This window comes from Oncorhynchus gorbuscha, linkage group LG26, assembly GCF_021184085.1.
Source record: "Oncorhynchus gorbuscha isolate QuinsamMale2020 ecotype Even-year linkage group LG26, OgorEven_v1.0, whole genome shotgun sequence".
NCBI classification, from domain to species: domain Eukaryota; kingdom Metazoa; phylum Chordata; class Actinopteri; order Salmoniformes; family Salmonidae; genus Oncorhynchus; species Oncorhynchus gorbuscha.
This window is the reverse complement of record NC_060198.1, coordinates 19,547,616-19,665,453: the sequence shown is the minus strand read 5'-3', so window position 1 is coordinate 19,665,453 and position 117,838 is coordinate 19,547,616. Positions and strand designations below refer to the sequence as shown.

Here is a 117,838-nt window from a genome sequence, read left to right as displayed (position 1 = left end):
ATTTGGGATTGCGGCTGATTAGGGGTGTGGTATAGGCTTGGCTGCCTGAGGCGATTCTCAATTAGAGTCAGGTGCTCATCATTGTCTCTGATTGGGAACCGTATTTAGGTAGCCTGACTTTCGCTTTGTATTTTGTGGGTGTTTGTTCCTGTCTCTGTGTTGTAGTCACCAGATAGGCTGTAATTAGTTTCACGTTCCGTTCTGTTGTTTTTGTATTTAGTATTCAGTTATTTCATGTACCGCGATTTATTTCATTAAAGTCATGAGTAACCTACACGCTGCATTTCGGTCCGACTCTCTTCTTTCAACAGACGAACGCCGTTACATATTGCTTGTATGCGTATGCTCACTGTGACTGTCACCCTGACATTGGCTACTAAATAGCTACTTCTCACATCGGGACAGTGGTGCTTGGCAAAGCGGGAGCAAGGACACTGTGTCCAGGTGTTGAGTAGACTGTATGTATGTATCAATGTGAAATCTCAATGGTTATCAATATTAGTTATTTCTTGTGTAGGCTTCTATCCTATTGGAAACAAAATCATGGGAGATTGTTTTTGTTTTTGCCATGTTAGCTACCACTGGCGACTATGTGACACGGCTGCCCAGTTGGAAGCACCTCCGGTCAGCAGGCACCTCGATACAAAACCGCTGCAGTGGTCGGTGGCTTATTGACTCGTATCAGCCATGCAAAACGGTCTTGAGTGGCAACAAATCTTCCCAAATAGCTGATTAGCTTTCCATACGCCCACTCCTTTCGACACACCCGCTTGCCCATACTCCGGTCGCCATATTGGGCTGCAGCTACCCATACTTGGGTTTAGGTGGCAGTGATATGTCACATGGCAGGCTTGGTGTAGCCGAAGATGCCAACAGGAAAGTGCTTGACGTGAGTGGGCCACTGGGCGGCCAGCTGGAAAAACTTGACGTCATTCCACTCCACACCGTCAATGGACACTATAGAGAGAGAGAGGAGAGAGATGCAAAAGTGTTCATTTTCAACCACTTGGTGGTAATATTGCACATCTTAAAGACTCAAAAAATGGAATAGAGGCTATTCAGGGAATTCACATGAACCTATGTGTGTGTATGTCTTCAGCACATACTCTACAGTATGTGTATAAACAGAATGAGTATGTAGTGTACATGTATTATTGAACATATGGGTGCATGCTTGCGTTGAAGGGATGCAGAGTGGGATGTGTGGGGAGGGCTGTGGCGGTCATGACATTTCTAGTCGAATTACTGTTGGTCTCCCGTTAATTAACATAAACACGCTCAGCCTCCACGCATGCAAGCCGCTGATGTGCGCCTTTGGAACATTTACATTTAATAGACACCATCACAATGAATCCATTATTTATTTTAGGCAGGTCTAAGGAAACATTATTATACAAAGAAAATGTAATGTTGGCTGGGCTCCCTGCCTGTGCCATTAAACCCCTTCAACTCATCCAGAACGCCGCAGCCCGTCTGGTGTTCAACCTTCCCAAGTTCTCTCACGTCGCCCCGCTCCTCCGTTCTCTCCACTGGCTTCCAGTTGAAGCTCGCATCCGCTACAAGACCATGGTGCTTGCCTACGGAGCTGTGAGGGGAACGGCACCTCAGTACCTCCAGGCTCTGATCAGGCCCTACACCCAAACAAGGGCACTGCGTTCATCCACCTCTGGCCTGCTCGCCTCCCTACCACTGAGGAAGTACAGCTCCCTCTCAGCCCAGTCAAAACTGTTCGCTGCTCTGGCCCCCCAATGGTGGAACAAACTCCCTCACGACGCCAGGACAGCGGAGTCAATCACCACCTTCCGGAGACACCTGAAACCCCACCTCTTTAAGGAATACCTAGGATAGGATAAGTAATCCCTCTCACCCCCCCCCTTAAGATTTAGATGCACTATTGTAAAGTGACTGTTCCACTGGATGTCATAAGGTGAATGCACCAATTTGTAAGTCGCTCTGGATAAGAGCGTCTGCTAAATGACTTAAATGTAAAATGTAAATGTATTTCAGAAGAAGAGAATATATGTAATCTGGCTATGCTCCTTGCCATAGGCTGTAGGCTAGTTCATTTAGCAGACAAGATATGCTTATGAATCCCGTGACATTAATTTACATTATAATTTTATATTAAGAAGAATATCATTTGAATTTAGCTGAATAAAAATGTAGCTGACACAATAGAAAGGATATTTTTCCTATTCCGGTGCGAGTGCACATATGAAGTGGCTATGTTGAGCGTAAAAGTGATCATTTGAAACAGGATCTATACACTAAATTTATTTGAGTTATTTAATAACTTTAGTTGTGAATGATAGAATGTCTCAGAAATAAAAACATATATGGGCTGCATGATGCGACTATAGGCCATTGATGATTTGAGAAAGTCGCAAATAAAAGCTTGCGCTCTGTTCCTTGACTCAGGCTGCACACGCTGCTCTCTCATCAAGTGCACTCAAATAGTAAATGGAGGCGGCTTTCCACGGCTCCTTTTCCAATCATGCCGGGTAAGCTATTCTGGTTTTATAGTGGAGCATGTGCTTAATATGAGCACCTGAGAAATAAATATAGTAGCAGGTGGGCTCCTCCTTTTTTTGGTTGAAACCATAGTAACGTTTTCACAACTAAACAATATTTCATTTAAATTGTTGACAGCCCCTCTCTCTGCATGCTGGAGAAAGGAATGAAGGAGAGAGAGGAGGAGATGGAGAAGCATGGTGGTGAGATTCTGTAGCTAAAGGAAATGTCAGCCTATTAATTGTGAAAATATAAAAAAATGATTGTAGGCTTAACTATGTAAGCCGCCCTGCACAATCAGTGAACCAACAGCATCGCCTAGGCCTATATGTTCTCTCCCAGACTCATGGATAGATAGTTTGGAGAGTAGCATAAGGTAAGGTAAACAATCCATCCAGTATGCTTAATAATACAGTCCACATTCAAAGGTGATTACTAGAACTTGTTTCATTTTGGAGTATAGGCTAGAGTAGACCAATTAGACCAAAGTTTCTACAACTTAAATCTATCTTGTTTTTATGCCGTGCGTAATAGGCCTATGCGGTAGGCATATAATGGCACAATCATAATTTGAATTTCATTTTTTTCCCAGGCTTGGACTCATATAACATGCGTATGGGTGTTTTGAATTAATCATCACCTTAGAAAGTACTGTCAATTTCGTTATGTTAGGCTTTGACACAAAATCCACAGCGACCATGTTTTCCACTCAGTTTCAACCTACTTTCTTCAAATTGATCAATCACAGTGCGGTGAGTTTTAAAAGCATGATACTGTTTTGATGATAAGTGTTTGATGAGATTTTTCGATTCTATTTGCATTGATATGAGAGTGGTTAGAGGGACAATAGAGCGCTGAGTACCAAGCCATTAGGACCTGATGGTCTTTAGTGAGTTGGGTACTACTAACACATGTCCAGAGGAGATTACCGTGACTCAACGGTCACATGGAATTTGACTGCACATGGAATTTGACTGAAAATAGGTGACAGTACTCATTTTGGGTGCAAGTACTGCTTATATTTAGGTGCAGGAGCTCCACAATACTTTTGAGTTAATATTCTATTCGAGGAACAGGAGCTCAAGCAGTAGAAAATGTGATGTGCCAGTACTCAGCTCTGGTGAGCTCCTGCCCAAGTCAAGCACTGACGGTCACCGCAACAGCCCTATATGTGGGTATGTGTGTATGCTTACGTATGTGTGAGTGTGTTTGTCAGGCCTGTACCTCTCAGCATGGTGTGCTGGTGTTTGGCAGCGCAGATCAGCCTGCTGATGCCCTCGATCACCTGGCTCTTGGAGTCCACCTCCTTCTCCTTGGGCTTTTTACTCAGGAATATCACTGCTCATCAAAGTGTGAGAAAGAGAAGAGAGAGAGAGGACATCAGTAAAATAAAGAGATCATTTGCCATACACGGTACAAAATAAAACATTTATTTTACAATTATTATATTTATTTTGACTAAAGATGTAAAGGTAAAAGGTAAAGATGTATTTTTCGTGACGACATAAACACAACATCCGGTTGTTGCTGTATTTGGCCAACTAGATTACAACCAGAAAAAGACGTCTTCTTCATCAGTGACACACAAGAAAAACATAACATGCTATGAATTGTAAGGTGGCATTAATGCTTATAACGGGTAATAACGCATTACACTCTTTGGCTTTCAGTAAAGCGACACCCACCTTTCTTGTTCTTCTCCTTCATGACGACGGTCATGGCCATGCCGGGAGGAGGGGTCAGCTCGCCCCCGTTGGGGATGCGGGACACCTGCAGCGAGCGGAAGTTGCTCTTCAGGGTATTCTTGATGCCCACGTCTCGCTTCTCGCCTTCCTTCTTCTTGTCGACGCCGTGACATGCCCAGTAGTCCACCTGGAGCCCCATCACCTCCCCGCCCGTCACCGGAGAGCTGCACGGCGGAGGGATATGGGAGAGAAACGTCACAAGAACGTCATACGAACGTTTTGTATCCATGAAAGGGAAGAAAAAGGCCCAAACTGCAAGGTAGAGTACCATCTGAACTTGTGTGTGGCTGTAGCCAGTCTAGTTTATTATGTACAAATTACAGGTCAAGTCATAAAAAGGAAGAAGAGAAAGGGTACAGTAGAGCTCCAGTGAAAGACTGGAACACAGAACACTGAAGACAAGTGGTCGTTCCCCCTTCCCGCCTTCCCAACATCTGGTCTCCAAGGAACATCTGGATGGAGAAAGGTCATTCATCTGGGAGTGGCAGGAAAGAGGGGTGTTGAAGGATGGCTATCCTTTGTCACACACTCCAGATTGGTCCATCTTTTGCCATTTAAATTAATAACATAAAGTTTACAAATGCCTCATGAGCAAAGTTCCACTGCCTTACCCCATCACAACCCAAAATATAATAAGAAACTAATTAATGTGGAAGGTGTGGCCTGTACCTTCTGAAATTGTTTTATTGGCTACTGTGGCCAATGGGCCTCTGTCGGGGTTGTAGCCATTATACAGTTATAAGATTGAAGCTTGAGATAAAATAATGTTTAAGGAAAGAAGGAAGGAAAGAGACATTAATTAACAAGACATCTTGGGTACAGTACGTACCCGGCTCCGGCGAGGGTGGCTGAGACAGAGGGGGAGGGGGGCGGGGTGCAGGTCAGGTCCTTCATGTAGGGTGGTCCCGGCTGGGGGGGAGGGGAGGCCAGCATATTGATGCTCCCCATCACAGCATCATCAGAGTCCACTGGGGATTAGGGAGGAGGAGGTTTTGTTAACGTCTTTAAGTAACCAGAAAAAATGCATCTTTATCTGGTTTATTCGGGTTATGTAACCAATTAACAACCAATATGACGTCTGTCTCATCATTTTAGTCAATAAGATTCTTGCTACGTAAGCTTAACTTTCTGAACATTCGAGACGTGTAGTCCACTTGTTATTCCAATCTCCTTGCATTAGCGTAGCCTCTTCTGTAGCCTGTCAACTATGTGTCTGTCTATCCCTGTTCTCTCCTCTCTGCACAGACCATACAAACGCTCCACACCGCGTGGCCGCTGCCACCCTAATCTGGTGGTCCCAGCGCGCACGACCCACGTGGAGTTCCAGGTCTCCGGTAGCCTCTGGAACTGCCGATCTGCGGCCAACAAGGCAGAGTTCATCTCAGCCTATGCCTCCCTCCAGTCCCTCGACTTCTTGGCACTGACAGAAACATGGATCACCACAGATAACACTGCTACTCCTACTGCTCTCTCTTCGTCCGCCCACGTGTTCTCGCACACCCCGAGAGCTTCTGGTCAGCGGGGTGGTGGCATCGGGATCCTTATCTCTCCCAAGTGGTCATTCTCTCTTTCTCCCCTTACCCATCTGTCTATCGCCTCCTTTGAATTTCATGCTGTCACAGTTACCAGCCCTTTCAAGCTTAACATCCTTATCATTTATCGCCCTCCAGGTCCCCTCGGAGAGTTCATCAATGAGCTTGATGCATTGATAAGCTCCTTTCCTGAGGACGGCTCACCTCTCACAGTTCTGGGCGACTTTAACCTCCCCACGTCTACCTTTGACTCATTCCTCTCTGCCTCCTTCTTTCCACTCCTCTCCTCTTTTGACCTCACCCTCTCACCTTCCCCCCTACTCACAAGGCAGGCAATACGCTCGACCTCATCTTTACTAGATGCTGTTCTTCCACTAACCTCATTGCAACTCCCCTCCAAGTCTCCGACCACTACCTTGTATCCTTTTCCCTCTCGCTCTCATCCAACACTTCCCACACTGCCCCTACTCGGATGGTATCGCGCCGTCCCAACCTTCGCTCTCTCTCCCCCGCTACTCTCTCCTCTTCCATCCTATCATCTCTTCCCTCTGCTCAAACCTTCTCCAACCTATCTCCTGATTCTGCCTCCTCAACCCTCCTCTCCTCCCTTTCTGCATCCTTTGACTCTCTATGTCCCCTATCTTCCAGGCCGGCTCGGTCCTCCCCTCCCGCTCCGTGGCTTGACGACTCATTGCGAGCTCACAGAACAGGGCTCCGGGCAGCCGAGCGGAAATGGAGGAAAACTCGCCTCCCTGCGGACCTGGCATCCTTTCGCTCCCTCCTCTCTACATTGTCCTCCTCTGTCTCTGCTGCTAAAACCACTTTCTACCACTCTAAATTTCAAGCATCTGCCTCTAACCCTAGGAAGCTCTTTGCCACCTTCTCCTCCCTCCTGAATCCTCCTCCCCCTCCCCCCCCCTCCTCCCTCTCTGCAGATGACTTCGTCAACCATTTTGAAAAGAAGGTCGACGACATCCGATCCTCGTTTGCTAAGTCAAACGACACTGCTGGTTCTGCTCACACTGCCCTACCCTGTGCTCTGACCTCTTTCTCCCCTCTCTCTCCAGATGAAATCTCGCGTCTTGTGACGGCCGGCCGCCCAACAACCTGCCCGCTCGACCCTATCCCCTCCTCTCTTCTCCAGACCATTTCCGGAGATCTTCTCCCTTACCTCACCTCGCTCATCAACTTATCCCTGACCGCTGGCTACGTCCCTTCCGTCTTCAAGAGAGCGAGAGTTGCACCCCTTCTGAAAAAACCTACACTCGATCCCTCCGATGTTAACAACTACAGACCAGTATCCCTTCTTTCTTTTCTCTCCAAAACTCTTGAACGTGCCGTCCTTGGTCAGCTCTCCCGCTATCTCTCTCAGAATGACCTTCTTGATCCAAATCAGTCAGGTTTCAAGACTAGTCATTCAACTGAGACTGCTCTTCTCTGTATCACGGAGGCGCTCCGCACCGCTAAAGCTAACTCTCTCTCCTCTGCGCTCATCCTTCTAGACCTATCGGCTGCCTTCGATACTGTGAACCATCAGATCCTCCTCTCCACCCTCTCCGAGTTGGGCATCTCTGGCGCGACCCACGCTTGGATTGCGTCCTACCTGACAGGTCGCTCCTACCAGGTGGCGTGGCGAGAATCTGTCTCCTCACCACGCGCTCTCACCACTGGTGTCCCCCAGGGCTCTGTTCTAGGCCCTCTCCTATTCTCGCTATACACCAAGTCACTTGGCTCTGTCATAACCTCACATGGTCTCTCCTATCATTGCTATGCAGACGACACACAATTAATCTTCTCCTTTCCCCCTTCTGATGACCAGGTGGCGAATCGCATCTCTGCATGTCTGGCAGACATATCAGTGTGGATGACGGATCACCACCTCAAGCTGAACTTTGGCAAGACGGAGCTGCTCTTCCTCCCGGGGAAGGACTGCCCGTTCCATGATCTCGCCATCACGGTTGACAACTCCATTGTGTCCTCCTCCCAGAGCGCTAAGAACCTTGGCGTGATCCTGGACAACACCCTGTCGTTCTCAACTAACATCAAGGCGGTGGCCCGTTCCTGTAGGTTCATGCTCTACAACATCCGCAGATTACGACCCTGCCTCACACAGGAAGCGGCGCAGGTCCTAATCCAGGCACTTGTCATCTCCCGTCTGGATTACTGCAACTCGCTGTTGGCTGGGCTCCCTGCCTGTGCCATTAAACCCCTACAACTCATCCAGAACGCCGCAGCCCGTCTAGTGTTCAACCTTCCCAAGTTCTCTCACGTCACCCCGCTCCTCCGCTCTCTCCACTGGCTTCCAGTTGAAGCTCGCATCCGCTACAAGACCATGGTGCTTGCCTACGGAGCTGTGAGGGGAACGGCACCTCAGTACCTCCAGGCTCTGATCAGGCCCTACACCCAAATAAGGGCACTGCGTTCATCCACCTCTGGCCTGCTCGTCTCCCTACCACTGAGGAAGTACAGTTCCCGCTCAGCCCAGTCAAAACTGTTCGCTGCTCTGGCTCCCCAATGGTGGAACAAACTCCCTCACGACGCCAGGACAGCGGAGTCAATCACCACCTTCCGGAGACACCTGAAACCCCACCTCTTTAAGGAATACTTAGGATAGGATAAAGTAATCCTTCTCACCCCCCCCTTAAAATATTTAGATGCACTATTGTAAAGTGGCTGTTCCACTGGATGTCATAAGGTGAATGCACCAATTTGTAAGTCGCTCTGGATAAGAGCGTCTGCTAAATGACTTAAATGTAATGTAAATGTCTTGATCTCATCATGAAAAAGGCGCAACAGCGGTTGTAAAAGAGTTATATTAAGTCTTTTAACCAGAAAACCATTTTACAAGAAAAATATTACATGATTAAGACGTCATGCATTCAGTATTTTGCCTGCTGGGCCTCTTCTCTCTCAGTCTTCCCTTCTTCCTCCCATCTCATTCGAAACAATGGATTATCAGACAATACAAAGGAAAATAAAGAGTAGGATGTCTTACTTGAGGTTGAAAGGTTGTGCTCAACGATGCCCACTTTCACCAGCTGTGGGGGGACAAAAACCACGATTGAGATTTACATTCTGGTCATTTAACAGATACTCTTATCCAGTCAGTACATTTAACCAAGGTATAATACATGACCAAAAGTGTGTGGACACTTGCTTGTCAAACATCCCACTCGTGCATTAGTGAGGTCGGGCACTGATGTTGGGCAATAAGGCCTGGCTCGCAGTCGACATTCCAATTCATCCCAAAGGTGTTCGATGTGGTTGGGGTCAGGGCTCTGTTCAGGCCAGACAAGTTCTTCCACACCGATCTCGACAAACCATTTCTCTATGAACCTCGCTTTGTGCACGGAGGCAATGTCATGCTGAAATAGAAAAGGGCTTTCCCCAAACTGTTGCCACAAAGTTGGAAGAACAGAATCGTCTAGAATGTCATTTTTGTGCTATAACGTTAAGATTTCCCTATACTGGAACTAGTGGGCCTAGCCCGAACCATGAAAAACAGCCCCAGACCGTTATTCCTCCTCCACAAAACTTTACAGTTGGCACTATGCAGGTAGTGTCCTCCTGACATCCGCCAAAACCAGTTTAGTCCGTCAGACTGCCAGACGATGAAGGGTCATTCATCACTCCAGAGAATACATTTCCACTGAACCGGAGTCCAACAGCGGCAAGCTTTACACCACTCCAGCCGACACTTGGCATCGTGCATGGTGATCTTAGGCTTGTGTGCAGCTGCTTGGCCATGGAAACCCATTTCATTAAGCTCCCGACGAACAGTTCTTGTGCTGATGTTGCTACCAGAGGCCGTTTGGAACTCGGTAGTGAGTGTTGCAACAGAGGACAAAAGATTTTACAAGGTACACGTTCTGTGAGCTTCTATGGCCTACCACTTTGCGGTTGAGCCGCTGTTGCTCCTAGATGATTCCACTTCCACTAACAGCACTTACAGCTGACCAGGGGTAAAAATTGACAAACTGACTCAACGTCAACAGTGAAGAGGCGACTCCGGGATGCTGGCCTTCTAGGCAGAGTTCCTCTGTCCAGTGTCTGTGTTCTTTTGCCCATTTTAATCTTTTATTTTTATTGGCCAGTCTGGGATATGGCTTTTTCTTTGCAACTCTGCCCAGAAGGCCAGCATCCCGGAGTCGCCTCCTCACTGTTGACGTTGAGACTGGTGTTTGCGGGCACTATTTAATGAAGCTGCCAGTTGAGGACTTGTGAGGCGTCTTAAACTACACACTAATGTACTTGTCCTCTTGCTCAGTTGTGCACTGGGGCCTCCCACCCCTCTTTCTATTCTGGTTAGAGTCAGTTTGCGCTGTTCTGTGAAGGGAGTAGTACACAGCGTTGCACGAGATCTTCAGTGTCTTGGCAATTTCTTGCATGGAATAGCCATGATTTCTCAGAACAAGAATAGACTGACGAGTTTCAGAAGAAAGTTCTTTGTTTCTGACCATTTTGAGCCTGTAATCAAACCCACAAATGCTGATGCTGTCACGCCCTGATTTGTTTCACCTGTCCTTCTCCACCCCCTCTAGGTGTTGATTATTTTCCCCAGTGTATTCATCCCTGGGTTTCCTGTCTCTCTGTGCCAGTTCGTAATTTCCAAGTCAACCAGCGTTTTCCCCGTTCTCCTGCTTTTTTTGCATTCTCCTTTTTCTAGTCCTCCCGGTTTTGTCCCTTTCCTGTTTCTGGACGTTGTTCCCGCCTGCCTGACCATTCTGCCTGCCTTGACCATGAGCATCTGCCACTCTGTATCTCCTGGACTCTGATCTGGTTTTGACCTTTTTTCCTGTCCACGACAACTCTCTTGCCTACCCCTTTGGATTAATAAATATTGTAAGACTCCAACCATCTGCCTCCTGTGTCTGCATTTAGGTCTCGCCTTGTGCCTTGATAGATGCTCCAGATACTCAACTAGTCAAAAGAAGGCCAGTTTTTTTTATTCTTGAATCAGATTTTTTTTAGCACAGTTTTCAGCTGTGTTAACATAATTGGAAAAGGGTTTTCGAATGATCAATTACTCATTTAAAATGATAAACTTGGATTAGCTAACACAAAATGCCATTGGAACACAGTGTGATGGTTGCTGATAATGGGCCTCTGTACGCCTATGTAGATATTCCATATATATATATATATATATATATATATATATATATATATATATATATATATATATATATATACAGTGCCTTGCGAACGTATTCGGCCCCCTTGAACTTTGCGACCTTTTGCCACATTTCAGGCTTCAAACAAAGATATAAAACTGTATTTTTTGTGAAGAATCAACAAGTGGGACACAATCATGAAGTGGAACGACATTTATTGGATATTTCAAACTTTTTAACAAATCAAAAACTGAAAAATTGGGCGTGCAAAATTATTCAGCCCCCTTAAGTTAATACTTTGTAGCGCCACCTTTTGCTGCGATTACAGCTGTAAGTCGCTTGGGGTATGTCTCTATCAGTTTTGCACATCGAGAGATTGAAATCTTTTCCCATTCCTCCTTGCAAAACAGCTTGAGCTCAGTGAGGTTGGAAGGAGAGCATTTGTGAACAGCAGTTTTCAGTTCTTTCCACAGATTCTCGATTGGATTCAGGTCTGGACTTTGACTTGGCCATTCTAACACCTGGATATGTTTACTTTTGAACCATTCCATTGTAGATTTTGCTTTATGTTTTGGATCATTGTCTTGTTGGAAGACAAATCTCCGTCCCAGTCTCAGGTCTTTTGCAGACTCCATCAGGTTTTCTTCAAGAATGGTCCTGTTTTTGGCTCCATCCATCTTCCCATCAATTTTAACCATCTTCCCTGTCCCTGCTGAAGAAAAGCAGGCCCAAACCATGATGCTGCCACCACCATGTTTGACAGTGGGGATGGTGTGTTCAGGGTGATGAGCTGTGTTGCTTTTACGCCAAACATAACGTTTTGCATTGTTGCCAAAAAGTTCAATTTTGGTTTCATCTGACCAGAGCACCTTCTTCCACATGTTTGGTGTGTCTCCCAGGTGGCTTGTGGCAAACTTTAAACGACACTTTTTATGGATATCTTTAAGAAATGGCTTTCTTCTTGCCACTCTTCCATAAAGGCCAGATTTGTGCAATATACGACATTGTTGTCCTATGGACAGAGTCTCCCACCTCAGCTGTAGATCTCTGCAGTTCATCCAGAGTGATCATGGGCCTCTTGGCTGCATCTCTGATCAGTCTTCCCCTTGTATGAGCTGAAAGTTTAGAGGGACGGCCAGGTCATGGTAGATTTGCAGTGGTCTGATACTCCTTCCATTTCAATATTATCGCTAGCACAGTGCTCCTGGGGATGTTTAAAGCTTGGGAAATCTTTTTGTATCCAAATCCGGCTTTAAACTTCTTCACAACAGTATCTCGGACCTGCCTGGTGTGTTCCTTGTTCTTCATGATGCTCTCTGCACTTTTAACAGACCTCTGAGACTATCACAGTGCAGGTGCATTTATACGGAGACTTGATTCCACACAGGTGGATTGTATTTATCATCATTAGTCATTTAGGTCAACATTGGATCATTCAGAGATCCTCACTGAACTTCTGGAGAGAGTTTGCTGTACTGAAAGTAAAGTGGCTGAATAATTTTGCACGCCCAATTTTTCAGTTTTTGATTTGTTAAAAAAGTTTGAAATATCCAATAAATGTCGTTCCACTTCATGATTGTGTCCCACTTGTTGTTGATTCTTCACAACAAAATACAGTTTTATATCTTTATGTTTGAAGCCTGAAATGTGGCAAAAGGTCGCAAAGTTCAAGGGGGCCGAATACTTTCGCAAGGCACTGTATATATATATATATTTTTTAAATCTACCATTTCCAGCTACAATAGTCATTTACAACAATAACAATGTCTACACTGTATTTCTGATCAATTTGATGTTATTTTAACGGTATTTTTTAAAACTTTCTTTCAAAAACAAGGACATTTCAAGGTGACCCCAAATTAAAACGGAAATATCACATTTACATAAGCATTCAGACACTTTACTCAGTACTTTGTTGAAGTACCTTTGGCAGAGATTACAGCATTGAGACTTCTTGGCTATGACACTACAAGCTTGGCACACCTGCATTTGGGGAGTTTCTCCCATACTTCTCTGCAGATCCTCTCAATCTCTGTCAGGTTGGCTGGGGAGCGTCGCTGCACAGCTATTTTCAGGTCTCTCCAGAGATTTTCGATCTGGTACAAGTCTGCGCTCTGGCTGGGCCACTCATGGACATTCAGAGAATTGTCCCAAAGCCACTCCTGCGTTGTCTTGGCTGTTTGCATAGGGTCGTTGTCCTGTTGGAATGTGAACCTTTGCACCAGTCTGAGGTCCTTAGTGCTCTGGAGCAGGTTTTCATCAAGGACATCTCTGTACTTTGCTCCGTTCATCTTTCCCTCAATCTTGACTAGTCTCCCAGTCCCTGCCACTGAAAAACATCCACACAGCATGATGCTGCCATCACTATGCTTCACCTTAGGGATGGTGCCAGGTTTCCTCCAGATGTGACACTTGGCATTCAGGCCAAAGAGTTCAATCTTGTTTCTCATGGTCTGGTGCCTTTTGGCAAACTCCAAGCGGGCTGTCGTGTGCCTTTTACTGAGGAGTGACTTATGTCTGGCCACTCTACCTTAAAGGCCTCCTGGAAGGTTATCCCATCTCCACAGAGGAACTCTGGAGCTCTGTCATAGTGACCATCGGGTTCTTGGTCACCTCCCTGACCAAGGCCCTTCTCCCCTGATTGTTCAGTTTGGCCAGGCGGCCAGCTCCAAGACAAGTCTTGGTGCTTCCAAACTTCTTCCATTTAAGAATAATGGAGGCCACTGTGTTCTTGGGGACCTTCTATGCTGCAGGAATACCCTTTCCCACAGCTGTGCCAAAACACAATCCTTTCTCGGAGCTCTACGGACTATTCATTCAACATCATGGCTTGGTTTTTGCTCTGACATGCACTGTCAACTGTGGGACCTTATATAGACAGGTGTGTGCCTTTCCAAATCATGCCCAATCAATTGAATTTACCACAGGTGGACTCCAATCAATACTTTCTGAATGCACTGTGAGAGTTTAAGTAGAAAACAACCACAGAGTCATTTCATGTAAAATTTCCTCAATAAAACAGCAATACAAATCTGTTGTCATTGTGTATTATCATGAAAGCTTCAAATCAATAACAGATAATTATCTAACTGGAGATGAGCGCTCAAAGATAACACTCAAGTTATTTTGTTGCAAGTGAATATTCTTACCCCAATGAATGGCACAAACTTCTGACAGGAGTCCTCGTCAGGGCTGAGGGAGCGAATGGATAACATATAATAATGTTAGTTTTGCGTTAACACAACGCACCAGGATCAACACTCTCCCTGTTTGGATGTGGTGGTGTGATGGCGCTGAAGGAGGAATGAGTTTGTGTGTGTGGCTAAGGGATGTCCAATCGGAATCGATGAGACATGGCGCCTCCCAACTGGTTCTGGAAAACCAGGAACATTTTGGGAATGAAGGTCATGCCGCGATGAGAATGCCAGGGAACGCTCCTTTACAACCGACCCCTAAACGGATGTGTTGTAAGCCTGCTGTGACGTGAGCAGTGGAGGAGTGAGGGGGTTAACATTGTTGGTGACATTGAACGTGAACCCAATATACAGGGTGAGTTCTGCAATCCCGCTGGTTTTGGTTTCTCAGTACTTAAGAATACTGATTGGCTGAAAAAAAATCAACAGACGGAAATCAACAGAACTATGGCACTCAAGGACCAGAGCTATGCACACCCGGTATACAGTGTGGGGCAAATCCTATTTTCCATTTAGGTACATTTAGGTTTTAACTTAGTTATTCATTGATGTCAATGGGGGACTAAGCAAAAAGTTTACTTAAGTAGAAGTTAGAATTCACCCCTGTATTTGTAAAGGGGCCTTTATAGACAGAGGGTTAAAGGATAGTTAACATATTTCATATGTTCGGTCCCAGTCAACTACTTCTATGTGAAGTAGGTAGTACTGCCGTAGTCTTACCAAAGCTATCCTTCCCTATTTCTCACAAATCCCCCCCAAATTAGCTCAAAAAGCTGGATACGGCTGGTGTAAAACCAAAATAACCTGCAAAATGAGGCCAGAGGGGGTGAATTTTTGGAGCGCATGGTGAAAAGAGCTGTGAGAAAAGCATGTTAGGATAGCAAAGCGGTAGGACAAACAGAGCATGACAAGTTCATCTCCCTCGTGAAACACACCTGAGAGTAGCATTGAGGGTTTTCTAGAGTTTTTAAAGATGGAAAAAGCATTGACTAAAATATTGAGTATACACATCTGAGACTTTGCACCCTTGCTTTTCAAATAGAAAGAAGACAAGTAGGTACAAATGATGCACATTAAGCAAACTCAAGTCGGGTCGTTGGTGTACAGTACAGTCTCCCCTGCCTATCTGACCAGAATATTATCTAGGACAGGGTTCTCCAACCCTGTTCCTGGAGAGCTACGATCCTGTAGGGTTTCACTTTAAGTCTAATCTAGGGCACCTGATTCTAATATATAGCAGGTTGATGAATCAGTTTAGTTATAATTGGGGTTGGAGCAAAAACAGTCCAGGAACATTGTTGTAGAGCCCTGATCTAGGATAATCTTGAGGTGTGTCTCAATATTCTAACGCGGCTTCCTCTCCTGGTCTCCCGTTCTTCAATGGCACTGATCTGAAAACACATGATAGATGAAAGCATTACTCCTCTCTGCAGAGTTTGGATTCGGTCGGCTCTCGTCATGTTGTGACAATACTCAGTGGACTCTGTCTCTGTCACCAAGGGGAGACCGGGAGAGACTGGGATTAGCCAATCAAAAGTCACCTTTCAGCACCCCTTTGTTCCTATAATACAGTACACCATGCCTTTTATACGCCTGGTAATTGTTAAGGTGACCTTTAAATGTTTGAGTGCTCATCCTCCCTGGTGGATATAAAGTGTGTGGGTGTGTGTGTGTCATTACACTCTTACAAGGCAAAAATGGTTTCTGAGGTGGGTCAACAGTGACATCTGAGCAGAGATTTGTAAATAACAGTCACACATGCAGGTGTGTGTGTCGTGTGTGTGATAGAGTGTGTCACGTGGCTGGTGTTCTCTACCTCTGCACTATTCACCCAACCCTCCCTCCTTCCCTCCTCTTCAAACCACCTAATTAGATCTCCACTGTCATCTCTCCTTCTTTACACTCGTCCCCCTCTCTCTGAGGTAATAGGAAAGAATGTCAACCTTTTTCTCTTAGATCTCATTGAGTCAACAGTTTGCCCTACTGTTCCCAATGTATGTGGGAGACCTTAAAGGTAGAGTCAGCAATGTGACATCATCAAACACAGCGGGGCGACTTCCTGATTACATATTTCAACAATAACAGATGGCCAGTATGGGCTCTTTCCAATTTGTAAGTTCGGCACTCCTTTGAGGCAGCCTCGGCAGATTCGACTTTTGTTGGTGACTTCTGTAAGCAGGAAGTCACCCAGCAGTGTATGATGATGTCATATTGCTGACTGTACCTTTAATGCGGTTGTATATTATCCAAAATCCACATATCCAAACCAAAAGCCAATCAAGCCAGACAAACAAACAAGTGGTTAAGACCGTAAGACATGCAAAAACTCAAATCAATATGGGGGTAGTCGATGCAGACCAGATATGAAGTTAAGACGAACAGCGAGTTATGTGTGGGCGGGTTAGACATTAGACAACAAGGGGTCACAGGTTATATTGGTGTACAAAATGCAACACAGCAGGGGGGCGGGGTCAAACGAAAGGCTGCGGCCAGGTACCTGATGTAAAAATCAAAATACAAGCTTCTCTTCCTTGAATGCAAATGAAAGAAAAAGGTAGAATAACTCAGTGTGGTAAAATGGTACGAGTCGTCGTTGTTCTTTCTTCATGAGTTATGAGTCAACTGTCGCAAAATATGTTCTGTCAAAGTGGAGTTCACATGTTGTTATTCTGTTGGTGCTAATTTAAATAAGCAAATGTGGTCGATGAACGTGATTGAATATGGTTGAAATTAGCATTAGTGTTGCTTTTTCCAAAGATAAATTAATGAGAATGAAGCCACTAAATTGAAAAATCTGAAGCGTAGAGGGAGCACTATAGAACACAATACATAATCCAAATATAGTTTAATAGCATAATAGAATAATAGCATACAAAAATATCTACATACATAATATCTACATTTTACCAGACATTTCATAAACACATGCACACACCCTTAAATATCACCCATTCATTCTGTACTCACATGCATGCACACGCTTGCTTGCACACACACACCTTACCTTTTCTGTTTGTAGGTGAGCATGGCCTCAGAGATGGGACACTGGTGCGAGACGCTGGCCCCAGCCAGGTACTGAGACACGCGGCCTGCTACATCAATGTTGTCTATGGAAACTCAAAGTGGAGGGCACAACCAATCATGTTTTTGTTCTTACACCCTTTTTAAATCCCATTTATTATTATTTTATTATTATTATTCGTGTATTGTATTATCATTCAACACATACACTAATGCAACAGTAGAAGCATCAAAATATACTAATATTGTGTGGATGCGAGCATATTATACTAAAATAAATATTTGGTAAAACTTCCTGCAATGAATACCCTGTACATAAATAATAACTTGTATATTTGTAATAATGTTTTTAATAATAAATACCATATTATAATTAACAAACTAGTACTTTTTAAGAACAAATTCTATCAGCATATCGACTGTAGTACTCGCGCTGATGAAACACTATAGACCACTGTTACTCCAACTTCCGGGATACAAGTCCCCCCTCCTTTCGGCAAATCTGACCACGACTCCATTTTGCTCCTTCCTTCCTGTAGGCAGAAACTCAAACAGGAAGTACCGGTGATAAGGACTATTCAATGCGGGTCTGATCAAATCGGAATCAACGCTTCAAGATTGTTTTGATCACGCAGACTGGGATATGTTTTGGGTAGCTTCCAGGAATAATATTGACAAACATACTGAAACGGTAACTGCCTTTATCAGGAAGTGTATAGGATATGTTGTACCACTGTGACTATTAAAACCTACCCTAACCAGAAACAGTGGAAAGATGGCAGCATTCGTGCAAAACTGAAAGCACAAACCACCACATTTAAACATAACAAGGTGTCTGGAAATATGGCAGAATACAAACAGAGCAGTCATTCCCTCCGCATGGCAATCAAACAGGCAAAATGTCAGTATAGAGACAAAGCGGAGTCACAATTCAACGGCTCAGGCACGAGACATATGTGGCAGGGTCAACAGACAATCACGGACTACAAAATGAAAACCAGCCACGTCGCAGACACCAACGCCTTGCTTCCGGACAAGCTAAACACCTTCTTTGCCCGCTTTGAGGATAACACAGTGCCACCGACGTGACCCGCTACCAAGGACTGTGGGCTCTCCTTTGTTGCTGACGTGAGTAAGACATTTAAAAGTCTTAACCCTCGCAAGGCTGCCGGCCCAGGCGGCTGGCTGGTGTGTTTACGAACATATTCAATCTCTCCCTATCCCAGTCTGCTGTCGCCACATGCTTCAAGATGGGCACCATTGTTCCTGTAGCCAAGAATGCAAAGATAACTGAACTAAATGACTATCTTCCCATAGCACTCACCTCTGTCATCATGAGGTGCTTTGAGAGACTTGTCAAGGATCATATCACCTCCACCCTACCTGTCACCCTAGACCCACTTCAATTTGCATACCGCCCCAATAGGTCAACAGACAATGCAATCGCTATCACACTGCACACTGCCTTATCCCATCTAGAGAAGATGAATACCTATGTAAGAATGCTCTTCATTGACTATAGCTCAGCATTCAACACCATAGTACCCTCCAAGCTCATCAATAGGCTCGAGGCCCTGGGTCTGAACCTCGCCCTGTGCAATTGGGTCCTGGACTTCCTGACGGGCTGGCACCATGTGCTGAAGGTAGGAAACAACACCTCCACTTCACTGATCCTTAACACTGGGGCCCCACAAGGGTGCATACTCAGCCCCCTCCTGAAGTCCCTGTTCACCCATGACTGCGTGGCCAAGCATGCCTCCAACTCAATCATCAAGTTTGCAGACAACACAGGAGTAGGCTTGATTACCAACGACGACAAGACAGCCTACAGGGAGGCGGTAAGGTCTCTGGGAGTCTGGTGCCAGGAAAATAACCTCTCACTCAACGTCAAAAAAAGAAAGAAAATGATTGTGGACTTCAGGAAACAGCAGAGGGAGCATCCCCCCATCCACATCGACGGGACAGTAGTGGAGAAGGTGGAACGTTTAAATTCTTCGGCGTACATATCACTGACAAACTGAAATGGTCCACCCACACAGACAGTGTGGTGAAGAAGGTGCAACGTCGCCTTTTCAACCTGGTGAGGCTGAAGAAATTTGGCTTGTCACCTAAAACCCTCACAAACTTTTACAGGTGCACAATTGAGAGCATCCTGTTGGGCTGTATCACCACATGGTATGGCAACTGCATCGCCCACAAACACAGTGCTCTCCAGAGGGTGGTGCGGTCTGCACAACGCATCATCGGGGACAGACTAACTGCCCTTCAGGACACCTAGAGCACCTGATGTCACAGGAAGGCCAAAAAGATCATCAAGGACAACAACCATCCGAGCCACTGCCTGTTTCCCCACTATCATCCAGAAGGCGAGGTCAGCACTGGTGCATCAAAGCTGCGATTGAGAAATTGAAAAACAGCTTCTAACTCAGGGCCATCAGACTGTTAAATAGCCATCACTAGCACAGAGAGGCTGCTGCCTATATACACAGACTTGAAATCATTGGCCACTTGAATAAATGGAACACCAGTCACTTTAATAATGTTTACATATCTAGCATTACTCATCTCATATGTAAACTCAGCAAAAACATATGTAAACTCTCTCACTGTCAACTGCGTTTATTTTCAGAAAACTTAACATGTGTAAAGACAAAGTGAACAAGTTCCACAGACATGTGACTAACAGAAATGGAATAATATGTCCCTGAACAAAGGGGTGGGGGGGGGCAAAATCAAAAGTAACAGTCAGTATCAGGTGTGGCCACCAGCTGCATTAAGTAGTGCAGCGCATGAGATCCTGGCTCTTCGCTGGACATGGAAAAACACTGACATTCCTGTCTTGCAGGAAATTACGCACAGAACGAGCAGTATGGCTGGTGGCATTGTCATGCTGGAGGGTCATGTCAGGATGAGCCTGCAGGAAGGGTACCACATGAGGGAGGAGGATGTCTTTCCTGTAACGCACAGTGTTGAGATTGCAGGCAATGACATCAAGCTCAGTCCGATGATACTGTGACACACCTCCCCAGACCATGACAGACCATCCACCTCCAAATCGATCCCGCTCCAGAGTACAGGCCTCTGTGTAACGCACATTCCTTCGATGATAAATGCAAATCCAAACATCACCCCTTGTGAGACAGTCTGAACACTGGTGTCCAGCCTCTCTCAGCCTATTGGAGACAGTCTGAGCACTGATGGAGAGATTGTGTGTTTCTGGTGTAACTAGGGCAGTTGTTGTTGCCATCCTGTACCTGTCTCGCAGTTGTCGTGTTTGGGATGTACCAATCCTGTGCAGGTGTTGTTACACGTGGTATGCCACTGCGAGGACGATCAGTTGTCCGTCCTGTCTCCCTGTGGCGCTATCTTAGGCGTCTCACAGTACGGACATTGCAATTTATTTCCCTGGCCACATCTGCAGTCCTCATGCCTCTTTGCAGCATGCCTAAGGCACGTTCACACAGATGAGCAGGGACCCTGGGCATCTTTCTTTTGGTGTTTTTCAGTCAGTAGAAAGGCCTCTTTAGTGTTCCAAGTTTTCATAACTGTGACCTTAATTGCCTACCGTCTGTAAGCTGTTAGTGTCTTAACGACCGTTCCACAGGTGTATGTTCATTAATTGTTTATGGTTAATTGAACAAGCATGGGAAAAAGTGTTTAAACCCTTTACAATGAGGATCTGTGAAGTTATTTGAATTTTTACAAACTATCTTTGAAAGACAGGGTCCTGAAAAAGGGATGTTTCTTTTTTTGCTGAGTTTATACACTGTATTCTATACCATTCTACTGCATCTTAGTCTATGCTGCTCTGACATTGCCTGTCCATATATTTATTCTTAATTCCATTCTTTACTTTGATTGATGTGTATATGTTGTGAAATTGTTAGATATTACTTGTTAGATATTGCTGCACTGTCATAACTAGAAGCACAAGCATTTAGCTAAAACCGCAATAACATCTGCTAGACACGTGTATGTGATCAATAACATTGTTTTGATGTGACGCATAACGCACCATAATGCTGATAGATGTTCCTAAACATTTGTAACTGCATTTATGAAGCATTATGAGCAGATCCCTATCCTGCATGGTATTTTGGCTCATAATAAGCGTTTGCTGCTCCAGCTCTTTGCTGTACCTGATGTTGGGGCCTCCAGTCTGCCGAACAAGTCCCTCCAGCCAGCGTCCATGAAGATGTTGTTGAACTTACTGTCGAACGAAGACATGTGTTTGGCCAGAGGATGAGTGCCTGCAGAGGGAGGAGCAGACTGATTAGAAGGACACAGGAAAACAAAATGGAGTCCAGCGGTCCTTCTGTAGCTCAGTTGGAAGAGCATGGCGCTTGTAACGCCAGGGTAGTGGGTTCGATTCCCGGGACCACCCATACGTAGAATGTATGCACACATGACTGTAAGTCGCTTTGGATAAAAGCGTCTGCTAAATGGCATATATTATTATATATATTAGTCTGTATGTTGTTAGCCTGCTATGATACCCAGGGTCCTATATGAGATCTGTTCCTGTAACTAGTGTTTTGTGTGCAGTTTTCCGTTTGACGTCAATGCATGATTTATGGGAGGCTTGCGTTATGCCTGCAGAATGGTAATTAGGCCATCATTTTTCTACAGTTTGTGAACTTTTCCAATGCATGAATGATAGTTTCAATTTATCCCCTAAATCTACTGAATTGAAATGGAATTGACGACCAACCCGAACTTGGACTCCATGGCGATTGGCTGAATTGCTGCTTACCAACAGGGATGACCAGGAAGCGGATGTAGCTGAGCCAATCAGGCGTCTTGTTGGCCAGCTGCTCCACGAAGCACCTGAGGATGGTGCTGAGGTAACTCTGGTCTCCGGCCACTGCCACTTTGATGGTGGGGGGTGTCTGGGCATTGCAGTTACAGCTAGTCAGAGAAGTGGGGGAAAAAAACATTATGAGAAACAGTAACTTGTTTTAAAATTCACATTAAAAAGTCTACAAGAAACATTTACATTTTTACAATGAAGCAAAGTTAAAGTGAATTCGATTTGTTTCTCTCAACTACAATCATTGAATTAGAAAGAGGAAGGAAGCAAGTTCTTACAATCTCTGGATCCTGGTGACTATGGTGTTGAAGGCCGCATGGACATCCGCTCCAGAGATGGTGCACACGATAGGCTGGCTGTGCTCATGGAGAATCTCAGATAGATACTGCAGGAAGGGAGGGAATGAGAGACAGAGGTCAGATAGAGAACGGGGTTGAAAGGGGTTTCAAGACAGAGGTGAGACGGGGCTTGGGATCAGAAGCCGACACAGTCTGTGTTTGAGAGCGCACATGCTTCAGGGTTGCATTATGTTTACATAAGAAATGGATTCCCCCTGATTGCTAAGCCTTTCTCCAGCTCGGCTTAGAGATATGAAGGTCAAAAAATACCTGATCTTGTATATGTTCCAAAAGCGAGTATGTTTGTTGATGCAAATGCTACTGATTGAGTAGCATAAAACACTATATCTACAGTTGAAGTCGGAAGTTTACATAAACAAGTTTTAATGACTCCCACTTAAGTGTATCAACAACTCCACAATTTATTGATAACAAACTATAGTTTTGGCAAGTCGGTCAGGATATCTGCTTTGTGTATGACAAGTAATTTTTCCAACAATTGTTTACAGACCGATTATTTCACTTATAATTCACTGTATCACAATTCCAGTGGGTCAGAAGTTCACATAAAATAAGTGGACTGTGCCTTTAAAAAGCTTGGAAAATTCCAGAAAATTAAGTCTTGGCTTTAGAAGCTTCTGATAGGCTAATTGACAACATTTGAGTCAATTGGAGGTGTACCTGTGGATGTATTTCAAGGCCTACCTTCAAACTCAGTGCCTCTTTGCTTGACATCATGGGAAAATAAAAAGAAATAAGCCAAGAAGTCAGAAAAAAAATTGTAGACCTCTACAATTCTGGTTCATCCTTGGGAGCAATTTCCAAACGCCTGAAGGTACCACGTTCATCTGTACAAACAATTGTACGCAAGTATAAACACCATGGGACCACGAAGACGTCATACTGCTCAGGAAGAGACGAGTTCTGTCTCCTAGAGATGAACGTCCTTTGGTGCGAAAAGAGCAAATCAATCCCAGAACAACAGCAAAGGACTTGGTGAAGATGCTGGAAGTTTAAAAAAGTATCAAAATCCACAGTAAAACAAGTCCTATATCGACATAACCTGAAAGGCCGCTCAGCAAGGAATAAGCCACTGTTCCAAAACTGCCATAAAAAAGCCAGGCTACGGTTTGCAACTGCACATGGGGACAAAGATCGTACTTTTTGGAGAAATGTCCCCTGGTCGATGAAACAAAAATAGAACGGTTTGGCCATAATGACCATGGTTAATAGAAAATGACCCAGGAACAGATATAGCCCTTGCTTCACTCCAGACCTGACTGCACTTGACCAGCACAAAAACATCCTGTGGCGTACTGCATTAGCATCGAATAGCCCCCATGATATGCAACTTTTCAGGGAAGTTAGGAACCAATATACACAGGCAGTTAGGAAAGCTAAGGCTAGCTTTTTCAAACAGAAATTCGCATCCTGTAGCACAAACTCAAAAACGTTCTGGGACACTAAAGTCCATGGAGAATAAGAGCACCTCCTCCCAGCTGCACTGAGGCTAGGAAACATTGTCAGAATTTCAATAAGCATTCAATAAGCATTTTTCTACGGCTGGCCATGCTTTCCACCTGGCTACCCCTACCCGGGTCAACTGCCCTACACCCTCCACAGAAACTCGCCCAAGCCTCCGCTGTTCATGGGTGCACCTCAGCCACGCTCAAGGTCCTAAACAATGTCATAACCGCCATCAATAAGAGACACTACTGTGCAGACGTATTCATCGACCTGGCCAAGGCTTTCGACTCTGTCAATCACCACATTCTTATCGGCAAACTCAACAGCCTTGGTTTCTCAAATGACTGCCTCACCTGGTTCACCAACTACTTCTCTGATAGAGTTCAGTGTGTCAAATCGGAGGGCCTGTTGTCCGTACCTCTGGCAGTCTCTATGGGGTGCCACAGGGTTCAATTCTTGGGCAGACTCTCTTCTCCCATATACATCAATGATGTCGCACTTGCTGCTGGTGAGTCTCGGATCCACCTCTACAAAGATAACACCATTCTGGCCCTTCTTTGGACACTGTGTTAATTCATCTCCAGACAAGCTTCAATGCCATACTATAACTCTCCTTTCGTGGCCTCCAACTGCTCTTAAATGCAAGTGAAACTAAATGCATGCTCTTCAACCGATTGCTGCCTCCACCTGCCCGATCGCTGCCTCAATGCCCTTGCTGATGGAAGGAGGTTTTCACTCAAAATCTCATGATACATGGAAGAAGTTACAGGTCTGTGAGAGCCAGAAATCTTGCTTGTTTGTAGGTGACCAAATACTTATTTTCCACCAATTTGCAAATAAATTCATTAAAAATCCTACAATGTGATTTTCTGGATTTTCTCTCTCATTTTGTCTGTTATAGTTGAAGTGGTACCTATGATGAAAATTACAGGCCTCTCATCTTTTTAAGTGGGAGAACTTGCACAATTGGTGGCGGACTAAATAATTTTTTGCCACACTGTATATCTCACTGGTCACCCCAAAGCCAATTCCTCTTTTGGCCGCCTTTCCTTCCAGTTCTCTGCTGCCAATGACTGGAACGTACTGCAAAAATCACTGAAGTTGGAGACTCATTTCTCCCTCGCTAGCTTAAAGCACCAGCTGTCAGAGCATCTCAGAGATCACTGCACCTGTACATAGCCCAGCTGTAAATAGCCCATCCAACTACCTCATCCCAATACTCTATTCATCTTCTGCACATGTATCACTTCAGTGTTTAATTGGTATATTGTAATTACTTCGCCACCATAGCCTATTTATTGCCTTACCTCCCTTATCTTACCTCATTTGCACACACTGTATTTAGACTTTTTGTTTTATCCCCTTATTCACTCCAATTTTCATGGTATCCAATTGTTATTAGCTATTGTCTTGTCTCATCGCTACAACTCCTGCACGAATTCAGGAGAGGCGAAGGTCGAGAGCCATGCGTCCTCCGAAACACAAGTCGCACTGCTTTTTAACACAGCGCATATCCAACCCGGAAGCCAGCTGCACCAATGTGTCAGAGGAAACAGAGCCTGGGCTGGAACCCAGAGTCTCTGGTGGCACAGCTAGCACTGCGATGTAGTGCCTTAGACCACTGCGCCACCCGGGAGGCTATATATAGACTTTTTCGACTGTATGTTTGTTTATTCCATGTGTAACTCTGTGTCGTTGTATGTGTCGAACTGCTTTGCTTTATCTTGGCCAGGTCGCAGTTGTAAATGAGAACGTGTTCTCAACTAGCCTACCTGGTTAATTAAAGGTGAAATAAATCAATAAAAATGGTTATGCTTGGAGGAAAAAGGGGGAGGCTTGAAAGCTGAAGAACACCATCCCAACCGTGAAGCACAGGGGTGGCAACATCATGCTGCTTTGCTGCAGGAGGAACTGGTGCACTTCACAAAATAGATGGCATCACGATGTATGAAAATTGTGTTGATATATTGAAACAACATCAAGACATCAGTCAGGAAGATAAAGCTTGGTCGCAATTGGTCTTCCAAATGGACAATGACCCCAAGCATACTTCCAAAGTTGTGACAAAGAACAACAAAGGCAAGGTATTGGAGCAGCCATCACAAAGCCCTGACCTCAATCCCATAGAAAAAGCGTGTGCGAGCAAGGAGTCCTACAAACCTGACTCAGTTACACCAGCTCTGTCATGAGGAATGGGCCAAAACTCACCCAACTTATTGTGGGACACTTGTGGAAGGCTGACCCAAGTTAAACAATGTAAAGGCAATGCTACCAAATACTAATAGAGTGTATGTAAACCTCTGACCCACTGGGAATGTGATGAAAGAAATAAAAGCTGAAATAAATCATTCTCTACTATTATTCTGACATTTCACATTCTTAAAATAAAGTGGTGATCCTAACTGACCTAAGACTGGACATTTTTACCAGGATAAAATGCCAGGAATTGTGAAAAACAGAGTTTAAATGTACTTTAAATGTACTTAAATGTACTTAAATGTACTTGGCTAAGATGTATGTAAACTTCAGACCTCAACTGTTTTTGGTAAGAGGGTAATTTCATAGTCTTTATACAATACTGTAATGACGATTTTGTTTTAAAAAAAAGCGGATACCGACTGTTTTGAATGATATTATATGACCAGATAGATAGTACCCTTGTTTTTACCACTTAATTAGTCACACTGACCAACACAAACACAAAAGTAGTCTACCTGGCCCTGCCAGTCTGTGGTGTTGATGAGGATGATGCTCTCGGGGAGCTGCTCGTCGGAGATAAGGATCTGGTTTAGCTGGTCATACACTGACTTCCTGGGGACCTGGCGGAGGAAGAGGCAGAAGTAAAAGAGATGGTCTATCTGTATACACATATGTAGATCTTGTACACACACACTAGCTTACTTTACTATTGTGCACACACTCACACACACCTGGACAGCGATCCTGGATTCCGGGGATGTCTCGCTGTCGATGCTGCTGGTCCTGTCACTCTGGGCCTTGGAGTTCTGTCGGTCCTTCATGGATGTGCTCCTAGGACGCCTCTGCAGCTTGTTCTCTGTTTTACTGTGGACCACAAACAGGCACGGACCCAATGAAGCACTGAGCCAGGTTGATCCACTGCTGAGAAATCTTAATAAAAAAAATGTTATTCACCAATACTAAATACTAAGTAGTAGATATGCCTACAGCAGAATTCCTCAGACAATCCTGGCCATCTAATCCTTCTCTTTGACTCTCCCCAGCAAAACCTTTTCAAGCTTTTGTTCTGGAAGCATTTTATGAGCACAAAATGGCTGCCACACATTATCTACAGTGGGGCCAAAAAGTATTTAGTCAGCCACAAATTGTGCAAGGTCTCCCACTTAAAAAGATGAAAGAGGCCTGTAATTTTCATCATAGGTACCCTTCAACTATGACAGACAAAATGAGAAAAGAAATCCAGAAAATCACATTGTAGGATTTTGAATGAATTTATTTGCAAATTATAGTGGAAAATTAGTATTTGGTCAATGACAAAAGTTTATCTCAATACTTTGTTATATATCCTTTGTTGGCAATGACAGAGGTCAAACGTTTTCTGTAAGTCTTCACAAGGTTTTCACACACTGTTGCTGGTATTTTCGCCCATTCCTCCATGCAGATCTCCTCTAGAGTAGTGATGTTTTGGGGCTGTTGCTGGGCAACACGGACTTTCAACTCTCTCCAAAGATTTTCTATGGGGTTGAGATCTGGAGACTGGCTAGGCCACTCCAGGACCTTGAAATGCTTCTTACGAAGCCACTCCTTTGTTGCCCGGGCGGTGTGTTTGGGATCATTGTCATGCTGAAAGACCCAGCCACGTTTCATCTTCAATGCCCTTGCTGATGGAAGGAGGTTTTTCACTCAAAATCTCACGATACATGGCCCCATTCATTCTTTCCTTTACACGGATCAGTCGTCCTGGTCCCTTTGCAGAAAAACAGCCCCAAAGCATGATGTTTCCACCCCCAGTTTCCACAAAGTAGGTATGGTATTCTTTGGATGCAACTCAGCATTCTTTGTCCTCCAAACACGACGAGTTGAGTTTTTACCAAAAAGTTATATTTTTGGTTTCATCTGACCATATGACATTCTCCCAATCTTCTTCTGGATCATCCAAATTCTCTCTAGCAAACTTCAGACGGGCCTGGCCATGTACTGGCTTAAGCAGGGGGACACGTCTGGCACTGCAGGATTTGAGTCCCTGGCGGCGTAGTGTGTTACTGATGGTAGGCTTTTTTACTTTGGTCCCAGCTCTCTGCAGGTCATTCACTAGGTACCCCCGTGTGGTTCTGGGATTTTAGCTCACCGTTCTTGTGATCATTTTGACCCCACGGGGTGAGATCTTGCGTGGAGACCCAGATCGAGGGAGATTATCAGTGGTCTTGTATGTCTTCCATTTCCTAATAATTGCTCCCACGGTTGATTTCTTGAAACCAAGCTGCTTACCTATTGCAGATGCAGGCTTCCCAGCCTGCTACAATTCTGTTTCTGGTGTCCTTTGACAGCTCTTTGGTCTTGGCCATAGTGGAATTTGGAGTGTGACTGTTTGAGGTTGTGGACAGGTGTCTTTTATACTGATAACAAGTTCAAACAGGTGCCATTAATACAGGTAACGAGTGGAGGACAGAGGAGCCTCTTAAAGAAGGTCTGTGAGAGCCAGAAATCTTGCTTGTTTGTAGGTGACCAAATACTTATTTTCCACCATAATTTGCAAATAAATTCATTAAAAATCCTACAATTCTTTTTCTCATTTTGTCTGTCATAGTTGAAGTGTACCTATGATGAAAATTACAGGCTTCTCTCATATTTTTAAGTGGGTGAACTTGCACAATTGGTGGCTGACTAAATACTTTTTTGCCCCACTGTATGTGGTTGTTACAAGCCAGCTACACATTGAAGTATCCTTGCACAATGGAGAAATGTCGGTGGAAGTTGTGCTAGGGGACGTCATTCTGCTGATTAGTTTGTTTATAGATAGGTGTAGCAGGGGAAATCACTGTATTGCGCTGAACAACCAAGACACCAGGTGCTCAGTCAGAGAGGTAGACCTTATCTCACCCGCCCCCTCCTCTCTCTCATCCCATCAATTTTATTTTGGGCATGTGTCATATCCAACTCACGGCCTGGAGAGCTACTGGGTTTGCAGGCTTTGTTCCAGCCCAGCACTGCGACACTGGTTTCAAATAAGTAACTAGTCACGATCAATATGGATTACAGTTAGTGGTATCAGGTGTTTTAGTGCTGGGTTGGAATAAAGTGAGCACACACATCCTTGTTTAGTTATAGTGTAAGGGTTAATAAGCGGTACTGTGTGTGAGACTGTGTGCGTGTGACTGTTTTTGTGTGTGTGTGCATGAATGCATAAATGTCATACATGCATGCAAGTGAGTGGTTGTGCTTGAGGGCGGCTACCTCGGCGACATGAGTGTCTGGGACTCGGTCTTGCAGAGTTTGGCCACTGGGCCGGGCAGTTTGTCCGTGCTCAGGTCCCAGCTGATGGGAGTGGGGTTAGCCTCCCCTGACCCTGTGCCAGCCCTAGTCTCCTCATCCTCCGCGTCCTGTACATAATGGGAGAAATATAGTTCAAAATATATTTTCAATATATAGGGATGTACAGTACATAATAGGGTATTTCACTCATTCATTGGATTTCCATCCGCTGCACCGTGCTCCCGCTGGTTCATTTCTCTCCCTAGAGATTAATTAACACTTTACTTAACAATCCTTTTCCAGTTGGTATTGTCAGTGGGAATTCACTGACACCAGAGACACAAGTCACGAAGGTTCACCCTGTGAGAGTTGAGAACACCTGTTTTACAGGTGAACTCAATTATCTGCATCCCACCCTATTTCATTTATAGTGCACTACTTTTGACCAGATCCCCATGGGCCCTGAATTAGTACACTACATTGGGAATATGGTGCCATTTGGAATGCAGCCATTGAGATCATTGTTTTCTCAATTGGATCATGCCCAAGAGGTAGCATCCGCAACCAATACGTAAGATGATGAAATGCGCACAGTACCTAGAAAACAGCTATTTCTGTGCAGGGAACCCATTGTCGATGCATTTCAATGTGCTGTCATGGTGACCGTGACAACATCACATAACGCCTGGCAGATGTCCGCAAACACATTCACATGAAGCCCAGTGTGTGCATGTAAGTATCATGCATTTGGCCACTGAACATCCCGTCCTTGGGCCCCAAACACAAGCCCCCTCAGAATCCGTTCCTCCCTCTCCCAAGAAATGCGTCGTCAGGTGCTCCTCGTTGCCGGGGTTCCCGGGGTTAACAAGTGCAGAGGAGGCAAAGGAGCACGAGAGGCAACGGTGAAGAATAACAAAACACTATGTAAAGCACTGCTCTTCTCACGGACCAATACGCACGCTGATGCCCTCTCTACAGCCAGCTGGACCTGGGCCTCAAGAGTGGTGTCGGTGTGTTTATACATAATGTGTGTGTGTACTGCACATATTGTGTGTGTGTGTTTGTATTTACATTTTTTTATTTTACCTTTATTTAACTAGGCAAGTCAGTTAAGAACAAATTCTTATTTTCAATGACCTATGTGGCCTAGGAACAGTGGGTTAACTGCCTGTTCAGGGGCAGAACGACAGATTTGTACCTTGTCAGCTCGGGGGTTTGAACTTGCAACCTTCCGGTTACTAGTCCAACACTCTAACCACTAGGCTACCCTGCCGCCCCGGCACGCCCCATGAGCGCGCTCATGTGTGTATACACAATGTATGTCTGTGTGTGTGTGCGTGCGTGCATGTATGCTTGTGTGTAATAATGGAGGTCTTTGTGGTAACAGTGTAAATGTACTCTTGTTTGCATCAAAAATGGTCGAGTGGAAAAATAAACAGATGGGAGCTGATTTATGATCATGGACAAAATAGCAGCGCAGAGAGAGAGAGAGAGAGAGAGAGAAGAGAGAAACAAAATGTTTAAGAACCCGGGATTTATTTCCACCATGTCTACCGTATTTCGTTCCGTTTACATTTTAGGAATGTTTACTGACAATTGAGGTTCCATTATGCCTGTCTTGAGTTTTTTGGGTTGATGGAAACAAGGTTAGTGAGAAAGAGAGAGAAGGGGTAAAAAAAGACAGGTAGAGAGAACGATAGACATCAAATGAGAGAACATGAGTGAGTTGAGGCAAGGAGACAGGCAAAAACAGAGACAGAGTGGAAAGAAAGAGAGGTACTAGAGACAGAGAGACCGGCCCAGCCATTGATGGAGAACAGAAAAGGACACAAAGCAAGAGAGAAAGAGCACTTAGGAAGAGCACAAAATATGTTACGCCTAGAGGGATCCTCCAGAGGTTGCCCGGTGTAGAATAAAGTTGTCCTTAGACACAGATCTTGGGTCAGTTTTCCCCCACTTATGGTTAAGGTCAGAATTGGGGGAAGGGAAGCTGATCCTAGAGCTGTACCTTGGGGCAGCTTGCCCACTCACCCCTGCAGGAGACTCCAATCTGGCGCTGTCGTCTGTATACTTGGTCCCTATTTGGACTTTGGCCCTGTCCGGGGACAGCAGCTCTCCACCCTAAAAGGAGCAGAACACAGGACGCAGTTACCAAAACCGTCTGCTAGGGGACACCCTTGAGCATATCCTAATTCCATGTAAGAAATCACATGAACTCTATTCAGTTTGTTTTCATATGCGCCTGCTGCCAGCGAAATAGGTGATTACTAACCCTTAGGTGGCTGGCTACCCCTATCTACTTTCGTCATGACACAAGCTACATCAGATTTTCAGGAACACACTGCATTCATGACATTTATATCTGCAACATTCCAGAAGTTTGCTCACTTAAAGGTGTAATCCTTAATGGTGAACCTGTCACGCTCCTTTTGTGATATTACAACAAGGAAGTTACTGCACACAACAAACACTGTTTTCTTCCCTATGACATCACTGCATGTGGGACAGAACAGCAGAATATTTACCAGGCTCCTCACCGCTTCGTCAACGAAGCAAAAACTATAACAACGGCGGTGGGGCGGACAGTGAAACTGTTACCCCTACTGTGGATTCCATCTTCAACGTGCGCCAGGGTCCAACTCTGAAATGCCTTTACCGATACTTTCATAGCTGGTGTCTACATATTTAATGAGACGATCAATGTTCTATTTTGTGGCCATGTTTGATTTGCTTGAATTAACGACAATTGCTCCTCAGTACAAATAATTTCTGCAGGCCTTAGGACACCGTGCACGCAGAATCGATCGGGCCTTACTCAATATCTAACCCCCACACTAAGAAATCACCCACACAGTTAAAGTGTCTGGTGCAGCAGTACACGGTACTACCATACATACAATTCAGAGAATATCCAAGAATGGACATCTAAAATTCTTGGCATATGGATGCCACACATAATTGGCTATTTAAAGGGTATAGCTACAAATTTATTAAATCTTAATTGCCTGGCATACGGATGCCAAAAATAATTAACTATTTATAGGGAGAGTTCACCCAAGCTACAAATGTACCTAATCTGAAATGCCTGGTATATATATACAGATGCCACTAATCATAACTATTTAAAGGGATAGTTCATCCTTTGAAATCCCTGGGGCTTCATTTATCAATCATGTGTAGCCACAAATCTGTGTGTAAACGATGCGTGCGATCATTTCCACACAAAATGTGAGATTTATCACAATGAACATTTGCTTGAGAGTGTGTATATGTATGTACAGCCATGACCATGCGTATGCACAGTGATAAGTGGTGGAATAAGGGAACTGCTTGTCAAGCTTAGAATTGGAAAAATACACTGAGTGTACAAAACATTTAAAAAAGCATGCCATTCTGGTGCACATTAAAGTGCTATCCACCCCCGTGTTTTTGGTACGGCGTTGTATATTACATACTGGCATTAAAGGGATGATTTTGCTCATATATGGTTAATTAGGGGTGTTTCGAAATGCAAATAGCCAAGGTCGTGCACAAGCACTGAGGCTCAGAACATTTGGTATTTATCAACAGTTACCGCCTATCGGTGTGTGTATGACGCTTGTAGAATTGCTTGATAAAATACTTTTATTTTTCTTAATTGTTTCTATCAATGTTGATAAATGATTGCCCTGGCATATATACGGATGTCACAAATCACTACTATTTAAAGGGATAATTCATCCAAGCTACAAATGTTCCTCATCTTATTGATAGCTAAATAAAGAGGAAACCTGGAGATCTAAATAGATAATGGATCTGGATAGTCAGCAACCTACCCATGTTTGCATAGCTTTAGAGCATTTGAGCATTGTTGGGTCAAATAAAAATATGGGCGCGGTAGGACCTATGTTAGCATTAGCATGCCAATCCAAATTATATTAAAAAGCTAGTTCAGCAGAGACAAAAAAAAAAACTGTGTGTGTGTGTGTGTGTGTGTTAGTGTGTGTGGCAGGGCTTGTTGTGGCCTTATGCTGTGTGTGTGTACTTACGATGCTGGCCAGGTCCCTGGGCTGGCTCTTCTGACTGTGTAGACTCCCAATCTCAGTCTGGGAGCTCGAATGGGACATTCCCTCAAAGAAGGGCCTGGGTGACAACCACATAAAAAAACATATTTGAAACTTTCACAAAAAAATACATACTTGAAAGACAATAACTGTGCTGAGGTGGGTGGGTAGTAGTGACACTAACTTGTGGACCCATTTAGGTAATGTTTTCATATTAGTCATTCAGCTGCAATTGTTTCTAACGTTTCTCTCCTGCAGCGACTTTCTTTTCTCTCTCGTTGATTTCATGTACAGTAACAATGCACAAATAAACTCCCCTTAACACTGAGGGAAATATGCGTGGTCTTCACTTTGACTAGAGTGTTAGCATTATATGGGACCCTCTGAGTTTAGCTGTACTCACAACATTTGTGCGGTCATATTTGAGTGTAGGTGTACTGGCGACATGATATGGGGCCCTATTTGAGTTTGGGTTTAGCTGTCTGTATTTGGGACATTTTGTGTGGACTTACTTCAGTTAAGGTATACAATACTGCTAACATTTAGCAGAACCTTACTTGAGTTTGGGTTTGGGCGTGCTGAGGACACTCTCGTTGTCCTCCATCTCAGGGCCACTGTCACTCTGGTTGTAAACCTCCAGACTATCATAGAGCAGGTCCAGATCCTCCTCCACCTCCTGGGTTTGGTCCACTGGGTCCGAGTCCAGAACCTGGCAACAACAAATGGACAGTGAAATAACCAGTCAGTTAATCTATCAGTCAATCAAGCAATCAATCAAATCAGTCACTCTCTCTCCATCCATCAACCAATCAAATCACTTCCAAAGAGCAGGTAATAGCACACTGGCAAGGAATAACTCCTCTGGCTGATGGAGTTGAAAGTTCAGAGTAGCATTGGTAACTCAGAAAATAGTTGTATACATACACCACCAGCTTATTAAATACACCACCCTGCTCACAAAAATGGTTCGCTCCTACAGACAGTGAGTCATGTGACCATGGCTTGCTATATAAAGCAGGCAGACAGGCATCCAGTTACTGTTTGATTGAACGTTAGAACGGGCAAAACAAGTGATCTAAGCGACTTTGAGCGTGGTATGATCTTCGGTGCCAGGCGTGCCGGTTCCAGTAACTCAGAAACGGCCGGCCTCCTTGGCTTTTCACACATGACAGTGTCTAGGGTTTACCGAAAATGAGACAAACAAATAGCATCCAGTTAGCGGTAGTCCTGTGGGCGAAAACAGCTCTTTGATGAGAGAGGTCGAAGGAGACCCATCCTGCCTAGTGTCAACGGTACAGGCTGGTGGCATGGTGTAATGGAGTGGGGAATGTTTTCCTAGCACACGTTAGGTCCCTTGAAACCAATTGAGCAACGTTCAACCTCTATACCTTGTAGCATCCATGCCACAAAGAATTCAGGATATTCTGGAGAAACGGGGGTCCGACCCAGTACTAGATAATAAACTGGCCACTGAGTTTATATTTCTGGAGCCATACTGCTATTGTAACAACATCATGAATACATTTTCTCTACAATAGACATTTGTTTTCTTTGGAAACATGACAGGTCTCAAAGGAGGAAATTGGGATTTTTCCATATTGTTGACAAACAGCTGCTGTTATTTGGAAAACTGTAGTTAGACTTATGAAGCTATGCATACAAACACAGATAATGTTCTTTCAACTAGGAGAGTATTTATATTATTTGTCAATTAGTTCTGAAATGACTTGGAGCACGTAACAAAATTGATTTATTTTAGAGACACAAAAGATTTTAATTAATTTCCACGGGCCATACATTACCCGACTTGGTTGTCTCTGGGCCTTTTATGAATCATTAATGACCGAGATGAGACCAATTAAAAATATCGAAACATCAATTAAAAACTCACCGCTAAGCGATAATAAATCAGCGTTCTGCTGTATATCTTGACATTTTTTGTTCTTGCAGGACAATATTTGATTTCCCCTCATATTCTCACTAGTTGAATATCTACATTTATTTTGACTTAAATAGTTTGTGATTGGCTTTTACAAACTATCCCAATGTCTGGATTGGTGCGGTAATAAACTAGTGCTGCAAATCAAGGGTTCCCACACCTCTGCTACTCTCATCAATTCCAATGAGTCATTTATGAGTATGTAATTATGATTCAATATATTGGCAGGTGCTGAAGCACAACTTTGGGTTAGGGAAGATGAACAATGTGAAGCTCCGGCTGTCATGGACAATACATTTTCAACCGTTTTCAATAATTTATTTCGTCCGACGGCAGGATGCATGACAAAGCTGTGACCGGGGTCAACCAATTGGTCCCTAGAATGTCCTGTCAGTAATATAAATGTGTTGATCTAATACTGCACATAATGAACCCAGCCAGCCCTGTACACATTGAATCATGGGGTGTCCCCCAAATGGCACTCTATTCCCTACATGGTGAAAAATGGGCCCTGATCAAAGTAGTGCACTATATATGGAATAAGGTGCAATTTAGGACAGTTTTCTTTCCTATTTAGGTCACTTCCTGTTTGAAGGAGATGTAATATTGTTAAGGACTAAAGGACAGTGGCGCTCTCAGGACGAGACTGGTAGACAGCGAGTGAGGTTATGTTAGAGACTACAGTGGTATTTGGTATTTTATTAGGATACCCATTAGCTGTTGCAAAAGTAGCAGCTACTCTTCCTGGAGTCCACACAAAACATGAAACATAATACAGAATGACATAATACAGAACATCAATAGACAAGAACAGCTCAAGGACAGACCTACATACATTTAAAAAAAAGGCACACATAGCCTACATATCAATGCATACACAATAACTATCTAGGTCAAATAGGGGAGAGGCGTTTATTTGAGCAATATGAGATGGAAGTTCCATGCAATAAGGGCTCTATATGATACTGTACACTTTCTTGAATTTGTTCTGGATTTGGGGACTGTAAAAAGACCCATGGTGGCATGTCTGGTGGGGTAAGTGTGTGTGTTAGAGCTGTGTGTAAGTTGACTATGCAAACAATTTGGGATTTTCAAAACATTAATGTTTCGGATAAAAAGAAGAAGTGATGCATTCAGTCTCTCCTCAACTCTTAGCCAAGAGAGACTGGCATGCATAGTATTTATATCTGATTACAATTAAGAGCCAAATGTGCTGCTCTGTTCTGGGCCAGTTGCAGCTTAACTAGGTCTTTCCTTGCAGCACTGAACCACACGACTGGACAATAATCAATATTAGACAAAACTAGCGCCTGCAGAACTTATTTTTGGAGTGTGGTGTCAAAAAAGCAGAGCATCTCTTTATTACGGCTAGACCTCTCCCCATCTTTACAACCATTGTAAACTGTCATGGTAAAACATACAGATTCAATCTAAGGTAACGCCAAGTAATTTAGTCTCAAATTGTTCAACAGCCACACCATTCATTACCAGTTTATTACTGGCCACCCATTCCAAAACAGACTGCAACTCTTTGTTAAGGGTTTCAGTGACTTCATAAGCTGTGGTTGCTGATGCGTATATGGTTGAATCATCAGCATACATGGACACACATGCTTTGTTTAATGCCAGTGGCAGGTCATTGGTAAAATAGAAAAGAGTAGAGGGCCTAGAGAGCTGCCCTGCGGTACACCACACTTTACATGTTTGACATTAGAGAAGCTTCCATTAAAAAAAACCCTATGAGTTCTATTTGATCGAGAGCTCTGAATCCACATTATGGCAGAGGTTGAAAAGCCATAGCACATACGTTTTTTCAACAACAGGTTATGGTCAGTAATATCAAAGGCTGCACTGAAATCTAACAATACAGCTCCCACAATCTTCTTATTATCAATTTCTTTTCAACCAATCATCAGTCATTTGTGTCAGTGCAGTACATGTTGAGTGTTCTTCTTTATATGCAAACTGAAAGTATTTTGTTAATTTGTTTAGAGAAATAGCATTGTATTTGGTCAAACACAGTTTCCAACAGTTTGCTAAGAGCTGGCAGCAAGCTTATAAGTCTGCTGTTAGAACCAGTAAAGAAAGCTTTACCCCTCTTGGGTAACGGAATTACTTTGGCTTCCCTGCAGGCCTGAGGACAAAGACTTTCCTCTAGGCTCAGATTAAAAATATGATAGATAGGAGTGGCTATAGAGTCAGCTACCATCCTCAGTAGCCTTCCATCTAAGTTGTCAATGCCAGGAGCTTTGTCATTATTGATCAGTGGGCCTAGCTAGCGCACCTAAATCAATTAAATGGATCTGTAAACAGAAAGGGTCAAAGTCAATAACCTCCATATATTTGGGACGTCATTAACAGATCTAATGGTATATACGTTTTGAAAAAAAGAGGCTACCTAGAACCAAGGGTTCTTCAGCTGTCCCAGCACTGTAGTAGAAGCGTTTTTGGTTGGTATAACTTTTTCACAAAATGATTCTTTGAGGGTTCTTTGTTGGGTGAAAGTTCTACCTGAAAACAAGAAATGGTTCTCCAACAGGGACAATCGAAGACCACTTTATGAACCTTGTAGTATTCTACAAGCACTGACAGATGAATCCATTGCAGCTTGTTATTACTATAAAACAGAACAGTTGAAACATGCAATACTAACCTCATCCGTCACTTTGAATCTCTTCAACAGGGCCACAAACTTCTGTTTGAAATTGGGTTGCTGTAAAGGAGATTGAGAGAGAGGGAGAAATAGAGTGAGGAAGAGAAAGAAAGAGTTTGATGTCAACAAGACTACACAAAGAACTACATTTTTTATTAGGATCCCCATTAGCGGACGCCATGACGTAAGCTAATCTTTCAGAGACATCAGTGTAACCAGCAAAGCTGTTGAGAGCGCAATAAATCACAGTAAAGTTAACACAATATACCTTGTGTCTAGTCTTCACGGCCAAATGTTATTACGCTCCGGTGTGGAGTATCCCTTAGGTAAAGAGCTAGGATAAGCTTCCCTTCCTCCAATCCTAACAATATTAATTCATTGGGAAAATGCAAAACAGAACTAAAATCAATGTCTAGGGACAATTTCACCCTACTCCTATTAATATTCTTATCTGAAGAGTGACAGCATCTCAAGTGGACTTGGCTACACCATTAAAAGTCAGTTAATGTTCACATGGCTTAGTGGCTTCGACCTCTGTGACTTAAGTGACCATGGGGTGTTGCATGATTCACCAAATGCACATTAGGTCATTGGAGAGAGCCAGACGTGTCATTATTAACAACACCAAGGATTATCGCTTGAAGCAAATACCCGGGCCTAGGGTAAAGGATTTGATAGTGTGCGTTATTTGTGATTTATGTTTGTGTGTGTGTGTTACCAGCTCCCATGTGCGAGTCTCAGTTTGTGCGTGTTGGTGCCTGCTTAATTTGTATCCCTAGTTGGTGTTTTAGTCTGCGTCATCTACACAGGGTTTTGGTCTAAAAGTGGATGTTGAACTCATTCCAGGACAACTCTCCTGTCACTACTGCTTAGCAAAGGATTTAGGATTTAGCAGACTGGAGACATCTTCTGTGCCATCCCAGAAAAGAACAAGACTGAGGAGCAGACCTAACACAGACACACCTTAAAGAGATTACAGCCGGCTCTTGTTGACTGCACCCATTTGCACTGGCTTGGAACTTTCTAGACAGCACACACACTAAACCTGAGCACACAGTTATTAGGAGCAAGGAATTGGGACTGAAAAACTCGATTGCATTTAAATGTAGTTTGTACTTACAGTGCCTTCAGAAAGTATTCATACCCCTTGACATTTCCACATTTTGTTGTGCTACAAATTGGGATTCAAATTAAATTAATGGTACTTTTTTATGATCTATACAAAATATTTGGTAATATCAAATATACATTTTTTTAAAGATGAATGAAAAATAAAACTCAATTATATATTGATTACATAAGTTTTCAACCTCCCCGGTAAACACTTGTTACAATCACCTTTGGCAGTGATTACAGCTGTGAGTGTTTCTGGGTAATTCTCTAAGAGCTTTGTACACATGGATTGTACAACATTTGCCTATTAATATTTTTTAAACACTTCAAGCTCTGTCAAGATGGTTGTTGATCATTGCTAGGCAGTCATTTTCAAGTCTTGCCATAGATTTTCAAGCCGATTTAAGTCAAAACCAGGCCACTCAGGAACCTTCAATGTCGTATTGGTAATTCCAGTGTATATTTGGCCTTGAGTTTTAGGTTGTCCTGCTGAAAGGTGAATTTGTCTCCCAGTGTCTGATGGAAAGCAGACTGAAGCAGGTTTCCTCTAAGATTTTGCCTGTGCTTCGCTTTATTCCGTTTCTGCTCGTGGGCTACCCCTGCCAATAGAACTCTACTCCGTTGTGCTCCGGCTCTGCCTACAACAAAATCACAGACTCAATCTTGCAAAGTTAGATTTGTTTTGGTTTGTTGCATTGAAAAGGGGCTAATATAATGTTGATTCAATCGCAGAAAAAGCTTTCTTCTATATAGCGCAAACTTATGGGGCGAACTCAGTGAAGTTCAAATCTCTTAAGTCTCTGCGCAGAATGGCATTTCTTCTGAGTGGCAGGCCTGGAGGAGAAGCGTGGCCACTCAAGGCTCTATGCTGGGGCTATTCCCATTCTAGCACTAAAATAAACTAACAAGCTAGGTTTGATGTGTATTTGGGAGGCTCCCCCATCCTTACCCTTGTCATGGATGTTGTACGAATCATTTTCCTCCGGTTTTTCTTTGGCTTCCTTTGCACATCCTCATCCTCATCGTACAGGTCCTACAAAAGAGAGAGTTTTGTGTCATAGAGAGCAGTGTTTTACAACCCATGGGAATGTACCTTTTTGTTCCAGCCCAGCACTAACCCACCTGATCATCAAGATTAGTGTAATCAGGTATGTTAACGCTGGGCTAGAACAATAAAGTGCAGGTCTGTGAGTTATAGATTGAGAAACACTAAGACAATGACATTTTGGTCTATAACTACAACTAGAACACAGGAAAAATAGTATGCAGGGATTTACTGTATTGGTATACAGTGTGTATTTTGGGTTGTGACTGCAAATATTCATTACAGATCATTCGAACTGGAGATCCATCCCAACGGCAAACTGTAAGATGTACTGTGTCTCACCACTGGTTGAACAGCATCGTCGCTAGCTTCCTGCTCCGAGGAGTAGCTGTCGTCGTCATCCTCTGAGTAGTTGTCCATATCCGGGGAGCGATCTGGGTTGAAAGACAGGAGCATAAGCCTCATGTCAATTCTCCATTCACTCACTGTTAAACTTTGGAGAATTTAGCATGGATTTTAAGGGGCTAGTCCCATTGCTCCACTCGGAGGCTGTGAGCTAAAAAGAGGTCAAGTAAGTTCAAATGCCTCTAATGTCACTCCATACTTCCTCAAGGATGGGAAAATTGAATGAATAAGTGAGTTCAGTAAATTTTTTCAAGAGATTTCATATAGCTTGCCGGCCATCTGGCTAATATTTCATCCTTGACAGATGATTTCATTTTGAGGCGCAGGCTGTCAGTTTCAGAGGGAATTCCTTTACATTAGTGCATCTGACATCTGTATCGTTTACTGGGCATCCATTTTGGCTCTGGGAGCACGAGGATCCTAAGGGAACATCAGGTGCCAGGTTGTAAATGCCTTAAGAATCACTGAGATTAACATCCTCCATTTTCCCTCAGTAACATTAGTCCTAATGTACTTAAGCTGTCATGGTTAGGGCTATAGGCCCCGGTACTAACAGTGGTCTGTGGACACAGGCAATTACACAGGCTACTAGTGGGTCTGTGGACACAGGCAATTACACGGGCTACTAGTGGGTCTGTGGTGGGCTTAACGCACTTCAGTAAATAGACTTTTAAGTATTGAATGTATAGACATCTCTAGAGTGACACAAGGATGACTGAAACATTGAGACATCGAAAGGCAACACAAAATACCTTTCTTTCAAAATCATTTCTTTTTTTTTTAGAAAAGTTAACCTCAGCCATTCTGTGTCATGCCCTTTGTGAAAACGAGTTGTCAATATAGTAACAAATGTCTATTAAAACGTGCAATTGCCTGGGCCTCCTGAGTGGCGCAGCGGTCTAAGGTACTGCATCACAGTGCTAGAGGCGTCACTACAAACCTGGGTTCGACCCAGCGTCATCCGGGTTAGGGGAGGGTTTGGCCGGGGGGGGGGCTTTACTTGGCTCATTTATGCTCTAGCGACTCCTTATGGCGGGCCGGGCGCCTGAATGGTGTTTCCACCGACAAATTTGTGTGGCTGGCTTTCTGGTTAAGCAGGCGGGTGTTAAGAAGCGCGGTTTGGCGTGTCATGTTTCAGAGGACGCATGACTCCCCATCTTTGCCTCCCGAGCCCGTTGAGGAGTTGCAGAGATGAGACAAGATTGAAATTGGGGAGAAAAGTGGGGTGGGGGGGGGATAAATGCAGAAGAAATGGTTTCACTCACACGACTGTCAGGCTAAGTGCAATGTAAATATGCACTTTTTATGCAATTAAAAGCCCTGCGATAGTCCAGGGGGTGTACTTGTACATCAAGCTTACTCATGCTACAAAAACAAGAGATAGCCAGAACGGCCCTTAGGGCAGGAGACTCGGACAAGGATACTTTATGCAATTAAATAACATTATGGCAAAAACAACTGTTTTCGGGGTGAATAGCTTTCGTCAGCATGCGAGCCAAACACTTGATGACAGGCACTGGTTTCAAGGTCCCCACCTAAGGCTTTGGCCTTGGTCCCTGGCTGCCCGCTGCCGTCCTCATGGTCAATGGGCTGACTGGACAGGGAATACACGCTGAGCTCGGCCGCACGCACCGGCACCTCCTTCACGTTGCTATGGAGACCCAGGATCTGGGCTCCATCTGTCGGATGCTGCATCACCTAAACCCAAGTCAGGACAGAGAAGTGTGTGAGCGACATACAATGTGTTCATTGAAACAGAACAATGATTACCTGAGTAAAATACATGAGCTAATGCAGACAGACACACACACACGACAGACACACACACGACAGACACATACACACAAATAAACACAAGCCCATGAAGGCACACACACACATTCATAAATTTGCAAACACACACACCCTAAACTGATGCACACAGTTTTTCTTAGAAACGGGGAAGCTTAATTTTCCTCCCCATGTTTTCTTCCCCATGTCTCACCAAATCGGATTTGTGCCTCTCACCTTGACAGAAACCCCATCACAGCGATGCCTCTACTCCCACCACCCTGCACTTCTCTACGTTCGCTCTAAGCTCTAGGCTGTGTACCAAATCGCATACGGTGCCATTTGAGAAGCAGCCCTGGAGTTTCATTAACCATCAATCACTGGGGCAGGTTGCATCGAAAATGAAAGCCCCAAATGTTCTCCAATCACTGCTTTCATTCAAATCCAAGGCAAAGCCTGACGGCACTTTGTTCACATAGTCACATCTCTCCGGAGTATGACATGTTCTCTGTCATTCTCCCCGACATGATGTATTATTCAGCCGTTTGCGGAGGCGAAATTGTGAAACTAATTGCAAGTTTATTGTAGATGGAGACCTGAGGAAATGTAGCTATGGTAGTCCTGTAATGTGATTGAAGGAATGGGGAAGCATGCCTACATCCGGGGGCATGGTGTAATGTTGGCTGGTGGCTGTTTGGAATAGTTCATGGATATGCATATATGTTACGGCCAGTTAATTAGTTCCTTCTTGCTTTGGCAACTTTGAACTTAGCACAGACCTTGCTAAAAATTGATTCTGAATTGGAACTGGTAGAGCAGCCTGATCTCATAGAATAGACGTAACATAATATAGGTAAATCAAATTAGTATGATATGTAACCATACCACATGCAACACAAGACAGAAGGTTAATTAACGCAACTTGCTACTTACTACTTTTAAGCTACTATGCAACTACTTAGCATGTTAGCTAACCCTTCCCCATGTATTGAACATTCGAAACATACTATACGAATTGCATTTAGTAACATATCAAAAAAAATGCAATGTGTAACATATCATGTGAAATGGATGATGGACATCCACAAAGTAATACATATCACACAAAACATATACTAAATGGAGTGTTTTGGATTTACAAACAGAATAATATGAAATGCTCAGAGACCAGGATAAGTGGAGTTAATATGAAATGCTCTGAGACCAGATTAGGTGGAGTTGTCTATGCCTCCTGCAAACCAATAAAGGTTGGCTATGTGTTGAGGTATGAGTGTGTATTGGGGTATGTGTTGAGGTATTGGCCCTGCCAGAGTGCGAATTACAGCTGTTTTGAGTGCACGCGCCTAAATGAATTACCTTTTAATGTGGCATAAACACAACCAGTCATGATATTTTCATCCGATTGTCAAACAAATCTCTTCAAAAAGTAGGCATGTTCGTTCACTCCAAAAATAATTCCAGCATCAAAACTACATACTTGCGCCATTTTATGAATGGAAATAGACATCTGTTACAAAACACCAAAAAAGTGTGCCTAATGAGATTCTGCGATTGCTGACAAATTGAGCTTTTTTATAGCCTGAAAAGTCGGGACACCTTAAATGCATTGGAATGAAATTGAGCAAATTGAGCTTCTTTGTAGCCTGAAAAGCCGGGACACCTTAAATGCATTGGAATGAAGGCTATTTTTATCAAGGACATATGGCAAACAAATGGAACATTTTTGGAAGTACAAAAGGAAAATCTATGCGAAAAGGAGCCCATCTGAAGCCGAAATTCAGCACTACTGGATGGACAGCGCCGCTACATGGAAATACATGGTTTAAACCATGACAAAGAGGTGGGGGTGTTTGTTTCATAGGAAGATTTTATTTTCATATTTACCACTGTAAAGCATATTTACCACTGCATTTTAAATTAATAGGAGAATGGTTAAATTAGCATTTTTTAGAGATGCCTAAAAGTTTGACTTTTGTTACATTTAGGGGAGCTAACGTCTCATTCAGGGGGGCTGATGCCGTTATGATTTTAAAAAATTGTCACAAATATTAAGCTGTTGTCTTTACCTCTGCCATATTGATGACGCCCACAGCTAAGGTCTTATACCCCAGGATGGTGCGGTTTTTATATCGCTTCCTCCTCTGCAGCATGATCTGCAATCGGTTGGCGTCCCTTTTGAGGAAGTGGGGATACTAGGGGGGACAGAAAAGGGCATTACAGGAGGTTACATCACACCTTACATCATGTCTGTAACCATGACAACTTTTTTCTTCAGACAGTCATTTCTTTGATGCCTTCAGACCCGCCACCTCAGATGGGCTTTGAATGCCAAAATGAGGTGTGGGAAATACACTAGAACTAAAAAGGGGCTATGATGTTTACATAGGCACTACCATTACTTTAGCAAAAAGCGCTGTACATCCGTTGGCTATTGAAAATATGTATTTCAGTCACATAACGGATCACTCTTTGATACTATGATATAATAGTTTTGAAAGCTGTGTTAACCTGGAGTGAGAAGGTCAGCTCAAGGTCAGTCTCCATCAGTCCATCTGGAGGAAGGACATACTCGTTAGACCTCAAGATGCGCTTGGAGCCCTGTGGAGGAAAATATAAAGAGAGGCACAGAGAGAGTTAGGGATGTAACAGTGACTGAAACAAAGACATTTGATGGTAAAACTTTGACTTTGCAATGCTCCTTTCCCTGAGAAACATGTTTAGAAACTCAATTCTAAAACTCACACATCCCTGTGTCAAAGAAGGAGCGTTTGCCAATGATGCCTAGGGCTTAGGGGTTTTTTCTGGACAGGGTCTTGAAGTTGCATGTTACCTCAGTAACCTACTGATCCAGCCAATTTAAAGGAAGACTCAGCAATATGATGTAGATACAGAAAGCAAACAGCATAATGGATCAATTTCTGCAACAACTTAGAGCACTGAAGCACAAGGCATTTCTTTGGTGCCCTCGCTGTCACGCTGTGAACAGTGTGATGCGAACACGTGCACAGATAGTGTGTGTGACTGTGAGAGAGCATCTCGCTCATTTCAATATATCTGGTGCTGCTGTTGGCAACGTAATTTCTTTCCCGAGCATGCTCTATCATCTCACCCCATACCCAATACAAGCTTGCTTTCATCGTGTATCAGTGGCCGTGTCTGAATACCCATACTTGAATCCTAAAAAATTACATTTTATGGTATGTGACATTTCGAAAATCAAGAATACTTTAAATGCCTGGATGTTATACTCATTTTGGTTTTGACAATAGCTGATCAATTAGATATGGGGATGCGCTACCAAAATCAATGAATATATTAAGAACGCCAAGAGTGTGCAAAAGCTGTCATCAGGGCAAAGGATAGCTATTTGAAGAATATAAAATAAAATATATTTTGTTTTGTTTAACATTTTGTTTTGGTTACTACATGATTCCATATGTGTTATTTCATAGTTTTGATGTCTTCACTATTATTCTACAATGTAGAAAATAGTAAAAATATTGAAAAACCCTTGAATGACTGGTGTTCTAAAACTTTGGATATGCGACTTTACGTCTTCACTGAAGAGAATGAAAATTAAGATGTGTAATTTCTGTTAATTTAATGAGATTGTGTTAGATTACATTTTTTCCCATGCATCTTTTTTAAATGTATTTATTTAAGTTAATTTTCTCTTCTCTTTATTTTTTACTGAAACCTATTTTAGAGAACACTCGTCTTTCATTTAACTTATTCTGTCGCAAGATGCACATAAATACAACAACAATACATCAAAAATGACAAAAACAGGGTCTCTTTCACAAAACATTTAGCTAGTATCTTAATATTGGTCATTTCACATCGATTATACATGCAAAAACGCTACATTATGCAATTTATGTGGTTACTCATGTTAATCGCTGAAATCTTTTAATATGCTGTAAGTTTACCTCTGCAATTTTACTTTGGAAGGGCCTGTAGAATTTGTACTTACCATTTACAGTTTTAATAGATAATGTTTTGTCGAACTGAAATACTGTTGTTACTGCATATCCTTTGATATCCTGCAATAACTGGCTATTGAGACAGTTTTTATGGGAATTCACTACAAAGCTTTCTTTATTGCTTGGCTGAGATATGGGGTTGCGCTACTGAAATCAATAGCGCAATAACCAATCAATAACCTGGCTACCCCACCCCGGACAACAGCACTGCACCCCCACAGCAACTAACCCAAGCCTTCCCCATTTCTCCTTCTCCCAAATCCAGTCAGCTGATATTCTGAAAGAGCTGCAAAATCTGGACCCCTACAAATCAGCTAGGCTAGACAATCTGGACCCTATCTTTCTAAAAATTATCTGCCAAAATTGTTGCCACCCCTATTACTAGCCTGTTCAACCACTCTTTCGTGTCGTCTGAGATTCCCAAAGATTGGAAAGCAGCTGCGGTCATCCCCCTCTTCAAAGGGGGGGACACTCTTGACCCAAACTGCTACAGACCGCAGCTGCCTTTCTAAGGTCTTCGAAAGCCAAGTCAACAAACAGATTACCGACCATTTCAAATCCCAACATACCTTCTCCGCTATGCAATCTGGTTTCAGAGCTGGTCATGGATGCACCTCAGCCATGCTCAAGATCCTAAACGATATCTTAACCGCCATCGATATGAAACAATACTGTGCAGCCGTATTCATTGACCTGGCCAAGGCTTTCGACTTTGTCAATCACCACATCCTCATCGGCAGACTCGATAGCCTTGGTTTCTCAAATTATTGACTAGCCTGGTTCACCAACTACTTCTTTGATAGAGTTCAGTGTGTCAAAACGCAGGGCCTGTTGTCCGGGCCTCTGGCAGTCTCTATGGAGGTGCCACAGGGTTAAATATTTGGGCCGACTCTCTTCTCTGTATACATCAATGATGTCGCTCTTGCTGCTGGTGAGTCTCGGATCCACCTCGACGCAGACGACATCATTCTGTATACTTCTGGCCCTTCTTTGGACACTGTGTTAACAACCCTCCAGGCGAGATTCAATTCCATGCAACTTTCATTCCGTGGCCTCCAATTGCTCTTAAATACAAGTAAAACTAAATGCATGCTCTTCAACCGATCGCATCCTGCACCTGCCCACCATCACTACTCTGGAAGGTTCTGACTTAGAATATGTGGACATATGGTTAGACTGTAAACTCTCCTTCCAGACTCACATCAAACATCTCTAATCCAAAGTTAAATTTAGAATTTATTAATCCTATTTTGCAAACAAAGCATCCTTCACTCATGCTGCCAAACATACCCTTGTAAAACTGACCATCTTACCGATCCTCGACTTTGGCGAGCGATGTCCTTTACAAAATAGCCTCCGATACCTTACTCAATAAATTGGATGCAGTCTATCACAGTGCCATCCGTTTTGTCACCAAAGCCCCATATACTACCCATTACTGCGACCTGTACGCTCTCGTTGGCAGGCCCTCGCTTCATACTTGTCGCAAAACCCACTGGCTCCAGATCATCTACAAGACCCTGCTAGGTAAAGTCCCCCCTTATCCCAGCTCGCTGGTCACCATAGCAGCACCCACCTGTAGCACGCGCTCCAGCAGGTATATCTCTCTGGTCACCCCCAAAACGAATTCTTCCTTTGGCCGCCTCTCCTTCCAGTTCTCTGCTGCCAATGACTGAACGAACTACAAAAATCTCTGAAATTGGTAACACTTATCTCCCTCACTAGCTTTAAGCACATGTACATGGGCTATGTACAGATTACTGCACCTGTACATAGCCCATATAATTTAGCCCAAACAACTATCTCTCCCCCTACTGTATTTATTTATTTATTTTGCTCCTTTGCACCCCATTATTTATATCTCTACCTTGCACATTTTTCCACTGCAAATCTACAATTCCAGTGTTTTACTTGCTATATTGTATTTACTTCGCCACCATTGCCTTTTTTGTTTGTTGCCTTTACCTCCCTTATCTCACCTCATTTGCTCACATTGTATATAGACTTATTTTTCTACTGTATGATTGACTGTATGTTTGTTTTACTCCATGTGTAACTCTGTTGTTGTATGTTGTCGAACCGCTTTGCTTTATCTTGGCCAGGTCACAATTGTAAATGAGAACTTGTTCTCAACTAGCCTACCTGGTTAAATAAAGGTGAAATAAATCAATAAAATAAATACTTTCAACATAAAAAGGATGCCCTCGCACATCTGAGCCATGTTATTGCAGGTGCAATACATTATTTGTAGCCTAGCTATAGTTGGCTAAATGAACTAATAGAGGCCAAGCCTTTGATTGCTGGCTTGATCAGAAGAAGGTGGTCAGGGAGATGGTTGATGAAGATGGAGTCTGGTGATGATCTTGTAGAGGGCTACTCTGGGAACCAAGCCCGAGTCGTGTAGCCACTGGACTTCTCCGTCACAATGTCTGACATCCACCTGCGTGGTTCCTCAGCAGCTCTGGGCACCAGAAAGCTCCCCACACACAGTTTAGAGTAGTAGCTAGACAGTCGCCCTCATTACGAGCTCTCTGCATCATTCCTCTACTGCATCTCCCCATTCCTCTCAAGCTTCAGGTGACTCTTCAATTGATGCATGCTTACACCTATGGTTAACTCGAGTTTACTCCAAATTAGTGATGCACCGATATTACGTTCCAATATTTCCTTGCCCCCCAAAAATGATACTGATAACTGAAATAAAAACATTTTGCGGCCTTTTAAGCATTCTAATACAGTTCAATAGTTAACACACACACACACGGACACAGCGGTCTAAGGCACTGCATCTCAGTGCAAGAGGCATCACCACAGTCCCTAGTTTGAATCCAGCCTGTAACACATTCAGTCGTGATTGGGAGTCCCATAGGGCGGCGTACAATTGGCCTAGTGTCGTCTGGGATTGGCCGTCATTGTAAATAACTTGTTGTTCTTAACTGACTTGCCTCGTTAAATAAAGGTTACACACACACACACACACACACACACACACACACACACACACACACACACACACACACACACACACACACACACACACACACACACACACACACACACACACACACGCACGCACACACACACACACACACCAAAAAGTTATTTTGTTGGCTTTTACGTATGTCACCATTACCAGTAAAACATGATCAAAACCTATTTCTTTCACTTATTTGCTGTGCTGTTTTGTTGTTCATTTGTTCAGTTGTTTCATTCTCAACCCGGATTTCATCATACAAGTCAAGCAGTGAAGTTTCAGCTCTTGTTTGTCTGTGGCCTCTCTTCCTCGGTGTACACTGTTTCCATCTTGTCCAGCTGTGTATGCAACATTTCACATTTCTTGTCTGCATCAAAGTGGCGGTCCTTGTACATGGCATCGGGCATAGTGGTGAAACAGTAAAGAGAATGCCACCAAATCGCTTGTTCACAGCCTGTGTCGCTAGTTTTGTTGAGCAGGCGTTTCAATGCCATGACAGAGGATATCACATCTGCTGCAGGCGCAGTTGATGAGCTTATTTTTTGAGTCAGTTGTTCGACTGGAGCAGACAATGTGGAGCTGATATCGCTGGTCTACATGTCAGTCGTGAAGCTAATTGCAGTGACGCCATTCACTGTGTAACTGCAGTAGGGCAACATCTGAATAATAGCGCACTTGGTAGTGTGTACTGGTGTTCGACCAGTCGGCAAAAGCCAACATCACCCACGACAGAGAACGGTTTATTGTCAGGGGCAATTCATTAAATTATCTTGCCGTTAACATCTTTGGGATATGGGGCGTTATTCTGACGTCCGGATGAAAAGTGTGCCCAAAGTAAACTGCCCTCTACTCAGGCCCAGAAGCTATGATATGCATATACTTGGTAGATTTGGATAGAAAACACTCTAAAGATTCTAATACTATTAAAATAATGCCTGAGTATAACAGAACTTATTTGGCAGGCGAAACCCCGAGAACAAACCATCCAGGACTTTTTTTGTTTTAGTTCACTGTGTTTTCAATTGGTTTTCTATGGGAATCTAGATTTCTGAGGCATCTGGTTGCAGTTCCTATGGCTTCCACTAGATGTCAACAATCTTTAGAACTTGGTTGATGTTTTTCTTTTGAGTAATGAGGAAGTAGCCCTTTCCTTTCTGTGTGTCGAGCCAAGTGGACTGTTTTGTTTGGGGTGGGCGGCCTGGAGCTCGCTCCACTTTCATTTTTAGCCGCAATTGAACACAGTTTATTTCATCTTAAATTTGATAGATTATTTAGATTAGTTTTAAAATACCTAAAGTTGGATTAGGAAAGTTGTTTGAAATGTTTGGACCAAGTTTACAGGTAACTTATTAGATCATTTGTAGTCATGTTGGGCGAATATAACGACGGAATTTATCGGAAAAAAAGGACCATTTGTGCTGTCCTTGTTACGACTTCTATAAATGGTGCGGTGGAGGAGTCAAACGCAGAGAGCATGTAATATCGTACGTGAATCTATTTATTCCAACGACAGCGGAGACATGGACATGCCAACACTAGGGCGTATGAAACCACCCATCCAAAATACACAGGACTAAAACTGTCTGGAAAATAATGAGATACCCAGCGGGCCTAGTGCCCTTAAAAAGCCTACAAACAACACTAACTCAAAACAGGTGTACCCAATTAAACCCAATAAACAGAAACAAATGGAAAGGGAATCGATGGCAGCTAATAGGCCGGCGACGACGACCGCCGAGCGCCGCCCGAACAGGAAGAGGCAACAGCTTCGGCGAGATTCGTGACAGTCCTCAGATAATCGCATGGTTTGCTTTCGCCGTAAAGCCTTTTTGAAATCTGACAATGTGGCTGGATTAACAAGAAGTGAAGCTTTACTTTGGTGTATTGCACTTGTGTTTTTATGAAAGTTAAATATTTCTAATAATTTAAATTTGAATTTGGCGCTCTGCCATTTCACCGGATGTTGTCAAATCGATCCCACTAACGGGATTTGATCCATAAGAAGTTTCATGGATTTCTCCTTTGAGTTGTCTCGTTGAAATGTTCTTACTCTTTAAAATGACTGCTCAACTTGTTGACCGCTCGTATCCACATAGCAGACATAGTGGGCTCGGTTAGGAATGCTGTGTAGCGCTACATTTTACGTGGTGTCATTATGTTATGTACCTACATTATATAGGTATGCACGTCAGCTTTGACATCGGTTTTGCACATCGGCCTTAAACTAGACATCAGGCCGATGTCGGCATTTTTAGCTAATATCGTCCGAATCTGATATGTTCACCGATATATCGTGCATCCCTAATCCAAATACGTTTTTCCAAATGCTACTCAGCTAACAACACTCCGCACTCCGCTGTAGTGAAAGAGCACTGGGTGGAGCTACAGACGATCCTTTCCGGTCCATATGCGAAGCCATAACTGTTGGTGAATTCAAGACAACAGGGAAATCTGAAAAAAACATGCTCCGAGTGGGAAAAATATTTTTTAACAGTCATCCAACTCAAATGAAACTCGGCATCCTACTAGAGCTGAAGATCACCAACATCACGATTTTTCCCAGTCTGAGCTCATTTTGTTTCCAAGTTCCCAGGTGCACTTGTGGCCGTGGCATACCACAGCATACTTTTTACTAAACAGTATGTGCTAAATAGTATATAGTACGATTAATATGTATGCAGTTTAAGTAAGTAGTAGGCAAGCCAGAATTCGGACACGGCTAATGACATGCAGAAAAAATAGGGGGAAAAGCTTAGTTTTTTCTATCACGGTCAGTTAGCGCTTCACTAACTCTCCATACTGACTGTTAAGTTCACGTGGGAGGCTAGCTTCACATCCAAATTAATTGACTGTAAATGCAACAGGCTAATTGCTAACAAGACAACAGCAGCAGTCAGCATCTAACGTCTAATGAGCAGTCGCACACAGCTGTACTAAAATGGACCAGCAGACAGCTATCAGTGATGAAGCATCACAATACATTCAGTCTTTCGAGATGAACGGGAGAAGGAAAGTTTGTGAGGAAAATAAAACTCTGTATAAATAAATCTGTATTCGGACATGCATTCCTCTCATGGTGACTAAGCAAACTAAAAAGATGTGCTAGCTACTTCAAGAAATTAATGTAAATTGATACTAGAGCAGGAAGAAAAGACATGTGGCTTCCAAGAGTAGCCCCATGGGTCCTGACAACTAAGAGAGTAGGTAGGTGTCGGCTTCAGACACGTCTGAAACCAAAGCTATTGGCTTGCTCAATGACAATAAAATTAACTAATTTCGGAAGGCGTTCAAAAAACTGAAAGGTCCAAAAACAAGTATGTATTATCGGGTTTTAACATACGGAACAAAACCGCCACAATCTTCTGAGTTCAGTTGATAGAGATACAGAGTGACCAAGAACAAACATTTTTCACACTCTTTTTCCTCCTGTCAATGGGGAATAAAGAGCAGTCGAGGCCCGTCTTAACTCCTGCGTACGCCGTAACTTTTGGTTCTTTTGTGTTGCTGCCCAACATGCTGTCATCAGAGGTGGCCATTTAAGTCCCTTTTCTGACAAGTAGAGCCAGGCGCTAGCTAGCCATCACAATCAACACAGGAAGAAAGGAGTAGACCTGAATGGTGTTCTCAGAAATTTGCTGAAGTACAGAGTTACTTGAGGACAGAGCAGCGGTGGGCAATATTGACGGACACTTCAGGGTCTGATAGGGAACAGCCACCTAAGGTTTTCAGGTCAGGTTTTCTACCACCTGATGAACTGTAACTGTCATGCTGACAAGCTTAAAATCTCTTGAGGTGTGTCTTCCTTCACAACACCAGTGACCATGTCAAAAATGTTCAGACCTGTTTGGGCCCCTCTTAGATTAAAGTGCAATTTATTTATGTATTGACAAATCAATCCCACCAATGTAGTAAATGTCAGATCTCTGTGTGTATCTGAAAGGTAAACTTGCCATGTACAGTATATAGAATTATTGCACAGATTTTTGATAATCTACCTCTCAACACTCATGAAGTGCATAGTGCAGATGACCAGTGAATACCACCAGTAATTAGAGAGAACAGAAAGAACACAGTTCAACCACACAATGCTCTTTCTCTCAGACTGCACAGTACCCTGAGCAATATGCGAGCCCTGGGCAGTACCGCGGGCCAAAGCGACTACTTTAGAATTCAGAGTGCCCCAAGTAACGGTCGGACATAACTGTAATATATTTCATTTTCTCTCTGTTCCTATCGAACAAGCTGTCACCTTGGTAACCGCTTGGGCAGTCCTCAGACCATTGAGCTTAGTGGAAGGAGAGATTCTGGGGAGGTTGTCAGGTGTGAAAGGAAAAGTATATAGCTAAGTCGCACTTCTGCCAAGATGCATGAAATAAAGGATGTAGAAAAGATATGCAATGGCTTTAGAAATAGCTTGTAAGGAGGACCACAGAGAAGTGAAAAATATTTCAGATGTTGACCATGAGCTTTTGTTGGCCATTAGCTTTTGTTAGTTATTTCCATATTTGAGTAAATTGACTATTAGGATTAACCTTGATATAGTCCTTTGATTTTGTGTTGTTTATTTCAGAAAATATTATCAGTCAATTGATGCAAGCAGTTGTTACCAAACCATCCCATTACACAAGACTTCAATGGTCAACAGCAATCCAAGTTCCTGTGTTTTTAGAGACACTCCATTTGATACTAAAACAATCCGAAGCACATCACTTAAATCGTCATAATCTTCTTAACCTGGACTCACCTGTATTTTGACAGCTATCACCACAGAGCTAAGCTCTCGGTCCAATTCTTTGAGGACAATCAGCTTCTTGAGGGTCAGGCTGCACAATCTGTGGTCAACAGGGGAGACAGGGAAGGGATTTAGTTTAGTTTTGTTCATTTAGATCAGTGGTTCCCAAACTGTTTATAGTCCCGTACCCCTTCAAATGTTCAACCTCCACCTCTAGCACCAGGATCAGCGCACTCTCAAATGTTGTTTTTTGCCATCATTGAAAGCCTGCCACACACACACACACACACACACACACACACACACACACACACACACACACACACACACACACACACACACACACACACACACACACACACACACACACACACACACACACACACACACTTATTAAACATAAGAATGAGTGTGAGTTTTTGTCACAACCCGGCTCGTGGGAAGTGACAAAGAGATCTTATAGGACCAGGGCACAAATAATTATAATCAATAATTTTGCTCTTTATTTTGACATCCCACATATTAAACCTTATTTGTTCATTAAAAATTGTGATTAACTCACCACAGGTTAATGAGAAGGGTGTGCTTGAAAGGATGTGGACAAATCTGCAATGTTGGGTTGTATTGGAGAGAGTCTCAGTCTTAAATCATTTCCCACACAGTCTGTGCATGTATTTAGTATTCATGCTAGTGAGGGCCGAGAATCCACTCTCACATAGGTACGTGGTTGCAATGGGCATCAGTGTCTTAACAGCGCAATTTTCCAAGGTAGGATACTCTGAGCGCAGCCCAATCCAGAAATCTGTCAGTGGCTTCTGATTAAATTACATTTTCACAGAACCACTTGTTGCAATTTTGATGAGTCCCTCTTGTTCAGATATCGGTAAGTGGTCTAGAGGCAGGGCATGAAAAGGATAACGCATCCAGTTGTTTGTGTCATCCATTTCGGGAATGTACCTGCATAATTGCACACCCAACTCACTCAGGTGATTTGCTAAATCACATTTGACATCAGCTTGAGTTCATTTGCATACAAAAAAACATACAATGACGGAAAGACCTGTGTGTTGTCCTTGTTAATTCGGACAGTGAAGTGACCGATTAATCGTGACCGATTAATCGGAATGGCCGGTATTTTGGGGCACCGATTATTATTTTTTTAGATATATATATATATACATACAGTGGGGGGAAAATATATATACAGTGGGGCAAAAAAGTATTTAGTCAGCCACCAATTGTGCAAGTTCTCCCACTTAAAAAGTTGAGAGAATTTTCATCATAGGTACACTTCAACTATGACAGACAAAATGAGGGAAAAAAATTCCAGAAAATGACATTGTAGGATTTTTAATGATTTTATTTGCAAATGTTGGTGGAAAATAAGTATTTGGTCACCTACAAACAAGCAAGATTTCTGGCTCTCACAGACCTGTGACTTCTTCTTTAAGAGGCTCCTCTGTACTCCACTCGTTACCTGTATTAATGGCACCTGTTTGAACGTGTTATCAGTATAAAAGACACCTGTCCACAACCTCAAACAGTCACATTCCAAACTCCACTATGGCCAAGACCAAGAGCTGTCAAAGGACACCAGAAACAAAATTGTAGACCTGCACCAGGCTGGGAAGACTGAATCTGAATGACCTGCAGAGAGCTGGGACCAAAGTAACAAAGCCTACCATCAGCAAGGGCATTGAAGATTAAACGTGGCTGGGTCTTTCAGCATGACAATGATCCCAAACACACCACCCGGGCAACAAAGGAGTGGCTTCGTAAGAAGCATTTCAAGGTCCTGGAGTGGCCTAGCCAGTCTCCAGATCTCAACCCCATAGAAAATCTTTGGAGGGAGTTGAAAGTCTGTGTTGCCCAGCAACGGCCCCAAAACATCACTGCTCTAGAGGAGATCTGCATGGAGGAATGGGCCAAAATACCAGCAACAATGTGTGAAAACTTTGTGAAGACTTCCAGAAAACGTTTGACCTCTGTCATTGCCAATAAAGGGTATATAACAAAGTATTGAGATAAACTTTTGTTATAGACCAAATACTTATTTTCCACCATAATTTGCAAATAAATTCATTAAAAATCCTACAATGTGATTTTCTGGATTTTTTTTTCTCTTTTTGTGTCTGTCATAGTTGAAGTGTACAGGCCTCTCTCATCTTTTTAAGTGGGAGAACTTGCACAATTGGTGGCTGACTAAATACTTTTTTTGTCCCACTGTGTGATATATATAATATATATATATATACACACACACCTTTATTTAACTAGGCAAGTCAGTTAAGAACACATTCTTATTTTCAATGACGGCCTAGGACCGGTGGGTTAACTGCCTCATTCAGGGGCAGAACGACCGATTTTCACCGTGTCAGCTCGGGGGATCCAATCTTGCAACCTTACAGTTAACTAGTCCAACGCAATAACGACCTTCCTCTCTCTCGTTGCACTCCACAAGGAGACTGCCTGTTACGCAAATGCAGTAAGTCAAGGTAAGTTGCTAGCTAGCATTAAACTGATCTTATAAAAAACAATCAATCATAATCACTAGTTAACTACAGATGGTTGATGATATTACTAGATATTATCTAGCGTGTCCTGCGTTGCATATAATCTGAGTGAGCATACAAGCATACAAGTATCTAAGTAACTGACTGAGCGGTGGTAGGCAGAAGCAGGCGTGTAAACATGAATTCAAACAGCACTTCCGTGCGTTTTGCTAGCAGCTCTTCGTTGTGCGTCAAGCAGTGTGCGGTTTATGACTTCAAGCCTATCAACTCCCGAGAGGAGGCTGGTGTAACCAAAGTGAAATGACTAGCTAGTTAGCGCGCACTAATAGCGTTTCAAACGTCACTCGCTCGGAGCCTTCTAGTAGTTGTTCCCCTTGCTCTGCATGGGTAATGCTGCTTCGATGGTGGCTGTTTTCATTGTGTTGCTGGTTCGAGCCCAGGTAGGGGTGAGGAGAGGGACGGAAGCTATACTGTTACACTGGCAATACTAAAGTGCCTATAAGAACATCTAATAGTCAAAGGTTAATGAAATACAAATGGTATAGAGGGAAATAGTCCTATAATTCCTATAATAACTACAACCTAAAACTTCTTACCTGGGAATATTGAAGACTCATGTTAAAAGGACCACAAGCTTTCATATGTTCTCATGTTCTGAGCAAGGAACTGAAACGTTAGCTTTCTTACATAGCACATATTGCACTTTTACTTTCTTCTCCAACACTTTGTTTTTGCATTATTTAAACCAAATTGAACATGTTTCATTATTTACTTGAGGCTAAATTGATTTTATTGATGTATTATATTAAGTTAAAATAAGTGTTCATTCAGTATTGTTGTAATTGTCATTATTGCAAATAAATAAATAAAAATCGTCCGATTAATCGGTATCGGCGTTGAAAAATCCAAATCAGTCGACCTCCACATTATTTCACTTATAACTCACTGTATCACAATTTCAGTGGGTCAGAAGTTTACATACACTAAATTGGCTGACTTGAAACAGCTTGGAAAATGTCAGAAAATTATCTCATGGCTTTAGAAGCTTCTGAGAGGCTAATTGACATAATTTGAGGCAATTGGAGGTGTACTTGTGGATGTATTTCAAGGCCTACCTTCAAACTCAGTGCCTCTTTGCTTGACATCATGGGAAAATCTAGAGAAATCAGCAAAGATCTCAGAAAAAAATTTGTGGACCTCCACAAGTCTGGTTCATCCTTGGGAGCAATTTCCAAATGCCTGTAGGTACCATGTTCATCTGTACAAACAATAGGATGCAAGTATGAACACCATGGGACCAAGCAGCCGTCATACAGCTCAGGAAGGAGACACGTTCTGTCTCCTAGAGATGAACGTACTTTGGTGCAAAAAGTGCAAATCAATCCCAGAACAACAGCAAATGACCTTGTGAAGATACTGGAGGAAAGGTATCTATATCCACAGTAAAAACGAGCCCTATATCGACATAACCTGAAAGGCCACCAGGCAATGAAGAAGCCACTGTTCCAAAACCGCCAGATAAAAGCCAGAAAACGGTTTGCAAATGGACAATGACCCCTGTAAATGGGGACAAAGATTGTATGTTTTGGAGAAATGTCCTCTGGTCTGATGAAACAAAAATAGAACTGTTTGGCCATAATGACCATCGTTATGTTTGGAGGAAAAAGGGAGAGGCTTGCAAGCCAAAGAACACCATCCCAACAGTGAACCATGGGGGGTGGCAGTATCATGTTCTGGGAATGCTTTGCTGCAGGAGGGACTGGTGCACTTCACAAAATAGATGGCATCATGAGGAAAATGATGTGGATATATTGAAGCAACATCTCAAGACATCAGTCAGGAAGTTAAATCTTGGTCGCAAATGAGTCTTCCAAATGGACAATGACCCCAAGCATACTTCCAAAGTTGTGGCAAAATGGCTTAAAGACAACAAAGTCAAGGTATCGGAGTGGCCACCACTCCATTATTAAAAATGTGTGGGCAGAACTGAAAAAGCGTGTGTGAGCAAGGAGGCTTACAAACCTGACTCAGTTACACCAGCTCTGTCAGGAGGAATGGGCCAAAATTCACCCAACTTATTGTGGGAAGCTTGTGGAAGGCTACCCAAACGTTTGACCCAAGTTAAACAATTTAAAGGAAAAGCTACCAAATACTAATTGAGTGTATAAACTTCTGACCCACTGGGTATATGATGAAAGAAACAAAGCTGAAATAAATTATCTACTATTATTCTGACATTTCACATTCTTAAAATAAAGTGGTGATCCTATCTGACCTAAGACAGGGAATTTTTACTATGATTAAATATCAGGAATTGTGAAAAACTGACTTTAAATGTATTTGGCTAAGGTGTATGTAAACTTCCGACTTCAACTGTATGTGAGAGTGGATTCTCGGTCCTCAGTAGCTTAAATACAGGCACAGACTGTGTGGAAAATGATTCAAAACTGAGACTCTCTCCAATATAACCCAACATTGCAGAGTTGTGTGCATCCTTTCAAGCACACCCTTCTCATTAATCTGTGGTGAGTTATTCACAATTTTCCATGAACAAATAAGGTTTTAATATGGTGAAATAAAGAGCAAAATTATGGATTATAATTATTTGTGCCCTGGTCCTATAAGAGCTCTTTGTCACTTCCCACGAGGCGGGTTGTAACAAACTCACACTCATGTGTAATAAATGTATAGTGTGTGTGTTGCAGGCTTACAATGATAGCAAAAAAAAACATTTGAGAGTGCACTGACCCTGGTACTAGAGGGGCAGCTGTAGGTTGAATGTTTAAAGAACCACTGATTTGAAAACCATGCTCTAGAGGACAGAATTTGGGGGGGGAAAAGTCAAAAATTAAACTAATAAAAAACCTGCAAAGGACTGATTTCTCCCAGTAAAAAAAAGAAAGGTTTTCGATCTCATAATCCCACTTTTTTAATAGAAAAACAACAACATTGGATGTTCTAAGTCCACAACGACGCTTAAACCGCATCAGTGGACCCCCAAAAAACAGAGAAATTTGATTTGTTTGGTGTAGTTACCATTTAAATCACGTGCGCACCAGCCAGACTGTTTCTGTCGCCATAGGAGGTGTGTGAGTTTCAAGTTTGGGGGAAGATGCATTTTCACCATAAAAATGCACCTTGATAATAAAGCATTCCATGTATCGTCATGTAAGATAGCCTACTATTCCGAATGTGATGAGTAGATTGGATAGTCATCATTTAGCCTTATAATATAACTCAATCACTGTTCCCAAAAAGTACTGTTCAATGCATGGCTGAGCGCGTAGTGACGTAAAGTTGGCCTACAGTAGGCTATATCAAATACGTTTCTTGGCCTTTTCTAAACATTTTATGCAATTCTACTTCACTTTATATGACTCGAGACATTAGCGGAATCTTTTTTAATATGACAAAAATGACAGGGTAGCCTACCCTGCTGACACTGACAAAAATATCAATAAAAATGACGTTGTCTGATCCATATAATCACCCTATGAAAAAGGGAGAAAAAAATGCCTACAATATGACATCGATTTAACCTGGAGGACGAAATGATTGTCCAAAAACGAACTTTCAACGGGCACAACAATGATAAAGAGTGAATATGCTCTCCACTGGTGCCAATAAAATAGGCAACACTGTTCAAACAATTATTCTCAACAAGTTGAGAATTTTGATAACTATAAAACACCAGATTAGTCTTTTCATTGTCTTCTCTTCACAGCAATAGAACTTACAGTTCTCTGCTGCCAATGACAGAAACTAACTTCAAAAATAACTGAAGCTGGAGACTCATATCTCCCTCACTCACTTTAAGCACCAGCTGTCAAAGCCGCTCACAGATCAAATCAAATCAAATTTATTTATATAGCCCTTCATACATCAGCTGATATCTCAAAGTGCTGTACAGAAACCCAGCCTAAAACCCCAAACAGCAAACAATGCAGGTGTAAAAGCACGGTGGCTAGGAAAAACTCCCTAGAAAGGCCAAAACCTAGGAAGAAACCTAGAGAGGAACCGGGCTATGTGGGGTGGCCAGTCCTCTTCTGGCTGTGCCGGGTAGAGATTATAACAGAACATGACCAAGATGTTCAAATGTTCATAAATGACCAGCATGGTCAAATAATAATAAGGCAGAACAGTTGAAACTGGAGCAGCAGCACAGTCAGGTGGACTGGGGACAGCAAGGAGCCATCATGTCAGGTAGTCCTGGGGCACGGTCCTAGGGCTCAGGTCCTCCGAGAGAGAGAGAGAAAGAGAGAATTAGAGAGAGCATATGTGGGGTGGCCAGTCCTCTTCTGGCTGTGCCGGGTGGAGATTATAACAGAACGTGGCCAAGATGTTCAAATGTTCATAAATGACCAGCATGGTTGAATAATAGTAAGGCAGAACAGTTGAAACTGGAGCAGGAGCATGGCCAGGTGGACTGGGGACAGCAAGGAGTCCTCATGTCAGGTAGTCCTGGGACATGGTCCTAGGGCCCAGGCCAGTTGAAACTGGAGCAGCAGCATGGCCAGGTGGACGGGGGACAGCAAGGAGTCATCATGTCAGGTAGTCCTGGGGCATGGTCCTAGGGCTCAGGTCCTCCGAGAGAGAGAAAGAAAGAGAGAAGGAGAGAATTAAAGAACGCACACTTAGATTCACACAGGACACCTGAATAGGACAGGAGAAGTACTCCAGATAAACAAACTGACCCTAGCCCCCCGACACAAACTACTGCAGCATAAATACTGGAGGCTGAGACAGGAGGGGTCAGGAGACACTGTGGCCCCATCCGAGGACACCCCCGGACAGGGCCAAACAGGAAGGATATAACCCCACCCACTTTGCCAAAGCACAGCCCCCACACCACTAGAGGGAAATCTTCAACCACCAACTTACCATCCTGAGACAAGGCCGAGTATAGCCCACAAAGATCTCCGACACGGTACAACCCAAGGGGGGGGGGGACCCAGACAGGCCGACCACAACAGTGAATCAACCCACCCAGGTGACGCACCCCCCCAGGGACGGCACGAGAGAGCCCCAGCAAGCCAGTGACTCAGCCCCCGTAACAGGGTTAGAGACAGAGAATCCCAGTGGAAAGAGGGGAACCGGCCAGGCAGAGACAGCAAGGGCGTTTCGTTGCTCCAGAGCCTTTCCGTTCACCTTCCCACTCCTGGGCCAGACTACACTCAATCATATGACCCACTGAAGAGATGAGTCTTCAGTAAAGACTTAAAGGTTGAGACCGAGTTTGCGTCTCTGACATGGGTAGGCAGACCGTTCCATAAAAATGGAGCTCTATAGGAGAAAGCCCTGCCTCCAGCTGTTTGCTTAGAAATTCTAGGGACAATTAGGAGGCCTGCGTCTTGTGACCGTAGCGTACGTGTAGGTATGTACGGCAGGACCAAATCAGAGAGGTAGGTAGGAGCAAGCCCATGTAATGCTTTGTAGGTTAGCAGTAAAACCTTGAAATCAGCCCTTGCTTTGACAGGAAGCCAGTGTAGAGAGGCTAGCACTGGAGTAATATGATCAAATTTTTTGGTTCTAGTCAGGATTCTAGCAGCCGTATTTAGCACTAACTGAAGTTTATTTAGTGCTTTATCCGGGTAGCCGGAAAATAGAGCATTGCAGTAGTCTAACCTAGAAGTGACAAAAGCATGGATTCATTTTTCTGCATCATTTTTGGACAGAAAGTTTTTGATTTTTGCAATGTTACGTAGATGGAAAAAAGCTGTCCTCGAAATGGTCTTGATATGTTCTTCAAAAGAGAGATCAGGGTCCAGAGTAACGCCGAGGTCCTTCACAGTTTTATTTGAGACGACTGTACAACCATTAAGATTAATTGTCAGATTCAACAGAAGATCTCTTTGTTTCTTGGGACCTAGAACAAGCATCTCTGTTTTGTCCGAGTTTAATAGTAGAAAGTTTGCAGCTTCCTTATGTTTGAAACACATGCTTCTAGCGAGGGCAATTTTGGGGCTTCACCATGTTTCATTGAAATGTACAGCTGTGTGTCATCCGCATAGCAGTGAAAGTTTACATTATGTTTTCGAATAACATCCCCAAGAGGTAAAATATATAGTGAAAACAATAGTGGTCCTAAAACAGAACCTTGAGGAACACCGAAATGTACAGTTGATTTGTCAGAGGACAAACCATTCACAGAGACAAACTGATATCTTTCCGACAGATAAGACCTAAACCAGGCCAGAACATGTCCGTGTAGACCAATTTGGGTTTCCAATCTCTCCAAAAGAATGTGGTGATCGATGGTATCAAAAGCAGCACTAAGGTCTAGGAGCACGAGGACAGATGCAGAGCCTCGGTCCGATGCCATCAAAATGTCATTTACCACCTTCACAAGTGCCGTCTCAGTGCTATGATGGGGTCTAAAACCAGACTGAAGCATTTCGTATACATTGTTTGTCTTCAGGAAGGCAGTGAGTTGCTGCGCAACAGCCTTCTCTAAAATCTTTGAGAGGAATGGAAGATTCGATATAGGCCGATAGTTTTTTATATTTTCTGGGTCAAGGTTTGGCTTTTTCAAGAGAGGCTTTATTACTGCCACTTTTAGTGAGTTTGGTACACATCCAGTGGATAGAGAGCCGTTTATTATGTTCAACATAGGAGGGCCAAGCACAGGAAGCTTCTCTTTCAGTAGTTTAGTTGGAATAGGGTCCAGTATACAGCTTGAAGGTTTAGAGGCCATGATTATTTTCATCATTGTGTCAAGAGATATAGTACTAAAACACTTGAGCGTCTCTCTTGATCCTAGGTCCTGGCAGAGTTCTGCAGACTCAGGACAACTGAGGTTTGGAGGAATACGCAGGTTTAAAGAGGAGTCCGTAATTTGCTTTCTAATAATCATAATCTTTTCCTCAAAGAAGTTCATGAATTTATCACTGCTAAAGTGCAAGTCATCCTCTCTTGGGGAATGCTGCTTTTTAGTTAGCTTTGCCACAGTATCAAAAAGGAATTTCGGATTGTTCTTATTTTCCTCAATTAAGTTAGAAAAATAGGACGATCGAGCAGCAGTAAGGGCTCTTCGGTACTGCACGGTACCGTCCTTCCAAGCTAGTCGGAAGACTTCCAGTTTGGTGTGGCGCCATTTCCGTTCCAATTTTCTGGAAGCTTGCTTCAGAGCTCGGGTATTTTCTGTGTACCAGGGAGCTAGTTTCTTATGAGACATTTTTTTAGTTTTTAGGGGTGCAACTGCATCTAGGGTATTGCGCAAGGTTAAATTGAGATCCTCAGTTAGGTGGTTAACGGATTTTTGTCCTCTGGCGTCCTTGGGTAGGCAGAGGGAGTCTGGAAGGGCATCAAGGAATCTTTGTGTTGTCTGTGAATTTATAGCACGACTTTTGATGTTCCTTGGTTGGGGTCTGAGCAGATTATTTGTTGCAATTGCAAACGTAATAAAATGGTGGTCCGATAGTCCAGGATTATGAGGAAAAACATTAAGATCCACAACATTTATTCTATGGGACAAAACTAGGTCCAGCGTATGACTGTGAGAGTGAGTGGGTCCAGAGACATGTTGGACAAAACCCACTGAGTCGATGATGGCTCCAAAAGCCTTTTGGAGTGGGTCTGTGGACTTTTCCATGTGAATATTAAAGTCACCAAAGATTAGAATATTATCTGCAATGACTACAAGGTCTGATAGGAATTCAGGGAACTCAGTGAGAAACGCTGTATATGGCCCAGGAGGCCTGTAAACAGTAGCTATAAAAAGTGATTGAGTAGGCTGCATAGATTTCATGACTAGAAGCTCAAAAGACGAAAACATCATTTTTTTTTTTTGTAAATTGAAATTTGCTATCGTAAATGTTAGCAACACCTCCGCCTTTGCGGGATGCACGGGGATATGATCACTAGTGTAGCCAGGAGGTGAGGCCTCATTTAACACAGTAAATTCATCAGGCTTAAGCCATGTTTCAGTCAGGCCAATCACATCAAGATTATGATCAGTGATTAGTTCATTGACTATAATTGCCTTTGAAGTAAGGGATCTAACATTAAGTAGCCCTATTTTGAGATGTGAGGTATCATGATCTCTTTCAGTAATGACAGGAATGGAGGTGGTCATTATCCTAGTGAGATTGCTAAGGCGAACACCGCCATGTTTAGTTTTGCCCAACCTAGGTCGAGGCACAGACACGGTCTCAATGGTGATAGCTGAGCTGACTACACTAACTATGCTAGTGGCAGACTCCACTATGCTGGCAGGCTGGCTAATAGCCTGCTGCCTGGCCTGCACCCTATTTCATTGTGGAGCTAGAGGAGTTAGAGCCCTGTCTATGTTGGCAGATAAGATGAGAGCACCCCTCCAGCTAGGATGGAGTCCGTCACTCCTCAGCAGGTCAGGCTTGGTCCTGTTTGTGGGTGAGTCCCAGAAAGAGGGCCAAATATCTACAAATTCTATCTTTTGGGAGGGGCAGAAAACAGTTTTCAACCAGCGATTGAGTTGTGAGACTCTGCTGTAGAGCTCATCACTCCCCCTAACTGGGAGGGGGCCAGAGACAATTACTCGATGCCGACACATCTTTCTAGCTGATATGCACGCAGAAGCTATGTTGCGCTTGGTGATCTCTGACTGTTTCATCCTAACATCGTTGGTGCCGACGTGGATAACAATATCTCTATACTCTCTACACTCGCCAGTTTTAGCTTTAGCCAGCACCATCTTCAGATTAGCCTTAACGTCGGTAGCCCTGCCCCCGGGTAAACAGTGTATGATCGCTGGATGATTCGCTTTAAGTCTAATACTGCGGGTAATGGAGTCGCCAATGACTAGAGTTTTCAATTTGTCAGAGCTAATGGTGGGAAGCTTCGGCGTCTCAGACCCCGTAACGGGAGGAGTAGAGACCAGAGAAGACTCGGCCTCTGACACCGACCCGCTGCTTAATGGGGAGAACCGGTTGAAAGTTTCTGTCTGCTGAATGAGCGACACCGGTTGAGCGTTCCTACAGCATTTCCTTCCAGAAACCGTGAGAAAGTTGTCCGGCTGCGGGGACTGTGCCAGGGGATTTATACTACTATCTGTACTTACTGGTGGCACAGACGCTGTTTCATCCTTTCCTACACTGAAATTACCCTTGCCTAACGATTGCGTCTGAAGCTGGGCTTGCAGTACAGCTATCCTCGCCGTAAGGCGAGCACAGCGGCTGCAATTAGAAGGCATCATGTTAATGTTACTACTTAGCTTCGGCTGTTGGAGGTCCTGACGAATCGTGTCCAGATAAAGCGTCCGGAGTGAAAAAGTCGAGGAAAAAATAAATATATGAACGGTACTTAAAAAGTGAAACCCGTAAAGTTGTCAGGTAGCAAAATAGGTTGGCAACAAAACGCACAGCAATTCGAAAACAAGCCTGCAAGTTGTGACCGGAAATGACCATTGCACCTGTACATAGCCCATCTGTAAATAGCCCGTCCAACTACCTCATCCCCATATTGTTATTTATTTTTTTGCTCCTTTGCACTCTAGTATTTCTACTTGCACATTCATCTTCTGCACATCTATCACTCCAGTGTTTAATTGCTGGTCTACCTGGTTAAATAAATGTGGAAAAAAATAAAAAATAAACATCTGCTTCCAAACTATGATGAAATATTGCGATATGCCTGGCTGGGCCTCTACTTTTCACTGACAGTATTTGCATAGACATTAAAACCAGGATATTTGTTGCATGCACTGCTCAAATTGCGGGCTATTCCAACTGTAGGAAATGCAATTTAAACAGTCCACAGCTTTATTTTTTTTAAGAAGCCAATGATCATCTGTGGCCAAATCATGCTTTTTGATCTAGTAGCATATTTTGAATTGTTTTTGTATAGACAGGAGGGGCTAATTAGGCTATATTGTTTTGGCAATTTAATTCTATTTACTTTAGGGGACACGCACACTTATGAAAGAGTTTTCAAAACAACTGGCCACTGGATTGAAGCAAATAATCACGATCCTGCCAGGTAGTAATGGCTACCTTGTAGTTACCTTTTAATTGCATTTCCATCTACTCTAAGATGGTTAGGCTATCATTAGTGGCTACACAGTGGTAGACATAGGCCCTACGCGCACTGCACACACACAGACATGAGTTTTCCCATGCTGTTGTTTCCTCTTCGGAAAGAAGGAACGTTTTTGATAAATTGCACATTACTGTTTGAATAAATCATGATAATCAAAAAATTAAAAAGCAAATTGTGAGCCGAAAACTAACGTGGCCAGGTCCATTTTTTTGCCCTGGCACCCTTGCAAACAATTAAAAATGTGTGTCGCACTGCCAAGTCAAACAGTCGCGAATGCAGTATCAGTATCGAACACTGTATTGAGACCTAATTAGTTCTCCGTCATTAATCTAACAGCTCAAGGAGAGGACATGCTCTTGGATCATTGGCTTACATAGGCTTATTACAATGTAATACTATTCGTTAATGAATGGTTATGAATCCATATTTTGAATTTACAAATGATAAGAAATGCCTATAATGCGTAAGATTTTGAATGTTTTATATTGCTAATAAATCTTTTCAGGCTTTATTAAAAGTGGGTACTGGCAAAATTTGGAGCGTGAACATTACTCATCCAATAGACTTAGGCGCTCGTGCCTGATTGTTGATTATTGGTTGAAAAGCCCTATCCATGAGGAAATAAAAAAAAGACATTGTTGGAGAGTCTAGCAACATTAAGACGACCCCAAAAAACTGAACCTCAAATGTATGAAAACAAGGTAGCAAATAAAATAACAAATCTGCACACATGCTCCGAAAGAGAGATTTGAAAACACAATAGTTCTTCATCAGGAGACCATGAAACGCAGGCAGAACATGAAAACATGAAGTAGGAAACAAAACAGATATGGTCAGTTCAGACCTGAATAGGAGTGCTGCTGTGAGCTTCATTCAAATCTCACGGTGGCCCTGAGCTCTTCCTTTTCTCCTCAAACTGTAACTGTGCCCCAAATGGCACACTATTCTCTAAAGTGCACCATGGGCCCTGCTCAAAAGTAGTGCACTAAATAGGAAATAAGGTGCCATTTGGGATATAACCTTTATCGAAGTACTGCATGGCCAGAGTATGAGTCATACAGGAAGCTAGAGACAGCTCCTATTCTTCCATTCTAGTGCATTTACATTTACATTTACATTTAAGTCATTTAGCAGACGCTCTTATCCAGAGCGACTTACAAATTGGTGCATTCACCTTATGACATCCAGTGGAACAGCCACTTTACAATAGTGCATCTACATATTTTAAGGGGGGTGAGAAGGATTACTTTATCCTATCCTAGGTATTCCTTAAAGAGGTGGGGTTTCAGGTGTCTCCGGAAGGTGGTGATTGATTCCGCTGTCCTGGCGTCGTGAGGGAGTTTGTTCCACCATTGGGGAGCCAGAGCAGCGAACAGTTTTGACTGGGCTGAGCGGGAACTGTACTTCCTCAGTGGTAGGGAGGCGAGCAGGCCAGAGGTGGATGAACGCAGTGCCCTTATTTGGGTGTAGGGCCTGATCAGAGCCTGGAGGTACTGAGGTGCCGTTCCCCTCACAGCTCCGTAGGCAAGCACCATGGTCTTGTAGCGGATGCGAGCTTCAACTGGAAGCCAGTGGAGAGAGTGGAGGAGCGGGGTGACGTGAGAGAACTTGGGAAGGTTGAACACCATTTGAAGGAGAAAGTAGAGCTGGGGTTGAATGAATGTGTTTTCTCTCCCCTTTTCACTCTCACACTCTCTGTGATGGGGTGGCAACCTTGGTCAGCAGTAGAAAAACATTCACTTTCCAATTCCCCATGACTACAGACCCTTACTCCAACACATATACATGCACAAAAACAATACAATGGAAATGCAAGCACTTTCAACAGACTTATACTAAAAAAACACACATCCTCGGACCCACACACAGCCACCTCCACCCACCACACACACACACACACACACACACACACACACACACACACACACACACACACACACACACACACACACACACACACACACACACACACACACACACACACACACACACACACACACACACACACACACACACACACACACACACACACACACGGGGAAGTTGGGGTCACAGTCTGTCTTTTGAGAATTCTGACTTGTCTGGAGTGTAGTTGACAGGCAAACACAAACAGGCCATTTCCACATCCAGTACTGACAGCGCACACACATGCACACACACAGACCATACAAACACAAATGCACCCAAAGAGATACACACAAACACACTGGGACACAAAGAGATGGAAAAGACTGCGCTAACTCAGCACAAAGCCAGACCACCTGATTGAACGCATTCTGTACCGGCCATTCATCGCAAGGACAGAGGCAGAGAGAGAGAGGCAGAAAGAGCGAGGCAGAGAGAGCGAGAGGCAGAGAGAGAGAGACGTGGAGGGGTGGATGGACAGAGAGATGAAAAGAGAGGGTTAGGGGGAGGGAGATGACTGGACATTCCAACACAGAGATTCAGTATATTTACAGGAAATACTCACTCACTGCATTATACTAAAACTAGCACAGTACAATAGAGGCACAGAATAAGTTATAGGAATGGAGGAACATATTCAAGAAAGATCAAGTGCAATATATTATAAAATAAAGCAAACTGGATGGAATATGGGGAAAAATTCATAAAATAGAAATGCTACCAAAATAGTTTGCGATGATTCACTAAACAATATTTTGAAAGCGGAAGCAAAGTACTTAAAATATAAAAAAATCTATCAAATAAAAATCTATCACAGTGCAGTAGAGCAATGCTTACGTTGAAAGCTTCAAAGCTGACCTGCTAAAATGGCATGATATTTGCTGGGGATATTGTACGATCAAAATATTTCTTGTTGGATAATACACACAGGGAACACACTTAATGTGTTGTGAAAAGTGTTATGAAATGTAATGTAATATTTTTATCTGCATTTTAATCTCTTTAAAAAATGAAGAGACCACTGCAAAATGATCAGATTATCTGGTTGTACTATTTATAGGCATATGTAAACTACTGAACATTTCTCCCAAATTCCAAATCAAAATATTGTCATTTAGAGCATTTATTTGCAGACCCCAGGAAGAGTAGCTGCTGCCTTGGGGGATGAGGATACTTAATAAAGTATTATTTGTTATGGTTTCTCTTCTCCAAAAACTTTGACTTCAGCAGTAGCCCCATACAAGACTAGAAGTAGTCCATTGCTACATCATACATATCCACAACCAACCTTGGCAACACTTTTGCATTACTTACGGGTTAGTAAATATACTGTAACAACTTTAACATTATCTATTTTAAAGTGTGTCCCAAGTTGGATATAGCAAATGCCGTTATGTCAAATGCTTCTTTGGGCAAACGGCCATTAATCTGCAGACTATAACATGGACCCAATTGTGCGACAGGGACTACTAGTCTTCAATACATCCCCCGGTGTTAGTAATGATGAACTGTATCGAGAAGCGTTTTATTCAAACCCATTTTCTCAGAACACCATTAGGCACACTGCCTGACGTTGCCCAAAGACAAACAAGGGTGGGTGTAACGGTAAACTGCACTTCAGACGAATTGTGTTTCATTAGCATGACAGGAAGAGCATGTGCTCCTAAACTTCAATTCCCTGGAGACGAGGGGAAACGCGTTGAGGTAAAATGACGGATTATGCGTAACCGTTAAGCAATCAGCTACAGGGAACACCTTGCATCTGTCAAAAGAATGATTCATGCACTTGGGACTATTAACATGGCAGATGCTGGAGCACTACTATAGGCTTGGGCGGTATCCAGATTGTCATACCGACCTTGTGACACATTTGGTAATACTGACACTGGACATAAGGGAAGCTATTTTCAAGCTAAATGCTAACAAGCACATTGCGAACATTTTATACAGTCTCTGACTGAAAACATTTCAGGACAGACATCTCAACTAATAAAGTTATACACAACTCAAAAACGCTACTCACAGATGGCTGAACACACAAAACGATATATTAGACAGCAAGGCTCCTGAACATCAATGGCTTCCCAGACTATTTGTGTGGCCACAAAACTTGGGAGGACTGAGATTGAGGCCAATGCTGACCCCACATCAGTAATTTATAGCCCTTTCCTGCAGTCAAATGACCTAGTGGCCTCATGGGTGGAATGTTATTAATATTAGCGAGAGGTGATCCCACATCATCATTTATTGGCAGAACTACTAATAATGGTTAACATCAGTTATTAAAAAAGGTAGAAGGTTGTGGCATCAGGACAGAAAGAAGGCCAGACATTAGGGTATTGATAGTGTCTCTGTCCCCGGTGAAAAGTTTGTGGGTTAATGGGAAAACCAAAAGCTGTACTTAATTACTGTGTGTGTGTGTGTGTGTGTGTGTATATGTGTGTCATATGTGGGTGAGAGGAATAATAGATTGAGAAACATTGCTGTATTGAACATTTTCCGTCTGAAGTGTACCGCAAGGTTCTGTATCGACCCATCTTAGTTCTGCATTATACTGCACTGTAGTCTCATCTACCCTTTCTTATGCTATTATGTTGTACTCTCACCTTATCTTAACAGCAACAACACATTATCTAGGCTTCCTCTTTGGAAAACGTCAATGCAATTACAGCTAAAATTAAAGAGAATGTAAATGCAGCAGGCTTGAATTCAGCCCTTATGTCTCTGTGCAGTCACAATAATGAAAAACACCCCTGACCCTTGAAAGCTCTGCGATGCTCTTGGACTAACCGTGTGACATTCAAGGACCGTGGCAGAATTGCTCCTCACTACTGTATTCCCCCAAGTCGCACCACAGATTTATAGAAAAGAGAAAGGGCATTCAGAGCAGTCGGAACACAAGGTACTGGTTGAAGTGATCCGTCACCCACGTGCACACACACATATCCATGCTAGCTCTATGAAATAGAACGCACACGCGCACGCACACACACACACACACACACACACACACACACACACACACACACACACACACACACACACACACACACACACACACACACACACACACACACACACACACACACACACACACACACACACACACACACACACACACACACACACACACTTTGTGACCCATTCATATGTTGTGCCCATGTCTTTTTACTAGAGGGGGGTGCTATGAATAATGGAAGGATGTGGGAGGAGGCTTTTGATTGGCTGAAAAAGCAGCTTGGAGTGTGTTTGCTGACTCTTCTCTGTACCCCAAGGGAGTCTCAAGGAGAAATTAAACACAGAGTTAGAATATACTGTATTAAGCTTACGCACGGTCAGAATATGGGGTAAAACACACACACACAGACACTTGTATAGGCAATCATTTGACAGAATAATGCACACAAATCATCTCACAACTGTGCTCATATGTAGGTTTGACCTGAAATCATAGCTCCCAAAATATTCTATGCGTGGTCAGAATATGGAGTAACACACACACACACACACACACACACACACACACACACACACACACACACACACACACACACACACACACACACACACACACACACACACACACACACACACACACACACACACACACACACACACACACACACACACACACAATGACGTGACAGAATGAAGCACACACATCATCATCATCACCCAACTGTACTGAAGAAGAGGGGACAAATGTCAAGAGGACATTTCTGCAATCCTCTCATAGGTTTGACCTGAAATCATAGCTACCAAAATATTCTAGAATTTCTTTCTGCCTTTGATCTTGACCCAAGATATTGTCTGTAAAGTTGCTAATCTCTCTCTAATGGCCTTGACACAAAGAGAGAAGCAGGTTGCCTCCTGACCGAGTTGTTCAGGGCTTTAAGAAGATTAACTACGATTGGTCGAGCTCGTCCCATTTCAGCACCAAAACAGGGACACAAAACACACGGCTCCTAATCTCCCGCCTCCAGCCAGGAAGAGAATTGGACGTTGAATTGGTAGAATTCTACTTTTGGATGTCGGTGAAATCTGCGGCTAAGGTTGTGTTATTGTTCTGCCTTTATATTATGTTGTCGCTGTAATCAACCTACCCTGTGAGTGACAATTACCTCAGTGTTTCCCAAGCCTTTACCATTGATCCCCTACCACTTACTGTGCTTTCAAGTGGTTACATTTGAATATTTCAAAGTGGGAAGCCGTCTAAGACGATCGGCTATAGTATGTCAATAGATTGACTACCTCCGATGACGCAGCATACAACTAATTAGGATTTTGCACCATATCCATTTGGATTACAAACTACTTTTATGTGTACAGTACCAGCAACAGTTTGGTACTCTGCATCTCACAAAGACACGGTGGTTGGAACCAAAAATCTAAAATTTGGACTCATCAGACCAAAAGGACAGATTTCCACCGGTCTAATGTCCATTGCTCGTGTTTCTTAGCCCAAGCAAGTCTATTCTTATTGGTGGCCTTTAGTAGAGGTTTCTTTGCAGCAATTCAACCATGAAGGCCTGGTTCACGTAGGTCTCTTCTGAACAGTTGATGTTGAGATGTGTCTGTTACTTGAACTTGAATTTATTTGGGCTGCAGTTTCTGAGGCTGGTAACTCCAATGAACTTGTCCTCTGCAGCAGAGGTAACTCTGGGTCTTCCTTTCCTGTGGGGGTCCTCATGAGAGCCAGTTTCTTCATAGCGCTTGATGGTTTTTGCAACTGTACTTAACTTTCAAAGTTCTTGAAATGTTCCATATTGACTGACCTTCATGTCTTAAAGTAATGATGAACTGTCATTTCTCTTTGCTTATTTGAGCTGTTCTTGCCATAATATGGACTTGGTCTTTACCAAATAGGGCTATCTTCTTTCTGTATACCACCCCTACCTTGACACAACACAACTGATTGGCTCAAACGCATTAAGAAGAAATTCCACAAATTAACAAGGCACACTTGTTAATTTAAATGAATTCCAGGTGACTACCTCATGAAGCTGGTTGAGAGAATGGCAAGAGTGTGCAAAGCTGTCATCAAGGCAAAGGGTGGCTACTTTGAAGAATCTCAAATATATTGTGATTTAACACTTTTCTGGTTACTACATGATTCCATGTATGTTATTTCCTAGTTTTGATGCCTTCACTATTATTCTACAATGTAGAAAATAGTAAAAATAAAGAAAAACCCTTTAATGAGTAGGTGTGTCCAAACTTTTGACTGGTCCTGTGTACACTCTATCTCTGCTGTGCCCTACATTATGCCCACAGCCTCGGGGGTTGCGTAATCCCGTGGTCGTGACACACAGGCATGGCACAATATCAACAATCCTCAGCTTGTGACATTTACAGGGGGTGGCCATGACTCTTCAGGCTTTACAGGCTACTGTACTACTCAAATCCTTCCAAAGCAAGTCCAAACATGCTAGCTCTGACATATTAAAGTGAGGGCTTCATCACCTTTATTGTTCTGGTTCAGTTGAATGACTGTGTTGGTTGCACTTTACTATTGAAGTAATATGATGCAATTGCTTGTTACTTACAAATGAGTCAACATAGTGAAAATGGGTAATCTAACCAAATGTTTAATATAAGCCCAGTTCTGTGAATGGGAATGGCTATTTGCTTTGACTAACACTGTGGGAATGAGCAGCCTGCCTATTTCTGTTGGAACCGAGCAATCAACAGGAAATGCCTGCACCGAGTGCCAAGAAAAGGTGGGAACACTATCTTCCTTATTGAGACATACAGAACAATAGCTGGGAGAGATATTACTGCCAACAATTGTTTTTACTACTAAACCTACAACATTACTTACAAAAAATATATACATTTAACTAGGCAAGTCAGTTAAGAACAAATTCTTATTTACAGTGACGGCCTAGGAACAGTGGGTTAACCTTAAGGTTACTGGACCAATGCTTTTCCACTAGGCTACCTGCCTCCCCATACTTGCTGCTGGCCACAAGAAAGTCTTGACAATATAGTTTCTATGTGCTATTTATTCAAGGGATACTTGAGCTATACTTAAAAATGCTAACAGCTAAACCACAGGCATTACTGCAATAAAAAAAACAGGTTATCCGCTAAGGCTACTAGCCTAGCTTTGCACATGAGAACAACAGTCGTTAACAACAGAACCAATCAATCTCTTCCATTACAGTAACACTAGCGCTTAGCAACAACAGAGATAAATTGCATCCTTTGGGTTGTCACTCGGTCAGGCAAAAATCACATGAGCCACACAAACCAAGAGAATGTGCTCCTGTGTGGCTCACTTAAGAGCATGTCATTAGCAACGCTACAGTCATGGGTTCAAATCCTGCAGGGATCACATATACTAAAATGTATGCACTCAATGTATTGGATAAAAGTGTCTGTCTGCTAAATGGGATTTTAAAAAATCGTATTATGAATGGGGGAATGCTAATAATTTGCTAGAATGTTAATGGATAAAAAGCGTTACATTAGGGAGTGCAAATGGGGAGGCTGATAGAACAGTTTTTGTCTAATGCTGAAACCACAACAAGCCTTGGATAGATTTAAATACATCTTTGATATTGGAGTCAGAACAATGACGAAAAGTGCCATCAGAAAGTATTCATACCACTTCACTTTCTCCACATCTTGTTGGCTTACAGCCTGAAGTGAACCTTTTCACGTGAGAGTTCCAGATATCTCGAACAGTCGCCCCAGCGCAAGTTTTTTTTATGTGTGATTGTGTGATTGTTACGCAACATGACACTGCCCTCAAATCAAGGCACGCTGCCTGCTAATTATCTATAGGATGTCTCAACTTGTCAATTCCTAATTATTTTCTAACAGTTTGAATGTGTGTTCCACCTCCTCTTTAATTCACATAAGTAGTAGCCTATTTCAATGTTACAGACAATTTATGTTTGAGGATTTACTGAGCAGAACAAACTTGTTTCTTTGACGAGAGCCCTGTGTTTCCCCTGATCAAGTATGAAGACATCTGACTACAGATGCAAACTTTTCCCCCTGGCAAATTTTCTGTCTGGTATCCGCATTGCCTTCATTGTTGTTTTCCTTACAAACAATAACTTTGGACATGTGTGCGTTCCTATCAAAGTAAAGGCATTATTTTCAGTATAGCATGTTGTCGCTTCAACTGTAGCATACCGTATGGATGTATGTATGGAGTATAATATATTTACTGTTTTATTCACGTTTTCAAGTACTGTTGACAAATCATGTATTCCGATTCTTGCATAGATTGTAATGGACACGTGAGTAAAATATTTTTTTTTGAAAGGTGTACTCATTATGATGAGCTAATGCTAAGCTATTTGCCAGATATGTGTGGCACCATGTTTGTTGACATCATACAATGCATTCTGGTTGTCACGTAAGTATCTGTCAGACCAAAGATGTTATAAAAAAACGAGGTGAAGGGATATTTCACTCGATTGACTTATGGTGCTTTAAAAGACAACTGGGAACTCTGAAGAATATGAGGTCAAATCATGACATCAGTGATCTTCGGGTCGGAAATACGGAGCTCTAGAAACAGGCCCGAGTTGGAAGACCGTTCGGAGCAATTTTTCGAAAGGTTAGAGATTTCCGAGTGATTTGTCAAAAACGGTAAACTACTTATCATTTGTGTGTTCCGGTTCTTGTATACACTAACAAGTACATCGAAGATGTGTATGATGAAGTGGCCAAACTTAATATTTTAATGGGCGCAGCCATCTCTGACTATTTGCATCGTATAGTGAATGGCATTCTGGGATATGGGAGTATTCGCTTGTCAAAAATAAACAAAATATCATAAAGAATTTAGCTGCTGTTAGCTTAGCTGACACACATCTCTTCTGAACAATATTACAATATTATTTCTCCCTTGTTTACAATATACCACAACTCCGCTGAGCACAAGTCTAGCTGTTAAGTCGCTAACCTATATTTGTTTTTTTGTCAGCGCAACCTGTTATTTAGACTGGTTTATGGAATGAGTTTGGCTGTGGACATGTTCTGTGTGATGTTTGGATTAGTGATGCACCTATATAACATTTTTGGCCGGTACCGATATCCAATATTTTCCTTGACAAAAAAAAAACGATACCGATAACCGATATTAAACATTTTAGGGGCCTTTAAAGCATTCTAGTAGTTAAATAGTTAACACACACACACACACGGACACAGCATCTCAGTGTAAGAGGCGTCACTACAGTCCCTGGTTCGAATCCAGGCTGAGTCCCATAGGGCTGCGCACAATCGGCCCAGTGTCGTCCAGGTTTGGCCGGGGTAGGCCGTCATTGTAAATAAGAATTTGTTCTTAAAACTGACTTGCCCAGTTAAATAAAGGTTACACACACACACACGCACACACACACACACACACACACACACACACACACACACACACACACACACACACACACACACACACACACACACACACACACACACACACACACACACACACACACACACACACACACACACACACACACACACACACACACACACACACACAACACACACACACACACACACACACAACATTGAAGTATGTCGCCATTAGCAGTAAAACATAATAAAAACCTATTTCTTTCACTTACTTGCTGTGCTGTTTCATTGCTCATTTGTTCAGTCGTTTCATGAAACTCAGTTTCCAGAAAGATAGGAAACTGCTCAGGGATTTCACCATGAGGCCAACGGAGAGTTTAATTATCTGTGATAGGAAAAAAACTGAGGATGTATCAACAACATTGTTGTTTCCAAAATACTAAACTAATTGATAGAGTGAAAAGAAGGAAGCCTGTACGGAATAAAAATATTCCCCCCAAAAATGCACCCTGTTTGCAAGAAATTTACTTTTAGTCCGGAATACAAAGCGCTATGTTTGGGGCAAATCTAACGCAATACATCACTGAGTACAACACTTCATATTTTCAAGAATGGTGGAGGCTGCATCATGTAATGGATATGCTTGTGATTGGCAAGGACTAAGGAGTTTTTGGGATAAAAATTAATGGAATACAGCTAAGCATAGAAAAAAATCCTAGAGGAAAACATGGTTCAGTCTTCTTTCCATCAGACACTGGGAAACAAATTCACCTTTCAGCAGGACAGTAAACACAAGGCAAAATATACACTGGAGTGCAAAGGGTGGCTACTCATCAAGGCAAAGGGTGGCTATTTGAAGAATCTCAAATATCAAATATATTTAGATTTATTTAACACTTTTGTGGTTACTACATGAATCCATACGTGTTACTTAATAGATTTCAGGTGTCTTCACAGTGTAGAACATAGTACAAATTAAGAAAAACTTTTGACCGGTAGTGTATTTTTTGTTTAGCTCAAATTATATAATTTAAAATTATGCATTAATGTGTCGGTAATAGAATAAAACACGGCAAAAACAAATGTAAACCGTAATAGATGCATTTCTATAGCTTCCAAAATATTTTTTTTACAATGGTGGGGGAGTGCCAAGATGAAAGCTCGGTGGCTTCAAAACAGCCCCCCCCCACCAACCCACCCATCAGTCATCTAATGTATATACAGCGCTTCGGAAAGTATTCGGACCCATAGATTTTTTCACGTTACAGCCTTATTCTAAAATTGATTAAATAAATAAAAATCCTCAGCAATCTTCACACAATACCTCCATGATGGCAAAGCAAAACAGGGATTGACATTTTTGCAAATGTGTTAAAAATAAAAACAGAAATACCTTATTTACATAAGTATTCAGACCCTTTTCTATGATAATAGGAATTGAGCTCAGATGTATCCTGTTTCCATTGATCATCCTCAAGATGTTTCTACAACTTGATTGGAGTCAAAAACCAAGCCATGAGGTCGAAGGAATTGATCGTAGAGCTGGATTGTGATTGTGTGGGGAAGGGTACCAAAACATTTCTGCAGCATTGAAGGTCCCCAAGAACACAGTGGCCTCCATCATTCTTTAATGGAAGAAGTTTGAAACCACCAAGACACTTTCTAGAGCTGGGAAACTGAGAAATCGGGGGAGAAGAGCCTTGGTCAGGGAGGTGACCAAGAACCCGATGGTCACTCTGACAGAGCTGAGTAGTTCCTCTGTGGATATGGTAGAACCTTCCAGAAGGACAACCATCTCTGCAGTACTCCACCAATAAAGCCTTTATGGTAGAGTGGCCAGACGAGAAACCACTGCTTCAGAAAGCTCAGGACCTCAGAACGAGGCAAAGATTCACCTTCCAACAGGACAACGAACCTAAGCACACAGCCAAGACAACGCAGGAGTGGCTTCGGGACAAGTCTCTGAATGTCCTTGAGTGGCCCTGCCAGAGCCCGGACATTAACCTGATCGAACATCTCTGGAGAGACCTGAAAATAGCTGTGCAGCGACACTCCCCAGCCAACCGGACAGAGCTTGAGAGGATCTGCAGAGAAGAATGGGAGAAACTTTCCAGATACAGGTGTCCCAAGCTTGTAGTATCATACCCAAGAAGACTCGAGGCTGAAATAGCTGCCAAAGGTGCTTCAAAAAAGTACTGAGGAAAGGGTCTGAATACTTATGTTAATGTGATATTTCAGGGGGGGGAAACTATTTAATAAATTTTGGAATAAGTCTGTAACCTAACAAAATATGGAAAATGTCAAGGGGTCTGAATGCTTTCCCGAAAGCACTGTATATAAAATAATTGGTCAGAACAAAGAAGGGAAGGGGGTTTGTTTGGTTTGATAGTAAGAGGGAGTTATCTGAATGCATGAGATGAATCTGTGCTTTCAGGGGGAAACCAAAACATGAACTTTGCAATGCTTCCTCCAGCATTGTATAGTCACAGCAGTCTACCGAAGGATGAAGCACATGCAATGGAAGAAAATACATTTTGTGGTATCGTAAATTGGTGGTACCTGCGACAACCAAACTTGATGGACAATGTTGATTGGCAGGTGAAATGATGCGGTTGCAAGGTTAAAAAGTTGGAGTCAGGATCAGGTCAGCACCGTATTGTCAAATAACATTGTGGTGTGAGCCCAGCTTTTTTCTCTTCAGGCACAAGCTACAGAGGCTAAAAATTCAATGGCGTGGTGACGTTGTACACAACTGTGCTCAACTTTCAGGGACCCGCATTGGCTTGTTAGTTCTAATTTCAAAACTACTGGCTGAAATGACACAAATCCTTTATAAAAACGGATCTTTAACATTCCTCTTGCAACATTGAATCCCAGTTGAACAAATAAAAGAGATGCATAAGTGACATCAGTCACACTTGCATTGCAATATCAGTGAGTATTTAAGGTAATGATTATTTCGATATGGTTATCATTCTGTGGAAAAATCTAACAGTATTCACGGTAAGGTAGGTCAACACTGTAGTGTCCAGCCAAGTGCCCTGAGAGAGAGTTGATGCCACAGCCTCTCTCTGTCGGACCCATTCACTTCTAACTCATGCCCGTTCCACCCCGAATGCAGGAAGTGAATCAAACAGGAAGTGACACAAGCTAGGTCTAACTTTAGAGTAGCAGTCTTGGGTGTATTTGAATAGGGTTGGACTAAAACAAATTTCAAGCACAATAGCAGCTGTGATAACATTAGTTGTAGTGTTTGGTTGGGGGAGGAAGATAGCAGCAGCAGTTGAGTTCAGGTTTTATATACATTCCTACAAGTCTGCTGCAGCACAGGAAATGCTTGAATGAACATCTTCAAGTAACTGACTGCCAGGCTTGATGGCTGGTTTTGTGGTGAGATAGATAGATGGTGGTACTTCCCACTCCAAGTCTATGGTTTCCTCCCTGCCTTCGTGCTCCACAAATACACAATGAAAGACTGGACTCGATCACATAGGGCCCATAACCCAGCATGAAATCAACAGTGCCGTTTTCATTAGGCACCAAATGGAAGAACTGAAACAGGACGGAACTACCCAGACTCCCACAAGCAGCGCTAATTTGTATTGTCCGTTGCATATCTTTTCAAAAAACTTTATGCCCCAAAGAATATGGCCCTGGCTCTAATGGCTTGGATGGAATGATAACAAATGAGAGGCTTTGTATCTGTGGCCTTAGCCACCAGACCACAGACGAAGCACATCAAATCCACACTGCTGCTTCAGCACAATGACATGGGTCTGCCCAGGCCTAAAACAAGAGTCTGTCTCTGTCCCTTCCTATAGGGATCCAAATCTGATTGGAGGCCATTTCTTAAACAAGAGCCAAGCATTTGTATCAATTTGTCTGTCTTTGGACTCTTCATATAGGCATCCAAACTGAACAGGGGACAGTGTTTAGTTAACAGATGATAGTATTGATCACTCAGCACTTCTAGCCTGACAATGTTTGACAGCTGGGAAAGTCTGTGTAGATGTGTTGGTTGGGAATAAAACAGCAGACAAGGATTTGGGGAGTGGCACACACACACACACCCTAATGCCACTAAAGGCTGGCCGGAACTCAAGAGTAAGTAAGCCCGAGATACTGGGATGCACTATTTCCCCATGCTTATCCTGCTTCCTGCCATCAGCGCAGTGAGACAGAGAATTCCGTAAGTCAGGTTCACCCCCCTGCAGCCCCCAATGGACCTCTCACCCTGCCCACTGATCCAATAAAAACATGGACGACAGGATGTTTCATCCTGAATGGAGATGGGGGGGAGCTTATGCGCTCTGCTGTTCATCCAAGATCTCTGCAGCATTGTGGCGTATTTGTAGGCATATCATTGGAAGATTGGCCATAAGAGACTACATTTGCCAGGGGGCCGTCCGGTGCCCTTTGTCTAAATCGGTGCGTAATTCCCAGTGGCAACCATTTTACCTTGCGTTACAGAAGGAGACTCATACTTCCAGGAACGATACATAATTGAAGAGATGTGAAAAACACCTTGAGGATTGGTTCTAAACAACGTTTGTCATGTTTCAGTCGATATTATGGAGTTAATTTGGAAAAAAGTTTGGCGTTTGGATAACTGAATTTTTTTTTTTTTTTTGGTAACCAAACATGACGCACCAAACGGACCGATTTCTCCTGCACAAAAAATATTTCAGGAAAAACTGAACATTTGCTATCTAACTGAGAGTCTCCTCATTGAAAACATCCGAAGTTCTTCAAAGGTAAATGATTTATTGAATGTTTTTGCTGGTTTTTGTGAAAATGTGGCCTGCTAATGCTAACGCTAAATGCTAACGCTAAATGCTAAATTCTAGTTTGCTATGGTAGAGAACCATATTTTTGAAAATCTGAGATGACAGTGTTGTTAATAAAAAGCTAAGCATGAGAGCTAGCATATTGATTTCATTTCATTTGCGATTTTCATGAATAGTTAACGTTGCGTTATGGTAATGGGCTTGAGGCTGTAATCATGATCCCGGATCCGGGTTGGCTCGACGCAAGAAGTTAAAGAAAAATTCCACCCCAAAACTATATTTTGGTATGTGTTTCATTAGTCCATTGTTGATATAGTCCCAAAATGTTTTGCATGTCAGATATATGTTACAATACTGTATCTTCCCCTATCGCTCTATATCCCGCCCAAACACCCACCCACACACATACAGTACATACAATGAACACTGTCATTGTTTAAATCAAATAAAATTGTATTAGTCACATGCGCCGAATACAACAGGAACTCACAGTGAAATGCTTACTTACAAGCCCCTAACCAACAATGCAATTTAAAGAATATGGATAAGAAGAAGAAATATAAAATAACAAGTCATTAAAGAGCAGCAGTAAAATAACAATAGCAAGACTATATACGAGGGTACCAGTACAGAGTCAATGTGAGGGGGAACTGGAAAGTTGAGGTTATATGTACATTTAGGTAGAGTTATTAAAGTGACTATGGATAGATGATAACAGAGAGTAGCAACAGTGTAAAAGAGGGGGGGGAATGCAAATGGTCTGGAGTATTATGGCTTGGGGGTAGAAGCTGTTAAGAAGCCTCTTGGACCTAGACTTGGCGCTCCGGTACCACTTGCCGTGCGGTAGCAGAGAGAACAGTCTATGATTAGGGTGGCTGGAGTCTGACAATTTTCAGGGCCTTCCCCTGATACCGCCTGGTATAGAGGTCCTGGATGGCAGGAAGCTTGGACCCAGTGATGTACTGCGCCGATCACACTACCCTCTATACTGCCTTGCGGTCGGAGGCCGGGCAGTTGCCATACCAGGCAGTGATGCAACCAGTAGGATGCTCTCGATGGTGCAGCTGTAGAACCTTTTGAGTATCTGAGGACCCATGACAAACAATTTCAGTCTCCTGAGGGGGAATAGGTTTTGTTGTGCCCTCTTCACGACTGTCTTGGTGTGCTTGGACCATGTTAATTTGTTGGTGATGTGAACACCAAGGAACTTGAAACTCTCAACCTGCTCCACTGCAGCCCCGTCGATGAGAATAGGGGCGTGCTTGGTCCTCCTTTTCCTGTAGTTCACAATCATCTCGTTTGTCTTGATCAAGTTGAGGGAGAGGTTGTTGTCCTGATACCACACGGCCAGGTCTTTGACCTCCTCTCTATAGGCTGTCTCGTTGTTGTCGGTGATCAGGCCTACCACTATTGTGTCATCGGCAAACTTAATGATGGTGTTGGAGTCGTGCCTGGCCGTGCAGTCATGAGTGAACAGGGAGTACAGGAGGGGACTAAGCACACACCCAATGAGCCCTTGTGTTGAGGATCAGCATGCAGATGTGTTGTTACCTACCCTTACCACCTGGGGGGCGGCCCGTCGGGGAGTTCAGGATCCAGTTGCAGAGGGAGGTGTTCCTTTTGTCCAGGTGGGAAAGGGCAGTGTGGAGTGCAATAGAGATTTATCATCTGTGGAGCTGTTGGGGTGGTATGCAAATTGATGGGTCTAGGGATTCTGGGATAATTTTACTTTATTTTTTTATTTCACCTTTATTTAACCAGGTAGGCTAGTTGAGAACAAGTTCTCATTTGCAACTGCGACCTGGCCAAGATAAAGCATAGCAGTGTGAACAGACAACACAGAGTTACACATGGAATAAACAATTAACAAGTCAATAACACAGTAGAAAAAAATGGGCAGTCTATATACAATGTGTGCAAAAGGCATGAGGAGGTAGGCGAATAATACAGTTTTGCAGATTAACACTGGAGTGATAAATGATCAGATGGTCATGTACAGGTAGAGATATTGGTGTGCAAAAGAGCAGAAAAATAAATAAATAAAAACAGTATAAAAAACAGTATGGGAATGAGGTAGGTGAAAATGGGTGGGCTATTTTCCTATAGACTATGTACAGCTGCAGCGATCGGTTAGCTGCTCGGATAGCTGATGTTTGAAGTTGGTGAGGGAGATAAAAGTCTCCAACTTCAGCGATTTTTGCAATCGTTCCAGTCACAGGCAGCAGAGTACTGGAACGAAAGGCGGCCAAATGATGTGTTGGCTTTAGGGATGATCAGTGAGATACACCTGCTGGAGCGCGTGCTACGGATGGGTGTTGCCATCGTGACCAGTGAACTGAGATAAGGCGGAGCTATACCTAGCATGGACTTGTAGATGACATGGAGCCAGTGGGTCTGGCGACGAATATGTAGTGAGGGCCAGCCGACTAGAGCATACAAGTCGCAGTGGTGGGTGGTATAAGGTGCTTTAGTGACAAAACGGATGGCACTGTGATAGACTGCATCCAGTTTGCTGAGTAGAGTGTTGGAAGCCATTTTGTAGATGACATCGCCGAAGTCGAGGATCGGTAGGATAGTCAGTTTTACTAGGGTAAGCTTGGCAGCGTGAGTGAAGGAGGCTTTGTTGCGGAATAGAAAGCCGACTCTTGATTTGATTTTCGATTGGAGATGTTTGATGTGGGTCTGGAAGGAGAGTTTGCAGTCTAGCCAGACACCTAGGTACTTATAGATGTCAACATATTCAAGGTCGGAACCATCCAGGGTGGTGATGCTAGTCGGGCATGCAGGTGCAGGCAGCGATCGGTTGAAAAGCATGCATTTGGTTTTACTCGCGTTTAAGAGCAGTTGGAGGCCACGGAAGGAGTGCTGTATGGCATTGAAGCTCGTTTGGAGGTTAGATAGCACAGTGTCCAATGACGGGCCGAAAGTATATAGAATGGTGTCGTCTGCGTAGAGGTGGATCAGGGAATCGCCCGCAGCAAGAGCAACATCATTGATATACACAGAGAAAAGAGTCGGCCCGAGAATTGAACCCTGTGGCACCCCCATAGAGACTGCCAGAGGACCGGACAGCATGCCCTCCGATTTGACACACTGAACTCTGTCTGCAAAGTAATTGGTGAACCAGGCAAGGCAGTCATCCGAAAAACCGAGGCTGTTGAGTCTGCCGATAAGAATATGGTGATTGACAGAGTCGAAAGCCTTGGCGAGGTCGATGAAGACGGCTGCACAGTACTGTCTTTTATCGATGGCCGTTATGATATCATTTAGTACCTTGAGTGTGGCTGAGGTGCACCCGTGACCGGCTCGGAAACCAGATTGCACAGCGGAGAAGGTACGGTGGGATTCGAGATGGTCAGTGACCTGTTTGTTGACTTGGCTTTCGAAGACCTTAGATAATGGTGTTGATGTGAGCCATGACCAGCCTTTCAAAGCACTTCATGGCTTCACATGAGTGCTACAGGTCGATAGTCATTTAGGCATGTTACCATAGTGTTCTTGGGCACAGGCACTATGGTGGTCTGCTTGACACATGTTGGTATTACAGATTCAGACAGGGAGAGGTTGAAAATGTCAGTGAAGACACTTGCCAGTTGGTCGGCGCATGCTCACAGTACATGTCCTGGTAATCCCCCTTGTGAATGTTGACCCGTTTAAAGGTCTTACTCACATCAGTTGCGGAGAGCATGATCGGAACAGCTTGTGCTCTCATGCATGTTTCAGTGTTACTTGCCTCAAAGCTTGCGTGGAAGTAGTATAGCTCATCTGGTAGGCTCGTGTCACTGGGCAGCTCTCGGCTGTGCTTCCCTTTGTTGTCTGTAACGGTTTGCAAGCCCTGCCACATCCGACGAGCGTCAGAGCCGGTATAGTACGATTCGATCTTAAGTCCTGTATTGCCGCTTTGCCTGTTTGATGGTTCGTTGGAGGGCATAGCGGGATTTCTTATAAGCTTCCGGGCTAGAGTCCCGCTCCTTGAAAGCGGCAGCTCTAGCCTTTAGCTCAGTGTGGATGTTGCCTGTATTCCTTGGCTTCTGGTTGGGGTATGTACGTACGGTCACTGTGGGGACGACGTCATCGATGCACTTATTGACGAAGCCAATGACTGATGTGGTGTACTCCATAATGCCATCTGAAGAATCCCGGAACATATTCCAGTCTGTGCTAGCAAAACAGTCCTGTAGCTTAGCATCTGCTTCATCTTACCACGTTTTTATTGAGCTAGTCACTGGTGCTTCCTGCTTTCATTTTTGCTCATAAGCAAGAATCAGGGGGATAGTATTATGGTCAGATTTGCCAAATGGAGGGTGAGGGAGAGCTTTGTATGCATCTCTGTGTGTGGAGTAAAGGTGGTCCAGAGTTTTTTTCCCACTGGTTGCACATTTAAAATGCTGATAGAAATTTGGTAAAACATATTTAAGTTTCCCTGCATTAAAGTCCCCGGCTATTAGGAGTGCCGCCTCTGGGTGAGCGTTTTCTTGTTTGCTTATGGCGGAATACAGCTCATTCAGTGCTGTTTTAGACTGTGGTGGTATTTAAACAGCTACGGAAAATACAGATTAAAAACTCTCTAGGTAGATAGTGTGGTCAACAGCTTATCATGAGATACTCTACCTCAGGCGAGCAAAACCTTGAGACTTCCTTAGATATCGTGCACCAGCTGTTATTTACAAAAATACATAGCCCGCCGCCCCTTGTCTTGCTAGACGCCGCTGTACTATCCTGGCGGTGCAGCGTATAACCAGCCAGATGTATGTTGATAGTGTAGTCTTTTAGCCACGACTCCATGAAGCATAAGATATTACCGTTTTGTATGTCCCGTTGGTAGTTTAATCTTCCGGGTAGGTCATATATTTTATTGTCCAAAGATTGCACGTTTGTAGCAGAATGGAAGGAAGTGGGGGTTTATTCGATCGCCTACAAATTCTCAGAAGGCAGTTTGCCGTCCGGCCTCTTTTTCTCTGCCTCCACTTCACACAAATCATGGGGATCTGGGCCTGTTTGCAAAAAAGCAGTATATCGTTCGCGTCGGGCTCGTCAGACTTAATAAAGGAAAAAAAGGATTCTGCCAGTCTGTGGTGAGTAATCGCAGTGTAACGGTTGTCATATGAAGGAGTGGACCAAAGCGCAGCGTGGTAAGTGTTCATCTTGGTTTTTAATCAGAATAGTGAACACTGAAACAAAAAAAACGTCAAACGAACAGTCCTGAACGGTGAAATAAAACACAGACAAAACAAAGGAACTAAGGTCAGAACGTGACAACACCCCCCCCCGGCGTGGGACGTGGACCCCACTCACCATAGTCTTTGTCCACCTATTAACCTGCCTCCATCCTCTTTAGGGCGGCCGTCCTCGCCGCCGACCTCGGACTGGGGACCTTAGCCACGGGTCCCGAATGGACGGGAGATTCCGGCAGCACCGGACAGGCGGGAGACTCCTGCAGCTCCGGCAGCTCAGGACAGACGGGCGGCTCCGGCAGCTCAGGACAGACGGGTGGCTCCGGCAGCTCAGGACAGATGGGCTGCTCCGGCAGCTCAGGACAGACGGGCGGCTCCGGCAGCTCAGGACAGACGGGCGGCTCCGGCAGCTCAGGACAGACGGGCGGCTCCGGCAGCTCAGGACAGACGGGCTGCTCTGGCAGCTCAGGACAGACGGGAGAGAGGCGGGAGCACTTGTAGGGAGGAGACGGAGAGACAGCCTGGTGCGGGGGGCTGCCACCGGGGGGCTGGTGTGGAGGAGGCACCGTATAGACCGGACCGTGGAGGCGCACTGGAGGTCTCGAGCACCGAGCCTGCACAACCCTACCTGGCTGGATATTCCCCGTAGCCAGGCCAGTGCGGCGAGGTGGAATAGACCGCAATGGGCTGTGCTGGCGAACCTGGTGCCATGTACCCCGGCTCGAGGAGACGCACTGGAGACCAGATGCGCTGAGCCGGCTTCATGGGTGGGCACCTGGGTCGATGCCCACTCTAGCCCGGCCGATACGAGGCGCTGCTATGTAACGCACCGGGCTATGCCTGCGCACCGGGGACACTACTAAATGACACCAATAAAAAGAAGAGACTTGCTTGGTTCAAGAAACACGAGCAATGGACATTAGACTGGTGGATCATTTGTTTTTTTCAACAGGACAATGACCCAACACACCTCCAGGCTGTGTAAGGGCTATTTGACCAAGAAGGAGAGAGATGTTTGGGATGAGTCAGACTATAGATTGAGGGAAAAGCAGCCAACAGGTGCTCAGCATATGTGGGAACTCTTTCAAAACTGTTGGAAAAGCATTCCAAGTGAAGCTGGTTGGGAGAATGCCAAGATTGTGCAAAGCTGTCATCAAGTCAAAGGGTGCCTACTGTAAGAATCTCAAATATAAAATATATTTTAATTTGTTAAAACACTTTTTTGGTGACTACATGATTCCATGTGTTATTTAATAGTGTTGATGTCTTCACTATTATTCTACAATGTAGAAAATAGTAAAAAATAAATAAAAAACCTTTAAATAAGTAGGTGTTCTAAAACTTTTGACCGGTAGGTTGTCCACACACATGGCCAAAAGGATGTGGACAGCCCTTCAAATTAGTGGATTTGGATTTGGCGAGTGCTGAAGCGCGTAGCGAGTGAAAATCGTCTGTCCTCAGTTGCAACACTCACTACCGAGTTCCAAACTGCCTCTTGAAGCAACGTCAGCACAAGAACTGTTATTCGGGAACTTCATGAAATGGGTTTCCATGACCGAGCAGCCGCACACAAGTCTAAGCTCACGATGAGCAATGCCAAGAGTCGGCTGGAGTGGTGCGGTTGGACTCTGGAGCAGTGGAAACGCGTTTGGCAGATGCCAAGAAAACGCTACCTGCCCCAATGCATAGTGCCAACTGTAACGTTTGGAGGAGGAGGAATAATGGTCTGGGGCTGTTTTTCATGGTTTGGGCTGGGCCGCTTAGTTCCAGTGAAGGAAAATCTTAACTCTACAGTATACAATGACTTTCTAGACAATTACAACTTTGTGGCAACAGTTTGGGGAAGGCCCTTTGCTGTGCACAAGGTGAGGTCTATACAGAAATGGTTTGTCAAGACCCATGTGGAAGAACATGACTGGACTGCAAGAGCCCTGACCTCAACCCCATTAAACACCTTCGGGATGAATTGGAACGCTGACTGCGGGCCTAATCGCCCAACATTTAATGCCCAACCTCACTCATGCTCTTGTGGCTGAATGGAAGCAAGTTCCCGCAGCAATGTTCTAACATCTAGTGGAAAGCCTTCCCTGAAGAGTGGAGGCTGTTATAGCAGCAAAGGAGGGACAAACTCCATATTTATGCCCATGATGAACAGGTGTGCATATACTTTTGGCTATGTAATGTATTTCAAAATACAGAAATACAGCCGGTATGATAGATTTTGAATCATATGATACAGAATGGCTCATATGATGCTGCGTTTTTAAAAGTTATAGATCTTGAAAACACAATCAAGTTAACATGGCTAGTTGCAATAACCGTCATAACCATTCATAGGTTGACTCACTGTATGCCATTTTTCAATTCTGTATATTTTTGGTGTAGTAGGACAACAAAATACCTGTGAACTGAGGAACAACACTCAATTTTACAACAGAATGTTCAACTTTATAGCATTGAGAGGCTGGTGCTCTATTGCTCTGCTGTAGCGGCTTTGAGGGTATCTCACGCTCTGGTTTCATATTGCACCCAAATGTTAGCTTAGCTGGCTAGCACTCTGGCGTCGAAACAGCTGCAGAAAGAAACACATGCTACAGCAGGTGGTGTAAACCTCAACTAATCCACACTAGACCAGATTATTTTCCTGACACACACACACACACACACACACACACACACACACACACACACACACACACACACACACACACACACACACACACACACACACACACACACACACACACACACACACACACACACACACACACACAACAAAGATCTTGTAGATGCTTGCCATAGTTTTTGGAAAAGAGAGCATGTGCTTCTGATTTGGGGTGAAGCCTTTTTGCTAATTCCTCCAATAACAATATGAAGCTGGGCCTCTTTGACTTGGACCCACATGCCCCCCCCCCCCCCCCCACACACACACACACACACACGTGGGGTTTAGCAGATTTGAAAAAAATACACAAGCGATTGTCCACTATAGCTCAGACGGCATAACAACATACTAGAGGTTGACCGATTAATTAGGGCCGATTTCAAGTTTTCATAACAATCGGAAATCGGTATTTTTGGGCGCCAATTTGCTGATTCTTTACATTTTTGTTTGATTTTTTATACCTTTACTTAACTAGGCAAGTCAGTTTAGAACACATTCTTATTTTCAATGACGGCCTAGGAACGGTGGGTTCACTGCCTTGTTCAGGGGCAGAACGACAGATTTTCACCTTGTCAGCTTGGGGGATCCAATCTTGCAACCTTACAGTTAACTTGTCCAACGCAATAACGACCTGCCTCTCTCTCATTGCACTCCACAAGGAGACTGCCTGTTACACGAATGCAGTAAGCCAAGGTAAGTTGCTAGCTAGCATTAAACTTATCTTATAAAAAACAATCAATCATAATCACTAGTTAACTACACATGGTTGATGATATTACTAGATATTATCTAGCGTGTCCTGCGTTGCATATAATCTGACTGAGCATACAAGCATACAAGTATCTGACTGAGCGGTGGTAGGCAGAAGCAGCACTTTTGTGCGTTTTCCCAGCAGCTCTTTGTTGTGTGTCAAGCATTGCGCTGTTTATGAGGCTGGTGTAACCGAAGTGAAATGGCTAGCTAGTTAGCACGCGCTAACTAGAGGGACGGAAGCTATACTGTTTCACTGGCAAGACTAAAGTGCCTATAAGAACATCCAATAGTCAAAGGTTAACGAAATACAAATGGTATATAGGGAAATAGTCCTATAATTCCTATAATAACTACAACCTAAAACTTCTTACCTGGGAATATTGAAGACTCATGTTAAAAGGAACCACCAGCTTTCATATGTTCTCATGTTCTGAGCAAGGAACTGAAACGTTAGCTTTCTTACATAGCACATATTGCACTTTTACTTTCTTCTCCAACACTTTGTTTTTGCATTATTTAAACCAAATTGAACATGTTTCATTTCATGTATTATATTAAGTTCAAATAAGTGTTCATTCAGTATTGTTGTAATTGTCATTATTACAACAACAAAAAAATTAAGGAAAAAAAATATATGTATTTTTATTTTAAATCTGCCGATTAATCGGAATCGGCTTTTTTTGGTCCTCCAATAATCGGTATCTGCGTTGAAAACTCATAATCGGTCGACCTCTACAACATACAACAGCATAATATGTTGACATTTCTGTTGACCAAGGAACAGATTCTGAAATATTCACCACTAAAAACAGGCCACAAATAAGAACAAAATGTAAAAAGCATTGACATTCAACAACGTATGTGTATTGAATGCTAACTAGGTTAGCAACAGGAGTGTGAATGCTCTGACCATGATTCATTCCACACATTAAAAGGGACCTGAGGCAATGACATCAGAAACTTGCAATTTAGTCAAACCCGTGGGGTTCAGTTATCTGCTTTCAAGCCAGTAGTAGGCCCTCGGAGAGCACGGTATGAAAAACGAGCACAGTCGGGGTCCGTAAGCTGTCCTTTTCCAATTGCAATTAATTCCGAAAGAGGTCTGCCTACCATAGTAGTTTTAAATATTAAAGACGAGTTAGTGCAAGACTTAACTTTTTTTCTTTTCTACTAGCACTGACTTTGCTGATAGCTACCTTATTGAGTAATAATGTACTTTTCTATGACTAGGATTGTGGTTGTCCCACCTAGCTATCTTAAGATGAATGTACTAACTTTAAGTCGCTTTGAATAGGAGCATCTGTTAAATGACAAAAATGTTGAGAGAGATAGACCAGCTGAATCAAGACATCAAATCCACTGACAGGGGATAAGGAATCAGGATCTTTATTCAAGGATTTGCGCTTAGCGGCAGATCAAGTATTGAAGAGGTTTTTCTTTGGTGACAAACGTGCCATGCTTCATTACTGAACTAAATTGGATTCTGTAGGTTGATGTTTTAAGCAAAAATATTAAAGCTAATGGGCATTGTCTACAAAGTTCCATCACCTTTAGGGGCAATGCTTTACAAAGACCTCCTTGCAGGGTAAATCATGGGTGGTGTCTCAAATGGCACCCTATTCCCTAAGTAGGGCCCTGCTCAAAAGTAGTTCACTATATTGGGTATAGAGTGCATTTGGGATCACGCCTGCTGTTTGCAGGGTAAATGTATGGGTATAACTTTTGACTTTAACCAAAAAGCAAGTACCTTACAAAGGATGTACCATATTCAACTAATTTCATACCTTACCACCATTAGCAACTTATTCCATTTTCCATAGGTAGCCATTGAGAATCACTAGATGTCGTACTATTCATAATACAATATAGGCCCATGATGTTGTATTAGTTGAGAAACCCATTCCATTTTCCATATAGGATGCATTTGAGAATCGCTGGTTGTCGTACGTATAGCCTACATAGTATTTGTCATTTCCAGTATTAAATAGGTCACTCCCTATCCTACAGCACCTTCAGTCAAGTCAACCCCATCCCTCTTAAATGCAGCTAGCCTGTTCCATCAGGAATAATGGCTCCTGCACCAATTAAACACCAATGAAACAGCATGAATAATAGAGACGCTATTGGCTGGCTAACCTGATTCCAGCGCACACGTTTAATTACTGTGGGTCCATCTATTCCTAGGTGGGTTCACCATCATTTATCTCTCCCGTCTGAGGAGAAACCGGGGTTGGGGTGTGTGTGTGTGGTATATCTGAAACATTGTTTAAAATATATATATAATGTGTGTGTGTGTGTGTATTAGGGCTGGGCGATATATTGAATTAATTTGATTCATTCAAATGTTTGTTTTAGCGCAATGCTTCAAAGTAGAATAGACTGGGATATGTGACAGAAGACAAGCTGAGCTCTTCCTTTTCAAATGTCTGGAATGCCCTTTTATGGATGTACTAGTCCACCCACAGATGGAGGAATCAGGGTTGGGTGAAGTTGCCCCTAGATGCTGATCTTGGGTTAGTTTAGCATTTTCCCCACTAATGGTTAATGTTAGGATTGGGGGAATGGAAGTTGATCCTTATCTGTCCCTATGGGAATCGTCACCACGATTGTCAGTAAGCATTTCACTGTAAGGTCTACACCTGTTGTATTTGGCGCATGTGACAAATAAAATGACTTGATATACGTTTTTTGCAGGTCTCTTAATGTGTGAAGAGGTTGTCAAAGCCCACCCAAATGTAATTTGAGTAAACAGAACTATTCCTTTAAAACGCACAACGCATCACCAGGGGCAAACGACCTGCCCCCCAGGACACCTAGAGCACCCGATGTCACAGGAAGGCCAAAAAGATCATCAAGGACAACAACCACCCGAGCCGCTGCCTGTTCACCCCGCTACCTACCATCTAGAAGGCAAGGTCAGTACAGGTGCATCAAAGCTGGGACCAAGAGACTGAAAAACAGCTTCTATCTCAAGACCATCAGACTGTTAAACAGTCATCAACACGGTGAGGCTACTGCCTATATACAGATTGAAATCACTGGGCACTTTAATAAATGGATCACTAGTCACTTTAATAATGTTTACATATCTTGCATTACTCATCGCAAATGTATATACTGTATTTTGTACCATCTGTTGCATCTTGCCTATGCCGCTCTGTCATTGGTCATCCATATATTTATATGTATATATTCTTATTCCATTCCTTTAGTTAGATTTGTGTGTATTCGGTAGTTGTTGTGGAATTGTTAGATTACTTGTTAGATATTGCTGCACTGTAGGAACTAGAAGTATTTCGCCTCACTCGCAATAAACATCCAAAAACATTTGATTTGATATTGATTAAAATGGCAATCTGGGATTCAAACAACAACAGGTAGCCCCCTACCACTTTTTGGATAAAGAGCTGAGGGATGGAGCTGGAGAAATGTAACCACTTTCAAATTGAAGTCTTCTCTGCATTCTCCACCACTGTTCAATCCCTAAGGAGAGCTCCATAGCCTTGGCTCAGGAAGCCAACTTCCCCACTCTTGTTACCCAGAGATAGACGACACATCTGGGCCAGCAATGAGGGATCTCTCCCCTGGGTCACCAGACTGGCTCCCGCTGTGAATATGCACAGGTGCCAAAATGGTGCAGGGTACCATATTCATTAAAGGAATAGTGTGTTATTTTGGCAATTAAGTGATTTTTATACACACCCAGAGTCAGATGAACTCATGGATACCATTGTTATGTCTTTGCGTGCAATTTGAAGGAATGTAGTTTCACGAGGCATTGCTAACTAGCGTTAGCGCAATGACTGGTAGTCTACCAGAACTCCACCACCCATCTACCTCAGCTATAATGGGAGCCAACTAAAGAAATACATGATTATGAAATTATGAAGTTGCAAAAGCGGCTACTGGTTTGTTAGAAACTTATGTGAATGTAACAGAGTCCATGTCTGCCACTATAATGATACTTACATTCAAACCGGCACATTAGACTCAAACAAACCATGCAAACTTCTGGAGCAAAAACCAAGCTTGTCACACCAGGCATGTAGTACTCAGGTTCGGTGACGTCCTTGTGGGATGCTAACGCAGCTACCTGCTACATTCACACATAGAGTTAATAATTGCGAAAGTGTTTCAACGCGTGTTCTCTGAGGTGTTGGGGAGTAAAATAGTTGTGGAAAAAACTATTGTTTTGAACAAATAACGAAATTACTGCCCATAGTTCATAAAATATGACGTGTTGCTCAAGGACAATGAGAACGAGACATACAATTGAAGTCGGAAGTTTACATACACTTAGGTTGGAGTCATTAAAACTTGTTTTTCAACCACTCCACAAATTTCTTGTTAACAAACTATTGTCTTGGCAAGTCAGTTAGGACATCTACTTTGTGCATGACAAGTAAATTATCCAACAATTGTTTACAGACAGATTATTTCACTTATAATTCACTGTATCACAATTCCAGTGGGTCAGAAGTTTACATACACTATGTTGACTGTGCCTTTAAACAGCTTGGAAAATTCCAGAAAATGATGTCATGGCATTAGAAGCTTCTGATAGACTAATTGACATCATTTGAGTCAATTGGAGGTGTACCAGTGGATGTATTTCAAGGCCTACCTTCAAACTCAGTGCCTCATCACTTGACATCATGGGGAAATCAATAGAAATCAGCCAAGATCTCAGAAGAAAAATGGTAGACCTCCACAAGTCTGGTTCATCCTTGTGAGCAATTCCCAAACACCTGCAGGTACCATGTTCATATGTACAAACAATAGTACGCAAGTATAAACACCATGGGACCACGCAGGCGTCATACCGCTCAGGAAGGAGATGCGTTCTGTCTCCTAGAGATGAACGTACTTTGGTGCGAAAAGTGCAAATCAATCCCAGAACAGCAGCAAAGAACCTTGTGAAGATGCTGGAGAAGCGGGTACAAAAGTATCTATATCCACAGTAAAACGAGTCCTATACCGACATAACCTGAAAGACCGCTCGGCAAGGAAGAAGCCATGGCTCCAAAACCGCCATAAAAAGCCGGACTACGATTTGCAACTGCACATGGGGACAAAGATCGTGCTTTTTGGAGAAATGTCCTCTGGTCTGATGAAACACAAATAGAACTATTTGGCCATAATGACCATCGTTATGTTATCTTTGGAGGAAAAATGGGGAGAACACCATCCCAACCGTGAAGCACGGGGATGGCAGCATCATATTGTGGGGGTGCTTTGCTACAGCAGGGACTGGTGCACTCCACAAAATAGATGGCATCATGAGGAAAATGTATTTTATCTTTATTTAACTAGGCAAGTCAGTTAAGAACAAATTCTTATTTTCAATGACGGCCTAGGAACAGTGGGTTAACTGCCTGTTCAGGGGCAGAACGACAGATTTGTACCTTGTCAGCTCGGGGGTTTGAACTTGCAACCTTCCAGTTACTCGTCCAACGCTCCACTAGGCTACCCTGCCGCCCCATGTGGATATATTGAAGCAACATTGCAAGACATCAGTCAGGAAGTTAAAGCTTGGTCGCAAATGGGTCTTCCAAAATGGACAATGACCCCAAGCATACTTCCAACGTTGTGGCAAAATGGCTTAAGGACAAAAAAGTCGAGGCATTGGAGAGGCCATCACAAAACCCTGATCTCAATCCTATGGAAAATGTGTTGGTAGAACTGAAAAAGCATGGGCGAGCAAGGAGGCCTTCAAACCTGACTCAGTTACACCAGCTCTGTCAGGAGGTATTGGCCAAAATGCACCCAACTTATTGTGGGAAGGTTGTGGAAGGCTACCCAAAACGTTTGACTCAAGTTAAACAATTTAAAGGCAATGCTACCAAATACTTATTGAGTGTATGTAAACTTCTGACCCACTGGGAATGTGATGAAAGAAATACAAGCTGAAATAAATTTATCTCTCTACTATTATTCTGACATTTCGCAATCTTAAAATAAAGTGGTGATCATAACTGACCTAAGGCAGGGAATTTTTACTAGGATTAAATGTCAGGGATTGTGAAAAACTGAGTTTAAATGTATTTGGCTAAGGTGTATGTAAACTTCCAACTAAAAGAAACGCTTCAAATGACCTGCCCACCTTGGCAAGCACAAGTAACAACAACAACAAAGATGGCGGTGAAAAAACAGTGCTTAGGCCTAGGAGTGTGAACGTTTAAACAAAGTTGGTATCCTTTACATTAAGAAAATCCATAACCCAATTTATTTTGTTTGTAATTTTGTTTGGGGAAAAACAAACAATCACAATACAATTATCAAAAAAACATTATTTTCCATGTTGAAGCCTAACTAGACTTCAGCCTGTAAAGGTCTGTGGATAGTAAGGTAATTTAAATAAAACCAGAAAGCTAAAGGCAAACAATTTGCTAGGACTGCAAGACGAGATATAGCGAGAAATAGATTACTAAGACATTTTTTTTCTGCCTGCCCCCTCCTCTCTCCCTCACGTTGGTTTGCCTGCTCTTGTTCTTTACCAGAGATCTGTATTTAATAATAAGATGCTCATGTCTCCGCCCTAACAATGGGAGTCATTGTCCCGAAGGTGGGAAGGCAGGTGACAAGCTTAGTACCAAAATAAGCCCATAGACACACATTGGGTTTATTTTGGACAGATTTTGGTGAGACTGAGATCTCTTGCTTCGCCCATTCGTCTCGGTCTTCATTAATGATGCAAGTGTGTGTTCAGTCTTCGGTCTGTTGCTTTTAGAATATCTTAGCCTATTCATTGATAATAGGCCCTGCTTTACTGAAGTTGCTAGACATTGTAAGCCAAGAAATGGCAAGATAGAGCTTTCCATTGCGAGATACAGCATTTGATTGCTGATAGATTGGCCTATTGCATGGTTCTGACTGGTGTCCGACCTGCCTATACTGTGCCACTCCCCTTTCGCTCTGTCCCTCACTACCTCGCTATGAAAAATGAAAATGGTTGTGTTCTCGGAAGTACAACAACTAACCAGTCTCATCCGTTCTAAAAATACTGAATTCTTAGGCATCTCGACACTCATAAATGAGAGTTGGCACAGGAAGCTGACGTTCAAGGAATCAAGGAATCAATTATTTTGGAGTAGACTCTCCACCACTACATCATCGTCGTTAACTTTGAAAAATGGCAAAGAATAGCAAGCAATTTTTTCCCCCCTACGTTATTTTTTTGCCCCTCCAGCTGAGTATCTTTGCTAGATCCCATTTGTTCTTCATTTCATGCACCTTGGTTTAGGTGTAGGCTACTGTGTATTACTGTGGAGTGGGTAGCGAGTCGCGACTGTACAAAAAACGTACCCACAAGCCTGTAAGGGGTTATAGAATGAATTCTGAAAATGAAAAAATGGCAGTGTGGATATTGGAGTGTGTTGAAGGACACTAGAGAAGAAAAAAACATCTAGGTAAACACAATTACTTCCTTTCCTTTTCACTGTCTGTGGGGAACTTTCTGGCTTAGCCACTGAAAATGTATGTGTACATGTGTTAGGCGAGTACGAGAACATCTGCCGCTTAGGGATCCCGCAAGACAAAGCTAATATAATACGATGTTATGATATATACATTTTTTTAAGTAACTTTCAACTCTGCTCTGCCAAAGTAATGAAAAACAATTTTTTATTAAATAAACATGAAGAATTTGTGTGTGTTACATGGGGTTTGCATTTCAAGATTTCAAGTTAAAGGGGATAGATTGAAAAAGATGATAAAGAACATCGAGGAAAAGGACATCAGATCTATGAGAATGTATTTATGTATGAAGCATGAAGTATTTCTAAAACTCAGTCACTGCTGTAATGACATAAAGCGTGCCATTTATCAACAGGTAAAACCTGGCAAGCCTGTTACCTCATACAATAGAAATTTAGCTAAGAGCAAAGACAGACGCATTTTGTTCAAAAGTTAGGGATATTGAAATTGTCTTCACTTAGCCTGCAGAGCATAAATAATGTTCAGTTTCTATCGCAAAATGTGGCAATAGAGCACATAGAGTTATGACAGTGGTTAGACCTACCTTATGTGTGTTCTGTACAATATTACTTGACATTTGGTGATAAGAATGTTATGACATGTTTATGACACCATTGTGACACTTATGATATACAGTTCAAGTAAAGTGTTGTCAAATATTGAGTGAATAGGCCTAAGCCTACTGTAAGTGGGTTGGACTGAAAAACAATGCTAAGTAGCTTATAAATACAAGAAGAGAGCCATTGGAGGTAATCATTAGCATATTCTACTGTCATCATTGAACCCGTGATTTCTGTGTTATTAGAGCAATTAGATTAGGCTGGCATACTATATACAGGTAACTGCCAAAATAAAGGAAACACCAACATAAAGTGTATTAAAGGTCCAATGTAACCATTTTTTTATCTCAATATCAAATCATTTGTGGGTAACAATGAAGTGTGACTGTTATCAATTAAAAAATTGTCCAAAATAAACAAAAATAGCATCTTAGCAAAGTGCAATTTCTCAAGCATGAATTATGCTAGGACTGTCTGGGAGCGGTCTGAAGGGAAAACTGAAAATGAGCTGTTAACAGCAGAGAGATTTTGAACTCACTGGCTGCAGTCCAAACACTTAAAAAGACACACCCTATCCCCTCAGCCCTCAAATTAAGTGGACACTTCTGATGACGTATTAATGAAGTTTGACGAGTACACACTTGCAGGATGAGGGAGGAAGGAATCATTTCTAAATAGACCACCCTTGGCCGGAAATTCATCACTCGTTGATCCCGCGATGATTATGTTTTCAGCCACCGGTAGCTTGTGGGTACTTTATATGCGCAACAGTCAATTATGATTGCATGTCTACCTCTGTTAAATATATAATTATTAATATACACCTACTGTAAGATAGTTAGCTAATTAATTTGCTAGCTAATGTTAGCCTGCCTAGCTGGAACTTCTGACTTACAATGTCTAACTTATCCATTTTTACTTACACTTGTATGTTGACTTCTCCATTGATGTTGTTTTTAAGTTTTCGCTGACTTTTCTTAGCGGATGTACAATCGTCGCAAATTGAATTATGGAGAGTTTCAGGCCCCGGAGTGAACATAATCATACACTCGCAAAGCTGACTAAAAACGTGAGCTGAGGTGTTCCCTTGCTTGGCTAATCATTTGGACCACCCTCCAAGATGGTGATGGGGATTCCCCCAAGGGCATAAGGCGAGGGTAAGTCATTTAAGTGTTTGGACCGCAGCCTCTGTCTTATTGATCTACTAATTAATTTAATGCATGGTGATGTCACCAGGTGTAACCATTAGTCCAAACAGTAAACTGGAGTATGCATTGGCCAAATTCAGGTAGGTCCCTCCCAGTTTCTTAAGTTTAAGAAACATTTTGCAACAGAATCGACATAATGAAAACATCAATGAGTGCATTGATGACGTTATCCCTACAGTGACTGTATGTACATACCCCAACCAGAAGCAATGGATTACAGGCAACATCCACACTGAGCTAAAGGGTAGAGCTGCCGCTTTCAAGGAGCGGGACTCTAAACCGGAAGCTTAGAATAAATCCCGCTATGCCCTCAGACGAACCATCAAACAGGCAAAGCGTCAATACAGAACTAAGATCGAATCATACTACACCGGCTTCGACGCTCGTCGAATGAGGCATTGCAAACCATTACAGATTACAGAAGCACAGCCGAAAGCTGCCCAGTGACACAAGTCTACTGGACGAGCTAAATTACTTCTATGCTCGCTTCGAGGCAAATAACACTGAAATATGCATGAGAGCATCAGCTGTTCCGGACGACTGTGTGATCACGCTCTCCGTAGCAAGACCTTTAAATTGGTCAACATTCACAAGGGCCAGAAGGATTACCAGGACGTGTAGTACTCTGAGCACGCGCTGACCAACTGGCAAGTGTCTTCACTGACATTTTCAACCTCTCCCTGAGTCTGGCAGCTTCATTAAATAGTACCCACAAAACACCAGTCTCAACGTCAACAGTGAAGATGTGAGTCCGGGTTACAGGCCTTATAGGCAGAGTTGCAAAGAAAAGGCCATATCTCAGACTGGCCAATAAAAAGAAAAGATTAAGATGGGCAAAAGAACACAGACATTGGACAAAGGAACTCTGCCAGGCATCCCGGAGTGGCCTCTTCGCTGTTGCCGTTGAGACTGGTGTTCTGCGGGTACTATTTAATGAAGCTGCCAGTAGAGTACTTGTGAGGCATCTGTTTCTCAAACACGACACTCTAATGTACTTGTCCTCTTGCTCAGTTATGCACCGGGGTCTCCCACTCCACTTTCTATTCTGGTAGAGCCAGTTTGCGCTGTTCTGTGAAGGGAGTAGTACACAGCGTTGTACGAGAGCTTCAGTTTCTTTGCAATTTCTCAAATTTCTCAGAACAAGAATAGACTGACAAGTTTCGGAAGAAAGTTCTTCGTTTCTGGCCATTTTGAGCCTGTAATGGAACCCACAAATGCCGATGCTAGAGATACTCAACTAATAATAATAATAATAATAATAATAATAATAATAATAATAATATATGCCATTTAGCAGACGCTTTTATCCAAACTAGTCTAAAGAAGGCCAGTTGTATTGCTTCTTTAATCAGAACAACAGTTTTTGTAATTGCAAAAGGGTTTTCTAATTACCAATTAGCCTTTTAAAATGCTAAACTTGGATTAGCTAACACAATGTGCCATTGGAACACAGGAATGATGGTTGCTGATAATGGGCCTCTGTACGCCTATGTAGACATTCCATTAAAAATCATCCGTTTCCAGCTACAATATCCATTTACAACATCAACAATGTAAGTAAGTATTTCACTGTAAGCATTTCACCTGTTGTATTCAGCCCATGTGACAAATACCATTATATTTTATTTGATTATAGGGAAAGCCATCCATCCCACAAAAACAGGCTTAAATGTCAGGTAGTCTTTTCAAACAGCTCTTACACTAAAAGGGTGGAAATATATATAAAACACAGGCAAATCATGTTTTTGACTGCACTGCACCTTTAATTTGGTACTGGGCCAACATGCAGCTGCCAGAACAGGTTCAATGCGCATTGGCATAGATTCTGCAAGTGTCTGGAACTCTACGGGAGGGATGCGGCACCATTCTTCCACGTGAAAATCCATAGTTTGGTGTTTTTGTTGATGGTGGTGGAAAATTCTGTCCCAGGCATAAGTCCAGAATCTCCCAATTAACGGAGGCACATAAAGATGGCGGCCCCCGTACACTTACTACAAATTCCTTGTTGTAAATTTGCCTTATTGCTTATTGTACATTGCTCTCTGTCGCTCTTTTGTTGGTATAGTCATTAGCAAAGTATAGCCTACATGACCCACCTTTAGCGTCAAGACACAGGCAATTTGAAAAAAAAAACTAAAAAGAAGATTGTTCTGATTTATTGGCACATTGAACCATATCGCCCGCTGTTGTTACACTTAGTGGATAGTGCTAAAATATTGTGAAATAATAATAATAATAATAATAATATATGCCATTTAGCAGACGCTTTTATCCAAAGCGACTTACAGTCATGTGTGCATACATTCTACGTATGGGTGGTCCCGGGAATCAAACCCACTACCCTGGCGTTACAAATTGTTAGATTATATTCCTTGTTAGATATTACTGCATGTTTGGAACTAGAAGCACAAGCATTTCGCTACACGCGCATTAACACCTGCTAACCATGTGTGTGGAAAAATTAATTTGATTTGAAATAATTACGTCATATCTGAATTCTGCCAGCTTTACGCACGTTCGCCATTGGGCTGAGATCCGGTGACAGGACAGGACAGGACAGGACAGGACAGGACAGGACAGGACAGACAGACAGACAGACAGACAGACAGACAGACAGACAGACAGACAGACAGACAGACAGACAGACAGACAGACAGACAGACAGACAGACAGACAGACAGACAGACAGACAGACAGACAGACAGACAGACAGTCTGTCTGTCTGTCTGTCTGTCTGTCTGTCTGTCTGTCTGTCTGTCTGTCTGAGACACACACAGTCTGTCTGTCTGTCTGTCTGTCTGTCTGTCTGTCTGTCTGTCTGTCTGTCTGTCTGTCTGTCTGTCTGTCTGTCTGTCTGTCTGTCTGTCTGTCTGTCTGTCTGTCTGTCACACACACACACACACACACACACACACACACACACACACACACACACACACACACACACACACACACACACACACACACACACACACACACACACACTGCCTATGCTCCTTTGAGACACCTCTTTCAAAGTAACTGAGATGTCTTCTTCTAGCCATGGTAGCCAACATAATGGGCAATGGGTATTTTTATACATTGACCCTAAGCATGATGGGATGTTAATTGCTAAATTAACTCAGAGACCACACCTGTGTGGAAGCACATGCTTTCAATATACTTTGTATCCATAATTTACTCGAGTGTTTCCTTTATTTTGGCAGTTCCCTGTAGGTACCCTATGCAGTTCCATTGCCTGGATCAAGTATGTTTTACCATGCAGTTCTGGAATGTAGGCTATGGGTGGATGGAATTCATAACAAACGGTTTAACTCGGTGAAAATAGCTCCATGTAGCCTAGAATAACGGGAAAGTGTCTCTTTGAAAATCAAGAGGGGTCTATGCAAGGCAAACGCTTTCTATGGCGAGCAAAACATTAATAAATGTAGACTTATTAACAAGCTAGTAATTTAGCCAATGCAATTGTAGATTATTTTGGTCTATAAAACGGTTGGTTAGTATGAGTATAGCCTAACCTTCTTTGGCATTAAGATAACTTTACCGTCATATTATTCTTTGTCGTACATTCTTAAAAGAAACAAAAAGGAGACTACGAGGGCAGACTTTGATTAGATAAATCCAGAGAAATTGACTGTCTAGTCCGAGTGACCTACAACAAACTCAACCAAATGTCATTGAATTATGGATGTGTGAGGTTGCTGCTACAGACCATGGAACAGCTATCAAAATGTAGCCTAGCTATCTTGTAACAACATATAACAACCACTCCGAATTGGAAACATTACTACAGACGCCCACTCTCAAAAATAACGGATTACATGCGTGCTGGGCAATGTAAGTAGCTTAGCCTACCTTGGAACACAACTCGGAGAAGAGCGGTCTATTTCCCATGTCGCAAAAAGATTCATAGGCACGGGCATGGGACCATCCGACCCACCCGAATTCGAACCCATGCCTCCCGCTCCAACCGCGGCTCCGGGAGCAGAGGGCATAGGTGCAGGGGGTGGTCCACCGATCCCGCCGCCGCTACCTGGGTTCAGGAAAGCGGCCCGCACTCCTCCTCTCTCTACGGCCGCCGCCATCATCGCCTCTCCCGGGGTAGCAGCAGGCTATCAGGCTGTGATGCTCTCTCGCGTAGCCACTCTCGGCTATATCGCAGAAACTTGTCAGTGTAGCAGGCAGCTCAAGGCTAGCATATCGAGATAGTGCTGAAATAGAGGCGTTCAGACACAAATCTGGCCGGGGCGTTATTAAGCACGCACACAAAAACGAGGTACGGTTCTACTATTGGACGCTAGGGGCGCCAGCAGATTTTTCAACGGGGCGGGTCATTGGTTGATTGTAAATAAAAAATCAGAGCTGAATATTATTTCATTATAATAATATTATTATATGTAATTATCCGCCATGTGATTATAGCTAGTAGACAATTATTTATTGGACATTTTATGACCATAGTAAGAAACGTTATTTATAGACTAATAGACTATTTATAGACTAACAATATATCAGGGATCATAATCAGGATACATAATAAAAATGGCTGCAACAACCAATGAAATATCCATTAATATAAAATCCTACTCCTCTACTAGCCCACAATCCATTCCTAAGAAAGAAATGGCAAGTCATATTAAAATGTTATTTATATATATATAAAAAAAATCCACTGTGTCGCTTGCACATTCCATTAAGATTTGGAGAAAATATGTTTATCAAATCAAATCAAATTTTATTTGTCACGTACACATGGTTAGCAGATGTTAATGTGAGTGTAGCGAAATGCTTGTGCTTCTAGTTCCGACAATGCAGTAATAACCAACAAGTAATCTAACTAACAATTCAAAAACTACTGTCTTATACACAGTGTAAGGGGATAAAGAATATGTACATAAAGATATATGAATGAGTGATGGTACAGAGCAGCATAGGCAAGATACAGTATATGGTATCGAGTACAGTATATACATATGAGATGAGTATGTAAACAAAGTGGCATAGTTAAAGTAGCTAGTGATACATGTATTACATAAGGATGCAGTCGATGATATAGAGTACAGTATATACGTATGCATATGAGATGAATATTGTAGGGTATGTAACATTATATAAGGTAGCATTGTTTAAAGTGGCTAGTGATATATTTACATCATTTCCCATCAATTCCCATTATTAAAGTGGCTGGAGTTGAGTCAGTGTCAGTGTCAGTGTGTTGGCAGAAGCCACTCAATGTTAGTGGTGGCTGTTTAACAGTCTGATGGCCTTGAGATAGAAGCTGTTTTTCAGTCTCTCGGTCCCAGCTTTGATGCACCTGTACTGACCTCGCCTTCTGGATGATAGCGGGGTGAACAGGCAGTGGCTCGGGTGGTTGATGTCCTTGATGATCTTTATGGCCTTCCTGTAACATCGGGTGGTGTAGGTGTCCTGGAGGGCAGGTAGTTTGCTCCCGGTGATGCGTTGTGCAGACCTCACTACCTTCTGGAGAGCCTTACAGTTGTGGGCGGAGCAGTTGCCGTACCAGGCGGTGATACAGCCCGCCAGGATGCTCTCGATTGTGCATCTGTAGAAGTTTGTGAGTGCTTTTGGTGACAAGCCTAATTTCTTCAGCCTCCTGAGGTTGAAGAGGCGCTGCTGCGCCTTCTTCACGATGCTGTCTGTGTGAGTGGACCAATTCAGTTTGTCTGTGATGTGTATGCTGAGGAACTTAAAACTTGCTACCCTCTCCACTACTGTTCCATCGATGTGGATAGGGGGGTGTTCCCTCTGCTGTTTCCTGAAGTCCACAATCATCTCCTTAGTTTTGTTGACGTTGAGTGTGAGGTTATTTTCCTGACACCACACTCCGAGGGCCCTCACCTCCCGTCTCATCGTTGTTGGTAATCAAGCCTACCACTGTTGTGTCGTCCGCAAACTTGATGATTGAGTTGGAGGCGTGCGTGGCCACGCAGTCGTGGGTGAACAGGGAGTACAGGAGAGGGCTCAGAACGCACCCTTGTGGGGCCCCAGTGTTGAGGATCAGCGGGGTGGAGATGTTGTTGCCTACCCTCACCACCTGGGGGCGGCCCGTCAGGAAGTCCAGTACCCAGTTGCACAGGGCGGGGTCGAGACCCAGGGTCTCGAGCTTGATGACGAGCTTGGAGGGTACTATGGTGTTGAATGCCGAGCTGTAGTCGATGAACAGCATTCTCACATAGGTATTCCTCTTGTCCAGATGTGTTAGGGCAGTGTGCAGTGTGGTTGAGATTGCATCGTCTGTGGACCTATTTGGGCGGTAAGCAAATTGGAGTGGGTCTAGGGTGTCAGGTAGGGTGGAGGTGATATGGTCCTTGACTAGTCTCTCAAAGCACTTCATGATGACGGAAGTGAGTGCTACGGGGCGGTAGTCGTTTAGCTCAGTTACCGTATCTTTCTTGGGAACAGGAACAATGGTGGCCCTCTTGAAGCATGTGGGAACAGCAGACTGGTATAGGGATTGATTGAATATGTCCGTAAACACACCGGCCAGCTGCTCTGCACATGCTCTGAGGGCGCGGCTGGGGATGCCGTCTGGGCCTGCAGCCTTGCGAGGGTTAACACGTTTAAATGTCTTACTCACCTCGGCTGCAGTGAAGGAGAGTCCGCATGTTTTCGTTGCAGGCCGTGTCAGTGGCACTGTATTGTCCTCAAAGCGGGCAAAAAAGTTATTTAGTCTGGAACACTTCATTTGATGTTCTGCGTGTAATGTGTTTATTACATAGTTTATTTTGTGTGTGCTTAATTTAGTTTGGTATTTGCACTTTTGGGACTATTCCATTGATTTCATTGTACTTGGCAAACTAAATAATTTCACACATATAGGCCTATTTGACCCAGGTTTGATCTCCAACTGTAATTTATGTCAGTATTGGTGCTAATGACTCGTGAACAGACTGAGTACTGACTAGGACAGGGCTTGACTTGGTCCCAGCCAATAAGGAGCACCCACACCTTGTTTACTGTGATGTAGTGCCTTCCAGTGGCAATCAAAGATACATTTACTGCTTCTACTACTGAATTTATATGTGCTTCTAGCTTGTATAGGGACATTGCATGCATATCTTCTCTTCTGCTCATATCTGAGATTAATAGGAGTAAAGCATTCTAGTGTAGTTATAATGCATCGTAAGACTTGTCATGAGCATGTGTATTTATTAGAGATCCCCATTAGCTTCTGCCAAGGCAGCAGCTACTCTTCCTGGGGTCCAAACACATTAAGGCACTTATATTGTCATGTTTTGTCATATATTGTCTTGTCCTTGTGCTTTCCCTTCTGTTCGTTTCCCCCTGCTGGTCTTATTAGGTTCGTTCCCTTTTTCTATCCCTCTCTCTCCCCCTCCCTCTCTCTCTTCTCTCTATCGTTCCGTTCCTGCTCCCAGCTGTTCCTCATTCTCCTAACTCACTCATTTACTCTTTTCACACCTGTCCCCTATTTTGCCCTCTGATTAGAGCCCTATTTCTCCCCTTGTTTTCCGCTTCTGTCCTTGTCGGATCCTTGTATGATGTTCGCTGTTCTGTGTCCTTGTCTCGCCCTGTCGTGTTTTGTCTCCTTCAGATGCTGCGTGTGAGCAGGTGTCTTAGTCTGCTACGGTCGGTGCCTTCCCGAAGCAACCTACAGTCAATGGTCGAGTCTCCAGTCTGTCCTCGTTACTACGAGTGGATTTAATTTTTTTCCTGTTTTGTTTTCTTCTTGATTTTTCCAGGATTATATCTTTTGTCATATACTGGAATAAAGACTCTGTTTTCGTTAAGTCGCTTTTGGGTCCTCATTCACCAGCATAACATATATTACATATAAAACAAAATGTAAAACAGTACATCATATAACATTATTACACCACTACATATCTACAATACAACATGTATAAATACTATCATACAACAATAATACAATGTACGTGTGTGTAGAGTGTGTGTGCTAGCGCTTGTGTATGTATGCGTGTTTCTGTCTCTTCACAGTTTTGACCTGTTTTTAAAAATCTTGATTCTTCTGCTTACATCAGTTACCTGATGTGGAATAGAGTTCAATGTAGTCATGGCTCTATGTAGTACTGTGCGCCTCCCATAGTCTGTGCTGGACTTGGGGATTGCGAAGAGACCTCTGGTGGCATGTCTTGTGGGGTATGCATGTGTAACTGATGTGAAATGGCTAGCTAGTTTGTGGGGTGCGTGCTAATACCGTTTCAATCGGTGAAGTCACTTGCGCTGAGAACTTGAAGTAGTTTTTCCCCTTGCTCTGCAAGGGCCATGGCTTTTTTGTGTTGCTGTGTGCAGAGGGTCCCTGGTTCGAGCCCAGGTAGGGGCGAGGAGAGGGACGGAAGCAATACTGTTACACATGGGTGTCCGAGCTGTGTGCTAGTAGTCTAAACAGACAGCCTGGTACATTTAGCTTGTCAACACCTCTTACAAAACAAGTAGTGAAGAAGTCAATCTCTCTTCCACTTTGAGCCATGACAGATTAGATTGACATGCATATAATTCATGTTAACTCCCCGTGTACTTTTAAGGGCCAGCTGTGCTGCCCTGTTCTGAGTCAATTGTAATTTTCCTAAGTCCCTCTTTGTGGCTCCTGACCACACTACTGAACAGCAGTCCAGGTGTGACAAAACTAGGGCCTGTAGGACCTGCCTTGTTGATAGTGTTGTTAAGCAGGCAGAGCAGCGCTTTATTATGGACAGACTTCTCCCCATCTTAGCTACTGTTGTATCAATATGTTTTGACCATGACAGTACACAATCCAGGGTTACTCCAAGCAGTTTTTGAAATATTTAGGACTAACTTATTCCTTGCCACCCATTCTGAAACTAACTGCAGCTCTTTGTTAAGTGTTGCAGTCATTTCAGTTGCTGTAGTAGCTGACATGTATAGTGTTGAGTCATCTGCATACATAGAACACACTGGCTTTACTCAGTGGCATAAAGATTGAAAAATGTACATGACACCCTCAGAATGTCTTATTATCCTCTTATAATGATCCTGACTAAAATAACAAACATTTTAAGTCAGTTGAACCTGTGCTACGATGATCTGTGATCTGATGGCTTTACGTCTGATGGCTTTACGGCTTTAAGTGTTCCTGCAGTTCTCAAAGGAAATCATATTTCTAAACCAAATATACTGGGTAGACAAGTGCACCAGATCAGACAGTTCGCCATCACTAATTGAATGAGAGGCAACAACTGCCCTCACTTACTTTTGGTGGCGTAACATTTTCTGGCCTATCCAGACCAAGAATAAATGATCTCTGAGCGAGCGAGTCCAGGGCTGCGTTCAGTATGTGTTTACGTCCTGGAACGTTCAATTGAACAGAAACGGTGTTGTACCAAAGATTGTCTATTATATTTAGAAGATAGTCGATTGACTACTCTAACAATGGAAATGTATGTCCTCAAAGATGGAAAGCAGGCGGGAGGAGGCGAGATCAGATGGGACCATTCTAGACAATGAGAGGGCAGATACGCATGTGAACATATATATAACAACAGGCCATAGAGATAGATAGTGGACTCATCTTTGCAGCTGTGCCATTATAGTGTCTGTGACAGAATGGTAAGCGCCATTGATGTTATCTCCATTTTAAAGTAGTCAATTTTCTTCTTCATTCGTTGAAGAAGGAATACCCATTCAGTTGACTACTACTGAAATCCTCAATGGCAAGGTCCATGTTAAAATGGGTTATGTCCATGATGTGTCCTCTATCTCTATGACAGCAAGCACAACTCCAAAGTTAGTCATTTTCTTTCGAAGTTTCCGAAAATGCCACGTGCGTCCACTTATATCAGTTTATTCATAACAACCTAACCATTACGCCACTTCTATTTGATTGAATCAAATAAGCCTTGTGTAGTAAATTAGAAATTACATTTTTTGTTGACCAAATTTGACATGCTCTCATTGACCTCCATACAAAAATTATTCTCTTCTTCTCTGGCTGTACTGAACGACCAGTTGAAAAACGGGGAGGGTTGTGGGTTGGGTAACGCTGTCAGCATGGCCACGTCCCTTTAAATACTTATCTCATGGCTTGAAACCACACCTGACCAAACGGGAGCTAATATACCTCAAAGTCTGTTCAAGAACGTGCAAGAGTATTTTGGGGAAACGAGTAGTTCAGTGCAAACCGTTCCACCGCGTACCAAACATTCAAGTGAACTGAACCCCCCTTCAGCTTGGAAGATGGCAAATGAACGGTGACTGTCTAGCGAGTCCAGCCATGGTTTCATCTCGCTGTAATATTCTCAGTCAGATTTAGATCGCTCAACATGATAAAATAATTCAACAAAATAATTTAATAGAACTGAATGAAGACCCTTTTCTCTTGGTCACAGACGGATGAAATCCCTCCGTGTAACGAGTCTGCACACATTTTAATGTTGTCTCTGCGCTGCTCAGTGGACGTTTAGGAGAAAATTATCTGTTGACAGTTAAATGAAATAGTGCCAATATTGTACTGTCACTAAGTACGATCATAATTATTTAAAAGTTTTAAGAAATGTAAAATATTACAGTAAGCAGTGGCGATCCATCCACCTGTTTTGAGCCAGCTCCAAAATGCAGGTGTTTCAACCTATCTTAGTGTTTTCTGTGGTGGTGGGGCAACAGTGGAAAATACAGAGCATAAACAGTTGGTAATGTTCTCTAGTTGCACCATGATTGGCTCAGTATTCTGTCACTCACGGGGACAATACTTCACCGCAAAATCTACGGTGAGAGCTCGAAAAAGTAATCCTCTTTGGTGATTTACATTTGAAGTGCCCATCCAAGAAGGCTCAAGGTCATTGGCCACAGAAAAAAAGATGTCAAATCACATATCTAGAGGCGAAAGAAATGCACAACTATTTAGGCGAGTCGCTGGCTAGCGGAGTGGAGAGCCACACACTCTAGGAGCTCAGATGCAAAAATATTTCTGTGTAACGTTTCGACAGGCAAGCTGTCTTCATCAGGGTATAATGACTTTAAATTAAAGATCCAAGCAACCTCTCGTTTTAACAATAAATTGTCGAGGTCAACCCTCTCCTAGGGAGGGTGACATGTTCGATGCCAATATAACGTAGAGACGAAATCGAGTGGTTTTCTTCCAAAAAGTGGGTCGCAACTGTCGAGTTTTTGCTCCGAATGGTGCTACTGTAACAGTATAATTTTAAACCGTCCCCTCGCACATACCCGGGCGCGAACCAGGGACCTTCTGCACACATCGACAACAGTCACCCACGAAGCATCGTTACCCATCGCTCCACAAAAGCCGCGGCCCTTGCAGAGCAAGGGGAACTACTACTTCAAGGTCTCAGAGCAAGTGACGTAACCGATTGAAACGCTATTTAGGGCGCACCGCTAACTAAGCTAGCCATTTCACATCCGTTACACTACGATGCTCCGAGATACGTACTTTTAATTTGCGCTTTGTTTTACCCACATAATTTTTACCAAAAGAACAAGTTATAAAATTAATAACAGCCTTAGTGGAGCACATGATAACACCTTTGATTGGGATCTGTTTCCCTGTTTAGGGGTGTTTGAAGGATCTACATTTATAAGTGCTATTGCATTGAGCACAGCCATTACACTTCCATCCAGTAGGGGTGCAAATACACGTTGTGCAGGGATATCTTGGGGTGGTAAATCAGGATTTACCAGTTGATCTCTGAGGTTTCTGCCCCACGATAATAAGACCAAGGGAAGGTCCAAAAACAAATTACCGATATTATCATCGGATCTTAGAATGTGCCAATGTTTGTAAACGATTCCCTTAATTTGTTCAGGGCCTGAATGCCATGTATCACGTCTGGAGGAAACCTGGTACCATCATTACGGTGAAGCATGGTGGTGGCAGCATCATACTGTGGGGATGTTTTTCATCAGCAGGGACTGGGAGACTAGTCAGGATCGAGGCAAAGATGAACGGAGCAAGGTACAGAGAGATCTTTGATGAAAACCTGCTCCAGAGCGTTCAGGACCTCAGACTGGGGCGAAGGTTCATCTTCCAACAGGACAACGACCCTAAGCACACAGCCAAGACAACGCAGGAGTGTCTTCGGGACAAGTCTCTGAATATCCTTGAGCCCGGACTTGAACCCGATATAAAATCTCTGGAGAGTCCTGAAAATAGCTGTGCAGTGACGCTCCCCATCCAACCTGACAGAGCCTGAGAGGATCTGCAGAGAACAATGGGAGAAACTCCCCAAATACAGGTGTGCCAAGCTTGTAGCGTCAACACAAGAAAACTCAAGGCTGTAATCGCTGCCAAAGGTGCTTCAACAAAGTACAGAGTAAAGGATCTGAATACTTGTAAATGTGTTTCTGTTTTTTAAAATAAATTTGCTACAATTTAAAATAAACTGTTTTTGCAGGTGTGTGTAGTTTGATGAGGGAAAAACATCATTGAATCCATTTGAGAATAAGTCTGTAACGTAACAAAATGTGGAAAAAGTCAAGGGCTCTGAATACTTTCCGAATGCAACTATGTGTGCAATTTTTGGGTGTAATTCATACGTTTGTGTAATTCATATATTTATCTCAATGTATGATTAAGATTTTAGCTTGATTAAGAGCACATTTAATTAATATATAATAAAGTAAATTCACAGCCAGGTTACCACAAGTTGTGTTGTGTGAAGTTAAAGCTAGAATCCTTAGTTGCATCCATAGCTCTGTCCACGAATTTGAGAATGGTTACATTTCTCCAGGCCCATCATGTCATGTTTTGTCTTAGATTGTGTTGTCATTATGCTTTCCCTTCTGTTCGTTTCCCCCTGCTGGTCTTATTAGGTTCGTTCCCCTTTTTCTCTCTCCCTTCCTCTCTCTCTTCTCTCTATCGTTCCGTTCCTGCTCCCAGCTGTTCCTATTCCCCTAATCAATCATTTAGTCTTCCCACACCTGTTCCCTATTCTTTTCCCTGATTAGAGTCCCTATTTCTCTCCTTGTTTTCCGTTCCTGCCCTGTCGGATCCTTGTCTATTGTTCACCGTGCTGTGTTTGTGTATCGCCCTGTCGTGTCGTGTTTTCCTCAGATGCTGCGTGGTGAGCAGGTGTCTGAGTCTGCTGAGTTCAAGTGCCTTCCCGAGGCAACCTGCAGTTCAAGAGCGAGTCTCCAGTCGGTTCTCGTCATTACGAGTGGAAATTGTGTTTTTTGATTGTATTTTTGTTTTACTGGATTAAAGACTCCGTTTTCGCCAAGTCGCTTTTGGGTCCTCATTCACCTGCATAACAGAAGGATCCGACCAAGGAATGGACCCAGCGACTACAGACGCTCGTAACACTGCCGTCGAGATCCAAGGAGCCATGCTCGGCAGACACGAGCAGGAATTGTCTGCTGCTCGCCATGCCGTGGAGAACCTGGCCGCTCAGGTTTCCGACCTCTCTGGACAGTTCCAGAGTCTTCGTCTCGTGCCACCTGTTACTTCCTGGCCTGCCGAGCCTCCAGAACCTAGGGTTAATAACCCACCTTGCTACTCCGGGCAGCCCACTGAGTGCCGCTCCTTTCTCACCCAGTGTGATATTGTGTTCTCTCTCCAACCCAACACATACTCTAGAGAGAGAGCTCGGGTTGCTTACGTCATTTCACTCCTTACTGGCCGGGCTCGAGAGTGGGGCACAGCTATCTGGGAGGCAAGGGCTGATTGCTCTAACAAGTACCAGAACCTTAAAGAGGAGATGATTCGGGTTTTTGACCGTTCAGTTTTTGGTAGGGAGGCTTCTAGGGCCCTGGCTTCCCTATGCCAAGGTGATCGATCCATAACGGATTACTCTATTGAGTTTCGCACTCTTGCTGCCTCTAGTGAGTGGAACGAGCCGGCGCTGCTCGCTCGTTTTCTGGAGGGACTCCACGCAGTGGTTAAAGATGAGATTCTCTCCCGGGAGGTTCCTTCAGATGTGGACTCTTTGATTGCTCTCGCCATCCGCATAGAACGACGGGTAGATCTTCGTCACCAGGCTCGTGGAAGAGAGCTCGCATCAACGGTGTTTCCCTGCTCCGCAGCGCAACCATCTCCCTCCTCTGGCTCAGAGACTGAGCCCATGCAGCTGGGAGGGATTCGCATCTCGACTAAGGAGAGGGAACGGAGGATCACCAACCGCCTGTGCCTCTATTGCGGACTTGCTGGACATTTTGTTAATTCATGTCCAGTAAAAGCCAGAGCTCATCAGTAAGCGGAGGGCTACAGGTGAGCGCTACTACTCAGGTCTCTCCATCTAGATCCTGTACTACATTGTCGGTCCATCTACGCTGGACCGGTTCGGGTGCTACATGCAGTGCCTTGATAGACTCTGGGGCTGAGGGTTGTTTCATGGACGAAGCATGGGTTCGGAAACATGACATTCCTTTCAGAGAGTTAGAAAAGCCTACGCCCATGTTCGCCTTAGATGGTAGTCATCTTCCCAGTATCAGATTTGAGACACTACCTTTAACCCTCACAGTATCTGGTAACCACAGTGAGACTATTTCTTTTTTGATTTTTCGTTCACCTTTTACACCTGTTGTTTTGGGTCATCCCTGGCTAGTATGTCATAATCCTTCTATTAATTGGTCTAGTAATTCTATCCTATCCTGGAACGTTTCTTGTCATGTGAAGTGTTTAATGTCTGCCATCCCTCCCATTTCTTCTGTCCCCACTTCTCAGGAGGAACCTGGCGATTTGACAGGAGTGCCGGAGGAATATCATGATCTGCGCACGGTCTTCAGTCGGTCCCGAGCCAACTCCCTTCCTCCTCACCGGTCGTATGATTGTAGTATTGATCTCCTTCCGGGGACCACTCCTCCTCGGGGTAGACTATACTCTCTGTCGGCTCCCGAACGTAAGGCTCTCGAGGATTATTTATCTGTGTCTCTTGACGCCGGTACCATAGTGCCTTCTTCCTCTCCGGCCGGGGCGGGGTTCTTTTTTGTTAAGAAGAAGGACGGTACTCTGCGCCCCTGCGTGGATTATCGAGGGCTGAATGACATAACGGTTAAGAATCGTTATCCGCTTCCCCTTATGTCATCAGCCTTCGAGATTCTGCAGGGAGCCAGGTGCTTTACTAAGTTGGACCTTCGTAACGCTTACCATCTCGTGCGCATCAGAGAGGGGGACGAGTGGAAAACGGCGTTTAACACTCCGTTAGGGCATTTTGAGTACCGGGTTCTGCCGTTCGGTCTCGCCAATGCGCCAGCTGTTTTTCAGGCATTAGTTAATGATGTTCTGAGAGACATGCTGAACATCTTTGTTTTTGTCTATCTTGACGATATCCTGATTTTTTCACCGTCACTCGAGATTCATGTTCAGCACGTTCGACGTGTTCTACAGCGCCTTTTAGAGAATTGTCTCTACGTGAAGGCTGAGAAGTGCTCTTTTCATGTCTCCTCCGTTACTTTTCTCGGTTCCGTTATTTCCGCTGAAGGCATTCAGATGGATTCCGCTAAGGTCCAAGCTGTCAGTGATTGGCCCGTTCCAAGGTCACGTGTCGAGTTGCAGCGCTTTTTAGGTTTCGCTAATTTCTATCGGCGTTTCATTCGTAATTTCGGTCAAGTTGCTGCCCCTCTCACAGCTCTTACTTCTGTCAAGACGTGTTTTAAGTGGTCCGGTTCCGCCCAGGGAGCTTTTGATCTTCTAAAAGAACGTTTTACGTCCGCTCCTATCCTCGTTACTCCTGACGTCACTAGACAATTCATTGTCGAGGTTGACGCTTCAGAGGTAGGCGTGGGAGCCATTCTATCCCAGCGCTTCCAGTCTGACGATAAGGTTCATCCTTGCGCTTATTTTTCTCATCGCCTGTCGCCATCTGAACGCAACTATGATGTGGGTAACCGCGAACTGCTCGCCATCCGCTTAGCCCTAGGCGAATGGCGACAGTGGTTGGAGGGGGCGACCGTTCCTTTTGTCGTTTGGACAGACCATAAGAACCTTGAGTACATCCGTTCTGCCAAACGACTTAATGCCCGTCAAGCTCGTTGGGCGTTGTTTTTCGCTCGTTTCGAGTTTGTGATTTCTTACCATCCGGGTAGCAAAAACACCAAGCCTGATGCCTTATCCCGTCTGTTTAGTTCTTCTGTGGCTTCTACTGATCCCGAGGGGATTCTTCCTTATGGGCGTGTTGTCGGGTTGACAGTCTGGGGAATTGAAAGACAGGTTAAGCAAGCACTCACGCACACTGCGTCGCCGCGCTTGTCCTAGTAACCTCCTTTTCGTTCCTGTTTCCACTCGTCTGGCTGTTCTTCAGTGGGCTCACTCTGCCAAGTTAGCTGGTCATCCCGGTGTTCGAGGCACTCTTGCGTCTATTCGCCAGCGCTTTTGGTGGCCGACTCAGGAGCGTGACACGCGCCGTTTCGTGGCTGCTTGTTCGGACTGCGCGCAGACTAAGTCGGGTAACTCTCCTCCTGCCGGTCGTCTCAGACCGCTCCCCATTCCTTCTCGACCATGGTCTCACATCGCCCTAGACTTCATTACCGGTCTGCCTTTGTCTGCGGGGAAGACTGTGATTCTTACGGTTGTCGATGGGTTCTCTAAGGCGGCACATTTCATTCCCCTCGCTAAACTTCCTTCCGCTAAGGAGACGGCACAAATCATCATCGAGAATGTGTTCAGAATTCATGGCCTCCCGTTAGACGCCGTTTCAGACAGAGACCCGCAATTCACGTCACAGTTTTGGAGGGAGTTCTGTCGTTTGATTGGTGCGTCCGTCAGTCTCTCTTCCGGGTTTCATCCCCAGTCTAACGGTCAAGCAGAGAGGGCCAATCAGACGATTGGTCGCATACTACGCAGCCTTTCTTTCAGAAACCCTGCGTCTTGGGCAGAACAGCTCCCTGGGCAGAATACGCTCACAACTCGCTTCCTTCGTCTGCTACCGGGTTATCTCCGTTTCAGAGTAGTCTGGGTTACCAGCCTCCTCTGTTCTCATCCCAGCTTGCCGAGTCCAGCGTTCCCTCCGCTCAAGCGTTTGTCCAACGTTGTGAGCGCACCTGGAGGAGGGTGAGGTCTGCACTTTGCCGTTACAGGGCACAGACTGTGAGAGCCGCCAATAAACGCAGGATTAAGAGTCCAAGGTATTGTTGCGGCCAGAGAGTGTGGCTTTCCACTCTCAACCTTCCTCTTACGACAGCTTCTCGTAAGTTGACTCCCGCGGTTCATTGGTCCGTTCCGTGTCTCCCAGGTCGTCAATCCTGTCGCTGTGCGACTGCTTCTTCCGCGACATCTTCGTCGCGTCCATCCTGTCTTCCATGTCTCCTGTGTCAAGCCCTTTCTTCGCACCCCCGTTCGTCTTCCCTCCCCCCCTCCCGTCCTTGTCGAGAGCGCACCTATTTACAAGGTACGTAGGATCATGGACATGCGTTCTCGGGGACGGGGTCACCAATACTTAGTGGATTGGGAGGGTTACGGTCCTGAGGAGAGGAGTTGGGTTCCGTCTCGGGACGTGCTGGACCGTTCACTCATTGATGATTTCCTCCGTTGCCGCCAGGATTCCTCCTCGAGTGCGCCAGGAGGCGCTCGGTGAGTGGGGGGGTACTGTCATGTTTTGTCTTAGATTGTGTTGTCATTATGCTTTCCCTTCTGTTCGTTTCCCCCTGCTGGTCTTATTAGGTTCGTTCCCCTTTTTCTCTCTCCCTTCCTCTCTCTCTTCTCTCTATCGTTCCGTTCCTGCTCCCAGCTGTTCCTATTCCCCTAATCAATCATTTAGTCTTCCCACACCTGTTCCCTATTCTTTTCCCTGATTAGAGTCCCTATTTCTCTCCTTGTTTTCCGTTCCTGCCCTGTCGGATCCTTGTCTATTGTTCACCGTGCTGTGTTTGTGTATCGCCCTGTCGTGTCGTGTTTTCCTCAGATGCTGCGTGGTGAGCAGGTGTCTGAGTCTGCTGAGTTCAAGTGCCTTCCCGAGGCAACCTGCAGTTCAAGAGCGAGTCTCCAGTCGGTTCTCGTCATTACGAGTGGAAATTGTGTTTTTTGAATGTATTTTTGTTTTACTGGATTAAAGACTCTGTTTTCGCCAAGTCGCTTTTGGGTCCTCATTCACCTGCATAACACATCAATCAGCTTTTAAGGTATTTATTTATTATATCATGCTGTATGCTCTCTCTCTCTCGCTGAAGTATTATCAATAGGAACTTGCGTCATAAAGTACTGCAAGTAAAATTTATTCTTGGGTAGACTCCCTTCACAGGTAGTGTATGCGTGTGTGCATGTGCATGTTTACATACCTGCAGTAGCTGTGAACAAGACAGTTCCTGAACACAATTAGGGCTGCTTGAATTGAATTGAATTCTCATGGTCTACCAAAAGATGGCAGAATTGTCCAGCAGTTGTGCTTTGCTGATTGAAGTTACAACATAGATAGAGGGGCCTTCTTTGCATACATGCCAAAAATCGAATCAAATGTTATTTGTCACATACACATGGTTAGCAGATGTTAATGCGAGTGTAGCGAAATGCCTGTGCTTCTAGTTCCGACAATGCAGTAATAACCAACGAGTAATCTAACTTAACAATTCCACAACAACTACCTTATACACACAAGTGTAAAGGGATAAAGAATATGTACATAAAGATATATGAATGAGTGATGGTTCAGAACGGCATAGGTAAGATGCAGTAGATGGTATCGAGTACAGTATATACATATGAGATGAGTAATGTAGGGTATG

General features: G+C 43.4%; 1 protein-coding gene across 4 annotated transcripts; it reads right to left on the bottom strand.

Moving 5' to 3' along the window:
• Positions 1 to 205: 205 nt before the first annotated feature.
• On the bottom strand, positions 206 to 103,471 carry si:ch211-126j24.1 (phosphofurin acidic cluster sorting protein 2). 4 transcript variants are annotated; one of them, XM_046331794.1, is made up of 25 exons: positions 103,070 to 103,471; positions 53,853 to 53,940; positions 44,660 to 44,749; positions 44,218 to 44,343; positions 41,917 to 42,079; positions 40,319 to 40,410; positions 39,881 to 39,964; positions 37,819 to 37,878; positions 33,784 to 33,935; positions 33,212 to 33,305; positions 31,215 to 31,304; positions 29,166 to 29,311; positions 26,663 to 26,795; positions 26,447 to 26,551; positions 22,206 to 22,312; positions 21,871 to 22,025; positions 21,257 to 21,367; positions 17,101 to 17,212; positions 16,594 to 16,626; positions 14,052 to 14,094; positions 8,784 to 8,826; positions 5,086 to 5,224; positions 4,197 to 4,420; positions 3,736 to 3,849; positions 206 to 957 (listed from the first exon to the last, which is right to left on the bottom strand). In XM_046331794.1, exons 1-25 carry the CDS (start codon positions 103,300 to 103,302, stop codon positions 839 to 841), a joined length of 2,856 nt encoding a protein of 951 aa, XP_046187750.1. In that variant the 5' UTR covers positions 103,303 to 103,471; the 3' UTR covers positions 206 to 838. The 4 variants fall into 4 exon arrangements, with proteins under 4 accessions (XP_046187750.1, XP_046187751.1, XP_046187752.1 ...); XM_046331795.1 differs by having other exon boundaries at positions 17,101 to 17,203; XM_046331796.1 differs by lacking the exon at positions 16,594 to 16,626.
• Positions 103,472 to 117,838: the final 14,367 nt, after the last annotated feature.

What these genes read in the sequence shown, in the direction of transcription:
- si:ch211-126j24.1 (XM_046331794.1), bottom strand. Translation starts at nt 103,302, where the DNA reads ATGATGGCGGCGGCCGTAGAGAGAGGAGGAGTGCGGGCCGCTTTCCTG. An exon ending in GATTCAAAGTGACGGATGAG is followed by an intron (nt 33,936 to 37,818) that starts GTTAGTATTGCA and finishes TGTTGTTGCCAG; the next exon opens with GTTCTGGACTCGGACCCAGT. An exon ending in GATTGGAGTCTCCTGCAGGG is followed by an intron (nt 29,312 to 31,214) that starts GTGAGTGGGCAA and finishes CATTATGTACAG; the next exon opens with GACGCGGAGGATGAGGAGAC.